Source organism: Cherax quadricarinatus, unplaced genomic scaffold, assembly GCF_038502225.1.
Source record: "Cherax quadricarinatus isolate ZL_2023a unplaced genomic scaffold, ASM3850222v1 Contig299, whole genome shotgun sequence".
Taxonomy (NCBI): Eukaryota; Metazoa; Arthropoda; class Malacostraca; order Decapoda; family Parastacidae; genus Cherax; species Cherax quadricarinatus.
In genome coordinates this window covers 78,646-220,373 of record NW_027195325.1, presented here as the reverse complement: position 1 = coordinate 220,373, position 141,728 = coordinate 78,646, and the positions used below count along the sequence as shown (strand labels likewise).

Here is a 141,728-nt window from a genome sequence, read left to right as displayed (position 1 = left end):
CCACTTCACTGGATCAATCTGTTCCACCAGTTGAGGAGAAAGACTTAGCTCCCACTGACTTCCCAGATGAAGTCAAGCGTTTGTTGACTCTGTTGAACAAACGTCGTAAAGCCATTGCTTTACCAGGTGAGAAGATGGGTATAACGAACTTATTGTCCCATCGTATTCCACTTGAACCTGGTACTAGAACTATCTACATACCTGCGTACAGAATGCCTCATTCACAAGTTGCTGTCGCAGAAGAATTGATCAATCAAATGCTTGATGATGGAGTTATTGCACCTAGCAATTCCCCTTGGAATGCACCCTTGATACTAGTACCTAAGAAGGATGGTACTTGGCGCCCAGTGATTGACTTTAGGAAGTTAAACGCGAAAACCATTCCAGATCGCTTTCCACTCCCTGTACTGGGTGATCTTTTACGTAACATCGGAGATAAAGTCTTTTCAACCCTGGATTTGTTACAAGGGTTTTGGCAAGTCCCTCTTCACGAGGACAGCCAAGAGCTAACTGCATTCTCCACTCCTACAGGTCATTATCACTTCCTCCGTATGGCGTTTGGATTACGATCTTCCCCTATCACGTTCTCAAGGCTCATGACTAATATCTTTAGAGGTCTCATAGGTAATGCACTTATGGTGTACTTAGATGACGTAATCGTCATGTCTAAAGACATGGATACACACTTGAAAAGACTTGATGTAGTACTTGGTAAGCTGAAGAAGCCAATTTAAAGATCAAACTGTCTAAATGTCAATTTTTCAGATCAGAAATTAAGTTTCTTGGTCACGTAGTCACTCCTAGAGGGGTTACGACTGACCAAAGTAAAGTAACTGCAGTACTAAATTTTCCAACTCCCAAAACTACTGATGCCGTAAGATCCTTTGTGGGCTTAGCAGGTTTTTATAGATCTTTCATTGCCAATTTTTCTTCCATAGCTGCTCCTCTAACTGAGTTGCTTAAGAAAGATGCTCCTTTTGTTTGGACCTTCCGTCAAGAAAGAGCATTCCAAACTCTTAAAAGAAAAGCTAACATCTGCTCCAATTTTGAAATTTCCAGATTTTTCTAAGCCCTTCTATCTGACAACTGATGCTAGTTCAATTGGCATAGGTGCCGTACTAGCTCAGAAGACCGATGGCAAGTACAACGCAGTTGCATTTGCTAGCCGAGTCATTACGAAGGCTGAACGTAATTATACAGTAACTGAGCAAGAAGCTTTAGCAATAGTATGGTCTTTAAAGCACTTCCGAGACATTATTTCTCAGTACTCTGTTCATGTCTTGACAGACCATGCTCCACTGATACCTTTATTCCAGAACAAACAACCTACTGGAAGGTTAGCCAGATGGACCTTCACTATCCAAGAGTTCAATCCCACCGCTGCCACCATTTATAATGTGGGAGTTCGAACACGTGGATTGGGTAAAAATATTCACGTAGGCTGGAAGTACGTATACTGTAACTGAAGTATGTGGAAGGGCGCCACAGCCAATCCTGCCTCTCTCGCTCACTCTCGTATAACTGACTGGCCGCCCACAGTACCCATATGTGAGGGGGTCTTTGAATACTGCTGTGGTCCGCACAATATTAATAGACAGTGACTCAGGCAGAGACAGTTGGTAGTGAGTCAACTACTGGTACACTGGTTACTGGTAACTGGTTACTACTACTGAGAGGTATGCGGGGGTCCACTGTATATATATATATATATATATATATATATATATATATATATATATATATATATATATATATATATATATATATATATATATATATATATATATATATATATATATTTTTTTTTTTTTTTTTTTCAACAAGTCGGCCGTCTCCCACCGAGGCAGGGTGACCCAAAAAAAAAAAAGAAAGAAAATCCCCAAAAAGAAAATACTTTCATCATCATTCAACACTTTCACCAAACTCACACATTATCACTGCTTTTGCAGAGGTGCTCAGAATACAACAGTTTAGAAGCATATACGTATAGAGATACACAACATATCCCTCCAAACTGCCAATATCCCAAACCCCTCCTTTAAAGTGCAGGCATTGTACTTCCCATTTCCAGGACTCAAGTCCGACTATATGAAAATAACCGGTTTCCCTGAATCCCTTCACTAAATATTACCCTGCTCACACTCCAACAGATCGTCAGGTCCCAAGTATCATTCGTCTCCATTCACTCCTATCTAACACGCTCATGCACGCTTGCTGGAAGTCCAAGCCCCTCACCCACAAAACCTCCTTTACCCCCTCTTTCCAACCCTTTCGAGGACGACCCCTACCCCTCTTTCCTTCCCCTATAGATTTATATGCTTTCCATGTCATTCTACTTTGATCCATTCTCTCTAAATGACCAAACCACCTCAACAACCCCTCTTCTGCCCTCTGACTAATGCTTTTATTAACTCCACACCTTCTCCTAATTTCCACACTCCGAATTTTCTGCATAATATTTACACCACACATTGCCCTTAGACAGGACATCTCCACTGCCTCCAACCGTCTCCTCGCTGCTGCATTTACCACCCAAGCTTCACATCCATATAAGAGTGTTGGTACTACTATACTTTCATACATTCCCTTCTTTGCCTCCATTGATAACGTTTTTTGACTCCACATATACCTCAACGCACCACTCACCTTTTTTCCCTCATCAATTCTATGATTAACCTCATCCTTCATAAATCCATCCGCCGACACGTCAACTCCCAAGTATCTGAAAACATTCACTTCTCCCATACTCCTCTTCCCCAATTTGATATCCAATTTTTCTTTATCTAAATCATTTGATACCCTCATCACCTTACTCTTTTCTATGTTCACTTTCAACTTTCTACCTTTACACACATTCCCAAACTCATCCACTAACCTTTGTAATTTTTCTTTAGAATCTCCCATAAGCACAGTATCATCAGCAAAAAGTAACTGTGTCAATTCCCATTTTGAATTTGATTCCCCATAATTTAATCCCACCCCTCTCCCGAACACCCTAGCATTTACTTCTTTTACAACCCCATCTATAAATATATTAAACAACCATGGTGACATTACACATCCCTGTCTAAGACCTACTTTTACCGGGAAGTATTCTCCCTCTCTTCTACACACCCTAACCTGAGCCTCACTATCCTCATAAAAGCTCTTTACAGCATTTAGTAACTTACCACCTATTCCATATACTTGCAACATCTGCCACATTGCTCCTCTATCCACTCTATCATATGCCTTTTCTAAATCCATAAATGCAATAAAAACTTCCCTACCTTTATCTAAATACTGTTCACATATATGCTTCAATGTAAACACTTGATCTACACATCCCCTACCCACTCTGAAGCCTCCTTGCTCGTCCGCAATTCTACATTCTGTCTTACCTCTAATTCTTTCAATTATAACCCTACCGTATACTTTTCCTGGTATACTCAGTAAACTTATTCCTCTATAATTTTTACAATCTCTTTTGTCCCCTTTCCCTTTATATAAAGGGACTATACATGCTCTCCGCCAATCCCTAGGTACCTTCCCCTCTTTCATACATTTATTAAACAAAAGTACCAACCACTCCAACACTATATCCCCCCCTGCTTTTAACATTTCTGTCATGATCCCATCAGTTCCAGCTGCTTTACCCCCTTTCATTCTACGTAATGCCTCACGTACCTCCACCACACTTACATTCTGCTCTTCTTCACTCCTAAAAGATGGTATACCTCCCTGGCCAGTGCATGAAATTACCGCCTCCCTTTCTTCCTTAACATTTAAAAGTTCCTCAAAATATTCTCGCCATCTACCTAATACCTCCCTCTCCCCATCTACTAACTCCCCTACTCTGTTTTTAACTGACAAATCCATACTTTCCCTAGGCTTTCTTAACTTGTTTAACTCACTCCAAAATTTTTTCTTATATATATATATATATATATATATATATATATATACAGTAGACCCCAGCATACCGGACGCATCGCATACCGTACAATCTGCATACCGCTCGCTTTTTTCGCAAAAATTTTGCCTCGCATACCGCCCAAAAACCCGCTCACTGCCCTTCGTTCGAGACGCGTCCAATGTGTGGCCTGAGCCATGCTCACATGTTCTGCCAGTGGCATTGTTTACCAGCCAGCCTCCGCGGTAACATCCAAGCATACAATCGGAACATTTCGTATTATTACAGTGTTTTTGGTGATTTTTTTCTGGAAAATAAGTGACCATGGGCCCCAAGAAAGCTTCTAGTGCCAACCCTACAGCAATAAGGGTGAGAATTACTATAGAGATGAAGAAAAAGATCATTGATAAGTATGAAAGTGGAGTGCGTGTCTCCGAGCTGGCCAGGTTGTATAATAAACCCCAATCAACCATCGCTACTATTGGTGGTACAGCTGCTGCTGTACCACCGTCAGCTGCTGCTGCACTGTCAGCTGCTGCTGCACTGTCAGCTGCTGCTGCACTGTCAGCTGCTGCTGCACTGTCAGCTGCTGCTGCACTGTCAGCTGCTGCTGCACTGTCAGCTGCTGCTGCACTGTCAACTGCTGCTGCACTGTCAACTGCTGCTGCACTGTCAGCTGCTGCTGCTGTTGTACCACCGTCAGCTGCTGCTGCTGCTGTAGCACCGTCTGCTGCTGCTGTAGCATCGTCTGCTGCTGCTGTAGCATCGTCTGCTGCTGCTGTAGCATCATCTGCTGCTGCTGTAGCATCGTCTGCTGCTGCTGTAGCATCATCTGCTGCTGCTGTAGCATCGTCTGCTGCTGCTGTAGCATCGTCTGCTGCTGCTGTAGCATCATCTGTTGCTGCTGTAGCATCGTCTGTTGCTGCTGTACCACCGTCAGCTGCTGCTGCTGCTGTAGCACCGTTGTTGGTGTGGCTTATTGAGAATACCAAGAAACAATTAACCCCAGAGGATTTGCCACCCAGGATAACCCAAAAAAGTCAGTGTCATCGAAGACTGTCTAACTTATTTCCATTGGGGTCCTTAATCTTGTCTCCCAGGATGCAACCCACACCAGTCGACTAACACCCAGGTGAACAGGGAAAAATGCCTGGAACTAGTGCTCATATTGGTGAATTTAAAGCCAGCAAAGGTTGGTTTGAGAGATTTAAGAATCGTAGTGGCATACACAGTGTGATAAGGCCTGTTCTGGAAGAAAATGCCAAACGGGACCTACAGTACTCAGGAGGAAAAGGCACTCCCAGGACACAGTGTCTCATCGGTCATTGCTGCATCTTCAATAAAGGTAAGTGTCATTTATTCTTCATTTAGTAGAGTAGTACATGCACAATATATATTGTGCATGTACTACTCTACTATTGTGCATGTATCCTTCTCTGTGTGTGTAGGAAAATGTATATTTCATGTGGTAACATTTTTTTTTTCATACTTTTGGGTGTCTTGCACGGATTAATTTGATTTCCATTATTTCTTATGGGGAAAATTCATTCGCATACCGAACATTTCGCATAACAATCAGCCCTCTTGCACGGATTAAAGTCGCTATGCGGGGGTCCACTGTATATATATATATATATATATATATATATATATATATATATATATATATATATATATATATATATATATATATATATATATACATGTATATATATATATATATAATTTATATATATATATATATATATATATATATATATATATATATATATATATATATATATATATATATAAACACAGGTCTCCCTCAACATTAACGTTTTCAGCTTCCGCGGGCTTCACACATTCGCGAATTCCCAACCGCCAAATTCCCAGCTGCCAAATCATATTCAAGTTTCCCGCCACCTGCGAGTCCCTACTACCCTCCCACCGACCCCCGCAACTGGCAGCCAGCCCTCCTACCACTCAGTGTAGTGAGTGTTTTGTTTGTTCATTATTTGCTATTAAACTACAGTATAAATAATGTAAACCCATTCATGACTGCATATTGGAATGGCTATTTGGACAGGTATTGGACGGTGACATCATGTGTTTACTCTTGAACACAGCAAAGAATCAAACATTTCTGCTATTGCTAATAATAACAATAGTAATAATAATAATAATAATAATAATAATAATAATAATAATAATAATAATAATAATACGATATAATTGAAGAAGGAAATTGTACAAAAATACGAGGGAGTGGTTGACACATCGTCAGTGTGACTTTGTTTATGCTGGAGTGAACATTAGTCTCCCTGCTCTTCCAAACATTTCACAATAATTCATTGTTTGGTGCTTGTAGATTGAGTGCGACTGGAGTGGTTGAGGCTGTGATAGAGGTGATAGAGGCGGTGATAAGAGGCAGTGGTAGAGGCAGTGGTAGAGGCAGTGGTAGAGGCAGTGGTAGAGGCAGTGATAGAGGCAGTGATAGAGGCAGTGATAGAGGCAGTGGTAGAGGCAGTGATAGAGGCAGTGGTAGAGGCAGCGATAGAGGCAGTGATATTTACTAACATATATGTTATAAATAATAATAGTACATTATGAATAACATTTATTATTATTATTATAAATGTTATTAATATTAACATGTACTATTATTATTTATAACATACGTATATGTTAATAAATACCACTGCCTCACCCACCCCAATGGAAATAAGTCACTCTGTCTGACTTTTTTGGGTTATCCTAGGTTCTCTACACATATGCTGCTATGTATGATAATTCTATGTAACTGTATTTGTGTATACCTGAATAAAGTTACTTACTTACACTGCCTCTATCACTGCCTCTATCACTGCCTCTACCACTGCCTCAACCGCTGAATTATTGTGAAATGTTTGGAAGAGCAGGGAGACTAATATTCACTCCAGCATAAACAAAGCCATGCTGACGATGTGTCAACCACTCCCTCGTATTTTTGTACAATTTCCTTCTTCAATTATATCGTATTATTATTATTATTATTATTATTATTATTATTATTACTATTGTTATTATTAGCAGTAGCAGAAATGTTTGATTCTTTGCTGTGTTCAAGAGTAAACACATGATGTCACCGTCCAATACCTGCTCAAATAGCCATTCCAATATGCAGTCATGAATGTGTTTACATTATTTATACTGTAGTTTAATAGCAAATAATGAACAAACAAAACACTCAGCACACTGAGTGGTGGGAGGGCTGGCTGCCAGTTGCAGGGGTCGGAGGGAGGGTAGTAGGGACTCGCATTGGTTGAGGAAGTGGTGAAGTCTGTGGTATTTAATAACATACATGTTATTAAAGCATAACATGTATATATTTAGTACAACTTACGACGTTTTCATGTATTTTATGATTGTTCATGGTTCAACAAGTTAAGCAGTATTGTATTATATTTCCCTACAATACATTGGGGCACCAAACATTCACGTTTTTTCAACTTTCGCGAGGCTCTTGATCCCCTAACCCTCGCGAATGTTGAGGGACACCTGTATATATGTATACACACACACACACACACACTTACCATCCGACTTACGACAGAGTTCGGTTCCGAGAAACCGGTCGTAAGTCGAACTTTACTACTGAATATCAACAAAACATTTTTGTAATGACTTTATTTTATTGTTTTATTTTGGTATTTCATGTTTTGCTTTACTTTTTATCCTGTTAGTACTGTATTTTATACTGTAAGGTTCAGGATAAACACTGTGTACAACACAAATAGTTGTTTATTTCCCAGAAATTTGGCATAAAAAACACGGTCGTAAGTCAAGTGGACATAAGTCGAGCAGGTAGTAAGTCAGACGGTAGATGTATATACAGTTGTTCCTCGCTTTTCGTAGTTCTCGGGAATCATAGATTTCGGAAATCACAGGGATATTTTCGTATAAATATGGGCACGCTAATCATAGGTTGACTCGCAAATAGTAGTTTGTGCGGGACGCGTACGCACGGTGTGAGCCGGGGCGGCTTCCCTACCCAGCCAGTCTGGCATTGTTTACCAGTGAGCGAAGGTCCCCTCACGTGCTCCAGAGAAATATTTCATAATATTCCACTCATTTTAGTGCTTGCAAGTACTAAATAAGCTACCATGGCTCCAAAGAAAGCTCCTAGTGCCAAGCCTGTGGTAAAGAAGGTGAGAAATACGATTGAATTTAAGAAAAACATCATTGAACAATATGAAAGTGGCACAAGTGTGGCCGAACTGGCCAGGATGTATAAGAAACCCTACACAACCTTATGTTCCATAGTGGCCAAGAAAAAGGAAATAAAGGATGCTGTTGTTGCAAAGGGGGTAACTATGCTGACAAAAATGAGATCACCAGTACTCGAAGAGGTTGAGAAGTTATTATTGGTGTGGATAAATGAGAAACAATTAGCAGGAGATACTCTTATGACTTTGATTATTTGAGAAAAGGCTAGGCAGTTGCACAACGATCTGGTAAAGAAACTGCCTGCAAAAAGTGGTGATGTGAGTGAATTTAAGGCCAGCAAAGGCTGGTTTGAGAGATTTAAGAACCGTACTGGCATACACAGTGTGGTAAGGCATGGTGAGGCTGCCAGTTCGGACCACAAGGCGGCTGAAAAATATGTGCATGAATTCCAGGAGTACATAGAGGCTGAAGGACTGAAACCTGAACAAGTGTTAAATTGTGATGAAACAGGCCTCTTTTGGAAGAAAATGCCAAAGAGGACCTTCATTACACAAGAGGAAAAGGCAATGCCAGGACACAAGCCCATGAAAGACAGGCTGACGCTCATGTTCTGTGCTAATGCTAGTGGGGATTTCAAAGTGAAGCCATTACTTGTGTACCATCCTGAAAATCCCAGAGTGTTCAGGAAAAACAATGTTATGAAGAGTAAATTGTGTGTGTTTTGGAAATCTAATAGTAAGGCATGGGTCGCGAGGGAAATTTTCGTCGAGTGGTTCAATTAAGTGTTTGGCCCTAGTGTGAAGTATCTCCTGGAAAAGAAATTGGATCTCAAGTGCCTGCTAGTAATGGACAATGCACCTTCTCATCCTCCAAACTTGGATGACCTAATTTTCGAGGAGTTTGGGTTCATCACAGTAAAATTCTTGCCCCCAAATACCACTCCTCTCCTCCAGCCCATGAACCAGCAGGTTATTGCAAATTTTAAAAAACTACACACAAAAGCAATGTTTCACAGGTGCTTGACTGTACCACAGACACTCACTTGACCCTAAGGGAATTTTGGAGAGAACACTTCAGCATCCTCCACTGCATAACCCTTATAGGTATGGCTTGGGAGGGAGTGGCTACCAGGACTTTGAACTCTGCTTGGAGAAAATTGTGGCCAGATAGTGTTGACAAGAGGGATTTTGAAGGGTTTGGGACTGACCCTGATGAGCCTATGTCTGTTGTTAAATCAACTGTGGCACTGGGGAGTTCCATGGGGTTGGATGTGAGTTTGGAGGATGTGGAAGAGTTGGTGGAAGACCACAAAGAAGAGCTCACCACTGAGGAGCTGCAAGAGCTTCAGCAGGAACAGCAACAGATTGCAGCTCAGAATCTTGCTGCAGAGGAGGAAGAGAGATAGAAGAAGGTGCCTTCTTCAGAAATTAGAGATTTTTGCTATGTGGGGTAAGATGGAAAGCTTTATGGAGAAACATCACCCTAACAAGGTTGTTGCAAAGCCATGTTGGCAACATGTACAGTGACAAAGTCTTGGGCCATTTTAGGGAAGTGTTAAAGAGACGCCAGAAACAGAGCTCTCTCCACAGTTATTTTGCGAGACAGGACTCCAGTGACTCTCAAGGTGGTCCTAGTGGCATTAAGAAACAGAGAAGACAAGCAACCCCAGAAAAGTAATTGGTACCTGAGGTGTTGATGGAAGGGGATTCCCCTTCCAAACTGTAAACAATCCAATCTCTCTCCTCCTCCAGTATCCCATACACTAAGAAGAATCTCCAATAAAGGTAAGTGTTATGCTGTTAATGTTTCATTCATCATTTCCCATTGTATTGTTTATGTACTACATGTATATTTCACGTAAAATTTTTTTTTGTTTTAATACTTCTGGGTGTCAGGAACGGATTAATTATTTTTTTTTTTTTTTTCAACAAGTCGGTCGTCTCCCACCGAGGCAGGGTGACCCAAAAAAAGAAAGAAAATCCCCAAAAAGAAAATACTTTCATCATCATTCAACACTTTCACCACACTCACACATTATCACTGCTTTTGCAGAGGTGCTCAGAATATAACAGTTTAGAAGCATATACGTATAGAGATACACAACATATCCCTCCAAACTGCCAATATCCCAAACCCCTCCTTTAAAGTGCAGGCATTGTACTTCCCATTTCCAGGACTCAAGTCCGACTATATGAAAATAACCGGTTTCCCTGAATCCCTTCACTAAATATTACCCTGCTCACACTCCAACAGATCGTCAGGTCCCAAGTACCATTCGTCTCCATTCACTCCTATCTAACACGCTCATGCACGCTTGCTGGAAGTCCAAGCCCCTCACCCACAAAACCTCCTTTACCCCCTCTTTCCAACCCTTTCGAGGATGACCCCTACCCCTCTTTCCTTCCCCTATAGATTTATATGCTTTCCATGTCATTCTACTTTGATCCATTCTCTCTAAATGACCAAACCACCTCAACAACCCCTCTTCTGCCCTCTGACTAATGCTTTTATTAACTCCACACCTTCTCCTAATTTCCACACTCCGAATTTTCTGCATAATATTTACACCACACATTGCCCTTAGACAGGACATCTCCACTGCCTCCAACCGTCTCCTCGCTGCTGCACTTACCACCCAAGCTTCACATCCATATAAGAGTGTTGGTACTACTATACTTTCATACATTCCCTTCTTTGCCTCCATAGATAACGTTTTTTGACTCCACATATACCTCAACGCACCACTCACCTTTTTTCCCTCATCAATTCTATGATTAACCTCATCCTTCATAAATCCATCCGCCGACACGTCAACTCCCAAGTATCTGAAAACATTCACTTCTTCCATACTCCTCCTCCCCAATTTGATATCCAATTTTTCTTTATCTAAATCATTTGATACCCTCATCACCTTACTCTTTTCTATGTTCACTTTCAACTTTCTACCTTTACACACATTCTCAAACTCATCCACTAACATTTGCAATTTTTCTTTAGAATCTCCCATAAGCACAGTATCATCAGCAAAAAGTAACTGTGTCAATTCCCATTTTGAATTTGATTCCCCATAATTTAATCCCACCCCTCTCCCGAACACCCTAGCATTTACTTCTTTTACAACCCCATCTATAAATATATTAAACAACCATGGTGACATTACACATCCCTGTCTAAGACCTACTTTTACCGGGAAGTATTCTCCCTCTTTTCTACACACCCTAACCTGAGCCTCACTATCCTCATAAAAGCTCTTTACAGCATTTAGTAACTTACCACCTATTCCATATACTTGCAACATCTGCCACATTGCTCCTCTATCCACTCTATCATATGCCTTTTCTAAATCCATAAATGCAATAAAAACTTCCCTACCTTTATCTAAATACTGTTCACATATATGCTTCAATGTAAACACTTGATCTACACATCCCCTACCCACTCTGAAACCTCCTTGTTCGTCCGCAATTCTACATTCAATTACAATTATTTTTTTTTTTTTTTTTTTTTCAACAAGTCGGCCGTCTCCCACCGAGGCAGGGTGACCCAAAAAAGAAAGAAAATCCCCAAAAAGAAAATACTTTCATCATCATTCAACACTTTCACCACACTCGCACATTATCACTGTTTTTGCAGAGGTGCTCAGAATACAACAGTCTAGAAGCATACACATATAAAGATACACAACATATCCCTCCAAACTGCCAATATCCCAAACCCCTCCTTTAAAGTGCAGGCATTGTACTTCCCATTTCCAGGACTCAAGTCCGACTATATGAAAATAACCGGTTTCCCTGAATCCCTTCACTAAATATTACCCTGCTCACACTCCAACAGATCGTCAGGTCCCAAGTACCATTCGTCTCCATTCACTCCTATCTAACACGCTCACGCACGCTTGCTGGAAATCCAAGCCCCTTACCCACAAAACCTCCTTTACCCCCTCTCTCCAACACTTTCGAGGACGACCCCTACCCCGCCTTCCTTCCCCTATAGATTTATATGCTTTCCATGTCATTCTACTGTGATCCATTCTCTCTAAATGACCAAACCACCTCAACAACCCCTCTTCTGCCCTCTGACTAATACTTTTATTAACTCCACACCTTCTCCTAATTTCCACACTCCGAATTTTTTGCATAATATTTACACCACACATTGCCCTTAGACAGGACATCTCCGCTGCCTCCAACCGTCTCCTTGCTGCTGCATTTACCACCCAAGCTTCACACCCATATAAGAGTGTTGGTACTACTATACTTTCATACATTCCCTTCTTTGCCTCCATAGATAACGTTTTTTGACTCCACATATACCTCAACGCACCACTCACCTTTTTTCCCTCATCAATTCTATGATTAACCTCATCCTTCATAAATCCATCCGCCGACACGTCAACTCCCAAGTATCTGAAAACATTCACTTCTTCCATACTCCTCCTCCCCAATTTGATATCCAATTTTTCTTTATCTAAATCATTTGACACCCTCATCACCTTACTCTTTTCTATGTTCACTTTCAACTTTCTACCTTTACACACATTCCCAAACTCATCCACTAACCTTTGCAATTTTTCTTTAGAATTTCCCATAAGCACAGTATCATCAGCAAAAAGTAACTGTGTCAATTCCCATTTTGAATTTGATTCCCCATAATTTAATCCCACCCCTCTCCCAAACACCCTAGCATTTACTTCCTTTACAACCCCATCTATAAATATATTAAACAACCATGGTGACATTACACATCCCTGTCTAAGACCTACTTTTACCGGGAAGTAGTCTCCCTCTCTTCTACACACCCTAACCTGAGCCTCACTATCCTCATAAAAACTCTTTACAGCATTTAATAACTTACCACCTATTCCATATACTTGCAACATCTGCCACATTGCTCCTCTATCCACTCTATCATATGCCTTTTCTAAATCCATAAATGCAATAAAAACCTCCCTATCTTTATCTAAATACTGTTCACATATATGCTTCAATGTAAACACCTGATCTACACATCCCCTACCCACTCTAAAACCTCCTTGCTCATCCGCAATCCTACATTCTGTCTTACCTCTAATTCTTTCAATTATAACCCTACCGTACACTTTTCCTGGTATACTCAGTAAGCTTATTCCTCTATAATTTTTACAGTCTCTTTTGTCCCCTTTCCCTTTATATAAAGGGACTATACATGCTCTCTGCCAATCCCTAGGTACCTTCCCCTCTTTCATACATTTATTAAACAAAAGTACCAACCACTCCAACACTATATCCCCCCCTGCTTTTAACATTTCTGTCATGATCCCATCAGTTCCAGCTGCTTTACCCCCTTTCATTTTACGTAATGCCTCACGTACCTCCCCCACACTTACATTCTGCTCTTCTTCACTCCTAAAAGATGGTATACCTCCCTGACCAGTGCATGAAATTACTGCCTCTGTTTCTTCCTTAACATTTAAAAGTTCCTCAAAATATTCTCGCCATCTACCCAATACCTCCATCTCCCCATCTACTAACTCCCCTACTCTGTTTTTAACTGACAAATCCATATTTTCCCTAGGCTTTCTTAACTTGTTTAACTCACTCCAAAATTTTTTCTTATTTTCATTAAAATTTCTTGACAGTGCCTCTCCCACTCTATCATCTGCTCTCCTTTTGCACTCTCTCACCACTCTCTTTACCTTTCTTTTACTCTCCATATACTCTGCTCTTCTTATAACACTTCTGCTTTGTAAAAACCTCTCATAAGCTACCTTTTTCTCTTTTATCACACCCTTTACTTCATCATTCCACCAATCACTCCTCTTTCCTCCTGCCCCCACCCTCCTATAACCACAAACTTCTGCCCCACATTCTAATACTGCATTTTTAAAACTATTCCAACCCTCTTCAACCCCCCCACTACTCATCTTTGCACTAGCCCACCTTTCTGCCAATAGTCGCTTATATCTCACCCGAACTTCCTCCTCCCTTAGTTTATACACTTTCACCTCCCTCTTACTTGTTGTTGCCACCTTCCTCTTTTCCCATCTACCTCTTACTCTAACTGTAGCTACAACTAAATAATGATCCGATATATCAGTTGCCCCTCTATAAACATGTACATCCTGGAGCCTACCCATCAACCTTTTATCCACCAATACATAATCTAATAAACTACTTTCATTACGTGCTACATCATACCTTGTATATTTATTTATCCTCTTTTTCATAAAATATGTATTACTTATTACCAAATTTCTTTCTACACATAGCTCAATTAAAGGCTCCCCATTTACATTTACCCCTGGCACCCCAAATTTACCTACTACTCCCTCCATAACATTTTTACCCACTTTAGCATTAAAATCCCCAACCCCCATTACTCTCACACTTGATTCAAAACTCCCCACGCATTCACTCAACATTTCCCAAAATCTCTCTCTCTCCTCTACACTTCTCTCTTCTCCAGGTGCATACACGCTTATTATAACCCACTTTTCACATCCAATCTTTATTTTACTCCACATAATCCTTGAATTAATACATTTATAGTCCCTCTTTTCCTGCCATAGCTTATCCTTCAACATTATTGCTACTCCTTCTTTAGCTCTAACTCTATTTGAAACCCCTGACCTAATCCCATTTATTCCTCTCCACTGAAACTCTCCCACCCCCTTCAGCTTTGTTTCACTTAAAGCCAGGACATCCAGCTTCTTCTCATTCATAACATCCACAATCATCTCTTTCTTATCATCTGCACAACATCCACGCACATTCAGACTTCCCACTTTGACAATTTTCTTCTTCTTATTCTTTTTAGTAATCTTTACAGGAAAAGGGGTTACTAGCCCATTGTTCCCGGCATTTTAGTTGACTTTTACAACACGCATGGCTTACGGAGGAAAGATTCTTATTCCACTTCCCCATGGATATAAAAGGAAAATTAATAAGACCAAGAACTATTAAGATAAAATCAAAGAAAACTCAGATGAGTGTGTATAAATAAATGTGTACATGTATGTGTAGTGTGACCTAAGTGTAAGTAGAAGTAGCAAGACATGCCTGTAATCTTGCATATTTATGAGACAGACAAAAGACATCAGCAATCCTACCATCATGTAAAACAATCACAGGCTTCGTTTTACACTCACTTGGTAGGACGGTAGTACCTCCCTGGGTGGTTGCTGTCTACCAACCTACTATATTTACATTATTTCTTATGGGGAAAATTGATTCGCAAATCGTAGATTTTGATAATAGTAGCAACTCCAGGAATGGATTAACTACGAAAAACGAGGGACCACTGTATATATATATACACCTACCATCCGACTTACGACCTGCTCGACATACGTCCACTCGACTTACGACCGTGCATCTGGCAGCTGGGCTGGGCCGGCTGATGCACACCACTGTACAATATTTGACAATACTCGTGGGGGCAATGTGTCATGCAGGCAGCATCAGTTTGAGTAACCCTGCCCTTTCAGCAACATCATACTGTATTAACTGTACTAACTGGACAGTAAATTTCACCATGGCCCCCTAAGATAAAGTCTGAATCTTGCACTGGAGATTGTGGCAAGAAAGGTTCTTACTCTCGAACTCTCTATTTGTTTTCACTGTTGCACATAAACCTGTCTGTATCTGTCTGCCTGTATATCTGTCTGTATCTCTGTGTCTGTTTGTCTGTCTGCTAGTGTGTCTGTCTTTCTGTCTACCTGTGTGTCTTCATGTCTACCTGTGTGTCTGTCTTTCTGTGTGTCTGTCTTTCTGTCTACCTGTGTCTTTCTGTCTACCTGTGTCTATCTTTCTGTCTACCTGTGTCTTTCTGTCTACCTGTGTCTTTCTGTCTACCTGTGTCTGTCTGTCTACCTGTGTGTCTTTCTGTCTACCTGTGTGTCTTTCTGTCTACCTGTGTCTGTCTTTATGTCTACCTGTGTGTATGTCTTTCTGTCTACTTGTGTGTCTGTCTGTCTCAGAGCCACTCATTAAGAGTGTACTTGGTCTTGAAGATGCCATATTAATAATGATAATAATAATAATAATAATCACTGAGGCGCATTAAATGTGTATAAAACGTTAATATAGACATTTTGCTTAATCCATCTATGATTTTTTTCAAAATTATATAATAAACATGCTACATAACATATAAATTAACAAATATGAGATGTTTTTCTGGTCGGCTTGACAGTGAACAGGAACTGTTCGTGTCCAGGCTGGTAACAACAACAACGTTTGTTTACATAACTCGTGAACATTCTACATTCTCATTCTCTCTCTCATTTATTCATTTAATCTTGTTTACTCACCTCTCACTCTACATTAAAACTACAGATATTTTAAGGTAAGTAATGAGTGGACACAATTATTATATTACAGCTTAATAATAATAATATTAATATTAGTACATATGTATTATTGTAATAATAATGATTATTAATATTATTATTAATTTAGGGCACTGGAGCACAGATCCACTGTATAGCACTTTGTCTGGATTTTTTGGGTTATCCTAGGTAATTTATAATATGTATGATAACTTGACTTATGTGTACCAGAGAGAGAGAGAGAGAGAGAGAGAGAGAGAGAGAGAGAGAGAGAGAGAGAGAGAGAGAGAGAGAGAGAGAGAGAGAGAGAGAGAGAGAGTGAGTGAGTGTGTGTGTGTGTGTGTGTGTGTGTGTGTGTGTGTGTGTGTGTGTGTGTGTGTGTGTGTGTGTGTGTGTGTGTGTGTGTGAGAGAGAGAGAGAGAGAGAGAGAGAGAGAGAGAGAGAGAGAGAGAGAGAGAGAGAGAGAGAGAGAGAGAGAGAGTGTTTTGCTTTTCCCATCATGCACTGCATGGGACACTGCTTTTTTTTATACTGTACACTTACCTCAGACCCATTCTCTCATATCTAAGCCAAAATTTATTGGCCACAGCTTATCTACTGTGAGTGAGCTGAGCTCATGACATAGAACTACATGAGAGACCCTGGCCTCAATGATGCAGTTCTATGTGATGGCCACTGGAAGGGTTAACCCATCTAGTATCATAAACTAGTGCGTGTAGTGTTAAACATTAAAACAATTAACCCTTTGACTGTTTCCGACGTATAAATACGTCTTACGAGCCAATGTTTCTGACGTATTTATACGCATAAATTCTAGCAGCTTCAAATCAAGCAGGAGAAAGCTGGTAGGCCCACATGTGAGAGAATGGGTCTCCATGGTCAGTGTGCACCATATAAAAAAAATCGGGGAGCCAGTGGTGCATTGTGGGAATGCCATTTCAGTTGTCCATTTTCAGCATGTCTAGCGGTAAGAAATATGTGATTCCCCAGCAAATCTGGGACTCTTCTCTTCCCAAGTGATGCTCTAACACAGATGGAAGTGTCAGTGAAGATCAATTTCATGATTTGGAGGAGTTTAAGACCAAAAGCAATGGAGGAGGAGGAGGGGGAGGAAGGGAGGAACAGGAGGAGGAGGGGAGAAAGAGGAGGAGGAGGAGGAGGAGGAGGAGGAGGAGGAGGAGGAGAAGAGGAGGAGGAGGAGGAAGAAGAAGAAGAAGATGTAATAATATTGTTCCCTTGAAGCAAGAAAAAAAAAAGTCCACCCCATGACAGTGACAAGATAAGGGGAGATAACATCTGATAAGAGCTGACTTTGATGAGCGTAAAGGAGGGTAATATTACATGACCATCGCCCTCCCTTTGTTTTTGCTGGTACACAAACATTTCTGTCTGTCTATTTGTCTGTCTGTCAAGCTCCCTGTCTGTCCATCTAGCTCTCTGTCTCAGAGAGAGCCACAAGACTGTGTCATCACGTTTACTCACATCTTCAAGCAGAGTATAGCACTTTGTCTGGATTTCTTGGGTTATCCTAGGTAATTTACACTATGTATACTTGTATTTATGTGTACCTGTGAGACAGAGATAGGCAGACAGATAGAAAGAGAGACAGATTGAAAGATATAGAATGAGGGAGAAAGATAATTAGATAGAATGGAGGAGGGGAAGCAGCATCCGACCCCATTGTTTTGACAGGCGGTAGGGGTAGTGACTAATGAGACAATATGTCACTTTGACAGCTGCCGACTTCTGACTCAAAACAATTATAAGCCACACACTCGCACACAAGACAAGGAGGAGGAGAAGGAGGAGGAGGAGGAGGAGGAGGAGGAGGAGGAGGAGGAGGAGGAGGAGAAGGAGGAGGAGGAGGAGGAGGAGGAGGAGGAGGAGGAGGAGGAGGAGGAGGAGGAGGAGGAGGAGGAGGAGGAGGAGGAGGAGGAGGAGGAGGAGGAGGAGGAGGAGGAGGAGGAGGAGAAGGAGGAGGAGGAGGAGGAGGAGAAGGAGGAGGAGGAGGAGGAGGAGAAGGAGGAGGAGGAGGAGGAGAAGGAGGAGGAGAAGAGAAGGAGGAGGAGAAGGAGGAGGAGGAGAAGAAGGAGGAGGAGAAGGAGGAGGAGGAGAAGGAGGAGGAGGAGAAGGAGGAGGAGGAGAAGGAGGAGGAGGAGAAGGAGGAGGAGAAGGAGGAGGAGGAGGAGGAGGAGGAGAAGGAGGAGGAGGAGGAGGAGGAGGAGGAGGAGGAGGAGGAGGAGAAGGAGGAGGAGGAGGAGGAGGAGGAGGAGGAGGAGGAGGAGGAGGAGGAGGAGGAGGAGGAGGAGGAGGAGGAGGAGGAGGAGGAGGAGGAGGAGGAGGAGGAGGAGGAGGAGGAGGAGGAGGAGGAGGAGGAGGAGGAGGAGGAGGAGGAGAAGGAGGAGGAGGAGAAGGAGGAGGAGGAGAAGGAGGAGGAGAAGGAGGATGAGAAGGAGGAGGAGGAGGAGGAGGAGGATTGTTTGTTTGTTTTTGTAAACAAGTTTTGTAAACAATATATTGATAATTATGTTTGTGTGCTTATTGTGTTGTATACAACGAGTGTATATATATACATTGCACCTTACTTTGGTCTCATAGGCCACATAAGTTATGTGAAAAAATAAAATAGTGAAAAAAACAAAAAACCTTCAATTACAAGTAAACTAAAGTTTACCGGGTGAGCGGCAGTCGCCGCTGTTGCCATACGCGGCTCATTTTCTGCAAACTTCACGGCTCTATATCTCGGTAAGTACCGATGGCAAAAATTTTTTTTTTTGGACTAAAACACTCAGAAAAATAATCTTAACATTTTCATAAGAAAAAATAATTTTTTTTTTTTTTGAATATTTGGCGACATAGAATGACAGTTTCAGAGAGGGGCCTGAAACAGTCAAAGGGTTAAAAGACAGAAAAAAAATCATATCCTGGCACCAATAAATTGTAAAACATAAATATCACTGGCACATTAATGCCGCTGTTATCATTGAGTGATAATTTTTTCATCAACTTCAACACAGCATAAAACCCTACATTTTTATCATAATCCACTCATTTTATTCTTATTCAGAAACATACACTCTTTCATTCTGTAAGATTTTCTTTTAACTCTTCCCATTTTTTTTTTTAACAAGTCGGCCGTCTCCCACCGAGGCAGGGTGACCCAAAAATAAAGAAAATTCCCCAAAAGAAAATACTTTCATCATCATTCAACACTTTCACCTCACTCACACAAAATCACACAGTTTAGAAGCATATACATATAAAGAGACACAACATATCCCTCCAAACTGCTAATATAATAATAATAACTCTTCCCATGTACATATTAATTTTATTTGGGGTTATGCCACAATTTAGGGGCCAAACCAGAAAAAATATACAGTACTCAACTGCACACATAATAATGTACACACAGTTTACAATTAGTATAAAGAACATTGAAAAAAAGTAGTTAAATGCACAATTTACCCAGAGGATTATGTCTGTTATTTGCAAAGTCTGTTAAAGCAAGGTACATTAAATCAAGGAACATTAAATAAGGGATTTACTACTATTCTGTGTTGAGTTGAGTGTGCTTTATTAAAAAGTCAGGAGATACAACAAAGTTTGCCGTACGTATTTTCTGGCATATGGAAAATCAGCTTGCATTTTGTAGGTTTTAGGTCAGGATCAAGAGTAGGCCTTGGGTTACACTTTAGCAGTTGTTTACTAATATTACATCACAACGGCTTGGAAACATCATCTATGTCTCTCATGTTCATGTACCTTATATGCCAGAAAATATAATACTGGCAACTCATGATGTGTCACTGTCATTGCAGTTTTCCACAGGTAATCTACCCTGCCCAACCTTCCTTAATCAAGATGCAAACTATTTCACTTGTTTAGTTAGTCTGCTAATCAAGAGAAAACAACAGAAAGTCAAATATTTACCTTGAGAGAAGGGAGAAAAGACATTGTAAATATTGTGTAAGGTACTTTATTCGCACTTGTCTATTGATGAGAACAGCTCCGTTAAGAGAGGCTAGTTGTACTAAACAATTAAGTGCATGGTGGCCGAGTTCCCAGTCTCCACGAACACGCCAGTACAGCTGAGGAGGAACAACAATGTGTAATATGTAAATAAATCACCCACATAGAAGAGGATCATATAAAACACACACTAATTCATATATTACAACAATCAAAACACAGAAGAACATCTTGAAAATTTCTGTATAAAGCAAAAAATTATTTTAGCTATAGATGACTAAAAGTTCTTGTGTCTATATACAAGGAACCTGCAGTTCACAAGTACACACAAAAATGTTATCGTCACAGTCATATATGAAACAGTCTGCAAATAAAGATTTCTTAGTACCATCAACTGGGAAATATTTGCTAAAGTTGTAAACTCGGGTGAAAAATAATACAGCCTCTCCTCATTTAATGACAGAGTTCCGTTCCTAAGATCATATCATTAAACAAATTCATAGCTAAGTGAGGAGCATACTATAATGGTAGTGGGTCTGTGTCAACCATCTTTGATACTGTTTTAACCCTTAAACTGTCCAGACAGATCTACGTTCACATGCGTGGTGCTCCAAAAGTAGATCTACGTTTTTTAACATATTTTCAAATATAACAAAAAAAAATGTTTATCAAATTTTTTTTTACATGTTCTCAAATGTAAAAAAAGAAAAAGAAGCTCTACGTTTTTTTACATACTTTAAAATGTTGAAAAAACGAAGATCTACGTTTGGACAGTTTAAGGGTTAATGCCACCTTTGCACCATTTATAACATTTCTGGTATATTTTTAAATGTTTATACAGTAGCATACGTACTGTATATTGATATAAACAGAATAGACGAAATCAGCTCATATATACACATTATTTAAGTATAACACTGGTCAGTGAGCTCGTCGTAAGTCCGAGGGCATCGGTAAACGAGTACAGTGGACCCCCGCATACCGTTGGCATCACATAACGTTAAATCCGCATACCGATACATTTTATCGCTAAGATTTTGCCTCGCATACCGCTAAAAAACCCGCTCAACGCTATTCGTCCTAGACGCGTCTAATGTGCGGCCTGAGCCAGCCTCAAATGTTCCGCCGGTGGCATTGTTTACAAGCCAGCCTCCGCGGTAACATCCAAGCATACAATCGGAGTATTTCGTATTATTACAGCGTTTTTGGTGATTTTATCTGCAAAATAAGTGACCATGGGCCCCAAGAAAGCTTCTAGTGCCAACCCTGTGGTAAAAAGGGTGAGAAATATTATCGAAATACTGTGGTACCATGGTCAACTGCTGATGCTGCTGCTGCTGTAGCACCGTCAGCTGCTGCTGCTGCTGCTGCTGTATCACTGTCAGCTGCTGCTGCTGCTGTAGTACCGTCTGCTGCTGCTGCTGTAGTACCGTCTGCTGCTGCTGCTGTAGTACCGTCTGCTGCTGCTGTAGCACCGTCTGCTGCTGCTGTAGCACTGTCAGCTGCTGCTGTAGCACTGCCAGCTGCTGCTGCTGCTGCTGTAGCACTGTCAGCTGCTGCTGCTGCTGCTGTAGCACTGTCTGCTGCTGCTGCTGCTGCTGCTGCTGCTGTAGCACTGTCAGCTGCTGTTGCTGCTGCTGCTGCTGCTGCTGCTGCTGTTGTAGCACTGTCAGCTGCTGCTGCTGCTGTAGCACCATCAGCTGCTGCTGCTGCTGCTGCTGTAGCACCATCAGCTGCTGCTGCTGCTGCTGCTGCTGCTGCTGCTGCTGTAGCACCATCAGCTGCTGCTGCTGCTGTAGCACCGTCAGCTGCTGCTGCTGCTGCTGTAGCACCGTCAGCTGCTGCTGCTGCTGCTGTACCACCATCAGCTGCTGCTGCTGCTGTAGTACCCCAGCTGCTGCTGCTGCTGTTGTACCACCGTCAGCTGCTGCTGCTGCTGTAGTACTGTCTGCTGCTGCTGTAGCACTGTCAGCTGCTGCTGCTGCTGTAGTACCGTCTGCTGCTGCTGTAGTACCGTCTGCTGCTGCTGCTGTAGCACTGTCAGCTGCTGCTGCTGCTGCTGTAGCACCATTGTTGGTGTGGCTTATTGAGAATACCAAGAAACAATTAACCCCAGAGGGTTAGCTACCCAGGATAACCCAAAAAAGTCAGTGTCATCGAAGACTGTCTAACTTATTTCCATTGGGGTCCTTAATCTTGTGAATTTAAAGCCAGCAAAGGTTGGTTTGAGAGATTTAAGAATCGTAGTGGCATACACAGTGTGATAAGGCCTGTTCTGGAAGAAAATGCCAAACAGGACCTACAGTACTCAGGAGGAAAAGGCACTCCCAGGACACAGTGTCTCATCAGTCATTGCTGCATCTTCAATAAAGGTAAGTGTCATTTATTCTTCATTTAGTAGAGTAGTACATGCACAATATATATTGTGCATGTACTACTCTACTATTGTGCATGTATCCTTCTCTTTGTGTGTAGGAAAATGTATATTTCATGTGGTAAATTTTTTTTTTCATACTTTTGGGTGTCTTGCACAGATTAATTTGATTTCCATTATTTCTTATGGGGAAAATTCATTCGCACAACGATAATTTCGCATAACAATGAGCTCTCAGGAACGGATTAATATCGTTATGCGGGGGTCCACTGTACATCACTAATTGTAGCGAGGCTGCATTAAGGTTTTCTTCACAGTGTGACAAATACTAGTCAGGTATGAAAGTAATTAATACCAGTATTACATTTACAGAGGAGTGCTAAACCCACAGGGACCATACAATGCCTGGAGAAGAGCAGCCAATCACATTCTGTCCAAGAGACTACCTCCATTTCCTTGGACCAAAATCCCTTCACTGGCATCAAGGTGAATGGGACACTTTATAAATTATTAATATTTTCTTTATTACTAAGGTATTTTTTTATTTGATTTATAAAGTACTAGAACTGCATACTTGGTTATTCAGCACTTTAAATTTATTCCATTTATTAAATTACCAAATCTACACTTTCATTATCAACTTGCTACTCTCATGACCAATTCACTTTCATAAAACAAAATTCTAAAGCACAAAGAAAAAAACATATTCCAAATTTATTTTTCACACTTCACAATCTAAATCCAAAGTTTGTTCCAAGTCACTGGCAGTGTCATCAAATTTAGAAGCAATAGGGAGGAAATGCTGCCAGTATTTATGCCCAAACATATGGTGGGTTGTAAGTAAAGCAAGGAAACTGCAGCTGTGGAGAGTGGCACCCTGAGAGGGAAGACACATCTCACCTCAGGTACAAACCATTCATCCCAGTAAGGTGACCTACTCTCTCACCCCCTTGATACCAGTGAACTCTTCATCCGAACAACTGGAGTTTACCTCGCCTTCCCTGAAACAAACTGAATGCCATAACCCCTATAGGTTTAGTACTTCCTCACAAATAAAATGAAAAAATGAAAACAAGTCAGTTGGAGAAGAAAGGCAGAGCAACCCAGCAGATAAATATGTTCACCATCTGTAATTACCTACATTTGTAATTACATCTTTAACTACCTATTTGAATTTGTCGGAGGTAAGCCAAGGTCTTGGCTTGGTCCTGTCTTGTAATTTTCAACCCACTGATATGACTAAACATTTACCATATCTATTTTTGAACCCTTGTATGATTCAGCTCACCCCACTTACTTGCTACTCTTTACAGTGAAGAAAACACTTAAAATCAGTGATGTTTATTTGGGTGTGCAATTTCAACCATGTCCTCTTGTTCTTGTTATCATTCTTGTTCTTCTCTATGATGTACTATATATCCCTTAATGTGTTACATACTGTGATCATATTATCCATGTTCTTTACTAATATAATAAGATAAGGCCTAATTCTTATATTTTTTTTTTTGTCGCTTATTATCTTTGATGCTCTTTATGCTCTCTCAAGTTTCACTGTTTTTTATAGGGTACATGTCGACCATCACTAATCTGGCACCATCAGAACCTGTAGGGTGCTGGATTAGTGATTCTGCCAGATCACAGAGTGGTTAGGTTAGAATACACTTGACCCAACAGTTAACCACCTCATCCTATCTTTAAAATCAGTACAAGTCGGTTAATAAAGTTCATCAACTTGACTTACATCTGCATTGTCGACCTGCTCAGGACTTAATTTTACATCTGAAACTAACCTAGTGAGCTCATCAACAAATTCAGTAGCTGCTTCCTTGTCAGCTGAACATTCTTCACCACACTGCACAAAACTTTAAGACATGTCAACCTTCACTATAATCACACTCATAATCTGGTCCTAGTTCTTGTTAGGTAAGACACATGCAACAGTTAGGTATCTATATTTCGAAACGTTTCGCCTACACAGTAGGCTTCTTCAGTCGAGTACAGAAAAGTTGATAGAAGCAGAAGAGACGTGAAGACGATGTAATCAGTCCATCACCCTTGAAGTTTTGAGGTGGTCAGTCCCTCAGTCTGGAGAAGAGTATTGTTCCATAGTCTGAAACAATATGGAGTTGAAGTTACTTCAACTCCATATTGTTTCAGACAGCTCAACACCTTCACTTACAGGTAGTCTAAACCACTTCATCAAAACTTGATCTAGTTCTGAACTTTTTCCTTCCTTTGTTGTTTCCTTTTCCACATATGTTTCTTTGAATCACTGTTAACAAAGAAACTAAGTAATTTTTCCCTCCATTTCTTTATGTCATAACCTGTTGAAGAGCCAGTGCTGTATAATTTACACAAGCTTCTCATAGACACACCACTGTCCAGTTTTTACAGAAGCTCAACCATATCATTTATGGACAATAAACAGTGTTTGCACTTTACACACTCACCCATTTGACCATAAACAGAAATATCAATCTCAATCTTAAAATAATGAATCTCAACTAGTCATAAGTGATACTCCAATACTGAAACTATGTATAGTGCCAAAACAAAAGCATTCACATTGCTAAACTCACAAACTAGTATTTAGTCACTTAGCCATAATACCAACTTACCTCATAATTTTGTAATATTTTAAACTTAAGATTTAATCTAAGTCTGCCCGAAATGCCTAGCCATGCTAGGTGTTCTAGTGGTACACTCTGTAATTATTATTCTACTACATGTAAACCACACAATAACCAAATTCTGTAAACTCAGCATTGTAATCCTTATAGAGAATAAACTTTGAATTGAAAAAAAAAAAAACTTTGAATTTATTCAATGGAACTATGGCTGAGGCTAAAAGTAAGCAGGTTTTAACCCTTAAACTGTCCAAACGTAGATCTACGTTTTTTCAACATTTGATGTAAAAAAACGTAATTTTTTTTTTTTTTTACATTTGAAAATGTGTAAAAAAAAACTTTGATCTTCTTTTTTTTTTTATATTTGAAAATATGTAAAAAAATGTAATCTACTTTTGGAGCACTACGCATGTGAACGTAAATTTGTTTGGACAGTTTAAGTGTTAAACAAACTGAATGGCTGTTTATGCAGCAAGCGGTGCTACTAAATAATAGCGGCAGGTTGGTGTGGCAACCTGGGAAATTTGAAATTATGCTAGCCAAAATTAGTGCCTGATTAGTGATAGAACCGGATTAGTGATTGTTGGATTAGTGATGGATGACCTGTATAAAGTGTTTTAAACAACTCTCTCTCTCTCTTGAAAGCCACTCGTATGTTTGTGAGCTTGGTCTGTGATGCTCGTGTTAGTCTGTTTGCTTGTGCCTCAGCAGACAAGTTAGAGGTAATGCTTATTCTCATTTTTTTTAACTGTTTCTGTGAGTATGCCCTCCATACAGATGGTACAGCACTGTACTCTACTTTCAGCCTCCCATTCCCACCTAACATCCTAACATCTTCATAATTTTGACTATACTAGTCAATTTCCAGTGACCATTCTGGGTGCTTTATACAATATGTCAAATCTGTCATATCTGCACACCTTTGGCAAGAGTGATAGAGTGAATGATGGTGAAAGTGTTTCTTTTTTGGGTCACCCTGCCTCAGTGGGAAACAGCCGTGTTAAAAAAAAAAAAAAAAAAAAGTCAGGCCCATTTTAAAGTATGTAGCACCAGTATGGAACCAACGCCTGAGGTAACATGTTAAGAAACTGGGGAAGTACAAAAGTGTAACAAGACTAGTTCCAGTGCTATAAGAAAAGGCTAAAATAATTTAATCTAGCAACCCTGGAGGACAGGAGAAAATATTCAGAGGAATTGATAAGGCAGACAGGGACATGCTGTTTGAAAGGCAGGAAACATGTACTCAGGGGCACAGCTGAAAGCTAAAGACACAGATGAGTCACAGATGCCAGGAAATATTTTTTCAGTTTTAATGTGCTCAGGAAGTGGAATGACCTTGAGCTGATGGAGGCAGACTCCTTACATTGTTCTAAGAATAGGTATGATAGTGCCCACAAAGATAGGGGTGAATCTGGCAAGCAGCAAGTTGAGAGGCAAGGCCAGGAGCTAAGACTCAACTCCTGCAAACACTTACACTGGTCTGCATGATTCTTTTTATTGATTCTATGTTATCTTTTTTGGAATATATATGGAAAACAGTAATTCACTGTGTTTTTTATTCGCCTCTATCACATCAGATTGCCAAGTTAGATGGAAACATTACTTTTCTCTTTTCATATAACATAAGTAAATGAGAAAGTGGTATATTACCGATTAAAATGCTTACCTTATATTGACTTAAATATTAAATCTAATATACTTTTCTTTATTTTCAGATTGTTATTATGTCTAGAGGCTGCATAAATTCACCAGACATATTTTGCTATGTCTGTGGGCAATTCACCCCTTCAGATTCCCGGAGCAACATTACTCCTTTATTGAAGTGCTGCTACTTTGCTTATTTTGGCTGCAAATTTGGAGACCAGGACAAACCATTTGCAGCACACAAAGCTTGCACAAGTTGCATCAGTAAGCTCCAAATGTGGTCAGCTGGAAAACTTAAATTTATGCCCTTTGGAGTACCAATGGTATGGCAGGAGAAGATGAACCACCATGATGACTGCTACTTTTGTATAAATAAAGTAGTTGGATTCAACAAGCAGACTAAAGATTGCATAATACAGTGGATCCTCAGGTAACGATGTCATCGGATAACGAAAAAATCAGATAGCAACACGTTTTTGCATCAAAATATTGACTCGGTTACCGAAAAAAAACTCGGTCGTCCTCAAAAAAGTTGGAGGGTGGGGGTAAAGGTGGTTTTGTGGGAGAGGGGCTTGGACTTCCAACAAGCGTGTGTGAGCGTGTTAGATAGGAGTGAATGGAGACGAATGGTATTTGGGACCTGACGAGCTGTTGGAGTGTGAGCAGGGTAATACTTAGTGAAGGGATTCAGGGAAACCGGTTATTTTATATAGCCGGACTTGAGTCCTGGAAATGGGAAGTACAATGCCTGCACTTTAAATGTTGGAGTTTGGGATATTGGCAGTTTGGAGGGATATGTTGTGTATCTTTATACATATATACTTCTAAACTGTTGTATTCTGAGTACCTCTGCAAAAACAGTGATTATGTGTGAGTGAGGTGAAAGTGTTGAATGATGATGAAAGTATTTTCTTTTTAGGGATTTTCTTTCTTTTTGGGTCACCCTGCCTTGGTGGGAGACGGCCGACTTGTTAAAAAAAAAAAAAGGACATTCGTCCCAAACGTGTCTGCGTGCCCAGAGCGGGCTTGGCCACTCCATGTACAACTAGTGTGCCATTGTTTACAAGCCAGGGAGGACGATTCCACGGATACATGAGTACATGTGTACATGAGACCCATATTGGAGTATGCAGCACTAATATGGAGCTCACATTTCGTCAAGCACATCCAGGAATTGGAGAAAGTGTAGAGGTTTGCAACAAGACTAGTCCTGGAGCTAAGGGGTATGTCCTATGAGCAGAGGTTAAGGGAACTCAACCTGATGAAACTGGAAGGTAAGAGGACTATGGTGGATATGATAACAATGTACAAAATACTGAGACAAACTGACAAGGTGAATAGGGGCAGATTATTTGAGAGATGGGAAGCAAATACAAGGGCACAGCTGGAAGTTGATAACACAGACGAGTCAGGAAGTGAAACAGTCTGGGGAGCAAAATGGTAGTGGTAGGATCCATACATAGCTCCAACAATGGGGTACAGTAAGGTTCTCAAAGCCAGGAGCAAGTGAACTTAGTAACAATCAATGAAGAGGCAGGACCAGGAGCTGTGACTTGATCCTTGCAACCACATACAGGTGACCCTCCCTCTCTCCCCTCTCCCTCTCCACCTCCTACCCCACTTTCCCTCCCTCCCCCCCTATCTCAATACATTATATTTCAATGTTTTACCACTCACCTTGAAAAATAATTGTACAATAAGAGGGTCAAGAAAGGTTTCTCTCCACTGCTGACCTGGTCGAAGAGATGGATTCTGATCTTGTTCGAACACACTCATCAACCTCTTGGGCAGTGTACAAATGTTAAGGAAAATAATAATTAGATTAAGAAATGTCAACATATAATAACTAATTAATCATGGCTAAAGTGTCATTATCAAAATAACCAGGAAGTACTTACGTTCAAAAAATACTGCCAAAACGGTAAATTCCTGAGCCGGGTAGCTTAGAATAATTTTTTGTAGCAAATGTGCTGTCTCCCACTGAGGTAGGGTGACCCAAACAAGACAAAACACTTTCACCATCATTCACTCAGTGTGTTAACACTGAAGTTCAGATGACCCTCTGAATGGCATCATTTTCCCAATGCAGGTACTGTACTTCCTATCTCCAGGCCTACCTCCAGCAAACTGGTTTCACTGAATATTTTATATTATTATTAACGCATTGGCCGTTTCCCACCAAGATAGGGTGGCCCGAAAAAGAAAAACTTTCACCGTCATTCACTCCATCACTGTCGTGCCAGAGGTGTGCTTACATTACAGTTATAAAACTGCAACGTCAACACCCCTCCTTCATAAATGTTACTTTGCTCACACTCGAACAGCGCATCAAGTTATAAAAACCACTTCTCTCCATTCACTCCTTTCTAACATGCTTCCATGTGCCTGTTAAGATGTCCAAGTCCCACGAGTACAACTCTTCCATTACCTTCTTCCTTCCAACCTTTCCTAGAATGACCACTAACCCCTCCTCTCCTCTGCTATACAATGCAATATTTATTTCTTTATGCAGTACAAATAATGTCATTTACATGTAATAAAACATTGGTAGGTACAAAAGAAGGCCACTATTTATGCAATACATTTCAGACAAACTAATCGTGATGCTTAAATGTTACTCAAGATCCAGATATATATAATTAAGTAGGGCTTCCTATGCAGTTAACTACAATCATAAGTACAATATGAGAGGTAGCCAATGAACAAACAGTACAATTTCTAAAGTCATCCAGTATTGCTCCATCTTCTCTAATGTCCAAATCAGTAACCCCTCCTCAGCCATCTGAATAATACTTTTAGCAACCCTGCACTTCCAACTAATCTCTGAACTACAAATTTTCTGCATAATATTCACCCCACATACCCTCAGACACAGCATCTCCACTGCCTTTGTTGTCACAGAATTGATGAGGGGGAAAAAGAAACTTTGATTCGTTTTTTTTATTGACACATCAGCCATTTTCCCTAGGTTGTAGGTTGGTAGACAGCAACTATCCAGGGAGGTACTACTGTTCTGTCAAGTGAGTGTGAAATGGAAACCTGTAATTGTTTTACATGATGGTAGGATTGCTGGTGTATTTTTTCTGTCTCATAAACATGCAAGGTTTCAGGTACATCTTGCTACTTCTATTTACACTTAGGTCACACTACACATGCATGTACAAACATATACTGTATATTCAGGGAAACCGGTTATTTTTATATAGCCAGACTTGAGTCCTGGAAATGGGAAGTACAATGCCTGCACTCTAAAGGAGGGGTTCGGGATATTGGCGGTTTGGAGGGATATGTTGGGTATCTTTATACGTATATACTTCTAAACTGTTGTGTTCTGAGCACCTCTGCAAAAACAGTGATTATGTGTGAGTGTTGAATGATGATGAAAGTATTTTCTTTTTGGGGATTTTCTTTCTTTTTGGGTCACCCTGCCTCGGTGGGAGACGGCCGACTTGTTTAAAAAAAAAAAAAAAAAAAAACCTTCGGCTTTTCTTCTATTTTCATACTAGTTCTTGCTTTTGTTTATTTCTGCTTATCTCCATGGAAAAGTGGAACAGAATTCTTCCTCTGTAAGCCATGCATATCGTAAGAGGCAACTAAAATCCTGAGAACAAGGGGTTACTAACCCCTTCTCCTGTATATTTAACCCTTTAACTGTCCAAACATAGATCTATGTTTGTGTGTGTAGCGCTCCGAACGTAGATCTATTTTTTACATAAGAAAGAATGTAAAATTGAACGCAGATCTACGTTCGGAGCTCTAGGTGCGCGAACGTAGATCTACATTTGGACAGTTTAAGGGTTAAAAAGAGAAACTTTCGTTTTTCTTTTTGGGTCACCCTGCCTCAGTGGGATACAGCTGGTTTGTTGAAAGAAGATGATCAGCAGTTTCCCACAAAGGCAGGGACACCCAAAACAGAAGAAACATTTTTATCATTCATTCCATCACTATCTCGCAAGAGGCACGCCTACACTACAGTTAAAAAACTGCAACATACACCCCTCCTTCAGAGTGCAGGCACTGTACTGCCCACCTCCAGGACTTACTTCTGGTTAACCGGTTTCCCTGACACTGACACTTTAACAGCATGTCAAGTCATAAAAACCACTCTCCTCCACTCAGTCCTAACATGTTCATGTGCACCTGCTGGAAATCCAATCCTCTCACACACAAAATCTTCTTTACCCCCTCCCTCCACCTTTCCTAGGTCAAGCCCTACCCTGCCTTCCACTACAGATTTATATACCCTCCAAGTCATTCTATTTTGCTCTATCCTCTCTAAATATCCAAACCACCTTAACAACTCTTCCTCTCCCTGGACAATACTTTTAGAAACCCTGCACCTCCTTCTAATCTCCAAGCTACAGATTTTCTGAATTATATTCACACTGCACATTGCCTTCAGACACAACATCTCTACTCCCTCCAGCCTTCTCCTTGTTGCAATATTCACCACCCATGCTTCACACCCATATAGGAGCACTGGTATAACTATACTCTCGTACATTCCCCTTTATGCTTCCATGGAAAACATTCTCTGTGTCCACAGATTCCTCAGCATTCCATTCACCTCATCAGTTTTATGATTCACCTCATCTTTCACAGACCCATCTGTTGATATCTCCACTTCTAAATATCTGAATACATTCACTTCCTCCATACTCCCTCTCTCCAATCTTTCATTACATAATTTTTTGTTACCCTTTCCTACATTCACTTCTAATTTCCTTCTTTTACTTACCCTTCCAAACTTGTTCAGCAACCTCTGCAACTTCTCTTCAGAATCTCCTAAAAGTACAGTGTCATCAGCAAAAAGCAACTGTAATAACTCTCACTTTGTCTTAGATTCTTTATCTTTTAACCCCAAATCTCTTGCCACTACCTGAGCATTCACTCCTCTTACATAAACCCCATCTATAAATATACTGAACAAAAATTATGATAACATCACATATTCCTGTCTAAGGCCTACTTTTACTGGGAAATAATCTCCCTTTCTCCTACATACTCTAACCTGAGCCTCAATATCCTCATAAAAACTCTTAGCTGCTTTCAGTAACCTATCACCTATTCCAAACATCTGCCACACTGCTCTCGATTCATGTTTTCATAATGTTGGGCAGACCAAATAAGAGTAAAAAAAATTTCCTCTATGACCAATACATTAATTTTATGTTGGAGATCAATGAAACAGGTCACTGTGTTGCTTTTAATAATCAAAAACTATTTGTATCTTTTTCTTAAAAATATCAGGAAAAAATGTATTTGTATAATACTTAACCCTTAAACGGTCCAAACGTATACATACGTTCACGCGCGTAGCGCCCCAAACTTATATATACGTTTTCTTTGTCATTCATTCAACATTGCCATGATAAGCCTGAGTCACCTAGACATGAGAGAATGGGTGTGCGCACTCACTGTGTGCCATATTAAAATAATTGGGGATGCCTGGGTACCATATGTTCTTTTTTCCTTTTAAAAAAAAAGATTTTTTTTTTCTCAAAAAATTTGGGGCACTACGCGAGTGAACGTATATATACGTTTGGACCGTTTAAGGGTTAAAATGTAACCTAGGTCCAAATTAGTGTGGTACAGCATGCAGAATTCTGATACAATATGCCCAGTGAGTTAAGTAAGCTATGAGTTTAAGAAGAAGGAATGTCTACCCAGACACCTTCAACACAGCAAGCTCTAACCATCACTGACTTTACCAATCCCATTCTCAGTGATACAAAAATTGCTCTTCTTATACATATGCACTACTCTGGATGCCCTGTGGTCAGTACAATCTGCACCCTAGGAAAGTTTTCAAACAGCAATTATTGCAAATTACCGTTAGCAGCAGATCGTACCTCATCTATCCTTGAGACAAGAAAAACTGCTTGCAATTTCAGATCTCCAGCATCCAAGATCCAGACTGAACATGCTGGGCAAATCACAAAAAAAAAGATTACAATGTTCAAGATGGATGAGGACATCTGCAGATTGTATATTGCAATGCACCACAGAGCAGCAGACATGGGCACATTCTTCAAGCATGAAAATACCCTTATCTTCCCTCTCTGACAAGAAAAAAATATGGCTGGGAAAGAACTCTGATCTGAAATGCCTAGTGAGTCTACCCTAACACAGAACTGCATCTGCCACTTTCCCGATCACAGCATTAGTTTGTCCAAGTCTTCCTGAAATTCAATAGTATCCCACTCTGAATCTATTATTCAACCTACTTTTGTATCTCTAGCAACTTCACTCCTGCTGTCAACAGTGATACTTGTGTAGTACACTTATAGAGATTCCCAGCTACATTACAGTAAGGCTCCCTTGCTAATCATGATGTTACGTCCTCCCATGAACCAGCGAGTTAGCCCACTTCTCGATTAGGCATAGAAGACAGTGGATAGGCAGGCCTAGGTCCTCTCTCAAGTATCCATAATATAATGCCTCCGAACTGCCTACAATTGTTTCCATTCAACCATCTATCCCTTTGATGAATGCCACAACATTGTTGTGTTATTCCCGTATCAAGGTCATTAACCCTTTGAGGGTCAGAACCCTTGATCTGAAACTTGGTCTCAGGGGTAGGAGAACTAAAAAACTAACTTATGAAATGATAATTTTTTTCTGAAACAAATGAAACAAAAAGTACAAAATTTGATGGAAAACATATGGAATTACACTCTCGCAAAGTTATAAGTCTAGGCAATACGAATTGGCGATTTCTCATAATTTGAGCTCTATTTTCAGCCAATTCCATTGTCCCAGTCAACTAAACTCTCAGCTATTTTGCTAGTACTCCATTTATTCTATCAATCGAGCACAAGAAACTGCCCATTTACCTATTTCAACTACCCAATAGTGACCAGAAATCGATAATTTGGCAAATTTCACACAAAATAAAAAATGGCCAATTTCAAAATAAGGTCCAGAATAAACAATGTAGACATTCCTGATGATAAAATAACATCTCCTCTGTTCATTAGTCACATCCTCAGGCTTATCCTATACAGTGGAACCTCAAATTTTGAAAGTATCGCTTATCGAACTCTTCAAAAATCAACCGCTTTTCTCGAACCAACTTTGTCCCCATTATCAAAACTCGCCCCTTTTTCGAACTGCTGGGTACCGGATCGGTCCGCCAGCCTGCTCTGTCCACGTCCCCACGCAGGCGCTGTGAGCCAGTCTGGTTTTGTTGATGCTTGAGTGAACACTAACCTGTGGTCTCATTCAAACATTTTATGATTAATTCATTGTGTTTAGTGCTTGTGGGACTGTGAAATAAGCTATCATGGGCCCAAAGAAATTTGCTAGTGGTACCCCTGTTGTAAAGAAAGTGAGAAACACCATAGATGTGAAGAAGGAAATAATACAGAAGTATGAGAGTGGTGTGAGACTTGTTGAGCTTGCCAGGATGTATGGGAAAAACAAGTCGACCATCGCTTCTATCCTGGCAAAGAAAGAACAAATCAAGGAAGCTGATGTTGCGAAAGGTGTTAATATGCTAACCAAAAAAAGACCACGGACAATTGAGCAGGTTGAGTTGTTGTTGTTAGCGTGGATCAAGTATAAAGAAATGGCAGGTGATAGTGTTTCAGAGATGATTATTTGTGAAAAGGCAAGGAAGTTGCATGCCGATTCAAAGATTAAGGAGATTTGCGCCAAGTGGAATGATGTCCAAATGTTTGTGGAGAAGTACCATCCTGAGCAAGCTGAAACAAGCCATCTTTGAAACAAGTTCAGTGACAGAACTATGTCCCATTGTAGGGAAATCTTAAAGAGGCACCAGAAACAGAGGACTGAGGACAGTTATTTTGTGAGACAGGGGTCCAGTGACTCTCAAATTGGTCCTAGTGGCATTAAAAGACAGAAAAGGTAAAAGAGAAATAACCCCACAGTGGGCTTTGATACCTGAAAACCTCATGGAGGGGGATTCTCCTTCCAAACACTAACCCCAACTCCATCTCTCCTCCACCTTATCTTCCAGATGCTATCCCCAATCTTCAATAAAGGTAAGTAAAAATGTTATTTTATGTTTATTTAAATTTATTAATACATAATTGTACACTATATTTGTTGTGTGTATGTAAAACTATAATTAATCTTCATAAAATGTATTTTTTTGTGAATATTTTTGGGTTTCTGGAACGGATTAACTGTATTTCCATTATTTCTTATGGGAAATATTGCTTCACTTTTCAAACTTTTTGAATTTAGAACTAGCTCCTAGAATGGATTAAGTTCGAAATTTGAGGTTCCACTGTATTTACGCTTGCTTTCCATTTTGATTGAATTTTTATTCACACAAAAAATAAAAAGATTTACTGTTATGCAGACTACTGCATTATTGTAAAACAGTAGACCGTCATTCAGCACAAGTTTATTTGGTACGATTTGGGTATAGCATGACTGAAAAATTGCCGCACAATTTTATGTAACACGTCGTAACATGAATTTAACATGATTCAGTTTGTGGGAAGGAAAAAAAACTTCTCTTTACCCCAAGCGGCTACCTTGTTGTGGATCAGCGTGGGAGACCTCCCTCCATCCCCAGCCACCCCCCCGACACCACCCCACCATCCCAGCATTCGTACTTCATACGTATCCAGTCCAACTTCTCTGCTACAAGCTTGTGATTGTGAATTGTGTTCTGATCTTTTAATTGCTATATCTTGTATCTGCCAAGCAATCATGACACCCAGTAGGCATATCAGTGTTGCTCAAAGTAGCAAGAAAAGGTGTAAGTATTTAAGTCTTAGAATTAATGAAGGAAACAAAGATATTAGACAAGACATCCTGTGGCCATAATGAAGTGTTACTTTGTACACATAAAAAAGAGGTAAACATAAGTTTGTGTGACTGATTTGCTGAATGACTTGACTGACTAAATGACTTGACTGACTTACTGAATGACTTGACTTACTGAATGACTTGACTGACTTACTGAACGACTTGACTGACTTACTGAATGACTTGAGTGACTTGCTGAATGACTTAACTGACTTAGTGAATGACCTGATTGACTTACTGAATAAGTTGATTGACTTACTGAATAACTTGACTGACTTACTGAATGACTTGACTGAATGACAAAGTTAGACACTCCAGTACAACCATCAACTTCAGTACCAGAACCTCTACCATCCACCTCAGCCCAGTAGGACCACAGCATAACTCTCCACAATCATCCACAAACACCAGCACCCACAATTTAGGGTAAGAAATACTATTATATCTGTTACATTTTAGTCTTAAGCAGTAAAAACAACATAATACATCACAACAATGAACAACAATTACACATTCACTATTATTTTTATAAGATGTGGAGGGGTAAAAAAAGTTGTTTGACTTTTTTGGGGCTCTCAGGAATGTAACCCTATTTTTCCCACAAGTTCTTCAGTTCATCTAACATGGTTTTACATAACATGGTGTTTTCAGGAACATAACTACCGAGTTATATAACAGTCTACTGTAATTGTATAAATAATGTCAGCGCATTTGTACACACACATTAAACCAACCAGTTGGGCACGTATTGGATGAGTGACTTAATTTACGTACTCTTGAATATTGGCAAAAATCAAACATTTCTGCTACAAAAATACACCATACGGAAATACACCTACCAGCCGGCTTACGACTGAGCTTGGTTCTGACCAATCGGCCGTAAGTCAAAATGGACGTAAGTCGAACCTTACTACTGAACATCAATATCACATTTTCGTAATGATTTTATTTTATTGTTTTATTGTGGTATTTCATTTTTTACTTTACTTTTTATGCTATTAGTATTCTATTTTATACTGTAAGGTTTAGGATACACACTGTGTACAACACAAACAGTTGTTTATTTCCCAGAAATTTGGCATACAAAACATGATCATAAGTCAAGTGGTCATATGTTGAGCAGGTTGTAAGTCGGATGGTAGGAGTGCACTGCAAAATTGCTGTTTTTAACCAAAAACATGGTTGCAGTTTTTTCCCCATTATGTACTGCATGTTGCAGGATTTTTTATAGTGCACACTTACTGCATAGACCCATTTTCTCATGTCTAGGCCCAAATTTATTACTCACTGCTTATCTGAGTGAGCTGAGCCCATGGTGTAGAGCAACAGGACCGACCCGGGCTTCAAAGCTGTAGCACAACAGGACTGACCTGGACTTCAAAGCTGTAGTACAACAGGACCAACCCAGGCTTCAAAGACGTAGTACAGATAAGTGATGATTCCAAGATTCTTCGGTATTTTGTTTATATTTCCATTGTGTCGGTATTTTATACCATTTATTTCCACCGTATGTTCTTATAACCATACTAGGCAGACTGTTCCACTCATCAACATAAGAACATGGAAAAAATGGTATAAAATACAGACACACTGGAAACAAATACTTAAGCAGTATATCGTTTAGCCCACCCAGTGGGCTTTATCAAGTCACAAACAGATCTACCAGGGTGAAACATACGTGAGTATTTATAGGATGAGAATGCTGGGTCAGGTTTAGAAAGCTGCATGTGACAACCTTCCGAGTAGTGATAGTCTAAAAACTTAGGTAGCTTTTAAAAAAGATTGGATAAGTATATGAGTAGACCTTCTGCAGTGTTCCTCGATTCTTATGTTCTTATGTGGGATAGCAATGAAATTTTTGGCAAGAGGTTCAGCTATGATTAGTGGGGTTCACTTATTCAGGGCAGGTGTGGGTTTTCTTGCGAGTTCAGTTGAGGGGGTTGTTAGGACTTTAGAATAGGAAAAATGTGCAGAAGAAAAAACATATGACGGTATTTTATGCTAACAGTCGAAGTGCAAGGAATAAGATTAATGAACTACGTTTGGTAGCACGTGCTGGGAACTTTGATGTCATTGCAATAATTGAAACGTGGTATGATTTAAAGAGTCGGGATATGATTGCTGAGTTTAATATTCAAGGGTTTAAGTTGTTCCATGTGGATAGATGTAATGGGAAGGGGGGAGGAGTTGCATTATATGTACGAGAAAATATTAATTATTGCAAAAAAAAAACAAGTATAAAAATAGATGGACTAGTAACAGAATCTGTTTGGGTTGAGTTTGTAGAAGGTCAAGAAAAACTAATTCTAGGTGTAATATACCGACCTCCTGGCTTGGATCACAATAGAGGGAGACTTCTTTGGGAAAAAATTGTTAGGGCTTACCATCCCATTGTTAGGGCTTCTAGACACACTAATGTAGTGATAGTAGGGGATTTTAGCTTTAGTCAAATTGACTGGATTTCTTTGACCAGTAATCTGGAGTCCAGTGACTTTATGGAAACAGTTCAGGACTGTTTTCTGAAGCAATGTGTAACAGAGCCTACCAGGGGTAATAATTTGCTCAACCTGGACTTGTCAAATAAGGAAACACTCGTAAATAATCTGGAGATCACTGAAGAGCTTGGCGCAAGTGATCACAAATCCATCACTTTTAGCATTAACTGGAAATACAAGAATAATGATAATACGGTAAAAATCCCTGATTTCCGTTCTGCCGATTATAGTGGACTCAAGGATCACCTGTCTAATCTCGATGGGGTTATCTAGCTAACGATTTTATTGACGATGATCATACTTATGATTACAAAGGGATCTGCGTTTATGATTTTTTTTCTTAATAATGTACAACATGTTCAGAGTATATACATTCCCCAGAGACAAATTAGGCCTAATAATAACGATCCCAAATAGGTTAACAGAAGGCTAAAACATCTATTAGGGGAGATAAGGGGAATTTATAAGTGCATCAGAATAGGAGAGGTTAACCTTACTGACCAATATGTTCAGCTTAAAAGAGAAGTAAAAAAGGGGATTAGAAAGGATACACATGACTATGAAATTAGAGTTGCTAATGAATCAAAGACCAATTCAAAGGGGTTCTGTCAAGTGTATAGGACGAAGGTGAAGGAAAAAGTAGGACCTCTGAAAATTAGGAATGGACAGCTGACAGATAACAAACTGGAAATGTGTTCCTTATTTAATGACAATTTTTGTCAGTTTTTACACAGGAAGACATAAATAAGATTCCAGAAATTAATAATTATTCAGTTCATGATGAATTCACATTAACTAATATTACTGTCACGAGGGACATGGTTATCAAACAGATAGACAAAACTGAAGCAAAGTAAGTCCCTGGGGCCCGACGAGTTGCTTTCCAGGGTACTTAAGGAATGCAAGATGGAACTTAGTCAGCCATTAACGAGTATGTTTAATGCGTCCATCCTAACTGGCGTTGTGCCAGAGTTGTGGAAGATGGCTAATGTGGTTCCTATACTCAAATCAGGGGATCAGTCCATTCCTTCAAATTACCATCCAATAAGCCTGACATCTATAGTGGGCAAGTTTTTTTTTTTTTTTTCAACAAATTGGCCGTCTCCCACTGAGGCAGGGGTGACCCAAAAAAAAAAAGAAAATACTTTCATCATCATTCAACACTTTCACTTCACTCACACACAACCACTGTTTTTGCAGAGGTGCCCAGAATACAACAGTTTAGAAGTACATGTATCTTCTTTCTTTCTTTCAACACACCGGCCGTATCCCACCGAGGTGGGGTGGCCCAAAAGGAAAAACGAAAGTTTCTCCTTTTACATTTAGTAATATATACAGGAGAAGGGGTTACTAGCCCCTTGCTCCCGGCATTTTAGTTGCCTCTTACAACACGCATGGCTTACGGAGGAAGAATTCTATTCCACTTCCCCATGGTCACAGACCGGGCCGCGGGGGCGTTGACCCCCGAAACTCTCTCCAGGTAAACTCCAGGAGATAAGAGGAAATAAACAAGAACAAGAACTAGAAAGAAAATAGAAGAAAACCCAGAGGGGTGTGTATATATATGCTTGTACATGTATGTGTAGTGTGACCTAAGTGTAAGTAGAAGTAGCAAGACGTACCTGAAATCTTGCATGTTTATTTGACAGAAAAAAGGACACCAGCAATCCTACCATCATGTAAAACGATTACAGGCTTTCGTTTAACACTCACTTGGCAGGACGGTAGTACCTCCCTGGGCGGTTGCTGTCTACCAACCTACTACCAAAGTACATGTATATATACGAATAAAAATACACAATATATCCCTCCAAACCGCCAACATCCCAAACCCCTCCCCTAGAGTGCAGGCACCGCACCTCCCATTTCCAGAACTCAAGTCCGATTATATAAAATAACCGGTTTCCATCAATCCCTTCACTAACTATTACCCTGCTCACACTCCAACAGCTCGTCAGGTCCCAAATACCATTCGTCTCCATTCACTCCTAACACGCTCAAGCACGCTTGCTGGAAGTCCAGACCCCTCACCTACAACACCTCATTTACCCCCTCCCACCAACCTTTCCGAGGACGACCCCTACGCCGCCTTCCTTCCCCTACAGATTTATACGCTCTCCATGTCATTCTACTTTGATCCATTCTCTCTAAATGACCAAACCACCTCAACAAACCCTCTTCAGCCCTCTGACTAATACTTTTATTAACTACACACCTTCTCCTAATTTTCACACTCCGAATTTTCTGCATAATATTTACACCACACATTGCCCTTAGACAGGACATCTCCACTGCCTCCAACCGCCTCCTCACTGCAGCATTTACAACCCAAGTTTCACACCCATATAAGAGTGTTGTTACTACTATACTTTAATACATTCCCTTCTTTGCCTCCATATATACCTCAATGCACCACTCACCATTTTTCCTTATCAATTCTATGATTAACCTCATCCTTCATAAATCCATCTGCTGACACGTCAACTCCCAAATATCTGAAAACATTCACTTCTTCCATACTCCTCCTTCCCAATTTAATATCCAATTTTTCTTTATCTAAATTATTTGATACTTTCATCACCTTACTCTTTTCTATGTTCACTTTCAACTTTCTACCTTTACATATATTCCCAAATTCGTCCACTAACCTTTGCAATTTTTCTTTAAAATCTCCCATAAGCACAGTATCATCAGCAAAAAGTAACTGTGTCACTTCCCATTTTGTATTTAATTCCCCATAATTTAATTCCACCCCTCTCCTGAACACCCTAGCATATACTTCTTTTACAACCCCATCTATAAATATATTAAACAACCATGGTGACATTACACATCCCTGTCTAAGACCTACTTTTACCGAGAAGTAGTCTCCCTCTCTTCTACACACCCTAACCTGAGCCTCACTAGTTTTTTATTTTTTTATTATCACACTGGCCGATTCCCACCAAGGCAGGGTGGCCCGAAAAAGAAAAACTTTCACCATCATTCACTCCATCACTGTCTTGCCAGAAGGGTGCTTTACACTACAGTTTTTAAACTGCAACATTAACACCCCTCCTTCAGAGTGCAGGCACTGTACTTCCCATCTCCAGGACTCAAGTCCGGCCTGCCGGTTTCCCTGAACCCCTTCATAAATGTTACTTTGCTCACACTCCAACAGCACATCAAGTATTAAAAACCATTTGTCTCCATTCACTCCTACCAAACACGCTCACTCCTCATAAAAACTCTTTACAGAATTTAGTAACTTACCACCTATTCCATATACTTTAAACATCTGCCACATTGCTCCCCCTATCCACTCTATCCTATGCCTTTTCTAAATCCATAAATGCAATAAAAACTTCCTTACCTTTATCTAAATACTGTTCACATATATGCTTCAATGTAAACACTTGATCTACACATCCCCTACCCACTCTGAAACCTCCTTGCTCATCCGCAATCCTACATTCTGTCTTACCTCTAATTCTTTCAATAATAACCCTACCGTACACTTTTCCTGGTATACTCAGTAAACTTAGTCCTCTTTAATTTTTACAATCTCTTTTGTCCCCCTTCCCTTTATATAAAGGGGCTATACACACACTCTGCCAATCCCTAGGTACCTTCCCCTCTTTCATACATTTATTAAACAAAAATACCAACCATTCCAACACTATGTCCCCCCTGCTTTTAACATTTCTGTCATGAACCCGTCAGTTCCAGCTGCTTTGCCCCCTTTCATTCTATGTAATGCCTCACACACCTCCCCCACACTCATATCCTGCTCTTCTTCACTCCTAAAAGATGATATACCTCCCTGGCCAGTTCATGAAATTACCGCCTCCCTTTTTTCGTCGACATTTAAAAGTTCCTCAAAATATTCTCGCCATCTACCCAAAACCTCCATCTCCCCATCTACTAACACCCCTTCTCCGTTTTTAACTGACAAATCCATTTGTTCCCTAGGCTTTCTTAACTTGTTTAACTCACTCCAAATTTTTTTCTTATTTTCATTAAAATTCCTTGACAGTACCTCTCCCACTCTATCATCCGCTTTCCTTTTGCACTCTTCAACGACTCTCTTCACCTTTCTTTTACTCTCCATATACTCTACTCTTCTTATAACACTTCTGCTTTGTAAATACCTCTCATAAGCTACCTTTTTCTCTTTTATCACACCCTTTACTTCTTCATTCCACCAATCACTCCTCTTTCCTCCTGCACCCACTCTCCTATAACCACAACCTTCTGCCCCACATTCTAATACAGTGGTCCCCCGCTTTTCGTAGTTCCCGGCAATCGTAAAATTCGCCAATCATAGGGGGATTTTCGTATAAACATGGACTCGCTTTTCATAGGTTGACTCGCGAGTCGTAGTTCGTCCGGGACGCGTACGCACGGTGTGGGCCAGGGCGGCAGCCAGTCTGGCATTGTTTACCAGTGAGCGAAGGCCCCCTCGCGTGCTCCAGCGAAATATTTCATAATATTCCATTTATTTTAGTGCTTGCAAGTAGTAAATAAGCTACCATGGCAAGCCTGTGGTAAAGAAGGTGAGAAATACGATTGAATTTAAGAAAACCATCATTGAACAATATGAAAGTGGTACAAGTGTGGCCGAACTGTCCAGGATGTATAAGAAACCCTACACAACCTTATGTTCCATAGTGGCCAAGAAAAATGAAATAAAGGATGCTGTTGTTGCAAAGGGAGTAACTATGCTGACAAAAATGAGATCACCAGTACTGGAAGAGGTTGAGAAGTTATTATTGGTGTGGATAAATGAGAAACAATTAGCAGGAGATACTCTTATGACTTTGTTTATTTGGGAAAAGGCTAGGCAGTTGCATGAAGATTTGGTAAAGAAATTGTCTGCAAATAGTGGTGAAGTGAGTGGATTTAAGGCCAGCAAAGGCTGGTTTGAGAGATTTAAGAACCGTACTGGCATACACAGTGTGGTAAGGCATGGTGAAGCTGCCAGTCTGGACCACAAGGCGGCTGAAAAATATGTGCATGAATTAAAGGAGTACATAGAGGCTGACGGACTGAAACCTGAACAAGTGTTAAATTGTGATGAAACACGCCTCTTTTGGAAGAAAATGCCAAAGAGGACCTTCATTACACAAGAGGAAAAGGCAATGCCAGGACATAAGCCTATGAAAGACAGGCTGACGCGCTAATGCTAGTGGGGATTTAAAAGTGAAGCCATTACTAGTGTACCATTCTGAAAATCCCAGAGTGTTCAGAAAAAACAATGTTATGAAGAGTAAATTGTGTGTGTTTTGGAAATCTAATAGTAAGGCATGGGTCACGAGGGAAATTTTCGTCGAGTGGTTCAATGAAGTGTTTGGCCCTAGTGTGAAGGAGTATCTCCTGGAAAAGAAATTGGATCTCAAGTGCGTGCTAGTAATGGACAATGCACCTGCTCATCCTCCAAACTTGGATGACCTAATTTTCGAGGAGTTTGGGTTCATTACAGTAAAGTTCTTGCCCCCGAATACCACTCCTCTCCTCCAACCCATGGACCAGCAGGTTATTGCAAACTTTAAAAAACTCTACACAAAAGCAATGTTTCACAGGTGCTTGACTGTGACCACAGACACTTACTTGACCCTAAGGGAATTTTGGAGAGAACACTTCAGCATCCTCCACTGCATAACCCTTATAGGTATGGCTTGGGAAGGAGTGACTACCAGGACTATGAACTCTGCCTGGAGAAAATTGTGGCCAGATTGTGTTGACAAGAGGGATTTTGAAGGATTTGGGACTGACCCTAATGAGCCTATGTCTGTTGTAAAATCAATTGTGGCACTGGGGAGTTCCATGGGGTTGGATGTGAGTTTGGAGGATGTGGAAGAATTGGTGGAAGACCACAATGAAGAGCTCACCACTGAGGAGCTGCAAGAGCTTCAGCAGGAAGAGCAATACATCGCAGCTCAGAATCTTGCTGCAGAGGAGGAGGAACAGAGATGGAAGACGGTGCCTTCTTCAGAAATTAAAGAGATTTTTACTATGTGGGGTAAGATGGAAAGCTCTATGGAGAAACATCACCCTAAGAAGGTTGTTGCAAGCCAGGTTGGCAACATGTACAGTGACAAAGTCTTGGGCCATTTTAGGGAAGTGTTAAAGAGACACCAGAAACAGAGCTCTCTCCACAGTTATTTTGTGAGACAGGACTCCAGTGACTCTCAAGGTGGTCCTAGTGGCATTAAGAAACAGAGAAGACAAGCAACCCCAGAAAAGCAAATGGTACCTGAGGTGTTGATGGAAGGGGATTCCCCTTCCAAACTATAAACAATCCATTCTCTCTCCTCCTCCGGTCTCCCATACACTAAGAAGAATCTCCAATAAAGGTAAGTGTTATGCTGTTAATGTTTCATTCATCATTTCCCATTGTATTGTTTATGTACTACATGTATATTTCATGTTAAAAATTTTTTTGTTTTAATACTTCTGGGTGTCAGGAACGGATTAATTGTATTTACATTATTTCTTATGGGGAAAATTGATTCGTAAATCGTAAATTTCGTTTATAGTAACGGCTCCAGGAACGGATTAATTACGAACAACAAGGGACCACTGTACTGCATTTTTAAAACTATTCCAACCCTCTTCAACCCCCCACTACTCATACTTGCACCAGCCCACCTTTCTGCCAATAGCTGCTTATATTTCACCTGAACTTCCTCCTTCCTAAGTTTATACACTTTCACCTCCCTCTTACTTGTTGTTGCCATTCTTCTCTTATCCCATCTACCTCTTACTGTAACTGTAGCTACAACTAGATAATGATCCTATATATCAGTTGCCCCTCTATAAACATGTACATCCTGGAGCCTACCCATCAACCTTTTATCCACCAATACATAATCTAACAAACTACTTTCATTACGTGCTACATCATACCTTGTATATTTATTTATCCTCTTTTTCATAAAATATGTATTACTTATTACCAAACCTCTTTCTACACATAACTCAATTAAAGGCTCCCCATTTTCATTTACCCCTGGCACCCCAAATTTACCTACTACTCCCTCCACAACATTTTTTCCCACTTTAGCATTAAAATCCCCAATCACAAGTACTCTCACACTTGGTTCAAAACTTCCCATGCAATTACTCAACATTTCCCAAAATCTCTCTCTCTCCTCTATACTTCTCTCTTCCCCAGGTGCATAAACGCTTACAATAACCCACTTCTCACATCCAACCTTTATTTTACTCCACATAATCCTTGAATTTATATATTTATAGTCCCTCTTTTCCTGCCATAGCTAATCCTTCAACATTATTGCTACTCCATCTTCAGCTCTAACTCTATTAGAAACCCCTGACCTAATCCCATTTATTCCTCTCCACTGAAACTCACCCACCCCCTTCAGCTTTGTTTCACTTAAAGCCAGGATATCCAGCTTCTTCTCATTCATAACATCCACAATCATCTCTTTCTTATCATTCGCACAACATCCATGCACATTCAGACTTCCCACTTTGACAATTTTCTTCTTCTTATTCTTTTTAGTAATTTTTACAAGAAAAGGGGTTACTAGCCCATTGTTCCCAGCATTTTAGTTGACTTTTACAACACGCATGGCTTACAAAGGAAAGATTCTTATTCCACTTCCCCATGGATATAAAAGGAAAAGTAATTAGAACAAGAACTAAGATAAAATCAAAGAAAACTCAGATGAGTGTGTATAAATAAACGTGTATATGTATGTTTAGTGTGACCTAAGTGTAAGTAGAAGTAGCAAGACATACCTGTAATCTTGCATATTTATGAGACAGACAAAAGACACCAGCAATCCTACCATCATGTAAAACAATTACAGGCTTTCGTTTTACATTCACTTGGCAGAACGGTAGTACCTCCCTGGGTGGTTGCTGTCTACCAATTAAGGGAATACATGAACAACAGAAAACATAGCTGGTTTAAGGGTTATTCTTGTTTGATTTCTTTGACATCTGTTTCTATTATTTTCATTTACAAATAGTCAGTGTTGAACACAGTAACACACATCAATAAGAATGGGTTAAGCATAAAAGGATATAGTGTAGAGATATAAATGACCATGTGAGTGTTGTCTCAGCTATGCCGAGTAATTTTAGCAGAAGAGAAGACAATTCCTCATTCATTTTGCCTTCAACCTTCACCACCTCACCAAGGAGATTAACAATAAAGTGGAATATACGTCGCAAGTCCGTTCCCTGAAAATAAAAATTAATAAGCATTAATAACATTCATTAGGTTCTTTTGTACAGTGAACAATACTGATCAAACTTCAAAGATGAATAATGATACTCAGTAAAGCCATGGTTATTACACTTTTTGGCTTAGTACTACTTTTACACTCACTCTTATTATTAACCCAGTAACACTCGTATATATTCCACATCACTAACAGAGGACATCTACAAGACCTGCACGGCTACTTCTACTAACTCATCCCTTTGGGTAGGACCTGCTTCCACTTGGGAATCCCGCCTACCAGTGACTATGCCCTCGTCTGCTACACGTCCCTATCCACTGACGCCTATATAAACGCCAGTCTCCTTGCCTTTGCTTCAGAATCTCTATCACCACGGTGCTCTCAACACCAACTCCAAGGTTGAGAGACTGATTACCTCATCTTTTGTATATAGTTCTACTGTTTTCTAATTATGTCCTAGAATCTGTATTGATAAAGCCACTGGATGGCGAAATGTCTACAATAAAGATAACCAGATGTTGCACATGTGTCTTTACTTTCATGGATTTACTTAACATGGCATTTTCAGGAACATAACTACTGTGTAATATAATGGTCTACTGTATAATAAATTGGTCACTGCAGTAATACTCCTAACATGAGCTCTCATTGTATAGTTGCATTTCTTCCTTTAACCCTTTGACTGTCGCAACCCCAAATCCTGAGGTGTCTCCTGGTGTCGCAAAATATTTGAAAAAAAAAAAAAAATTATTTTTTCTTATGAAATGATAGAGAATCTTTTCCCAATGATAATGACACCAAAAGTATGAAATTAGATGGAAAACTTACGGAATTATGCTCTCACAAAATTAGCGACCTCGGCAACATTTACGCATCGGCGATTTCACCCACTTTGAGCCCTATTTTCGGTCAATTGCATTGTTCCAGTCAACCAAACTCATAGCTATTTCTTTAGAACTCCATTTGTTCTATTGATTGAGTACAAGAAGCCACCCATTTACTGATTTCAACTACCCAATAAAGTGGTCAGAAATTGGCAATTTGGCCAATTTCAAGCAAATTAAAAAATATGTCAATTTCAAAATAGGGTCCAGAATGAACAATGCTGACATTCCTGGCACTAAAATAACATTTTCTCTGTTCATTGGTCACATCTCCAGGCCCCTGTTATAATCCTCTTGCTTTCTATTTTGAATTTTTATTCACACGAAAAATAGAAGATTTACCGTTTTGCAGACTACTGCAATACTATAACAATTGTATAAATTATGTTAACCCATTCATGACTGCATATTAGAATGGCTAGTTGGACATTTATTGGACAATGATATCATTTGTGTACTCTTGAACATCAGCAAAAATTGAACATTTCTGCCACTTTGAGTTCCATTTCAAGATCCTTTTCATAGTAAAACCAATCATAATCACTTCTATTTCTATAATATGTTTTACATTCTATCAAATGAGACCAAGAAAACAAGAATACAACCATAAATACTATACAAAAATACACCTCAAATTCAGAGTTTTAATCCAAAAACACGGTCAGTTCTTTTTCTCATTATGCAATGCGTGCTGCAGGATTTTTTTTATATGGTGCACACTGACCACATAGACCCATTCTCTCACATGTGGGCCTACCAGCTTTTTCCTGCTTGATTTGAAGCTGCTAGAATTTTTGAGTATATATACGTCAAACACATTGGCTCATAAGACGTATATATACAACCAAAACAGTCAAAGAGTAAACATCTTCATTCATCTTCAGATTCCAGTAAAGTATTTCATTCCCTCTTAACTTCTTTCTTTTAATATAATTTTAGCAACATTCATTGCCTGTTGTCTTCTTTTATCATTCCTGATAACATTTAAAAATTTTCATGTAAGGTTTAATGGTAAATAGCCTACATTGCAACTATGGGAATATTATCTGAAACTTCACTGTAATCAACATGAACACAAGTAACTGTACCTCAAACTGTTTTTTAGCCTTGAAGTGCGTTTCCCAGGTAAGTCCCACATCCGTCGACTTTACAGTTACCGCATATTCTTGCATGAGAGCACTAATGATGCTACACCCAATCATGCGCTGAAACATATTTAACATCCATAGAGTAAAAATATATTGACAACATCCTGAGGTATTGCCGAAGCTATTAAATATCATTTAATTTCTTATGCATAAAAAAAACCACACCACGGGTGGGGTTTGAACCCGCAGTAAGAGAGTCGCAAAACTCCAGACCGGCGGGTTCAAACCCCACCCGTGGTATGGTTTGTTTGCAATCGTGTCATTACGATTTTGTGAGTCATTTCTTATGCATATTTTTATGTATGAATATAAAGATGTTTAAAACCATTTTTAAGAAGAGAGTTCTCACAAAACAAATACAGTAAACTCTTGATAAAACGAACTAATAAAGTGGTTGTAGTCCACTTAATTGATTGACTACCAGACATGGACAAACACGTAATTTAAACAAACTTAGCGTGCTGTATTGATGTACTACCAGATAAACTAAGAATAAACCAGAGCACAATGATGATTACCTGTGCCTGAAAAGAAGACGAGTTAAATGTCCAGAAGAGTACAACAGAGTACAGTAATTATGCTTACTTCTTTTGGTGGATAGATGAGCTTAAAGATGTACAATAGTGCCATGTGGTCTATGTAGTGGTGATCCAGAGTAACTTATTCTGAGTTAGTGGAGCTGTAAAGCTCCACCTCAGCAGTAATATCACACAGGGGTAGATGGCTAGCATCTACACTGTACCTCATAGCATATTTTGTAAGTTTTTCCTTGCTTCTATGAATGTCATTCTTTGTTTTGCAACACCCGCCTCCTTGCACACCCTGACCAGCCTCCAACTTCATTAATTCAACTTTCTGCTTAACATTTAACCCTTTCAGGGTCCAAAGGCCAAATCTCAAGAGTGACAGCCAGGGTCCAAGAATTTAAAAAAAAAAAAAAAAAAAAATTCTTATGAAATAATAGAGAATCTTTTTCTGAAGGTAATAATGCAAAATGTACAAAATTTGATGGAAAATTGACGAAATTGTGCTCTCGCAAATTTTGATACATCAGCAATATTTTCATATCAGTGATTTTGCCGACTTTAACTCCCATTTTAGGCCAATTACATAATTCCAGTCAACCAAATTCTTAGCTATTTCACTAGTATTACTTCTATTTTATTGACTGAGCACAAGAAATCATCCAGTCAACTGTTTCAACTACCCAATACAGTGATCGGAAATTAGTAATTTGGCCAATTTAACACAAAGTTCAAAATATTCCAGTTTCAAAACAGGGTCCAGAATAAACAATGCAAACATTCCTGGCACAAAACAAACATTTCTTCTGTTCATAAGTTATATTTTCAGGCTTTACAAATGAATTCCATTTTGTTTTTTTATACACATAATAAATTTTTATTCACACCAAAAAATAGAAGATTTACTGATATGCAATGTTGTAATAATTGTATAAATAACATCAGCACATTCGTGAACGTATATTAGACCCACAAGCTGATGCGCATTTGACTTGTGACAACATTTTTTTTAATCTTGAACACTGGCAAAAATTTAACAATTCCGATACATTGAGCTCAGTTTCAAGCCATTTTCAGTACTAAAACCAATCAAAATCATCTCTGTTTCTGTAATATATACATTATTCCATTTTATCAAATGAGACCAAGAAATCGCGAATACAACTGTAAAAAACACAAAAAACACCACAAATCACTGTTTTAATGCAAAATTTTTGTCAGTTTTTTTCTCTCATTATGCACTGCGTGCTGCAGGATCTGATTTATGTGGTGCACACTTACCACACAGATGTGTTCTCTCATATCTAGGCCCAAATTTACCGCTCACAGGTTATCTGAGTGAGCTGAGCTCATGACGCAGATCTACAGTTTGGACCCTGGCTTCAAAGCCATAGATCTACGGCATGGACCCTGAAAGGGTTAAGGTCACACATTTCTTGGCACTTGATTTAGAGGTCATTGTTAATAACACTATACACAGAAGAAAAATGATCAAAAACACTGTAAATCCAAGGAAAATTAGAGAAGAAGTGATAATATGAGCATGACCGTAGATAAGAACATAGTAACATGGACTGAGTCACTGCCCCCTCTGCCCAGAACAATGAAAATGGATGCTTTCAGGATGAACCCCAGACCATGCAAACCTGCAATTAAGCAGAGTTGGTCCATTTTATCGAGTTTATGACCAGACCAAACAGCCATTCAATATACGTAGTTGATTTGGTCCACTTCAGAGCTATTTTAACTGGACACCCTGTTAACCATACATGTTGAGCCTTTGTCTAGCCAAAATTTTTGTCTGTTTTAGCCAATATCTGCTTTATGGAGGTCCGTTTTATTGAGAGCTTACTGTAATTACAGACATACAGTACTTCAAATTAATTCTGTGATTAAACCAGTATACAATAATTTATTAGTTTAGTATAAACCAGACTAACCATTGTATTATCACCAGATGATATAAGCTGCTCCACTTCTGTCAGCAGCCTTCCCCTATCTTCTCCTTGGTCCTCGACACTACCTCGCTTCACCATTATACCAACAACCTGTAGAAATAAGTGAACTCCACTTAGTATCACTCCCTAGAATGTCAATATAAAGTGCTATAAATCCTTCATTATATAAGAATTTTCTCAAAGATGGTAGCATTTGCGTAAAGACAAACCTGTACTAGCGTCTCTCTGACATAATGGGGAATAGTACGTCTGCTGACAACATAATGAACAATGTACTGTCTGAGCTGCAAGCTGTCTTCCTTGCTCAAGTCACGCCATTCTCGAATCACCCCCACCCGCAGGAGGGTTGCTGCCTCGAATAACAGGTAATCCACCTGTGTTGTCTCTGTATAAGACAACATTAACATGTTAAAAAAAAATGTACAAGAAACCTGCAACAGAAGTGTAATTAATCTTAATGATTCATCTGTATTTCCTAACTTGTATTGTATCAAGGGAAAATGTTCACATTTCTTTATTAAAAAGCACCATGATGTACAAATGTAGCTGATAATCAAAGTAATAATAAAAGTCTTTGTTTAGCTCAGGAAAAAAGGATTCAACAACACTATGGTTTTGGATGAAGAAAGATACATGATGATAAAATATTTATTGTGGTATTATAAGAGAATAATTGGGGAAACATCATTGTTGATGGAGGTCAGGGCCTCACCTAAAGAATATGTTTAGTGACCAATAAAAATAATGACAAACAAACATACAATACAAACTTAATTTCTATAAAGTGCAGTACAGTATGTTATACATTTAGGGTGACTGACATACAGTGGAACCTCTACTGACAAGTGCCCCAACGTTTGAGTTTTTCAAGAAATGAGCAGTCACTCGGTCAATTTTTTGCTTCCAGATGCGAGCGAAATTTCAAGATGCGAGTGGGCCTCAAGGGAGGTTCCTTGATGCTTGTGAGGGGCTCTTGCTCTTGATCTAGGGACTTGGATCTCAGTTGTTTGTTGGACTATCTTACTGAAACTTGGGCAACTTATGATGCAAAGATCCTTCTTAACGTTCACCAAAATTGAAAGAAATCAGACCACACATAATGGAGTTCACTTCTCAGCCATTAGCTGCCCCTTAGCGGTATATTTTTGTATGGTTTTTATGGTTATATTCTTGTTTTTTGGTCTCATATGACAGAATGGAAGATATGTTACAGAAATAGTTATGATTCTGATTGGTTTCACGACAAAAGGTACAGGTCCTCCATCACAAATCCGGCATCATTGGGGCCTGTACTGTGCCAGATTACTGAATTTGCCAAATTACAGAGTGGTTAGGTTAGAATACACTTAATAAAATTAACCAACTTGACTTACACAGTTCATTGAACATTGGCAAAAATCGAACATTTCCGCTACTTTGAGCTCAATTTCAAGATACTTTTCATCATGAAAGCAATCAAAATCATGTCTATTTCTGTAATATATCTTCCATTCTATCAAATGAGTCCAAAAAAATGAGAATACAACCATAAAAACCACACGAAAATATACTGCAAAGAGGCGGCTAATGGTTGAGAAGTGAACTCCCTTATTTATCGTCCATCTTTTTTATTTTTGTTGTACATTAACCCTCAAATGGTCCAAACGTATATACAGTGGACCCCCGCATAGCGAACGCATCGCATAGCGAACAATCCGCATAGCGAACGCTTTGTTCGCTGAAATTTTGCCCCGCATAGTAGACAAAAACCCGCTCAGCGAACTTCGTCCGAGACGCGTCCAATGTGCGGCCTCGGCCAGCCTCACATGTGCCGCCTGTCCCATTGTTTACCAGCTAGCCTCCGCGGTAACATTCAAGCATACACTCGGAATATTTCGTATTATTACAGTGTTTTCGGTTCTGTTTGTTGAAAATAAGTGACCATGGGCCCCAAGAAAGCTTCTAGTGCCAACCCTGTGGTAAAAAGGGTGAGAATTAGTATGGAAATTAAGAAAGATTTTGAAGGGTTTGGGGCTAACCCTGAGAAGCCTATGCCAGTTGTGGAATCCATTGTGCCTACTTCAAAAATTAAGGAAATGTGTGCACAGTGGGTTGAACTGCAAACCTTTATGGATGAAAATCACCCTGACACAGCTGTTGCAAGGCGTGCTGGTGACTATTTCAATGACAATGTTATGGCCCATTTTAGACAAATCGTAAAGGAACGGGAGGTACAGAGCTCTATGGACAGAAAGAAGTCCAGTGACTCTGAAGCTGGTCCTAGTGGCATTAAAAGAAGAAGGGAAGTAACCCCGGAAAAGGACTTGCCTCCTCAAGTGTTAATGGAAGGGGATTCCCCTTCTAAACACTAACACTCTCTCTCCCCTCCTCCCATCCCATCAATCATCACCAGATCTTCAATAAAAGTAAGTGTCATGTAATTGTGCATGCCTTTTTCAGTTTGTGTGTACTAAAATTAACATTTTTTTGTGGTAAAAAATTTTTTTTTTCATACTTTTGGGTGTCTTGCACAGATTAATTTTATTTCCATTATTTCTTATGGGGAAAATTAATTCGCATAGCGAACATTTCGCATAACGACCAGCCCTCTTGCACGGATTAAGTTCGCTATGCGGGGGTCCACTGTATATGTTTTTTCAACATCTGAAAGTATGTAAAAAAATGTAGATCTTTTTTGTTTTACATTTGAAAACGTGTAAAAAAACTTTTATCTACATTTTTTTTTTTTTGTTATATTTGAAAATATGTAAAAAAAAGTAGATCTACTTTTGTAGCACTACGAATTTGAACGTCAATCTGTTTGGACCATTTAAGGGTTAAGAAGCATCTTTCCATCATACATTGCCCAAGTTTCAATGAGATAGCCCAACAAACAACCAAGAAAAAAAAATTTTTATTATTTTTTTATTATTATCACACTGGCCGATTCCCACCAAGGCAGGGTGGCCCGAAAAAGAAAAACTTTCACCATCATTCACTCCATCACTGTCTTGCCAGAAGGGTGCTTTACACTACAGTTTTTAAACTGCAACATTAACACCCCTCCTTCAGAGTGCAGGCACTGTACTTCCCATCTCCAGGACTCAAGTCCGGCCTGCCGGTTTCCCTGAACCCCTTCATAAATGTTACTTTGCTCACACTCCAACAGCACGTCAAGTATTAAAAACCATTCGTCTCCATTCACTCCTATCAAACACGCTCACGCACACCTGCTGGAAGTCCAAGCCCCTCACACACAAAACCTCCCCTCCTTTACCCCCTCCCTCCAACCTTTCCTAGGCCGACCCCTACCCCGCCTTCCTTCCACTACAGACTGATACACTCTTGAAGTCATTCTGTTTCGCTCCATTCTCTCTACATGTCCGAACCACCTCAACAACCCTTCCTCAGCCCTCTGGACAACAGTTTTGGTAATCCCGCACCTCCTCCTAACTTCCAAACTACGAATTCTCTGCATTATATTCACACCACACATTGCCCTCAGACATGACATCTCCACTGCCTCCAGCCTTCTCCTCGCTGCAACATTCATCACCCATGCTTCACACCCATATAAGAGTGTTGGTAAAACTATACTCTCATACATTCCCCTCTTTGCCTCCAAGGACAAAGTTCTTTGTCTCCACAGACTCCTAAGTGCACCACTCACCCTTTTCCCCTCATCAATTCTATGATTCACCTCATCCTTCATAGACCCATCTGCTGACACGTCCACTCCCAAATATCTGAATACATTCACCTCCTCCATACTCTCTCCCTCCAATCTGATATCCAATCTTTCATCACCTAATATTTTTGTTATCCTCATAACCTTACTCTTTCCTGTATTCACTTTTAATTTTCTTCCTTTGCACACCCTACCAAATTCATCCACCAATCTCTGCAACTTCTCTTCAGAATCTCCCAAGAGCACAGTGTCATCAGCAAAGAGCAACTGTGACAACTCCCACTTTATGTGTGATTTTTTATCTTTTAACTCCACGCCTCTTGTCAAGACCCTCGCATTTACTTCTCTTACAACCCCATCTATAAATATATTAAACAACCATGGTGACATCACACATCCTTGTCTAAGGCCTACTTTTACTGGGAAATAATTTCCCTCTTTCCTATGTACTCTAACTTGAGCCTCACTAACCTCGTCAAAACTCTTCACTGCATTCAGTAACCTACCTCCTACACCATACACCTGCAACATCTGCCACATTGCCCCCCTATCCATCCTGTCATACGCCTTTTCCAAATCCATAAATGCCACAAAGACCTCTTTAGCCTTATCTAAATACTGTTCACTTATATGTTTCACTGTAAACACCTGGTCCACACACCCCCTACCTTTCCTAAAGCCTCCTTGTTCATCTGCTATCCTATTCTCCGTCTTACTTTTAATTATTTCAATAATAACTCTACCATACACTTTACCAGGTATACTCAACAGACTTATCCCCGTATAATTTTTGCACTCTCTTTTGTCCCCTTTGCCTTTATACAAAGGAACTATGCATGCTCTCTGCCAATCCCTAGGTACCTTACCCTCTTCCATACATTTATGAAATAATTGCACCAACCACTCCAAAACTATATCCCCACCTGCTTTTAACATTTCTATCTTTATCCCATCAATCCCGGCTGCCTTACCCCCTTTCATTTTACCTACTGCCTCACGAACTTCCCCCCCACTCACAACTGGCTCTTCCTCACTCCTACAAGATGTTATTCCTCCTTGCCCTATACACGAAATCACAGCTTCCCTATCTTCATCAACATTTAACAATTCCTCAAAATATTCCCTCCATCTTCCCAATGCCTCTAACTCTCCATTTAATAACTCTCCTCTCCTATTTTTAACTGACAAATCCATTTGTTCTCTAGGCTTCCTTAACTTGTTAATCTCACTCCAAAACTTTTTCTTATTTTCAGCAAAATTTGTTGATAACATCTCACCCACTCTCTCATTTGCTCTCTTTTTACATTGCTTCACCATTCTCTTAACCTCTCTCTTTTTCTCCATATACTCTTCCCTCCTTGCATCACTTCTACTTTGTAAAAACTTCTCATATGCTAACTTTTTCTCCCTTACTACTCTCTTTACATCATCATTCCACCAATCGCTCCTCTTCCCTCCAGCACCCACTTTCCTGTAACCACAAACTTCTGCTGAACACTCTAACACTACATTTTTAAACCTACCCCATACCTCTTCGACCCCATTGCCTATGTTCTCATTAGCCCATCTATCCTCCAATAGCTGTTTATATCTTTCCCTAACTGCCTCCTCTTTTAGTTTATAAACCTTCACCTCTCTCTTCCCTGATGCTTCTATTCTCCTTGTATCCCATCTACCTTTTACTCTCAGTGTAGCTACAACTAGAAAGTGATCTGATATATTTGTGGCCCCTCTATAAACATGTACATCCTGAAGTCTACTCAACAGTCTTTTATCTACCAATACATAATCCAACAAACTACTGTCATTTCGCCCTACATCATATCTTGTATACTTATTTATCCTCTTTTTCTTAAAATATGTATTACCTATAACTAAACCCCTTTCTATACAAAGTTCAATCAAAAGGCTCCCATTATCATTTACACCTGGCACCCCAAACTTACCTACCACACCCTCTCTAAAAGTTTCTCCTACTTTAGCATTCAGGTCCCCTACCACAATTACTCTCTCACTTGGTTCAAAGGCTCCTATACATTCACTTAACATCTCCCAAAATCTCTCTCTCTCTCCTCTGCATTCCTCTCTTCTCCAGGTGCATACACGCTTATTATGACCCACTTCTCGCATCCAACCTTTACTTTAATCTACATAATTCTTGCATTTACACATTCATATTCTCTTTTCTCCTTCCATAACTGATCATTCAACATTACTGCTGCCCCTTCCTTTGCTCTAACTCTCTCAGATACTCCAGATTTAATCCCATTTATTTCCCCCCACCGAAACTCCCCTATCCCCTTCAGCTTTGTTTCGCTTAGGGCCAGGACATCCAACTTCTTTTCATTCATAACATCAGCAATCATCTGTTTCTTGTCATCTACACTACATCCACGCACATTCAAGCATCCCAGTTTTATAAAGTTTTTCTTCTTTTCTTTTTTAGTAAATGTCTACAGGAGAAGGGGTTACTAGCCCATTGCTCCCGGCATTTTAGTCGCCTCATACGACACGCATGGTTTACGGAGGAAAGATTCTTTTCCACTTCCCCATGGACAATAGAAGAAATAAAGAAGAACAAGAGCTATGCAGAAAAGGAGAAAAACCTAGATGTATGTATATATATATATATGCATGTGCATGTCTGAGAAGTGTGACCAAAGTGTAAGTTGGAGTAGCAAGATATCCCTGTTATCTAGCGTGTTTATGAGACAGAAAAAGACACCAGCAATCCTACCATCATGCAAAACAGTTACAGGTATATTTACCAAAAATCATATGTGGCAAGCCCAAGCCAGGTACTGGAAATAAGTCACTTTGTCTGACTTTTCTGGGTTATCGTAGGTTCTCTATACATACAATGCTATGTACAACTGAGTACAAGAAACCGCCCATTCACTTATTTCAACTACCCAATAAAGTGGTCAGAAATTGGCAATTTGGCCGATTTCACACAAATTTCACCAGATGCCAATTTCAAAATAGGGTCCAGAATAAACAATGCAGACATTCCTGGCTCTAAAATAACATTTTCTCTGTTCATTAGTCATGGCTACAGGCCCCTCTTATATTACTCTTGCTTACCATTGGGAATTTTTATTCATAAAAAAATAGAAGATTTACTGTTATGCAGATTACTGCAATACTGTAATAATTGTATAAATAACATCAACCCATTCATGACTGCATATTAGAATGGCTAGTTGGACATTTATTGGAAAATGACATCATTTGTTTACTTTTGAACATCGGCAAAAATCAAACATTTCCCCTACTTTGAGCTCCATTTCCCGGTTCTTTTTATAGTAAAATCAATCAAAATCACCTCTATTTCTATAATATGTTTTCCATTCTCTCAAATGAGACCAAGAAAACGAGAATACAACCATAAATACTATACGAAAATAGACCACAAAGTCGGCATTTTAATTAAAAATAAACGGTCGGAGTTTTTTTTCTCATTATGCACTGCATGCTCCAGGATTATTTTTATATGGTGCACACTGACCACACAGACCCATTCTCTCACATGTGGGCCTACCAGCTTTCTCCTGCTTGATTTGAAGCCGCTAGAATTTATGAGTAGCAGGGCCTCACTTATACGGCAGGTTAGGTTCCAGGCTACCGCCGTAAAGCGGAAACCGGCGTAAAGTGGAACACCCTTTTTTTCCACTTATAAATGCATACAAACACTAGATAACAAGTTTACACTAACATATATTAAGTTAGCAATAGAACCAGGCATCAAAAAACAATAAAAAAGTACAATACACACATAGTGCACTCATTACTTACCTTAAAATATTTATAGTCTTAATCTAGGGTGAGACAAGTAGTATTTATTGTAAGAAATCAAGTGTGGTATGTATGGTAGTCAGCCAGGCTACCATACCAGGCCACCCCACCCACACATACTATTCTATGATATTTAGGCATCCCAGAGCGATAATATGTATATACAGTTCACTCATTACTTACCTTAAAATATAAGGTGAGATGAGTTTTGGAGTGAGATAAACAAGTTAAGAAAGCCTAGAGAACAAATGGATTTGTCAGTTAAAAATAGGAGAGGAGAGTTATTAAATGGAGAGTTAGAGGTATTGGGAAGATGGAGGGAATATTTTGAGGAATTGTTAAATGTTGATGAAGATAGGGAAGCTGTGATTTCGTGTATAGGACAAGGAGGAATAACATCTTATAGGAGTGAGGAAGAGCCAGTTGTGAGTGTGGGGGAAGTTCGTGAGGCAGTAGGTAAAATGAAAGGGGGTAAGGCAGCCGGGATTGATGGGATAAAGATAGAAATGTTAAAAGCAGGTGGGGATATAGTTTTGGAGTGGTTGGTGCAATTATTTAATAAATGTATGGAAGAGGGTAAGGTACCTAGGGATTGGCAGAGAGCATGCATAGTTCCTTTGTATAAAGGCAAAGGGGATAAAAGAGAGTGCAAAAATTATAGGGGGATAAGTCTGCTGAGTATACCTGGTAAAGTGTATGGTAGAGTTATTATTGAAAGAATTAAGAGTAAGACGGAGAATAGGATAGCAGATGAACAAGGAGGGTTTAGGAAAGGTAGGGGGTGTGTGGACAATGTGTTTACAGTGAAACATATAAGTGAACAGTATTTAGATAAGGCTAAAGAGGTCTTTGTGGCATTTATGGATTTGGAAAAGGCGTATGACAGGGTGGATAGGGGGGCAATGTGGCAGATGTTGCAAGTGTATGGTGTAGGAGGTAGGTTACTGAAAGCAGTGAAGAGTTTTTACGAGGATAGTGAGGCTCAAGTTAGAGTATGTAGGAAAGAGGGAAATTATTTCCCAGTAAAAGTAGGCCTTAGACAAGGATGTGTGATGTCACCGTGGTTGTTTAATATATTTATAGATGGGGTTGTAAGAGAAGTAAATGCGAGGGTCTTGACAAGAGGCGTGAAGTTAAAAGATAAAGAATCACACACAAAGTGGGAGTTGTCACAGCTGCTCTTTGCTGATGACACTGTGCTCTTGGGAGATTCTGAAGAGAAGTTGCAGAGATTGGTGGATGAATTTGGTAGGGTGTGCAAAAGAAGAAAATTAAAGGTGAATACAGGAAAGAGTAAAGTTATGAGGATAACAAAAAGATTAGGTGATGAAAGATTGAATATCAGATTGGAGGGAGAGAGTATGGAGGAGGTGAATGTATTCAGATATTTGGGAGTGGACGTGTCAGCGGATGGGTCTATGAAAGATGAGGTGAATCATAGAACTGATGAGGGAAAAAGAGTGAGTGGTGCACTTAGGAGTCTGTGGAGACAAAGAACTTTGTCCTTGGAGGCAAAGAGGGGAATGTATGAGAGTATAGTTTTACCAACGCTCTTATATGGGTGTGAAGCATGGGTGATGAATGTTGCAGCGAGGAGAAGGCTGGAGGCAATGGAGATGTCATGTCTGAGGGCAATGTGTGGTGTGAATATAATGCAGAGAATTCGTAGTTTGGAAGTTAGGAGGAGGTGCGGGATTACCAAAACTGTTGTCCAGAGAGCTGAGGAAGGGTTGTTGAGGTAGTTCGGACATGTAGAGAGAATGGAGCGAAACAGAATGACTTCAAGAGTGTATCAGTCTGTAGTGGAAGGAAGGCGGGGTAGGGGTCGGCCTAGGAAAGGTTGGAGAGAGGGGGTAAAGGAGGTTTTGTGTGCGAGGGGCTTGGACTTCCAGCAGGTATGCGTGAGCGTGTTTGATAGGAGTGAATGGAGACAAATGGTTTTTAATACTTGACGTGCTGTTGGAGTGTGAGCAAAGTAACATTTATGAAGGGGTTCAGGGAAACCGGCAGGCCGGACTTGAGTCCTGGAGATGGGAAGTACAGTGCCTGCACTCTGAAGGAGGGGTGTTAATGTTGCAGTTTAAAAACTGTAGTGTAAAGCACCCTTCTGGCAAGACAGTGATGGAGTGAATAATGGTGAAAGTTTTTCTTTTTCGGGCCACCCTGCCTTGGTGGGAATCGGCCAGTGTGATAATAAAAAAAATAATAATAAAATGAGTAGTATTTATTGTAAAAAATCAAGTGTGGTATGTATGGTAGTCAGCCGGGCTACCATACCAGGCCAACCCACCCACACATACTATTCTATGATATTTAAGCATCCCAGAGCAATAAAATGTATATACAGTTCACTCATTACTTACCTTAAAATATTTGTAGTCTTAATGTAGGGTCAGGAGTAAGTAAATGAGATAAAACGAATAAATGAGAGAGAGAAAGAATGAGTGCATGAGAGAGGACAGGTGCAGAGTTATGTAAACAAACCAGGCGAAGGTAAGTTTTGTAAACAAAGTGTACACGTCTGGTTTGTGTACAAGTTACATTGTGTACAGGTTGTCTCTACATTGATACGGTAGAATAAATAAAGAAGAACACTCCCATTCTCATGTAACATCATTTTGAGAAGAAATGATGCTCTGAGTGAAGGTAATCGAAATAAGTCACTCTGACTTTTTTGGGTTATCCTAGGTTCTCTACACATATGTTATGTATGATAATCTATGTAACTGTATTTGTGTATACCTGAATAAACTTACATACATACGAAAGGAATAATTTTCTACAGTTACCCACAGTAACACATTTTCTCTTATGTTATATTAGAGAAAATGTTATTCTTGGCATCACTTGTACAAGTTATCTGGCTACCACATCTCATATTTATGTTTATTTATTCTATTGTGGGGTGTATTTATCATCTTTTTATGTTATGTATTGTGTTTATTATATAATTTTGAAAAAATATCATGGATGGATTAATGAAAATGTGTATATTAACGTAATATACGACATTTAATGAGACTCGGTGATTATTATTATTATCATTTCTAATATGGCGTCACTTGTGCAAGTCGTCTGCTACCACATCTCACATTTATGTTTATTTATTCTACTGTGGGGTGTATCTATCTTATTTATATGTTATGCATCGTGTTTATTATATAATTTTGAAAAAATATCATAGATGGATTAATGAAAACGTGTACAGTAGGGCCCCACTTATACGGCTGGTTAGGTTCCAGGCTACCGCCGTAAAGTGGAAACCGGCGTAAAGTGGAACACCCTTTTTTTCCACTTATAAATGCATACAAACACTAGATAACAAGTTTACACTAACATATATTAAGTTAGCAATAGTACCAGGCATCAAAAAACAATAAAAAAGTACAATACACACATAGTTCACTCATTACTTACCTTAAAATATTTATAGTCTTAATCTAGGGTGAGACAAGTAGTATTTATTGTAAGAAATCAAGTGTGGTATGTATGGTAGTCAGCCAGGCTACCATACCAGGCCACCCCACCCACACATACAATTCTATGATACTTAAGCATCCCAGAGTGATAAAATGTATATACAGTTCACTCATTACTTACCTTAAAATATAGGGTGAGATAAGTAGTATTTATTGTAAAAAATCAAGTGTGGTATGTATGGTAGTCAGCCGGGCTACCATACCAGGCCAACCCACCTACACATAATATTTTATTACATTTAAGCATCCCAGAGCGATAAAATGTATATACAGTTCACTCATTACTTACCTTAAAATATTTGTAGTCTTAATGTAGGGTCAGGAGTAAGTAAATGAGATCAAACGAATAAATGAGAGAGAGAAAGAATGAGTGCATGAGAGAGTACAGGCGCAGAGTTATGTAAACAAACCAGGCGAAGGTAAGTTTTGTAAACAAAGTGTACACGTCTGGTTTGTGTACAAGTTACATTGTGTACAGGTTGTCTCTACGTTGATATGGTAGAATAAATAAAGAAGAACACTCCCATTCTCATGTAACATCATTTTGAGAAGAAATGATCCTCTGAGTGAAGGCAATGGAAATAAGTCACTCTGACTTTGTTGGGTTATCCTAGGTTCTCTACACATATGTTGTTATGTATGATAATCTATGTAACTGTATTTGTGTATACTTGAATAAACTTACTTACATACATACGAAAGGAATAATTTTCTACAGTTACCCCCAGTAACACATTTTCTCTTATGTTAGATTAGAGAAAATGTTATTCTTGGCGTCACTTGTACAAGTTATCTGGCTACCACATCTCATACTTATGTTTATTTATTCTATTGTAGGGTGTATTTATCATCTTTTTATGTTATGTATCGTGTTTATTATATAATTTTTAAAAAAATATCATGGATGGATTAATGAAAATGTGTATATTAACATAATATACAACATTTAATGAGACTCGGTGATTATTATTATTATCATTTCTAATATGGCGTCACTTGTGCAAGTCGTCTGCTACCACATCTCATATTTATGTTTATTTATTCTATTGTGGGGTGTATTTATCTTATTTATATGTTATGTATCGTGTTTATTATATAATTTTGAAAAAATATCATAGATGGATTAATGAAAATGTGTATTTAACGTAATATACGACATTTAAATGAGACTCGATGATTATTATCATTACTAATATGACGTCTGGAGACATAAGACACTCTTACTGATTTTAATGTGTACCTGCATGCCAGCACAGTATGTAAGCTTATTTAAGTACAGGTATACATAAGTATAATTATCAGAGTATGTATATATAAAATATGAAATAACTTTTAAAAACATTTGAAATTTTGGAGTTTCCAGACAAAATGGAGAGACTTAGTGCTTATTGAGCTCACGAAGAATGTAAACAAACAAGGTGGGGCACGGTGACCGTATTAGAAAGTCAGGTGGGGGGAGCCGTATAGCGAGTTTTGGTCATAATTTGAAATGACCGTATTAGCGGAACGCCGTAAAGTGAAACGCCGTAAAGCGGGGCCCTGCTGTATATACGTCAAACACAATATCTCGTAAGGCGTATATATACAACCTCGACAGTCAAAGGGTTAACATGTTTTGTTATTTATATTGTTTATTATGTCATATTAGATCAATTGTGATAGGCAAATAAGCTGTAGTGTTGATATTAGCGTAATAATAAAGCATATTCTCCTGCATCATGAGACTGAGTTCATGGCAACCAGCAGTGGCTTCAAAGCCACCTTATCTTTAATGGATAATGTACTGTGTAGGTGCTTTACATAATGAGAAGCATTTCTTTTATTCATTGGAACCATGGCTAGGGCTAAAAGTAAGCAGGTTATAACAATAAATATAGAAAAAGAAATTGGAGTGACTTATGCAGCAAGTAGCGCCACCAAACAGTACCAGCAGGTTGGTGTGGCGACCCTGGAAATTTGAAATTATGCTAGCCAAAATTAGTGCCGAATAACTGAAGGAACCGAATAACTGATTGCCGGATTTGTGATGGCGGACCTGTACTACTATAATAATACAATGGTGCCTTGGGATATGGGTTTTTTTCATTCCAGAAGGCTGTTTGAGTGCCGATACCAAACGAATTTGTTCCCATAAGGAATAATGTAAATCAGATTAATCCGTTTCAGACCCCCAAAAATACATTTACAAAAGCACTTACATAAATACACTTGTATAATTGCTCGAGTTTTGAGCTGTTCGTATCCTGAGGTACAACTGTAATTATAATAAAATGTAAGTACTACGTACATATAATTTGGCATACACTGATGTGCCCAGCATCTCTTCTCCATCTCCAAGGTAAATGCTGTATTACTACATAATTTCTAATGGAGTTTGCCATACAAACACTCCGTTTTCCGTTATAATAAAAGCATGGGAAGGTATGTATTTATGGCTGCAGTGGTGGCCCTATAGACCCCAACAACAACAAAGGCCGTTGTGCCGCCTCCACTAACACTACTCACAAACGTAACAGTGGAACCTCAAATTTCGAGCGTATCACTTATCGAACACTTCGAAAATCAAACGCTTTTTTTGAACCAACTTTGTCCCTATTATACGACTCGCCCCTATTTTCGAACCACCGGGTACCAGACCTGTCTGGCAGCCCACTCTGTCCGTGTCCCAGCGCAGGCACCGTGAGCCAGTCTGGTTTTGTTGATGCTTGAGTGAACACTAACCTGCACTCTCATTCAAACATTTTACGATTATTTCATTGTGTTTAGTGCTTGTGGGACTGTGAAATAAGTTACCATGGGCCCAAAGAAACTTGCTAGTGGTACCCCTGTGGTAAAGAAAGTGAGAAACACCATAGATGTGAAGAAGGAAATAATACAGAAGTATGAGAGTGGTGTGAGACTTGTTGAGCTTGCCAGGATGTATGGGAAAAACAAGTCGACCACCGGTTCTATCCTGGCAAAGAAAGAACAAATCAAGGAAGCTGATGCTGCAAAAGGTGTTAATATGCTAACCAAAAAAAAAGACCACAGACAATCGATCAGGTTGAGAAGTTGTTGCTGGTGTGGATCAAGGATAAAGAGATGGCAGGTGATAGTGTTTCAGAGACCATTATTTGCAAAAAGGCAGGAAAGTTGCATGCCCATCTGGTACAGAAAACTCCTGGAACTAGTGCTGATAGTAAATTTAAGGCCAGCAGAGGCTGGTTTGACAGATTTAAGAAGCATAGTGGCATAAACAATGTTGTAAGGCATAGTGAGGCAGCCAGTTCAGACAAACGGGCAGCTGCGAAGTTTGTAAAGGAGTTTAAGGGGTACACAGACACTGAAAAATTCCAACCCCAACAAGTGTTCAATTGTGACAAAACAGGCCTGTTTTGGAAGAAAATGCCAAAGAGGACCTATGTTACTCAGGAGGAAAAGGCACTCCCAGGACAAAAGCCTATGAAAGACAGGCTCTTTCATTCTGTGTTAACGCTAGTGGTGATTTTAAAGTGAAGGTTTTACTTGTGTATCATTCAGAAAATCCAGAGTGTTTAAGAAAAACAATGTCATAAAGAACAAGTTATGTGTCTTGTGGAAAGCAAATAATAAGGCATGGGTCACAAGGCAAATTTTCAAAGAGTGGGTCCATGAAGTGTTTGGCCCCAGTGTGACAAAATACCTCCTAGACAATAAATTGCCACTCAAGTGCCTCCTGTTAAAGCACAATGCTCCTGCTCATCCTACAAACTTATTAGACTTCTTGTCTAGGGATTTCAGTTTTATAACAGTGAAGTTCTTGCCTCCTAACACCACTCCTCTCCTCCAGCCCATGGACCAGCAGGTCATTTCTAACTGCAAAAACTCTACACAAAAGCAGTGATTGAAAAGTGTTTTGAAGTGACCACAGACACTAAGCTGACCCTAAGAGAGTTCTGGAGGAATCACTTCAATATCTACAGCTACAAAAGCCTTATAGGTAAGGCCTGGTAGGGAGTGACTTCCAGGACTTTGAACTCTGCTTGGAGACAATTGTGGCCAGACTGTGTCCAAAAGAGGGATTTTGAAGGGTTTGAGGCTGACCCTGACCCTGACTCAGCTGACCCTCTGCCTGTTGTTTACTCTATTGTGGCATTGAGGAACACCCTGGAGGTGAGTGGCGAGGATGTGGAAGAGTTGGTGGAGGACCACACGGAAGAGCTAACCACTGAAGAGCTGCAAGAGCTTCATCTGGAGCAGTATCAGACCACAGCTGAGGACCTTGCTTCAGAGGAGGAGGAAGAGGGAGTGGATGAGGTGCCTTCTTCAAAGATTAAGGAGATTTGTGCCAAGTGGAATGATGTCCAAATGTTTGTGCAAAAGTACCACCCTGAGCAAGCTGAAACAAGCCATCTTTGCAGGAAGTTCAATGACAAAACCATGTCCCATTTTAGGGAAATGTTAACCCTTTCAGGGTCAAGAGGCCCTCTCCTAAACTTGTTCTCAGGGTCAAAAATTTTTTGGAAAAAAAAAAAATCTATGAAATGATAGAGAATCTTTTCCCGATCATCATGACACTAAAAGTATGAAATTTGATGGAAAACTTATGGAATTATGCTCTTGCGAAGTTAGCGGTCTCGATGATGTTGACGCATCGGCGATTTCGCCCACTTTGAGCCCTGTTTTCAGTGTACTAATCGACCACATTGGCGATTTCACCCACTTGGAGCCCTGTTTTCAGTGTACTAATCGGCAAAAATCATATCTTATTTTGCTAGAACTCCATTTTTTCTATCGAATGAGTACAAGAAACCACCCATTTACCAATTTCAACTATCCAATAAAGTGGTCAGAAATTGGCAATTTTGCCAGTTTCACACAAACTTCAGATGCCATTTTCCAAATAGGGTCCAGAATAAGCAAGACAGGCATTCCTGGCACTAAAATAACATTTTCTCTGTTCATTAGTCACATCCCCAGGCCCCTCTTACATCTCTTATGCTTTTCACTTTGAATTTTTATTCTCACAAAAAATAGAAGATTTACTGTTATGCAAACTACTGCATTAGTGTAGAAATGGTATAAATAATTTCAGTGCACTTGTGAAAGAATATCAGACTCACCAGTTGACGTGTACTGGACGCGTAGCATGATTTGTTTACTTTTTAAATTTGGTAAAAATCGAACATTTCTGCTACTTTGAGCTCAATTTCAAGGTACTTTTCATTATGAAACCAATCAAAATCATCTCAATTTCTGTAATATGTCTTCCATTTTATAAAATGAGACCAAGAAAACTAGAATACAACCATAAATGTCATACAAAAATATACTGCAAAGTCGCTGTTTTAAACCAAAAACACGGTCGGAGCTTCTTTTTTTCTCATCATGCACTGTGTGCTGCAGGATTTTTTTTTACACTGCGCACACTGACCACATAGACCCATTCTTTCATATGTAGGCCTACCAGCTTTCTCTCACTAGATTTGAATATGCTAGTACTAGTACGTCGGAAACCCTGAAAGGGTTAAAGAGGCACCAGAAACAGAGGACTGTGGACAGTTATTTTGTGAGACAGGGGTCCAGTGACTCTCAAGCTGGTCCTAATGGCATTAAAAGACAGAGAAGGGAAGTAACCCCAGAGAGGGCTTTACCTGAAGTTCTCATGGAGGGGGATTCTCCTTCCAAACACTAACCCCAACTCCCTCTCTTCTCCTCCCTATCTTCTAGATGCAATCACCGATCTTCAATAAAAGTAAGTAAAAATGTTATTTTATATTTATATAGATAATTGAACACTATAGTATTTGTTGTGTGTATGTAACACTGTAATTAATTTCTATAAAATGTATTTTTTTGTGAATATTTCTGGGTTTCTGGAATGGATTAATTGTATTTCCATTATTTCTTATGGGAAATATTGCTTCAATTTTCAGACTTTTTGAATTTAGAACTAGCTCCTGGAATGGATTAAGTTCGATATTGAGGTTCCAATGTACAGTGGAACCTTGACTTACGAGTGTCCCAACTTACGAGTTTTTTGAGATACGAGCCGTCCCTGGGTCGATTTTTTGCTCAGAGTTATGAGCCAACATTTAAGTTACAAGCCAGCTCCCCCCTCCCTCTTCCCCCTCAACCAAAAACCTGGACACCTCGATTGTTTATCTATGATTTCATGCTTTAATTCCATGGAAATCATTCTCTTCTTCTTCTCAGCAATAATAATAATCTTCTTCTTTCTTTCAACACACCGGCTGTATCCCACCAAGGCGGGGTGGCCCAAAAGGAAAAACGAAAGTTTCTCCTTTTACATTTAGTAATATATAAAGGAGAAGAGGTTACTAGCCCCCCGCTCCCGGCATTTCAGTCGCCTCCTACAACACGCATGGCTTACAGAGGAAGAATTCTGTTCCACTTCCCCATGGAGACAAGAGGAAATAAACAAGAATAAGAACTAGAAAGAAAATAGAAGAAAACACAGAGGGGTGTGTATATATATGCATGTATATGTATGTGTAGTGTGACCTAAGTGTAAGTAGAAGTAGCAAGACATACCTGAAATCTTGCATGTTCATGAGACAGAAAAAAGGACACCAACAATCCTACCATCATGTAAAACAATTACAGGCTTTTGTTTTACACTTACTTGGCAGGACGGTAGTACCTCCCTGGGTGGTTGCTGTCTACCAACCTACTACCTAGGAATAATAATATAATAATAATAATATATTATTACAGTCAAATCACTCAGTAAGTCAGTCAAGTCACTCAGTACGTCAATCAAGTCATTCAGCAAGTCAGTCAAGTCATTCAGTCAAGTCACTCAGTAAGTCAGTCAAGTCACTCAGTAAGTCAGTCAAGTCATTCATTCAGTCAGTCAATCAGTCAAGTCAACTCAGTAAGTCAGTCAGTCAGTCATTCAGTAAGTTACACAAACTCATGTTAACCTCTTTTTCTGTGTACAAAGTAACACTCAATTATGGCTAAAGGTAATCTCTTGTCTAATATCTTTGATAATTCTAAGACTTAAGTGCTTATACCTCTTCGTGCCACTTTCAGCAATACTAGTATGGCTACTGGGTGTCATGATTGCTTGGCAGATACAAGATATAGTAATTAAAATATCATAACACAATTGACAAACACAGCTGCCTTGTAGCAGAGAAAAACTGGACACATATGAATTACGAATGCTAGGATGGTGGGGGGTGGTGCCGGGGAGTGGTAGGGGATGGCTCCCCGGCTGCTCCACAACAAGGCGGCCGCTTGAGCAAAAGAATTTTTTTTCCTTCCCACAAACTGAACCATGTTAAATTAATTATATGACGTGTTACATAAAACTGTGCAGCAATTCTTCAATGGCGGTCTACTGTATTATAATAACGATAGAGCTTCAGTTCCTTAAATTAATAACAACAACAATAATAATAATATAATACTACTAATAATATTGTAATAATAATAATATTATTATTATTATTATTATTATTATTATTATTATAATGATAGAGCTTCAGTTCCCTAAATTAATAATAATAATTATTATAATAATTATAGAGCTTTAGTTCCCCAAATTAATAATAATAATAATAATGCATAATACGTACGTAATAATAATTCAGATTGCTTCTGCTAGTTGGCACAGCTGATAGCACAGCTGGTAAGCAGTAAACATGTTTACATCCCTGTGGGGGCAGTTCTCTCGTGCTTGTTTGCATTTTTTTTAGTCATTTGGCCAAATTTCTTTTTCTAACCATGGGTCCTAGTGATCTACTGCAGTTAGCCTCAAAAATACTCTGTTTTCTCTTACAGTAAGAACATGGAAAGATACTATAGTCAAATTGGAACAGAAATGGTGGACGCTTCTGCCGCTGCCTCTGCCACCATACTATGGCCTATTTTATTCATTCTAGAGTATATATCACGTTTCTTGGTTAATTATATTGTTTATTATGTCATATCAGATGAATTGTGATAGATAAATAAGCCGTAGAGTTGAAATTAGGGAAATTATTGAAGTACAGTGGACCCCCGCTTAACGATCACCTCCCAATGCGACCAATTATGTAAGTGTATTTATGTAAGTGCGTTTGTACGTGTATGTTTGGGGGTCTGAAATGGACTAACCTACTTCACAATATTCCTTATGGGAACAAATTCGGTCAGTACTGGCACCTGAACATACTTCTGGAATGAAAAAATATCGTTAACCGGGGGTCCACTGTATTTTGTCCTGCCTGGAATTCCACAGGAACAGATTAATTCCATTTCAATTAATTTAAGTGAGGAAAATTGACTCTGCAAATGAGAAAATCCAGATGCAAACAAGGTCATGGAATGGATTAAACTCATAAGTAGAGGTTTTACTGCATTTTTGAGTGTCTGGAACGGATTGATTGTACAGTGGAACCTCAAACATCGAACTTTCTTCGTTCCAGATGGCTGTTCAAGTGCCATTACCGAACGAATTTATTCCCATCAGGAATAATGTAAATTAGATTAGTTCATTTCAGACCCTCAAAAATACTTATAAAAGTACTTACATAATTGGTTGAGTTGGGAGCAGTTCGATATTTGAGGTTCCACTGTATTTACATTATTTCTTATGGGAAATATTACTTTGGTTTTCGTACGTTTCAGATATAGACCAACCTTCTGGAATGGATTCAGTATGAAATCCAGGGTTCCACTGTACATACCCAGTACATTCATTACTTATCTTAAAATATTTGTAGTCTTAATGAAGGGCGAGAGGTGAGTAGTATGTATTTGTATTTGTATTTGTAGGAAGTCTGGTATAGGTAGCCCAGGTGTAGGTAGCCCTGGCTCCCCGTCCCAAACTTAATTAATATACGATATTTAAAGCAACCCAGAGATATAAAATACACATACAGGACACTTATTATTTACCTTAAAACATGGTAGTCTCAATGTAGGACGAGAGGTGAGTAGTATTTATTTGTAGGAAGTCAGGTGTAGGTAGCCAGGGCTACACAGCTATATGATATTTAATGCGGTCCAGAGCCATATTATTACCATCGACATATCATGTTCACCGAGTTTACTCGTTTCTAATGAATACCTTTAGTTGCCATCATAAATGAAGGGAAAAGTAATGAATAATTCATACCGAGAATTGTAAACAAAAGCATTGCCAAACGCAGATTCATACAGGTTTTCTTTGATGCTGGACCAGAGAAAACATAATGCTTTCCCTCTGCCCAGCTACCACACCTTATAAACACAGCATGCTTATTGGCAATGCAACGTGTTTCTTATATAATTTTGAAAAAAAAAAAATCATAGATTAATGAAAATGTTTATATTAACATAAAATAAGACATTTAATGTGCCCAAGAGGGATTATTATTACGTATTAGTATTATTAGTATGGCGTTAAGACTAGAGGGACACTCTTAGTGATTTTAATGTGTACATGCACACCAGCATAGTGTGTAAGTATATTTAGGTACAGGCACACACAAGTATAATTATCAGAGTACATATAAAATATGCAATAACTTTAAAACACTTGAAATTTTGGAAAGTTTCCAGACATAATAGAGATATGTGCTCATGGAGAATGTAAACAAACTGGGTGGGGTGCACAGTATTCGAAAGACTGCTCGTTGTATAGAGTTTTGGTCATAATTTAAAATCGCCATATTAGCGGAACGCTGTAAGGCAAAACGCCGTAAAGCGGGGGCCCTACTGTACTCAATAAATAGAACAAATGGAGTTCTAGTGAAATAGTTAACAGTTTGGTAGACTGGAACAAAAGAAGTGGGCAAAAAATAGGGCTCAAAATGGGCAAAATCGCCAATGTGTAAACATCGCTGAGACCACTAATTCTGAGAGCGCGTAATTCTATAAGTTTTCCAGAAAATTTCGTACTTATGGTGTCATTACCATTGGGAAAAGATTCTCTATCATTTCAAAAGGAAAAATATTTTTTGTTTTCTAAATTCTTCAACACTGCGAGCAAGTTTGTGAGCAGGGGTCTCAACAGAGAAAGGGTTAATATAGATATTTTCATTAAACCATCTATATTTTTTCAAAATTATATAAGAAATGTGTTACATATCATATAAACATGATACATACACCCACAGTAAAACAAATTGACATAAATATGAGATTCGGTAGCCGGGCGGCTTGTAGGAGTGACGGCAAGAATTATGTTTTCTCTAGTCCAACACCGAGAAAATATGTACACAACAGTATTACTGGGGGTAACTAAAGAAAATTATTCCTTTCATATGCCTTCACTCAGAGCATCATTCCCTCTAAATATAGTGCTGCATGAGAATAGGAGTGTTGCTATTATTTATGCTACTGTACCAATATGAAGACAACTGGTACACAATGTAAAGGGTTTGTACTGTGATAAAATCTTAACAAACGTATGGAAAATGAGCATGTATGAACCGTAAGCATACATCTGTTTCTTTACATTCTCCACGTCTCTCTCATTTGTGATGGATGGTTGTCAGAAGTTATTAAACTCAGTGAACAAGGTATGTCAATGGTAATAATAATAATAATAATAATAATAATAATCGCTCTGGGGTGCTTTAAATTTAAGTCGTATATTTCATGTAGGTGTGGTAGCCGGGTGAGCTACCACACCTGACTTTCTACAATAAGTACTCACCTCTCAAGTTATCACTCCTAGCTACTAATGCAACTGAGAGCCAGTGTTTCACTGCCATATATAATTCTACATCAGAGTTGGAACAACCACCCTCACGCAGCAGCATTCCCTTCATAAGTAAGTAAGTAAGTAAGTAAATTTATTCAGGTATACACAATACAGTTACATAGAATTATCATACATAGCAGCATATGTGTAGAGAACCTAGGATAACCCAAAAAAGTCAGACAGAGTGACTTATTTCCATTGGGGTCCTTTTACCTTATTATTATAATATAAAGGTTATAATATTTTCTTATTATTCTATAATGAAGATAACATCTTATTATCATACTAAAAAGACTATCTACTACACGAGGGTCATTAAGACTATCTACAATACGAGGGTCATTAAGACTATCTACTACCCGAGGGTCATTACGACTATCTACAATACGAGGGTCATTACTAGGGATAAGGTAAAATTTACACGTATTTTAGCTAAAAAATAGAAAATCATTCCCCTCCCTTTCTGTTGCTTCATTCATCAGACACTTTTTGGCAGTCTTCTTGAACTGGTTCAAGCTATGACTGGCCTTGACATTTGTGGGTAGTCTGTTCCATTCCTTTATTGCTGTACAATAAAAGGTGTTTGAAGCCTGGCCACTGACTGTGGGTACTACAAAGTTGTGCTCTCTCCCCCTAGTACTATGATTGCTTTGGTTCCCAACCTTGACAAAATTGACAGCAAGATATTCTGGACACTGTTCATGAGCAATTTTATAAACATGATTTAGCTTCAGTTGTTTTACTCTGTCTTCAACATTCAGCATATCCAACTGCTGTAATTCATCCTGGCCTACATGTTCTCTTGGTCCCAGCCCCAGGATGAATCTTACGATTTTGTTCTGGGTGATTTGCAGTCTATCTTTCAGTTTTTTTGTCAAGGCAGAGTACCAAGAAGAGCAAGCGTAATCCATATGGCATTGTATAAGGGCTAGACATAGGGTCCTGCGAGCCTCAGTAGGTAGACACTGTGCTTGTCTATACAGGAACTTCAGCCTGGCATTCGCTTTCTTTACTACACTGTTCCCTATCAATTCTCCTGACATGCATGGGTCAAAGGGGATTCCCAGATATTTAACTGATGAAACCAAAGTGATGGACTCCCCATTACACTGAACATTAACCCTTTGAGGGTTTTGGTCGTACTAGTACGTTTTACGCGTAGGGGTTTTTGACGTACTAGTACTCATAAATTCTAGCGGCCTCAAATCTAGTGGGAGAAAGCTGGTAGGCCTTCATGTGAAAGAATGGGTCTATGTGGTCAGTGTGCACAGTCTAAAAAAAATCCTGCAGCACACAGTGCATAATGAGAAAAAAAAAACTTTGACCATTTTTTTTTTAAAAATCAGCGACTTTGCAGTGTATTTTTGTATGGTATTTATTGTTGTATTCTAGTTTTCTTGGTCTCATTTTATAGAATGGAAGACATATTACAGAAATTGAGATGATTTTGACTGGTTTTACAATGAAAGGTGCCCTGAAATTGAGCTCAAAGTAGCAGAAATGTTCGATTTTTACCAAACTTCAAAAGTAAACAAATCGTGCCAAGCGTGCAATACACGTCAACTGGTGAGTCTAATATTCTTTTACAAGTGCACCAATAATATTTATACCATTTTTTACACTAATGCAGTAGTCTGCATAACAGTAAATCTTATATTTTTTGTGAGAATAAAAATTCAAAGTGGAAAGCAAAAGGATATAAGAGGGCCCTTGAGACGTGACTAATGACTAGAGGAAATGTCATTTTAGTGCCAGGAATGTCTTTCTTGTTTATTCTGGACCCTATTCGGAAATTGGCATCTTTTGAAATTTGTGTGAAATTGGCAAAATTGCTAAATTCTGACCACTGTACTGGATAGTTGAATTTATAAATGGGTGGTTTCTTGCACCCATTCGATAGAAAAAATGGAGTTCTAGCGAAATATTCATGTTTTTTGTCGACTAGTACAGTGAAATTGGCCGAAAATGGGGCTCAAAGTGGGCAAAATCGCCGATGCGTAAATATCCCCGAGACCGCTAACTTTGCGAGAGCATAATTCCGTAAGTTTTCTATCAAATTTCAAACTTTTGGTGTCTTTATGATCGGGAAAAGATTCTCTATCTTTTCATAAGAGAAAATAATTTTTTTTTTTTTTTAAATTTGGCCGACCCTGAGAACGAGTTTCGGAGAGGGCCTGTCGACCCTCAAAGGGTTAAAATTATTTACCCTTCTCAGTTTATGTTTCGTTCCAAAGAGAATGGCTTCAGTTTTCCCTAGGTGTAATGATAGTTTGTTGTCTACTAACCATTTGCTGCAGGACTCCAGTTCCAGTGTTAAAACATTAGCAATATCTTGTGGGTCTTTACCTGTCACTAACAGAGCACTGTCATCTGCATACAGTAGGAGTTTGCACTTGACACTGATAGGCATATCATTGACATAACATAAGAATAGTAAGGGACCCAGAATACTACCTTGGGGAACTCCACATGTTATCGGCAGGGGTTCTGATTCCGTTTTGTTGATTTTGACTATTTGTCTCCTGTTGCTAAGGTAGGACTTAAACCAGTCTACAGAACCTATACCGATAGCTTGAAGTTTCTTACATAATATATTGTGGTTGACAGTATCGAAGGCCTTTTGCAGGTCTAAGGTTACCATACCTATGAGGTTCCCTTTTGACATTTCAGTTCTCAGGTAATCCATCAGATTAATAAGGGAGGTATCGGTTGAGTAGGATCTTCTAAAGCCCGATTGATAGCTATGGAGAATGCTGTTGTCATTAAGGTACTTAACTACTTGAGAATACACCGCCCTCTCCAGAATTTTAGATATTATACTGAGTATACTAACAGGTCTATAGTTGCTTACATCATCAGACCTATTATTTTTCTTGAAGATAGGAGTAACTCTGGCCTCCTTGAACCCCTCCGGTACGGTATTAGTGGTGATTGATAGATTTATTATGTGAGCAATAGGGATTGACAGTTCAGAAGCACCATCTTTTAGGAACTTAGACGGGATGTTATCAGGGCCTGTGCTCTTAGTTGGGTTTAACCTGCTTAGTTCTTTTGGAATGAAGTCATGAGATACACTTACTAGTTGACAACTGTTTGGGGTTACCCCTTTATTGGTATAGTATGTTTGAAACTTATCAGAGTCTGTGTTAAAGGTATTTGATGCAGCTGGTAGTTTACTTACTAGTGTTGATGCAACAGATGTGTAGTAGGAATTAAAGCAATTTGCCACCTTAGATGTTTCGTGGCATACCTCATTATCGATAGTGAGTACTATGTTAGACCTATCTACTGGCTTATGGCTATACCCCAACTGTTTTAGTTGTTGCCAGAGCTTTCTGGGGTTATGCTTATATTCTTCAATTTTTGAGCAATAGTGCTTTGCCTTTGCTCCTTTTATAAGCCTCTGTACTCTGTTCCTCACCCTATGGAATTCATTTAGTGCTGCAATATCCTGTCTGTTTGCTTTAAATCTTTTTAGCAGCTGGTCTCTGAATTTCATATTATCTAATATCTCAGTAGTCATCCAGGGTTCAGTTCTTCGTTTAATCCTAACCTCTTTAACTGGTGCAATATTATTAAGAATGGTAGTGAACATTGTTTTGAATTTTTCCCAGGCATCGTTTACGTCCGTGCAACTTGTTATCTCTGTCCAGTCACAATTGTGTAGCCTATTTACCAGTGTTTCTTTACTGTAGTTTCTAGTTGACCTCATTTTTATTGTCCTGTGTAGGCCTATCCTATCCTTAGTGATTTTCCTGGTGCAGTAAATGATGAAATGATCACTAAGACCTGTGGTAATGACGCCTGACTGACTAATGTTCTCAGCGCGGTTGCAAAGTATGTGGTCAATTAGGGTCCCTGAGAACTGTGTGATCCGGGTTGGTTTATTAATTAGTTGGGTGTAGCTATTTAATCCTAGAATTTGCTTATACCTTTTGCATAGCCCGTTATTTTGTTGCTGAAAACAGATATTGAAGTCGCCCAGTATTATTGTTTCGCAATTGCTTTCAACTCCGGACAAGACTCTGGAAAAGTCTTCTAAGAACTGGTCCTGGGTAGGAGGGCGGTAACTAGTTCCTACTAGTTTATTGTTATTTAAATCAGGTCTTGGGTTGTAAGCTAAGTCATTTCTAATGTAGGCACATACTCCACCACCCTTTCTGTTCCTATCTAAGCGTTTTATATTGTAACCTTCTATTTTGACCTCGTCGTCAGTCACCGTATCATCCAACCAAGATTCAGAGATGGTTATAACTGCCGCCCTAATTTTGTTAGCTAGAATCCTAATCTCTGCCAATTTAGGAAGAAGTGATCTTGCATTGACATGAATAAAGTGAAGGCCTGTTTTCATAAAACAATCATAATCATCAATATATGGCAATGGGTCATTTGTATTAAAATTAGGTAAATCAATGTCATTACTGCTAAAGGGTAACTGTGCCAAAGTGCATTTATTACACACAAAATGAATTCTGGCTGCATATTGATTATAATGTGTGTATGGTACTTATGGAAAGAATTAACAGTGAAAGCATTACTCACCCAACAACTGCCGGCAAAGATTAAATGGATTTTTTGTGTTACGTAATTGAAGAAAAACTTGCTCTGCTTCATGGCGCTGATCTGTAGTCACCAATTCTGGTGGTGCCTGAAAATATAATAAAATAAAATGAAACAAAGCATTGGGCATCTCAGTGAAACCTTGTTTAAATTTTAAATTAAAAAAAAAAAAAAGGCAGTTTCCTATAGGCATGCACAGTAGGGCCCCACTTATTCGGCAGGTGAGGTTCCAGGCTACTGCCAGAAAGCAGACTTCGCCGGAAAGCAAAACTCCAATTTCTTTTCCATTTATAAATGCATATAAATGCCAGATAACAAGTTTACACTAACATATATTAAGTTAGCAACAGAACTAGGCATAAAAAAGTAAAATACACACACAGTACACTCATTATTTACCTCAAAATATTTGTAGTCTTAATGTAGGGCAAAAGGCGAGTAGTATTTACTAAGAAGTCAGGTGTGGTAGCCCTCCTGGCCACCCCACCCACACATATCATACTATGATGCTTAAAGCTCCTGAGAGCGATAAAATGCATATACAGCAGATGCTGTACTTACCTTAAAATATTTGTAGTCTTAATGTAGGGCAAAAGGCGAGTAGTATTTACTAAGAAGTCAGGTGTGGTAGCCCTCCTGGCCACCCCACCCACACATATCATACTATGATGCTTAAAGCTCCTGAGAGCGATAAAATGCATATACAGCAGATGCTGTACTTACCTTAAAATATTTGTAGTCTTAACCCTTTCAGGGTTTCGGCCGTACTAGTACGGCTTACGCACCAGGGTTTTTGACATACTAGTATGCCTAAATTCTAGAACCCTCAAATCTAGAGAGAGAAAGCTGGTAGGCCTACATACGAAAGAATGGGTCTATGTGGTCAGTGTGCACAGTATAAAAATAATCCTGCAGCACACAGTGCGTAATGAGAAAAAAAAAAACTCTGACCGTGTTTTTGGATTAAAACAGTGACTTTGCACTGTATTTTCGTATGGTATTTATTGTTGTATTGTAGTTTTCCTGGTTTCATTTTATAGAATGGAAGACATATTACAGAAATTGAGATGATTTTGACTGGTTTTACAATGAAAAGTACCTTGAAATTGAGCTCAAAGTAGCAGAAATGTTCGATTTTTACCAAAGTTTAAAAGTAAACAAATCATGCTAAGTGTCCAATATACGTCAAATGGTGAGTCTAATATTCTTTCACAAGTGCGCCAATATTATTTATACCATTTCTACACTAATGCAGTAGTCTGCAAACAGTAAATCTTTTATTTTTTGTGAGAATAAAAATTCAAAGTGGAAAGCAAAAGAATGTAAGAGGGGCATGGGGATGTGACTAATGAGCAGAGGAAATATTATTTTAGTGCCAGGAATGTCTTTCTTGTTTATTCTGGACCCTATTTGAAAATTGGCATCTTTTGAAATTTGTGTGAAATTGGCAAAATTGCTAAATTCTGACCACTGAATTGGATAGTTGAAATCGGTAAATGGGTGGTTTCTTGTACTCATTCGATAGAAAAAATGGAGTTCTAGCGAAAGAGTTATGATTTCTGTCGACTAGTACACTGGAATTGGCCGAAAATAGGGCTCAAAGTGGGCAAAATCGCAGATGCGTAAACATCGTCGAGACCGCTAACTTTGTGAGAGCATAATTCCGTAAGTTTTCCATCAAAATTCATACTTTTGGTGTCATTATGATCGGGAAAAGATTCTTTATCTTTTCATATGAAAAAAATAATTTTTTTTTTTTTTTGTTGAAAATTTGGCGACCCTGAGAACAAGTCTCGGAGAGGGCCTGGCGACCCTGAGAACAAGTCTCGGAGAGGGCCTGGCGACCCTGAAAGGGTTAATGCTCTTAATGTAGGGTGAGAGGTGAAAAGTATTTATTTGTATAAAGTCGTGTGGGAAGTATGGCATCCTGCCTGGCCACTCCCACCTACTACTACATTAAGCTCACTAGAGCGATAAAATGCACATATAGTACACTCATTAATTACCTTAAAATATTTGTAGTCTTACTGTAGGGTGAGAGGTGAGTTTTATTTGTGTGAAGTCAGGTTGTGAAGTATGGGTAGCCACGAAGGGCAGCCCTCCCCACCCTACCCCACATATAATGTAAACAAACCAGATGAACGTGTCTGGTTTTCGTCACAAGCCCTGCAAGTTCCCTGGCTACCACAAGTCCTACAAATTGCTTGGCTACCACAAGTCCTACAAGTTGCCTGGCTACCACAAGACCTACAAGTCGCCTGGCTACCACAAGTCCTACAAGTCGCCTGGCTACCACAAGTCCTGCAAGTTACCTGGCTACCACATCTCATATTTGTTAATTTATTCTACTGTGAGGTGTATTTAGATGGATTAAGCAAAATGTCTATACGTATTAACGTTTTATACGATATGTAATGCTCCTCAGAATGATTATTATAGTTCTTATTATTATTATTATCATTAATATGGCATCTTCAAGACTAATAAGACATTCTTAGTGATTTTGATGTGCACCTGCATGCCAGCACAGTGTGTAAGTTTACTTAGGTACAGGTACACATACGTATAATTATCAGTTAAAATAATAATGTAGGTATGTAGTCTGCCTGGGCTACATGCCTACACTTACCTACATAGTTACACAATATTTAATGTGGCCCAGAGCCATATTATTACCTTCGACATACCATGTTCACTGAGTTTAATCGTTTCTAACAACTACCTTTAGATGTAATGAATAATTCAAGCCGGAGTAATGTAATGTTTTCCCTCCACCCGGCTACCACACCTCCATAGTACATGAACAAAATGTTCATAAGTTATGTAACGTGTTTCTTATAAAATTTTGAAGAAAATATAATAGATGGATTAATGAAAATGTCTATACTAACGTAAAATAAGACATTTAATGTGCCCAAGAGTGATTATTATTACTATTACGTAATGTTTTCCCTCCACCCGGCAACCACACCTCCATAGAATATAAACAGCATGTTTATATGCTATGTAACGTGTTTCTTATATAACTTTGAAGAAAATATCATAGATGGATTAATGAAAATGTTTATATTGACTTAAAATTAAGCATTTAATCCTTTGACTGTCGCAGGCCCCTTTCTGAAACTGTCATTCTATGTCGCAAAATTTTTGGAAAAAAAAAAAAAAAAAAAAATGATTTTTTGTTATGAAATGATAGAGAATCGTTTCCTGATGGTAATGACACCAAAAGTACGAAATTTGGCCGAAAACTCACGGAATTATGCTCCCACGAAGTTAGTGGTCTCGGCGATATATACGCAGCGGCGATTTTGCCGACTTTGAGCCCTGTTTTTGGCCAATTCTGTTGTTCCAGTTGACGTAACTCATAGCTATTTCTTTAGAACTCCATTTTTTCTATCAGTTGAGTACAAGAAACCGCCCATTTACCGATTTGAACCACCCAATAAAGTGGTCAGAAATTGGCAATTTGGCCAATTTCATGCCAATTTCAAAATAGGGTTCAGAATAAACAATGTAGACATTCTTGGCACTAAAATAACATATCCTCTGTTCATTAGTCATATCTCTAGGCCCCTCTTATATTACTACTGCTTTCTATTTTGATTTTTTCTTCATACAAAAAATACAAAATTTACTGTTAAACAGACTATACTGCATTCTTGTATAAATGGTATAAATAATATCAGTGCACTAGTAAAAGAATATTAGACTCCCCAGTTGATGTGTATTGGACGTGTGGTGTGATTTGCTTACCCCTGAATGTTGGTAAAAATTGAACATTTCCGCTACTTTGAGCTCAATTTCACGGTCGTTTTCATCGTGAAACTAATCAAAATCATCTCTATTTCTGTAATATGTTTTCCATTTTATCATGTGAGACCATGAAAACGAGAATACAACGATAAATACTATCCGAAAATACACCTCAAAGTTGGCGTTTTAATCCCCCCCCCCAAAAAAAACGGTCATTTTTTTCTCATTATGCACTGCATGCTGCAGGATTTTTTTTATGTAGTGCACACTGACCACGCAGACCCATTCTCTCGCATGTGGGCCTACCAGCTTTCTCCTGCTTGATTTGAAGCCACTAGACTTAATGCGTATTAATACATCCGAAACACTGGCTCATAAAACGTATATGTACGACCAAAACAGTCAAGGGGTTAATATGCCCAAGAGTGATTATTATTACATAATAGAGAGATGTGCTCATGGAGAATGTAAACAAGCCAGGTGGCCCGCGCTGTATTTGAAAGACCACTTGCCGTATAAAAAGTTTTAGTCATAATTTGAGATCGCTGTATTAGTGGAATGCCGAAAAGCGGGGCCCTACTGTACATACAAAATGGAGTGTACATTGGCTATGTCCTTACACACAGGTACCTTTGATGAGTTCCAGGAGTTTTTCTACTCCTGGAGACCAGCTATGAGCCAGGCTCATCTGGTGCTATCTTGGTCAACAAGGCTGTCTGCTGCTGGTAGTCCACTGACCCACATATCCATCACAGCCTGGTTGATCTGGCACCTGGTGAAAATACTTGTCTAGTTTACTCTTGAATTCTTCTACACTTGTCCCAACACTGTTTCTGATATCTTCTGGAAAGATGTTGAATAGTCTGGGGCCAGGGATGTTGACAGTGTTCCCTTATTATGTCACTGCACCCCTGCTCTTCACTGGGTTTATTTTGTACTTCCTCCCATATCTCTCACTCTAGTATGTTATAACTGTACAGATTTGGTACCAGACATTCAAGTATTTCCAGGTATGGTTATATATTATCATTTATCTCTCTTTTCTGCTCCAGTTGAGTACATATTTAAGACTTTAAAGCATTCCCAGTAATTTAAATGCTTTATTGACTCTATACAGGCCGTAAATGAGCTCTGTATTTGTTCCAGCTCTGATATTTCTCCGGCCCTGAATGGAGCCATCAATACTGAGCAACATTCAAAATGAGGGAGGATGAGAACTTTGAAACGTGTCACCACTGGCATTATTTCCCTAGTTTTGAAGGTTCTCATCCTTCAGGCTGTCGACACCTTTGTCTTACCGTGTTCTTTGAAAGGTCAGCTGACATAATTATTCCCAAATCTTTCACGTGTTCCTTACGTTCTATTTGACGATCCTCTTGAGTTTTGTGTACAGTATTCCTTTTGTGTTATTCATTCTTTCCATACATAAAGAGCTGGAACTTATCACCACTGAACATCATGTTGTTCTCCACTGCCCACAAGAAAACACTGCTTATACAGCCTCTCCTCACTTAGCGACATACAATACACTACTTTATAAAAATTTAAAAAATACAGTGGAACCTCCACAAAGGAGTTTAATCCGTTCCATGACATTGCTCGCATCTGGATTTGTTCGTTAGCAGAGTCAGTTTTCCTAATTCAAATTAACTGAAAAGGAATTAATTCGTTCGAGTGGAATTCCAGGCACCATAAAATACTTCAATAATTTCCCTAATATCAACTCTATGGCTTATTTATCTATCACATTCATCTAGTATGACATAATAAAACAACATTAATCACATAGAAACATGACATGTACACTAGAATGAATGAAATATTACATATGTGAGTAGTGTTAGTGGCTGTCATTGTTTTTGGGGCCACCACGGTGGCCATTCCTCCTACTGACTTCATACCTTCCCCTGCTTTTATTATAACAGGCAACAGAGTGTTTGTAAGGCAAACTCCATTAGATCGTCCTTTTTCTATCAATTAATTGTTTAATTGCTACACTCTTAATGGTACACTTAATGGTACACTCTTAATGCTACACCTAGTTTGTGTTTATGTATGATTTCCTGCTTTAATTCCATGGAAATCATCCTCTTTTTTTCTTTTCAGCACTGTCCTTTGCACTTGCTTTCTTAGGAACCATGGTTAGAAACAAGAAATTTTGCAAAATAACTGCATGAAATGTAAGGAAAACGCGATAATTTCCCTCCCTCCCTGAGTGGCGATGTTTTGATACACATACTGACATCTAGTGGTGGCAATCCGAAACTCACTTATAGTATTATCATTATTATTATAATTACATATTATTTATTAGTACAGCAGGGCCCCGCTTTACGGCGTTCCGCTAATATGGTCATTTCAAATTATGACCAAAACTCGCTATACGGCTCCCCCCACCTGACTTTCTAATACGGTCACCGCGCCCCACCTTGTTTGTTTACATTCTTCGTGAGCTCAGTAAGCACTAAGTCTCTCCATTTTGTCTGGAAATTCCAAAATTTCAAATGTTTTTAAAAGTTATTTCATATTTTATATATACTCTGATAATTATACTTATGTATACCTGTACTTAAATAAACTTACATACTGTGCTGGCATGCAGGTACACATTAAAATCAGTAAGAGTGTCTTATGTCTCCAGACGTCATATTAGTAATGATAATAATAATCATCGAGTCTCATTTAAATGTCGTATATTATGTTAAATACACATTTTCATTAATCCATCTATGACATTTTTTCAAAATTATATAATAAACACGATACATAACATAAAAAGATGATAAATACACCCCACAGTAGAATAAATAAACATACAGTAATTATGAGATGTGGTAGCAGACGACTTGCACAAGTGATGCCATATTAGAAATGATAATAATAATTATAATTATAATAATAATCACCGAGTCTCATTAAATGTCTTATATTATGTTAAGATACACATTTTCATTAATCCATTTATGATATTTTTTTCAAAATTATATAATAAACACGATACATAACATAAAAAGATGATAAATACACCCTACAATAGAATAAATAAACATAAATATGAGATGTGGTAGCCAGATAACTTGTACAAGTGATGCCAAGAATAACATTTTCTCTAATCTAACATAAGAGAAAATGTGTTACTGGGGGTAACTGTAGAAAATTATTCCTTTCATATGTATGTAAGTTTATTCAGGTATACACAAATACAGTTACATAGATTATCATACATAACAACATATGTGTAGAGAACCTAGGATAACCCAAAAAAGTCAGAGTGACTTATTACCATTGCCTTCACTCAGAGCATCATTTCTTCTCAAAATGATGTTACATGAGAATGGGAGTGTTTTTCTTTATTTATTCTACCGTATCAATGTAGAGACAACCTGTACACAATGTAACTTGTACACAAACCAGACGTGTACACTTCGTTTACAAAACTTACCTTCGCCTGGTTTGTTTACATAACTCTGCGCCTGTCTTCTCTCATGCACTCATTCTTTCTCTCTCTCATTTATTCGTTTTATCTCATTTACTTACTCCTGACCCTACATTAAGACTACAAATATTTTAAGGTAAGTAATGAGTGAACTGTATATACATTTTATCGCTCTGGGATGCTTAAATGTAATAGAATATTATGTGTAGGTGGGTTGGCCTGGTATGGTAGCCCGGCTGACTACCATACATACCACACTTGATTTTTTACAATAAATACTACTCATCTCACCCTATATTTTAAGGTAAGTAATGAGTGAACTGTATATACATTTTATCACTCTGGGATGCTTAAATATCATAGAATTGCATGTGTGGGTGGGGTGGCCTGGTATGGTAGCCTGTCTGACTACCATACATACCACACTTGATTTCTTACAATAAATACTACTTGTCTCACCCTAGATTAAGACTATAAATATTTTAAGGTAAGTAATGAGTGCACTATGTGTGTATTGTACTTTTTTTATTGTTTTTTTGATGCCTGGTTCTATTGCTAACTTAATATATGTTAGTGTAAACTTGTTATCTAGTGTTTGTATGCATTTGTAAGTGGAAAAAAAGGGTGTTCCACTTTACGGCGGTTTCCGCTTTACGGCGGTAGCCTGGAACCTAACCAGCTATATAAGTGAGGCCTTCCTGTATGTACATATTCTTATAATAATTTATATTATACTACATATATTATATATACACCTACCATCCGACTTATGATCTGCTCGACTTATGACCACTCAACTTACGACCGTGTTTATTATGCCAAATTTCTGGGAAATAAACAACTATTTGTGTTGTACACAGTGTTTATCCTAAACCTTACAGTATAAAATACAGTACTAACAGCATAAAAAGTAAAGTAAAACATGAAATACCAAATAAAACAATAAAATAAAATCATTACAAAAATGATGAGGGGAAAAGGGTGAGTGGTGCACTTAGGAGTCTGTGGAGACAAAGAACTTTGTCCTTGGAGGCAAAGAGGGGAATGTATGAGAGTATAGTTTAGCCAACGCTCTTATATGGGTGTGAAGCATGGGTGATGAATGTTGCAGCGAGGACAAGGCTGGAGGCAGTGGAGATGTCATGTCTGAGGGCAATGTGTGGTGTGAATATAATGCAGAGAATTCGTAGTTTGGAAGTTAGGAGGAGGTGCGGGATTACCAAAACTGTTGTCCAGAGGGCTGAGGAAGGGTTGTTGATGTGGTTCGGACATGTAGAGAGAATGGAGCGAAACAGAGTGACTTCAAGAGTGTATCAGTCTGTAGTGGAAGGAAGGCGGGGTAGGGGTCGGCCTAGGAAAGGTTGGAGGGAGGGGGTAAAGGAGGTTTTGTGTGTGAGGGGCTTGGACTTCCAGCAGGCATGAGTGTTCATGTTTGATAGGAGTGAATGGAGACAAATGGTTTTTAATACTTGACGTGCTGTTGGAGTGTGAACAAAGTAACATTTATGAAGGGGTTCAGGGAAACTGGCAGGCCAGACTTGAGTCCTGGAGATGGGAAGTACAGTGCCTGCACTCTGAAGGAGGGGTGTTAATGTTGCAGTTTAAAAACTGTAGTGTAAAGCACCCTTCTGGCAAGACAGTGATGGAGTGAATGATGGTGAAAGTTTTTCTTTTTCGGGCTACCCTGCCTTGATGGGAATCGGCCAGTGTGATAATAATAATAAAAAAAAAAGTTATGTTGATATTCAGTAGTAAAATTCGACTTACGACCATTTCGACTTACAACCGGTTTCTTGGAACCGAACTCGGTCGTAAGTCGGATGGTAGGTGTATAATTATTATATTATACATATTATTATTATTAGTAGTAGTAGTAGTACATATGTATTCTTATAATAATATTCTTGCTTACCATTTGGAATTTTTATTCACACAAAAAAACAGAAGATTTACTCTTATGCAGACTATTGCATTATTATAATAATTGTATAAATAACGTCAACCCATCTGTGACTGTGTATTGGAGTGGCCACTCAGACAGGTACTGGACGGTGATGTCATTTGTTTACTCTTGAACATCGGCAAAAATCAAACATTTCCGCCACTTTGAGCTCAATTTCAAGGTACTTTTCATTATGAAAGCAACCAAAATCACATCTATTTCTGTAATATATCTTCCATTCTATCAAATGAGACCAAAAAAACGAGAATACAACCACAAAAATATACCGCTAAGGGCCGCTAATGGCTGACAAGTGAACTCCGTTATTTACATTTAGATTTCCTTTAATTTTGGTGTACGTTAAGAAGCATCTTTCCATCATACATTGCTCAAGTTTCAATAATATAATCCAAAAACAAATGACATCCAATTCCCTAGATCAAGAGCAAGAGCCCCTCACCCTTGAGGCCCGCTCGCATCTGGAAATTTTGTTGCGTATGAAAGCAAAAAATCGACATTAGTGGCTGCTCATATCTGAAAAAACTCGCACGTGGATGTGCTCATTAGTGGAGGTTCCACTGTATACTAAAAATGTTATAAATGGTGTAAAGGTGACATTAAAAAAATATCTAAAGATGGCTGACATAAATCCACTACCAGTACGGTATGCTCTTTGCTTAAAGACCAATTTGCTTACCAACCTACTCTTAGGAATGGAACTTGGTCGTTAAGTGAGGAGAGGCTGTACATTCCTGCAATTTTTCAGTGTCATATACCAAAATGACGTTCATATTTATTTTGTCGTCTGCAAATGATAATACAAAACTGTGATGGATGTTTATATTTATGTCTGCTATGAGGATAAGAAACAGCAGAGGTGCCAGGACAGTGCCTTTGAGGACCGAGCTTTCTACATAACTCATGCTGGAATTTGCTGGTTACTGTTACTCTCTGTGTTCTGTGAAAGAGAAGGGGAAGAAAGGGAACAGGAGAGTTGACAAAAAGGGAGGGAAAAAAGGAGAGGGCAAGAGAAGAAGGGATAGAGGGAGATGGATGTGAGAAGGGGAAGGCAGAGAGAAGGAGAAGTGAGAGAAGGGAAAGGTAGAGAGAAGTGGAAGGGATAGTGAGAGAAGAGGAAGGGGAAGGCAGAGAGAAGGGGAAGGTAAAGAGGGAGAAAGTAAAGGTAGAGAGAGAGAAGATGAAGGTAGAGAGAGAGAGAAGGTAAAGGCAGAGAGTTGATATCCATGGGGTGAAATCTGACTCCAAACTAACCATGAAGAACCATGTTGTAAATCTTGCAAACAAGGCAGCCAGGAAGCTTACAGCACTTCGCCAAATCTCGCATCTACAACAAGAACACATTCCTCACCGGCAATATGTGACAAAGCCTACAGATCAGCCTTGGTTTGGCTTTCATTGTAGAGAGGCTGCTATTGCTAAGTACAAAGCATGGCGAAGGAATAAGAGACATCCTACCACCTATAACAGGAACATGCACAGGCAAGCCTGTAGGCATATGGGTGATGTTCAAAAGTGGGCCATTGCTAAATGGGAGGTGGACACAAAAAGAAAGCTAGCATCAGGTAGGGTAGGCTCCAAAACCTGGTGGTCCCTGGTCAAGGACAGACAAGGTTATCTGCCTGATGAACTCATTCCACCTCTAAATAGACAGGATGGGACCACCTCTACTAGTAGTCAAGAGAAGGCAGACCTCTTTGCTGAACACTTTGCTACCAAAATTCAAGTTCCTGATGCAGCAAGGTACCCTCCTTGGCTAGCTGCAAGAACTGTGTCAAAACTGAATTTGTGCAAATATTATGCTTGGGGCATCTGTAAGCATGGAATAACAGGGGAAAAAAATGGGACATGCAACTTTGACCATCCCAAAAAATGTAGCGACCTCCTGTCTAAAGGAGTGTGTCGTTCTTCTTCCTGTACTTTCTTTCACCCAAAAATGTGCCACTCCTCGGTCCTCCAGAAGCAGTGTTACAACATCGAGTGCCCTGCATACCATCTAAAAGGGACCAGGAGGCACAGACCCCAATAGACAAACAATAGTAGCTACGACAACCCAACTCCAGGTGATTTTTTAGTGTCAGGAAACGAAAAAAGAAAATGGAAGGAAATAACAAAAATAGTCCACCACCTTGGAGCCTTGTTGGACTGGAGGCGCAGCCAGTGGCCACCCATGGCCCTCCAGAATTACAACTACTGATGCCAATAACAAAATCCCCCCAACAAACACAGAATACAACCTCGTTCATATTTGCTAATATACAGGGCCTTAAGCCATCCACCAACAACAAAATACCTTTTATCAGTGGACTTCTAGTGGAGTCTAATGCAATGTTTGCAGCCTTCACAGAGACTCACACAAAAGATCACTTTGACAGTGAAATATGGATAAGTGGTTACAACCTTTTTAGATGCGACAGAAAAAACAGGCAACAAGGGGGGGTTGGCCTGTATGTCAAAGAGTCCCTTATCTGCACGGAGTTGCTGAACACCACAAATGAGGTAGTTGAAGTTCTATCAATAAAGATCGAGAACCAAAACCTAGTCATTGTGGTTGTATACAAGCCACCAGATGCAACCTCCCAACAGTTCAAGGAACAGCTACTGAAAATCGATTACTGTTTGGAAAACCTTCCAGCTCCATCCCCAAACATCTTACTGTTTGGTGATTTCAACCTAAGGCATACAAAATGGAAGAATGTAGCAAATAATGTTATAGCTGAAACAATCCCCGGAGGTAGCGCAGATGAAAGGTCACACACACATGAGCTACTAAGTCTCTGCGAAAAACACACCTTAAGCCAGCAGATAGTGGAGCCAACAAGACTAGAAAACACACTTGACCTTATCTTCACAAATAATGAGGACCTGATAAGAGACATAAGAATATCAAAAACAACTAATTCCGATCACAATCTAATCGAAGTCCAGACGTACATGCATAGGGGTCCTGAACAACAGAATGCATGTACCTGTGAAGGTGTCTTCACAAAATACAATTTCAACAACAAGAACATCAACTGGGACCAGGTAAACCATGTCCTAAACGAAACATGTTGGGAAGATGTCTTAAATGACATGGATCCAAACCAGTGCCTTGAAAGGATCAACTTCCTGGTAGCCGAAGCATGTTCTAGGCATATTCCCCTAAGAAAGAAGAAGAGCAGGAGTAAACTGGAGAGAAAAAGACGCTCCCTCTACAGAAGACGACGAAGAGTCACTGAGCTCCTCAGGAGTGCTAGAATATCTGATACACGAAAGGAGGCGCTGACCAGGGAAGTGGAAACTATCGAACTTAAGCTAAATGACTCTTACAGGAACCAGGAGAGGCAGGAGGAGCTTAAAGCTATTAGTGAAATTGAAAGAAATTCAAAATATTTCTTTTCATATGCCAAAAACAAGGCAAATACCACATCTAGTATCGGGCCCTTACTCAGACAGGATGGGACTTACACAGACGACAACAAGGAAATGAGTGAAATATTGAAATCCCAGTACGACTCTGTGTTTAGTGAACCACTAATTGGTCTGAGGATCGACGACCCAAATGATTTCTTCATGAATGAGCCTCAAAACTCCATAAATGTATGCCAGATTTCCGACATTACCCTAACTCCGATAGATTTCGAAAAAGCCATTGACAACATGCCTATGCACTCAGCCCCGGGCCCAGACTCGTGGAACTCTGTTTTCATTAAGAACTGCAAGAAACCCCTCTCGCGTGCCCTAAGTACACTATGGAGGAGGAGCTTGGACATGGGTGAAATTCCACAGTCACTTAAAACAACAGATATAGCCCCACTCCATAAAGGTGGCAGCAAAGCATTAGCTAAGAACTATAGACCAATAGCTCTGACATCCCACATCATAAAAATCTTTGAAAGAGTGCTAAGAAGCAGGATTGCAAATCACCTGGATTCCCAAAATCTGCACACTCCAGGGCAACATGGGTTCAGGGCAGGTCGCTCCTGCCTCTCACAACTACTGGATCACTATGACATGGCCTTGGATGCACTGGAAGAAAATCAGAATGCAGATGTAATATACACAGACTTTGCAAAAGCATTTGACAAATGCGATCATGGCGTAATAGCCCATAAAATACGTGCTAAAGGAATAACTGGGAAAGTGGGGAGATGGATCTTCAACTTCCTAACAAATCGAACACAAAGAGTAGTGGTCAACAGAGTTAAATCGGAGGCTGCCATAGTGAAGAGCTTTGTTCCACAAGGCACAGTACTCGCCCCCATCTTATTCCTTATCCTCATATCAGACATAAACAGAGATATACACCACAGCACCGTATCATCCTTTGCGGATGATACTAGGATCTGCATGAGGCTGTCATCGGCTGAGGACGCGGTTAACCTCCAAGAAGATATAAACAAAGTTTTCCAGTGGGCAACGGTAAACAATATGATGTTCAATGAGGACAAATTCCAACTACTCCGTTATGGAAAACTGGAGGAGATAATAACTAGAACAGAGTATACTACTGACTCCGGCCATACAATAGAGCGGAAAAATAATGTAAGGGACCTGGGAGTAGTAATGTCTGAGGATCTCACTTTCAAGGATCACAACAGTGCCACGATCGCACGTGCAAAGAAAATGATAGGATGGATAATGAGAACTTTCAAAACGAGAGATGCCAAGCCCATGATGATCCTTTTCAAATCACTTGTTCTCTCTAGGCTGGAATACTGCTGTACATTAACATCTCCATACAAAGCAGGTGAAATCGCAGATCTAGAGAGTGTACAGAGATCCTTTACTGCACGTATAAGTTCTGTCAAGCACCGTAACTACTGGGAACGCTTGGAAGCACTTGACTTGTACTCGTTGGAATGCAGGAGGGAGAGATATATCATAATCTACACTTGGAAAATCTTGGAAGGAATGGTCCCAAATCTGCACACAGAAATCACTCCCTACGAAAGTAAAAGACTGGGCAGGCGATGCAAAATGCTGCCAATAAAAAGTAGGGGCGCCATTGGTACACTAAGAGAAAACACCATAAGTGTCCGGGGCCCAAAACTGTTCAACAGCCTCCCATCAAGCATTAGGGGAATTGCCAATAAACCCCTGGCTGCCTTCAAGAGAGAGCTGGACAGATACCTAAAGTCAGTGCCGGATCAGCCGGGCTGTGGCTCGTACGTCGGACTGCGTGCGGCCAGCAGTAACAGCCTAGTTGATCAGGCCCTGATCCATCGGGAGGCCTGGTCATGGACCGGGCCGCGGGGGCGTTGATCCCCGGAATAACCTCCAGGTAACCTCCAGGTGACAATAAGGCAGGAGGAAGTGCATTTCCTTATTAAATCGCATGACCAAGAAAAGGCTGTGGGCCCAGACAAGTTGAGCCCAAGACTGCTGAGAAGATGTGCAGACCAGCTAGCAGCACCTCTAACTCGCATCTTTCAGCACTGCCTAGTACAGTGTAAATGGGCCTCTCTATGGAAAGAGGCAAATGTAGTCCCTGTTTACAAAAAGAAGAGCAGAGCAGAAATCAGCAACTACAGACCAGTGTCACTCCTGTCAATTACTGGTAAGATCCTTGAGACAATAATCTCAAGGCAAATGACAGAGTTTTTTGACTACCACTCACTACTTTGTGATCGTCAATATGGCTTCAGGAAAGGTTACTCTGCTGCTGATCTGTTGTTAAACCTCTCCACTAAGTGGCACCAGTCACTGGATGAATCCAAAGTCAGCTGTGTGGTAGCACTGGACATTGCTGGCGCTTTCGACCGGGTGTGGCACCAGGGCCTCTTAGCAGGCTCTTTGCAGGCTCTACGTTATGTCTCCTCAGTGATTACCTTCATGGTAGATCTCTAAGTGTACTTCTCAATGGAACGGAATCAGCAAGACATCCTATTGGGGCAAGTGTTCCACAAGGAAGCGTACTGGACCATTGTTACGGAATGTCTACTTCAACGACCTTCTTCATCTCATTCCAGAATCGCATGCATATGCAGACGACTGCACACTGACATTCACTTATCCAAGAGAAGAAATGCCAGCTGCTCTAAGCTACATCAATCACCAGCTGAGAGCTATATCAGCTTGGGGAAATAGATGGCAAGTAACATTTGCACCTGAGAAAACGCAAATGATGATCGTCTCTAGGCACCAAGATGGTAATGCTGATGTAGTAGTAAGGATGAATGGGAGGATGTTGGCACCTGGAGAAGAAGTTGATATCCTTGGGGTGAAATATGAGTCCAAACTAACCATGAAGAACGATGTTGTAGTGAGGGGTAGGCAGTGAGGGGGTAGGCAGTGAGGGGGAAGGCAGTGAGGGGGTAGGCAGTGAGGGGATAGGCAGTGATGGGGTAGGCAGTGACAGGGTAGGCAGTGAGGGGGTAGGCAGTGAGGGGATAGGCAGTGAGGGGTAGGCAGTGAGGGGTAGGCAGTGAGGGGATAGGCAGTGAGGGGATAGGCAGTGAGGGGGTAGGCAGTGAGGGGGTAGGCAGTGAGGGGGTAGGAAGTGAGGGGGGTAGGCAGTGAGGGGGTAGGCAGTGAGGGGGGTAGGCAGTGAGGGGGGTAGGCAGTGAGGGGGGTAGGCAGTGAGGGGTAGGCAGTGCGGGGGTAGGCAGTGAGGGATAGGCAGTGACGGGTAGGCAGTGAGGGGTAGGCAGGGAGGGGATAGGCAGGGAGGGGATAGGCAGTGAGGGGGTAGGCAGTGAGGGGTTAGGCAGTGAGGGGATAGGCATTGAGGGGATAGGCAGTGAGGGGGTAGGCAGTGAGGGGTAGGCAGTGAGGGGGTAGGCAGTGAGGGGGAAGCAGTGAGGGGGAGGCAGTGAGGGAGTAGGCAGTTAGGGGTAGGCAGTGAGGGGGTAGGCAGTGAGGGGGTAGGCAGTGAGGGGGTAGGCAGTGAGGGGGTAGGCAGTGAGGGGGTAGGCAGTGAGGGGGTAGGCAGTGAGGGTGTAGGCAGTGAGGGGGTAGGCAGTGAGGGGGAGGCAGTGAGGGGGTAGGCAGTGAGGGGGTAGGCAGTGAGGGGGTAGGCAGTGAGGGGATAGGCAGTGAGGGGGTAGGCAGTGAGGGGGTAGGCAGTGAGGGGGTAGGCAGTGAGGGGGTAGGCAGTGAGGGGGTAGGCAGTGAGGGGGTAGGCAGTGAGGGGGTAGGCAGTGAGGGGTAGGCAGTGAGGGGAAGGCAGTGAGAGGGAGGAAGTGAGGGGGTAGGCAGTGAGGGGGTAGGCAGTGAGGGGGAGTCAGTGAGGGGGAGGCAGTGAGGGGGTAGGCAGTGAGGGGGTAGGCAGTGAGGGGGAGGCAGTGAGGGGGAGGCAGTGAGGGGGAGGCAGTGAGGGGGTAGGCAGTGAGGGGTAGGCAGTGAGGGGGAGGCAGTGAGGGGGAGGCAGTGAGGGGGTAGGCAGTGAGGGGGAGGCAGTGAGGGGGAGGCAGTGAGGGGGTAGGCAGTGAGGGGGTAGGCAGTGAGGGGGAGGCAGTGAGGGGGTAGGCAGTGAGGGGGAGGCAATGAGGGTGTAGGCAGTGAGGGGGAGGCAGTCAGGGGGTAGGCAGTGAGGGGGTAGGCAGTGAGGGGGTAGGAAGTGAGGGGGGTAGGCAGTGAGGGGGTAGGCAGTGAGGGGGGTAGGCAGTGAGGGGGTAGGCAGTGAGGGGGTAGGCAGTGAGGGGGTAGGCAGTGAGGGGATAGGCAGTGAGGGGGTAGGCAGTGAGGGGGTAGGAAGTGAGGGGGGTAGGCAGTGAGGGGGTAGGCAGTGAGGGGGGTAGGCAGTGAGGGGGGTAGGCAGTGAGGGGGGTAGGCAGTGAGGGGTAGGCAGTGCGGGGGTAGGCAGTGAGGGATAGGCAGTGAGGGGTAGGCAGTGAGGGGATACGCAGGGAGGGGATAGGCAGGGAGGGGATAGGCAGTGAGGGGGTAGGCAGTGAGGGGGTAGGCAGTGAGGGGATAGGCAGTGAGGGGGTAGGCAGTGAGGGGTAGGCAGTGAGGGGAAGGCAGTGAGGGGGAGGCAGTGAGGGGTAGGCAGTGAGGGGGTATAGGCAGTGAGGGGGTAGGCAGTGAGGGGGTAGGCAGTGAGGGGGGGTAGGCAGTGAGGGGAGGGGGTAGGCAGTGAGGGGGTAGGCAGTGAGGGGGTAGGCAGTGAGGGGGTAGGCAGTGAGGGGGTAGGCAGTGAGGGGGTAGGCAGTGAGGGGGGGTAGGCAGTGAGGGGAGGGGGTAGGCAGTAGGCAGTGAGGGGGTAGGCAGTGAGGGGGTAGGCAGTGAGGGGGTAGGGGGGCAGTGAGGGGTAGGCAGTGAGGGGGAGGCAGTGAGGGGGAGGCAGTGAGGGGGTAGGCAGTGAGGTGAGGGGGTAGGCAGTGAGGGGGTAGGCAGTGAGGGGGTGAGGGGGTAGGCAGTGAGGGGGTAGGCAGTGAGGGGGAGGGGGTAGGCAGTGAGGGGGGCAGTAGGGTGAGGGGGTAGGCAGTAGGCAGTGAGGGGGTAGGGGGGGAGTGAGGCAGTGAGGGGAGGGGGTAGGCAGTGAGGGGGTAGGCAGTGAGGGGGTAGGCAGTGAGGGGGTAGGCAGTGAGGGGGTAGGCAGTGAGGGGGTAGGCAGTGAGGGGGTAGGCAGTGAGGGGGTAGGCAGTGAGGGGGTAGGCAGTGAGGGGGGCAGTGAGGGGGTAGGCAGTGAGGGGGTAGGCAGTGAGGGGGAGGCAGTGAGGGGGTAGGCAGTGAGGGGGGGGGTAGGCAGTGAGGGGGAGGCAGTGAGGGGGTAGGCAGTGAGGGGGGAGGCAGTAGGGGGAAGGCAGTGAGGGTGTAGGCAGTGAGGGGGAGGCAGTGAGGGGGTAGGCAGTGAGGGGGTAGGGGAGGCAGTGAGGGGGTAGGCAGTGAGGGGGAGGCAGTGAGGGGGAGGCAGTGAGGGGGTAGGCAGTGAGGGGGTAGGCAGTGAGGGAGAGGGAGTGAGGGGGTAGGCAGTGAGGGGGAGGCAGTGAGGGGGTAGGCAGTGAGAGGGGGGGGTAGGCAGTTAGGGGGAGGCAGTGAGGGGGTAGGCAGTGAGGGGGAGGCAGTGAGGGGGTAGGCAGTGAGGGGGTAGGCAGTGAGGGGGTAGGCAGTGAGGGGGTAGGCAGTGAGGGGGTAGGCAGTGAGGGGGTAGGCAGTGAGGGGGAGGCAGTGAGGGGGTAGGCCGTGAGGGGGAGGCAGTGAGGGGGTAGGCAGTGAGGGGGAGGCAGTGAGGGGGTAGGCAGTGAGGGGGTAGGCAGTGAGGGGGTAGGCAGTGAGGGGGTAGGCAGTGAGGGGGTAGGCAGTGAGGGGGAGGCAGTGAGGGGGCAGTAGGCAGTGAGGGGGAGGCAGTGAGGGGGTAGGCAGTGAGGGGGTAGGCAGTGAGGGGGTAGGCAGTGAGGGGGAGGCAGTGAGGGGGTAGGCAGTGAGGGGGTAGGCAGTGAGGGGGTAGGCAGTGAGGGGGGGGGTAGGCAGTGAGGGAGAGGGAGTGAGGGGGTAGGCAGTGAGGGGGTAGGCAGTGAGGGGGTAGGCAGTGAGGGGGAGGCAGTGAGGGGGTAGGCAGTGAGGGGGTAGGCAGTGAGGGGGTAGGCAGTGAGGGGGTAGGCAGTGAGGGGGTAGGCAGTGAGGGTGAGGCAGTGAGGGGGTAGGCAGTGAGGGGGAGGCAGTGAGGGGGTAGGCAGTGAGGGGGTAGGCAGTGAGGAGGTAGGCAGTGAGGGGGAGGCAGTGAGGGGGTAGGCAGTGAGGGGGTAGGCAGTGAGGGGGTAGGCAGTGAGGGGGAGGCAGTGAGGGGGTAGGCAGTGAGGGGGTAGGCAGTGAGGGGGTAGGCAGTGAGGGGGTAGGCAGTGAGGGGGTAGGCAGTGAGGGGGTAGGCAGTGAGGGGGGAGGCAGTGAGGGGGAGGCAGTGAGGGGGTAGGCAGTGAGGGGGAGGCAGTGAGGGGGTAGGCAGTGAGGGGGAGGCAGTGAGGGGGTAGGCAGTGAGGGGGTAGGCAGGCAGTGAGGGGGTAGGCAGTGAGGGGGTAGGCAGTGAGGGGGAGGCAGTGAGGGGGTAGGCAGTGAGGGGGTAGGCAGTGAGGGGGTGAGGGGGTAGGCAGTGAGGGGGTAGGCAGTGAGGGGGTAGGCAGTGAGGGGGTAGGCAGTGAGGGGGTAGGCAGTGAGGGGGTAGGCAGTGAGGGGGTAGGCAGTGAGGGGGGCAGTAGGCAGTGAGGGGGTAGGCAGTGCAGTGAGGGGGTAGGCAGTGAGGGGGTAGGCAGTGAGGGGGTAGGCAGTGAGGGGGAGGCAGTGAGGGGGGCAGTAGGCAGTGAGGGGGTAGGCAGTGAGGGGGTAGGCAGTGAGGGGGAGGCAGTGAGGGGGTAGGCAGTGAGGGGGAGGCAGTGAGGGGGTAGGCAGTGAGGGGGAGGCAGTGAGGGGGTAGGCAGTGAGGGGGTAGGCAGTGAGGGGGTAGGCAGTGAGGGGGGGGGTAGGCAGTAGGCAGTGAGGGGGTAGGCAGTGAGGGGGTAGGCAGTGAGGGGGGGGGAGGCAGTGAGGGGGTAGGCAGTGAGGCAGTGAGGGGGTAGGCAGTGAGGGGGTAGGCAGTGAGGGGGTAGGCAGTGAGGGGGTAGGCAGTGAGGGGGTAGGCAGTGAGGGGGTAGGCAGTGAGGGGGGTAGGCAGTGAGGGGGTAGGCAGTGAGGGGGAGGCAGTGAGGGGGTAGGCAGTGAGGGGGTAGGCAGTGAGGGGGTAGGCAGTGAGGGGGTAGGCAGTGAGGGGGTAGGCAGTGAGGGGGTAGGCAGTGAGGGGGTAGGCAGTGAGGGGGAGGCAGTGAGGGGGTGAGGCAGTGAGGGGGTAGGCAGTGAGGGGGTAGGCAGTGAGGGGGTAGGCAGTGAGGGGGTAGGCAGTGAGGGGGTAGGTGAGGGGGTAGGCAGTGAGGGGGTAGGCAGTGAGGGGGTAGGCAGTGAGGGGGTAGGCAGTGAGGGGGTAGGCAGTGAGGGGGAGGCAGTGAGGGGGTAGGCAGTGAGGGGGCAGGCAGTGAGGGGGTAGGCAGTGAGGGGGTAGGCAGTGAGGGGGGAGGCAGTGAGGGGGGAGGCAGTGAGGGGGTAGGCAGTGAGGGGGAGGCAGTGAGGGGGAGGCAGTGAGGGGGTAGGCAGTGAGGGGGTAGGCAGTGAGGGGAGGCAGTGAGGGGGTAGGCAGTGAGGGGGAGGCAGTGAGGGGGTAGGCAGTGAGGGGGTAGGCAGTGAGGGGGAGGCAGTGAGGGGGTAGGCAGTGAGGGGGTAGTCAGTGAGGGGGTAGGCAGTGAGGGGGAGGCAGTGAGGGGGAGGCAGTGAGGGGGTAGGCAGTGAGGGGGTAGGCAGTGAGGGGGTAGGCAGTGAGGGGTAGGCAGTGAGAGGGTAGGCAGTGAGGGGGTAGGCTGTGAGGGGGAGGCAGTGAGGGGGTAGGCAGTGAGGGGGTAGGCAGTGAGGGGGTAGGCAGTGAGGGGGTAGGCAGTGAGGGGGTAGGCAGTGAGGGGGAGGCAGTGAGGGGGAGGCAGTGAGGGGGTAGGCAGTGAGGGGGTAAGCAGTGAGGGGTAGGCAGTGAGGGGGTAGGCAGTGAGGGGGTAGGCAGTGAGGGGGTAGGCAGTGAGGGGGTAGGCAGTGAGGGGGTAGGCAGTGAGGGGGGGGTAGTGAGGGGGAGGCAGTGAAGGGGTAGGCAGTGAGGGGGTAGGCAGTGAGGGGGAGGCAGTGAGGGGGTAGGCAGTGAGGGGGTAGGCAGTGAGGGGGAGGCAGTGAGGGGGTAGGCAGTGAGGGGGTAGGCAGTTAGGGGGAGGCAGTGACGGGGTAGGCAGTTAGGGGGAGGCAGTGAGGGGGTAGGCAGTGAGGGGAAGGCAGTGAGGGTGTAGGCAGTGAGGGGTAGGCAGTGAGGGGGTAGGCAGTGAGGGGGTAGGCAGTGAGGGGGAGGCAGTGAGGGGGAGGCAGTGAGGGGGAGGCAGTGAGGGGGTAGGCAGTGAGGGGGAGGCAGTGAGGGGTTAGGCAGTGAGGGGGTAGGCAGTGAGGGGGTAGGCAGTTAGGGGGAGGCAGTGAGGGGGTAGGCAGTGAGGGGGAGGCAGTGAGGGGGTAGGCAGTGAGGGCGTAGGCAGTGAGGGGGTAGGCAGTGAGGGGGAGGCAGTGAGAGGGTAGGCAGTTAGGGGGAGGCAGTGAGGGGGAGGCAGTGAGGGGGTAGGCAGTGAGGGGGAGGCAGTGAGGGGGTAGGCAGTGAGGGGGTAGGCAGTGAGGGGGAGGCAGTGAGGGGGTAGGCAGTGAGGGGGGAGGCAGTGAGGGGGTAGGCAGTGAGGGCGTAGGCAGTGAGGGGGAGGCAGTGAGGGGGAGGCAGTGAGGGGGTAGGCAGTGAGGGGGTAGGCAGTGAGGGGAGGCAGTGAGGGGGTAGGCAGTGAGGGGGGAGGCAATGAGGGGGTAGGCAGTGAGGGGGTATGCAGTGAGGGGGTAGGCAGTGAGGGGGTAGGCAGTGAGGGGGAGGCAGTGAGGGGGTAGGCAGTGAGGGGGAGGCAGTGAGGGGGTAGGCAGTTAGGGGGAGGCAGTGAGGGGGTAGGCAGTGAGGGGGTAGGCAGTGAGGGGGAGGCAGTGAGGGGGAGGCAGTGAGGGGGTAGGCAGTGAGGGGGTAGGCAGTGAGAGGGTAGGCAGTGAGGGGGAGGCAGTGAGGGGGTAGGCAGTTAGGGGGAGGCAGTGAGGGGGTAGGCAGTGAGGGGGAGGCAGTGAGGGGGTAGGCAGTGAGGGGGTAGGCAGTGAGGGGGTAGGCAGTGAGGGGGGAGGCAGTGAGGGGGTAGGCAGTGAGGGGGAGGCAGTGAGGGGGAGGCAGTGAGGGGGTAGGCAGTGAGGGGGTAGGCAGTGAGGGGAGGCAGTGAGGGGGAAGGCAGTGAGGGGGAGGCAGTGAAGGGGTAGGCAGTGAGGGGGTAGGCAGTGAGGGGGAGGCAGTGAGGGGGTCGCCAGTGAGGGGGTAGGCAGTGAGGGGGTAGGCAGTGAGGGGGGAGGCAGTGAGGGGGGAGGCAGTGCGGGGGTCGGCAGTGAGGGGGTAGGCAGTGAGGGGGAGGCAGTGAGGGGGAGGCAGTGAGGGGGTAGGCAGTGAGGGGAGGCAGTGAGGGGGTAGGCAGTGAGGGGGAGGCAGTGAAGGGGTAGGCAGTGAGGGGGTAGGCAGTGAGGGGGAGGCAGTGAGGGGGTAGGCAGTGAGGGGGTAGTCAGTGAGGGGGTAGGCAGTGAGGGGGTAGGCAGTGAGGGGGTAGGCAGTGAGGGGGAGGCAGTGAGGGGGAGGCAGTGAGGGGGTAGGCAGTGAGGGGGTAGGCAGTGAGGGGGTAGGCAGTGAGGGGGGAGGCAGTGAGGGGGGAGGCAGTGAGGGGGTAGGCAGTGAGGGGGAGGCAGTGAGAGGGTAGGCAGGGTGGGGGGAGGCAGTGAGGGGGTAGGCAGTGAGGGGGTAGGCAGTGAGGGGGTAGGCAGTGAGGGGAGGCAGTGAGGGGGTAGGCAGTGAGGGGGAGGCAGTGAGGGGGTAGGCAGTGAGGGGGTAGGCAGTGAGGGGGAGGCAGTGAGGGGGTAGGCAGTGAGGGGGTAGTCAGTGAGGGGGTAGGCAGTGAGGGGGTAGGCAGTGAGGGGGAGGCAGTGAGGGGGAGGCAGTGAGGGGGTAGGCAGTGAGGGGGTAGGCAGTGAGGGGGTAGGCAGTGAGGGGTAGGCAGTGAGGGGGTAGGCAGTGAGGGGGTAGGCAGTGAGGGGGAGGCAGTGAGGGGGTAGGCAGTGAGGGGGTAGGCAGTGAGGGGGTAGGCAGTGAGGGGGTAGGCAGTGAGGGGGAGGCAGTGAGGGGGAGGCAGTGAGGGGGTAGGCAGTGAGGGGGTAGGCAGTGAGGGGTAGGCAGTGAGGGGGTAGGCAGTGAGGGGGTAGGCAGTGAGGGGGTAGGCAGTGAGGGGGTCGGCAGTGAGGGGGTAGGCAGTGAGGGGGAGGCAGTGAGGGGGAGGCAGTGAGGGGGTAGGCAGGCAGTGAGGGGGTAGGCAGTGAGGGGGTAGGCAGTGAGGGGGAGGCAGTGAGGGGGTAGGCAGTGAGGGGGTAGGCAGTGAGGGGGAGGCAGTGAGGGGGTAGGCAGTGAGGGGGTAGGCAGTGAGGGGGAGGCAGTGAGGGGGTAGGCAGTGAGGGGGAGGCAGTGAGGGGGTAGGCAGTGAGGGGGTAGGCAGTGAGGGGGAGGCAGTGAGGGGGAGGCAGTGAGGGGGTAGGCAGTGAGGGGGAGGCAGTGAGGGGGTAGGCAGTGAGGGGGAGGCAGTGAGGGGGTAGGCAGTGAGGGGGAGGCAGTGAGGGGGTAGGCAGTGACTGGCACAGACAGTTCTCTGACAGTTGCAATACTGATGAAAGCATCCAAAATTTAAAGAAAAAAAAAAAAACTTGTACCAAAAACATTGTACAATTAAAGTTGAATATATAACAAAAGAGAGACTAGTAGTCCATGGCATACAATCATCCTCCTCAGATCCACTGGTAAGAAACATCAGTTCAGACTGGGCATAATATCAGAGGATCAAACCAAATTTCAAGGTACAGTGGAACCCCGAGTTTAGAACTTAATCCGTTCCAGGAGCTAGTTGTAAAGTCGAAACATTCGAAACTTGAAGCAATATTTCCCATAAGAAATAACATAAGTACAATTAATACGTTCCAGAAACCCAAAAATATTCACAAAAAAAAAAAAAACATTTTACAGAGATTAATTATAGTTTTACATACACACAACAAACATACATAGTACAATTAATAATAGATAAATAAACATTTAAATAAACATATAAAATAACATTTTTACTTACCTTTATTGAAGACTGTTGATGGAATCTGGAAGATAGTGAGGAGGAGTGAGGGAGCACTTATTGTTTGGAAGCGGGATCCCCTTCCATAAAGACTTTCAGTATCAAGTCCTTATCTGGGGTTACTTCCCTTTTTTAAGATTTCCCTAAAATGGGACATGGTTCTGTCACTGAACTTGTTGCAGAGATAACTTGTTTCAACTTGCTCAGGGTGATATTTTTCAGCAAATGCCTGCACCCTATTCCACATTGCACAAATCTCCTTAATTTCTGAAGAAGGCACTATCCACCATCCACCACCACCATCCACCAATACCATCCACCACCACCACCGTCTGGTACGCAGTTCGAAACACGGGGCACATTCGATACTCAGGACAAAATTGGTGCAAAAAATGCGATCAAAACTCAAAGCATTCAACAGTCAATGCGTTCAAAACTCGGGGTTCCACTGTACTTTTCATCATGAAACCAATCAAAATCATATCAATTTCTGTAATACAGTGGACCTCCGCATACCGTTGGCATCACATAATGTTAAATCCGCATACCGATACATTTTATCGCTAAGATTTTGCCTCGCATACCACTAAAAAACCCGCTCAACGCTGTTCGTCCGAGACGCGTCTATTGTGCGGCCCGAGCCAGCCTCACATGTTCCGCCGGTGGCATTGTTTACCAGCCAGCCTCCGCGGTAACATCCAAGCATACAACCGGAACATTTCGTATTATTACAGTGTTTTTGGTGATTTTATCTGCAAAATAAGTGGCCATGGGCCCCAAGAAAGCTTCTAGTGCCAACCCTACAGGAATAAGGGTGAGAATTACTATAGAGATGAAGAAAGAGATCATTGCTAAGTATGAAAGTGGAGTGCGTGTCTCAGAGCTGGCCAGGTTGTATAGTAAACCCCAATCAACCATCGCTACTATTGTGTCCAAGAAAACGGCAATCAAGGAAGCTGTTCTTGCCAAAGGTTCAACTGTGTTTTCGAAACAGAGATCGCAAGTGATGGAAGATGTTGAGACTCTTATTGGTGTGGATAAATGAAGAACAGATAGCAGGAGATAGCATCTCTCAAGTGATCATAAGTGAAAAGGCTAGGAAGTTGCATCAGGATTTAATTAAAAAAATGCCTGCAACTAGTGATGATGTGAGTGAATTTAAGGCCAGCAAAGGTTGGTTTGAGAGATTTAAGAAGTGTAGTGGCATACATAGTGTGATAAGGCATGGTGAGGCTGCCAGTTTGGACCACAAAGCAGCTGAAAAATATGTGCAGGAATTCAAGGAGTACATAGACAGTGAAGGACTGAAACCTGAACAAGTGTTTAATTGTGATGAAACAGGCCTGTTTTGGAAGAAAATGCCAAGCAGGACCTACATTACTCAGGAAAAGGCACTCCCAGGACATAAGCCTATGAAAGACAGGCTTACTCTGTTGATGTGTTCCAATGCTAGTGGTGATTGCAAAGTGAAGCCTTTATTAGTGTATCACTCAGAAACTCTCAGAGCGTTCAGGCAAAAGAATATCCTCAAGGCTAATTTGTGTGTGCTGTGGAGGGCAAACAGTAAGGCATGGGTCACTAGGGACTTTTTCTATGACTGGTTACACCAAGCATTTGCCCCCAATGTGAAAAATTACCTAACTGAAAAGAAATTAGACCTTAAGTGCCTCCTGGTGTTAGACAGTGCCCCTGGTCATCCTACAGATGTGGCAGAGCGACTTTATGGGGACATGAGCTTCATTAAGGTGAAGTTTTTGCCTCCTAATACCACTCCTCTCCTGCAGCCCATGGACCAGCAGGTTATTGCAAACTTCAAAAATCTGTACACAAAAGCTCTATTTGAAAGGTGCTTTGTAGTGACCTCAGAAACTCAATTGACTCTAAGAGAGTTTTGGAGAGAGCACTTTAATATCCTCAATTGTGTAAACCTTATAGGTAAGGCTTGGGAGGGAGTGACTAAGAGGACCTTGAACTCTGCTTGGAAGAAACTGTGGCCAGAATGTGTAGACCAAAGGGAATTTGAAGGGTTTGAGGCTAACCCTGGGAATCCTATGCCAGTTGAGGAATCCATTGTGGCATTGGGAAAGTCCTTGGGGTTGGAGGTTAGTGGGGATGATGTGGAAGAGTTGGTGGAGGAGGACAATGAAGAACTAACCACTGATGAGCTGCTAGATCATCTTCATCAGCATGAGGCCAGACCTGAGGAAACTGCTTCGGAGGAGGGGAGAGAGAAATTGAAGAAGTTGCCTACTTCAAAGATTAAGGAAATGTGTGGAATGTGGCTTAAAGTGCAAACCTTTTTTGATGACAATCACCCTAACACAGCTATTGCAAGCCATGCTGGTGACTATTACACTGACAATGTTGTGAACCACTTTAGGAAAGTCATAAATGAATGGGAGGTACAGGCCTCTATGGACATATATGTTGTGCGACAGAAGTCCAGTGACTGAAGCTGGTCCTAGTGGCATTAAAAGAAGGAGGGAAGTAACCCCGGAAAAGGACTTGACACCTCAAGTCTTAATGGAAGGGGATTCCCCTTCTAAACACTAAGACTCTCTCCTCCTCCCATCCCATCAATCATCACCAGATCTTCAATAAAGGTAAGTGTCATGTAACTGTGCATGTCTTTTTCAGTTTGTGTGTATTAAAATTAATATTTCATGTGGTAAAATTTTTTTTTTTCATACTTTGGGGTGTCTTGCACGGATTAATTTGATTTCTATTATTTCTTATGGGGAAAATTCATTCGCATAACGATAATTTCGCATAACAATGAGCTCTCAGGAACGGATTAATATCGTTATGCGGGGGTCCACTGTATATCTTCCATTCTATCAAATGAGACAAAAAAAAAAAAAAAAACGAGAATACAACCACAAAAACCATATGAAAGTATACAGCTATGGGGCTGCTAATGGCTGAGAAGTGAACTCAGTTATTTATGGTCTGATTTCTTTCATTTTTGGTGTACGTTAAGAAGCATCTTTCCATCATACATTGCCCAAGTTTCAATAAGATAAGATTTCGTTCGGATTTTCAACCCTGGAGGGTTGGCTACCCAGGATAATCCAAGAAAGTCAGTGCATCATCGAGGACTGTCTAACTTATTTCCATTGGGGTCCTCAATCTTGTCCCCCAGGATGCAACCCACACCAGCTGACTAACACCCAGGTACCTATTTGCTGCTAAGTGAACAGGACAACAGGTGTAAGGGAACACGTCAAAATGTTTCCACCCACCGGGAATCGAACCCGAGCCCTCTGTGTGTGAACCGAGAGCTTTAGCCATGAGACAATAATAATAATAATAATAATAATAATAATATTTTTATTTACTACATGTGCATGGTATACAGGCCTAGATGACATGAGTGGCATACTATTATATAGAAAGCCCCTTGTTATGCAAAGCTTTCCAGGCAAATTAGGTCAGTGTCCCAGGATAAGACCCACACCAGTCATCTAACACCCAGGTACCCATTTATTGATGGGTGAACATAGACAACAGGAGTAAAGAAACACACCCAATGTTTCTACCCTGACTGGGAATCAAATATTTACCAAAAATCCAAGCCAGGTACTAGAAATAAGCCACTTCATCTGGCTTTATTGGGTTATCCTAGGTTTTCTACACATATGCTGCTATGTCTGATAATCTACGTAGAGAAAACAGCTTTTCTGTTTCAATTTTATGGTGTAGTATGAGTGTATACCACAGTTAGCCTTGTGCTATACTCTATTTTCTCTAATATAAGCCCCCCAAGACAGGGATAGGAGAATGGTACTTGTATCCCATGTCCTCTTCATACCTCCGTCGAACTGCTCAGCATTATGCCAGATATTATTCATTCTGGAGTATTTAACATGTTTTTATGTTATTTATATTGTTTATTATGTCACAACTGATCTAATATGACATAGTGTAGTGTTGATATTGTGTAAAAGTAAAGCATATTCTCCTGCATCACAAGACTGAGTTCATGGCAACCAACAGTGGCTTCAAAGCCACCTTATCTTTAGTGGACAATGTACTGTGTCGGTGCTTTACATAATGAGAAGCATTTCTTTTATTTGTTGGAACCATGGCTAGGGCTAAAAGTAAGCAGGTTATAACAATAAGTGGAGAAAAAGAATCGGAATGACTTATGCAGCAAGTACTGTCACCAAACAGTACCAGCAGGTTGGTGTGGTGACCCTGGAAATTTGAAATTATGCTAGCCGAAATTAGTGCCGAATAACTGATGGAACCGGATGTCTGAGTGCCAGATTTGTGATGGCGGACCTGTACTTAATACTAGACAAATAGATCGTAGTTTGCTAAAGTTATACATCTGTTTTTATGTAAAGCAAATAGTAAATTGACTCAAATTACAATATGGGAATATTACAATGTGCCATGTTGAAAGTAGTTTATAGTATGAGATCGTTACAATTGAGTATTAAATCAGTACAATTTTGTGCAGGAATTGATTTTCTACAATGTAGTAGTATTAAGTAATGTAATGAACTCTGAGCATCTATTTATGAAGTTTTGAGATTTAGGTGAGTGACAATGTGATCCTTAGCACAGTATGTGGTAATGGAGGTGAATTTGAAAGCAGCTTGGAAGCTGGTTAGTTTTGGGTGAGTAAGTGATTTCTAAGAAGTCTTGAACTGATTTGTAGACAGGGGTCCTTTAGTGTTCTCTGGCAGTGAATTCCATATCTTTGGGCCTTTTATGTGCATAGCGTTTTTGCATAGGGAGAGATGGACACGAGGATATCAAAGAATGATCTGTGTCTTGTATTATGGCTGTGTTCCGTTGCAGCTGTCAAGGAGGAGTTTAAGAGGGTTTATATTAGAGTGCAGCATCCTATGTATGTAGTAGGCACAATAAAAAATGTGAGCATTTTGTATACTGATTAAGTTAAGACTCTTGAATAGTGGCGGAGTATGCTGTCTCAAGTTGGAGTTGGATATCAGACTATGGCTTTTTGTTGGGTTATTAAGAGTCTGAGGTGATTTACTGTAGTTGAGCCCCATGCACAGACTCCATAGGTGAGATAGAGGTAAATGAGTGAGTGGTACTGAGCAAGGAAAGCTGATTGCGGTATATAGTACTGTATCTTCGATAGAATGCCTACTGTCTTAAAGACTTCCTTAGAAATTTGCTGTATGTGTGTCCGGAATTTGAGACTGCTGCCAAGGTGGAGGCCTAAAAATTTACCCTACGTGAGTCTAGAAATGGGTGATCCATTTATCATTATGTTAAGCCGTATATATGAAGCCCTTTTTCCAAATTGCATAAAGTAGGTTTTGTTTATACTGAGAGTAAGCCTGTTGGTTGTCATCCAGGTAGATATTTTCTGTAATTCAGCATTTACAGTGTTAGTTAGCATGAGTGGATTTGGGTGAGAGAAGACATAAGTAGTGTCGTCTGCAAATAATATGGGTTTAAGGAGTTTAGATGTGTTTGCTAGAGCATTGATGTACCTGAGAAAGAGAAGTGGGCCAAACGATATATGGCAGTACTTGGCAATCTAAATAACTTTATTGTGAAAGCAGATTTTACGAAATAAAAGAGGATATGAAAAAGACCAGGAAAACCCTTTGAAATCCTGGGCTCTCAAAAATCATCCAAAAACAGATATATAAACTTAACTAAACCAGATGAACCACACATCTGACCTCCTGACACAGCCAACATACTAAATCATTTTTTCACTACTATAGGATCAAAACTAGCTAGCAACATTCCAACTTCAGATACTCAGGCAAATAACTACCTTACTGGAAATTATCCAAATACTCTATATCTAGCTCCAACTAATCCTACTGAAGTATCACACATCGTAAGTCACTGAAAATCAAAACAAGAAACCTAAATAATTTGCCACCACTAAGTTACAAAAAAAGCAGCTCATGTGTTGTCACCCACTACTGCAACTCTTGTTTAACCCGTAAACGGTCCAAATGTATATATACATAAGAACATAAGAAAGAAGGAACACTGCAACAGGCCTACTGCCCCAAACGTATATTTACGTTTTATTTTTCATTCCTTCAAAATTGGTGCAATAGGCCTGAGTCGCGTAGACATGAGAGAATGGATGTGCGCACTCAGTGTGCGCAGTATCAAAAAAATCTGGGGTGCCTGGGTACCGCATGGTAGGACCAGTTACATTCAGCTCCATCTTGGGTCAGCATCATGGCATATCCTCGTGATTCACTCATGCCTCATCGTATTAGTACTCTATTATTCGAGGAAAGTGATATGGAACGTCAGTTTAGTGGATTTGACGCAGATGTGGCTACTAATAATCAAGGAAACAGTGAAAATATAGACGATAACCCAGATGACCCTCAGCCCATCACCTCTGGGGCGGCCAGTGTGGCCACACCAGACCCTAGGCCAAGCACTTCTCGGGTGGCCAGTGTGGCCACACCAGACCCTGGGCCAAGCACTTCTGGGGTGGCCAGTGTGGCCACACAAGACCCTGGGCCAAGCACCTATGGAGTGGCGAGTGTTACACATAGGCAACTACGCACGAGGAAACTATCATTTTCCCGGTGTTTTAGTGATAGTGTTTTAGTGTTTTTAGTGATAGTGAAAGTGATATAAGTGACAATGAGATTGATTTTATGCCATTAGAGGATTAGTCTAGTGACAGTGATCATTATTCACCAGTGAAGCATACTTTTAGGTGTCATTACTTACGTTCAGGCAGTGTGCCATTTGCAGTCGGCGGCAAGGGTCATGGCAGGTCACGATCCAAAACTCCTGCCACTATAGTGAAAGTGATCATGAAGGTGAATATGCAGGGATGGAAGAAATAGTGGTGGGTGGCACGGTGCCTGGACCACATGGTGCGGTGAGTGGACAGACAAAGGACCGCCCGGCACCCCCTCAACCATATGCTGCCTCCACTCCTGTCTCCACTCCTGCTCCCCCACGCCCCTGCCAGAGGTCCACCCTGCACCATGTGACCGAGAGTGGAACTGGACACAAAGTATATTCGTGCCAGGGCCTTTTGATTTTGATGCAAGTGGAAGTGGCATCCTGCCAGAATGTTCCATAATGAATGAGTCTACAGAGTTAGACTTTTTCCAGTTATATTTTGATGAGCCTATAATGAACTTGATAGTGACCCAGACGAACAATTATTACTGCTATATCATGGACAATACACCAGAGGTTGGGGAATCGTCACGGCTGCGCAGATGAAAATATACAACAGTGGATGAAATGTATTTATTCCTTGCCACTGCCATGCTTATGCCACAAACCTATAAGAACAACATATGTGCGTAACTAATGGGGCACAAACTACTTTATCAGTACTCCTGTCTTCCGTGACCTCCTTCCCTGCAACAGATTCATTCTGTTGCTATGAATGTTGCACTTCTCAGACAGGAAAAGGCCCAACAGAAATGAGTGTTTATCTATATGAAGCAGAAATTCAGTACCTACTTTTATCCCTTCAAGAACATTGTTGTTGACAAGTCCTTGATTCTGTTCAAGGGACGTTTGTCATTCAAACAATATATATACCGAGCAAACGTCATCGCTTTGGTATAAAACTTTTTGTTATGTGTGACTGTGAGAGTGGTCTTGTGTTGGATGTGACTGTATATACCAGGAAAAACACATGTTGGGCATTTCTGGTGATGTTGTTCGAAAAATGATGGAACCATACCTTGGCAAGGGAGATACAGACAACTGGTATACAAGCCCTATGCTCACTGATTTCCTATGTGTGAACAATACTGATATATGTGGAACAGTGAGAAGGAATAGAAAACATATGCCAAGGTTCAGTGGAGGCAGTGTTGAAGGTGCAGTGCAAGCATTTCATGCCAATGATATCATGGCACTGATGTGGCATGACAAACGGGACGTGACATTGCTGTCAACCATGCACAGAAACGAGATGGTACAAAAAGACAAAGTGAACAGGGAGACCAATGAACGTATTGTCAAGCCAGCTACTGTTGTTGACTATACAAACAATATGCGATTCGTTGACAAATGTGACATGATGATAGGGTTCGTTGACTGTGTGCGTAGGAGTCGCAAATGGTATATAAAACTGTTTTTTCACCTTGTAGACATTGCAGTGCTCAATGCATTCAATATGTATGAAATAAAGACTGGAAAACAACAATGTTTTGCAGAATTCTCCCTGAATGTTGTAAAATAGATAGCAAAAAAGTATGGTACCACACCTGTACCTGCCCCTCAACAGTGACCTGTCACACCACAACCTGTCCCCCAACCACAACCACAGCCAGTGGGGGATGTGCCAGACCGAATCATCCCTAACTGTCACTACTTGGTACCAATACCATCTACCCCAAAGAAGAAGCATTCCCAGAAAAAGTGTGTTGTGTGTGCTACCACAACAAAACGACCCCAACAGCGGAAGAACACACGATACATTTGTCACCAGTGTGGGGTGGCACTCTGTATGAATCCATGCTTCACGGAGTATCATGCAATCGTGGAGTTCTAGAAACATAAGTGGCACATGTAAATACTTGTATATAGTTGTAGATAATAATGTGTGATTAAGCCAGGTGTGCAAAATCACCTGTCAGTGTGTACATGTGTGTCTGTGACAATATGATAATAATTTTGTATATATTATTGGTGTATAAGCAACAATTGACATTGAAATCAAAAGAATTACTGTAAAACATAAGTATCATATCATGAAAACCAAGTAAAAAAAAAAATGTAAAAAAAAATGGCAAATATGCAGAGTTTCTGCAAGCGGCAGTGCTCCATGTTGCCGTCAGGTGATCGCCAAGTGCCAACTTTGCGGCCTCATATCTCAGTAAGTACTGACCCTAAAAATTTTTTTTTACCCTATAGCACTTAGAAAAATGTGCTCTCTTTTTCTATAAAAAAAAACAATTTTTTTATTTTTCAAAATATTCGGGGCACTGGGGTACTGAATGTATACATGTATATACATTTGGACCGTTTACGGGTTAACAAAGCAGTGCTATCTTCAACTTTTCCATCAATACTTAACCCTTTCAGGGTCCAGAGGCCAAATTTCAAAGAGCACACCAGGGTCCAAGAATTTTCAAAAAAAAAATTTTTGTTATGAAATGGTAGAGAATCTTTTTCTGAAAGTAATAAAACAAAAAGTATGAAATTTGATGGAAAATTGACAAAATTATGCTCTCACGAATTTTGATGTGTCAGCGATATTTATGAATCGGCGATTTTGCCGACTTTGACTCCCATTTTAGGCCAATTACATTATTCCAGTCGACCAAATTCTTAGCTATTTCACTAGTATTACTTCTATTTTATCGATTGAGCACAAGAAATCGCCAAGTCAACTGTTTCAACTGCAAAGTAAAGTGATCTGAAATTGGTAATTTGGCCAATTTAACACAAAGTTCAAATACAGTGGACCCCCACATACCGTACGCATCGCATACCGTACAATCCGCATACCGGACGCTTTGATCGCAAAAATTTGGCCTCGCATACCGCCCAAAAACCCGCTCACCGTCCTTCGTCCGAGACGCGTCCAATGTGCGGCCTGAGCCAGCCTCATATGTTCCGCCGGTGGCATTGTTTACCAGCCAGCCTCCGCGGTAACATCCAAGCATACAATCGGAATATTTCGTATTATTACAGTGTTTTCGGTGCTTTATCTGGAAAATAAGTGACCATGGACCCCAAGAAAGCTTCTAGTGCCAACCCTACAGCAATAAGGGTGAGAATTCCAATAGAAATGAAGAAAGAGATCATTGATAAGTATGAAAGTGGAGTGCGTGTCTCTGAGCTGGTCAGGTTGTACAAGAAACCCAAATCAACCATCTCTACTATTGTGGGCAACAGAAAGGCAATCAAGGAAGCTGTTCTTGCCAAAGGTTCAACTGTGTTTTCGAAACAGAGATCGCAAGTGATGGAAGATGTTGAGAGACTCTTATTGGTGTGGATAAATGAAAAACAGCTAGCAGGAGATAGCGTCTCTCAAGCGATCATAAGCGAAAAGGCTAGGAAGTTGCATGAGGATTTAATTAAAAAAATGCCTGCAACTAGTGATGATGTGAGTGAATTTAAGGCCAGCAAAGGTTGGTTTGAGAGATTTAAGAAGCGTAGTGGCATACATAGTGTGATAAGGCATGGTGAGGCTGCCAGTTCGGACCACAAAGCAGCTGAAAAATATGTGCAGGAATTCAAGGAGTACATAGAAACTGAAGGACTGAAACCTGAACAAGTGTTTAATTGTGATGAAACAGGCCTGTTTTGGAAGAAAATGCCAAGCAGGACCTACATTACTCAGGAAGAAAAGGCACTCCCAGGACATAAGCCTATGAAAGACAGGCTTACTTTGTTGATGTGTTCCAATGCTACTGGTGATTGCAAAGTGAAGCCTTTATTAGTGTATCACTCTGAAACTCCCAGACCGTTCAGGCAAAAGAATGTCCTCAAGGAGAATTTGTGTGTGCTGTGGAGGGCAAACAGTAAGGCATGGGTCACTAGGGACTTTTTCTATGACTGGTTACACCATGCATTTGCCCCCAATGTGAAAGATTACCTAACTGAAAAGAAATTAGAACATAAGTGCCTCCTGGTGTTAGACAATGCCCCTGGTCATCCTACAGACGTGGCAGAGCGACTTTATGGGGACATGAAATTCATTAACATCAAGTTTTTGCCTCCTAATACCACTCCTCTCCTGCAGCCCATGGACCAGCAGGTTATTGCAAACTTCAAAAAACTGTACACAAAAGCTCTGTTTGAAAGGTGCTTTGTAGTGACCTCAGAAACTCAACTGACTCTAAGAGACTTTTGGAGAGATCACTTTAATATCTCAACTGTGTAAACCTTATAGGTAAGGCTTGGGAGGGAGTGACTAAGAAGACCTTGAACTCTGCTTGGAAGAAACTGTGGCCAGAATGTGTAGACAAAAGGGATTTTGAAGGGTTTGAGGCTAACCCTGAGAGGATTATGCCAGTTGAGGAATCCATTGTGGCATTGGGAAAGTCCTTAGGGTTGGAGGTTAGTGGGGATGATGTGGAAGAGTTGGTGGAGGAGGACAATGAAGAACTAACCACTGATGAGCTGATAGATCAACTTCAACAGCAAGAGGCCAGACCTGAGGAAACTGGTTCAGAGGAGGGGAGAGAGAAATTGAAGAAGTTGCCTACTACAAAGATTAAGGAAATCTGTGCAAAGTGGCTTGAAGTGCAAACCTTCATGGATGAAAATCACCCTCACACAGCTATTGCAAGCCGTGTTGGCAACCTGTACACTGACAATGTTGTGAAACACTTTAGGGAAGTCATAAAGGAACAAGAGGTACAGGCCACTATGGACAGATATGTTGTGCGAAAGAAGTCCAGTGACTCTGAAGCTGGTCCTAGTGGCATTAAAAGAAGAAAGCAAGTAACCCCAGAAAAGGACTCGACACCTCAAGTCTTAATGGAAGGGGATTCCCCTTCTAAAGACTAACACACTCTCTCCCCTCCTCCCATCCCATCAATCATCACCAGATCTTCAATAAAAGTAAGTGTCATGTAATTGTGCATGCCTTTTTCAGTTTGTGTGTATTAAAATTAACATTTCATGTGGTAAAATTTTTTTTTTTTCATACTTTGGGTGTCTTGCACGGATTAATTTGATTTCCATTATTTCTTATGGGGAAAATTCATTCGCATACCGAACATTTCGCATAACAACCAGCCCTCTTGCACGGATTAAGGTCGCTATGCGGGGGTCCACTGTATTCCAATTTCAAAATAGGGTCCAGAATAAACAATGTAGGTATTCCTGGCACTAAACTAACATTTCCTCTGTTCATTAGTTACATTTTGAGGCTTTACAAATGAATTCCATTTTGATTTTTTATTCACATAATGAATTTTTATTCAAACCAAAAAATAGAACATTTACTGTTATGCAATATTGTAATAATTGAATAAATATCATCACCACATTTGTGAATGTATATTAGACCCACCAGCTGGCGTGTATTAGATGTGTGAGATTGTTTGTTTACTCTTGAACATTGGCAAAAATTTAACATTTCCGCCACTTTGAGCTCAGTTTCAAGCCATTTCTAGTGCTAAAACCAATCAAAATCATCTCTATTTCTGTAATATATCTTCCATTCTATCAAATGAGACCAAGAAATCGCAAAGACAGCTATAAAAAACATACGAAAATACACTGCAAAGTTGCTGTTTTAATCGAAAATCACGGTCTCAGAGTTTTTTCTCTCATTATACGCTGTGTGCTGCAGGATTTGTTTTATGTGGTGCACACATACCACATAGATGTATTCTCTCATATCTAGGCCCAAATTTACCACTCACAGCTTATCAGAGCGAGCTGAGCTCATGGCGTAGATCTACGGTTTGGACCCTGAACGTAAAGCCGTAGATCTACGACACGGACCCTGAAATGGTTAAGGTAGCAAGGGTCACCCTAATCCTCAAAGGTGGTGATACAACTGAAGTAAGTAACTATAGGCCTATATCCAACTTGCCATTACTATTCAAAAAAAAAAAGTAATCCTTAAGCGAGTTTACTCCTTCCTACTGTCTCACAACATACTCGACCCCTGCCAGCTTGAGTTTGGGCAGAAAAAAAAAAGTACAAATGATGCAATTTTAAAAATTGCCGTAACTACTTTATGCAGCTCTAGAAAAAAAATTAATATCCTCTGGGATTTTTCATAGACCTGCAAAAAGCATTCGACACAGTGGACCACAATATCTTGAATTCCTAGTCTTACCTTAGCAACAGATGCTAGTATTCTCCACTAAAGACAACCTTGACAATTTTACCTGAAGACATAGGAGTAACCCAAGGCAGTGGCCTTGGCCCTTTGCTCTTTCTCATTGACATCAACAATCTTCCCAAAGCATCTCATCTCTTTGAACCTGTTCTGTTGGCAGATGACATGACTTATATCGTCTCCCACTCAAATTTGACTACTCTCACTGACACTGTTGATGACAAGCTCCTAAAAATAGCTAAGTGGTTGACTACCATCAAACTCTCCCTTAATAATGAAAAAAACTGCTACATGCTGTTTAAAATCAGAGCTTCAAATAACTAACTTAACATACTGATCAATGGTTCTCTCATTGCAAGACACAATGAGGGCAAATTTTTAAGTCTACACCTTGACTGCAACTTGAAATTTAATGCTCACATCCAACCCATAGTCAAGGTCTCCAAAACAGTAGGCATCTCCAAGATACAGTACTATGTACCCTAAACACTACTACTTACACTACACTACTCTCTAATCTATACTTACCTCACCTTGTGCCAATTTGTACTCGTGGCAGGGGCGCCACGAGTATGATACGAGACAACACAATAAGTGTCAGGGGCCCAAGACTGTTCAACTGCCTCCCACCATACATAAGGGGGATTACCAATAGATACCTGGTTGTCTTCAAGAAGGCACTGGACCAGGCACCTACAGTCAGTACCTGATCTGCCAGGCTGTGGTTCATATGTCGGTTGGAAGTAACAGCCTGGTTGGTCAAACCCTGATCCATCACAAGGCCTGGTCACAGACCAGGCTGCAGGGGCATTGATCCCCAAAACCCTCTCCAGGTATACACCAAATCTCCTTAAGCCAAATGACCCAACAAAAAGCTGCTGTGCAGACTGTCACCCATTTCAGTGCCCGATTCCCCCAACTCCTCAAGAGCCTGAAGTTACTTAATATACACAATATGCACTCATATTACTGTGCCGACTACATAATACATTGAACATTAATTCCAATAAAATACTTCCTCTAAAAATTTTCCTTGATAGCTGCAACAAAACACACAGGCACAACACAAGACAGAAAACTCTCTGACCCCTTCGTGTCCAACTCAACCTATGCAAAAACTCAATGTGCATACGAGGCCCTAAGGTCTGTAAATCATAACCTAAATCATCAAGAGGCTCCCTGTCTGCCATTTGTTTTAGAGCTAATGTTAAAAAGCACCTTATATCCCTAACATAACTAAACCAGAATTGTGCTACACCAAACCAGCTCATCCAGCTCTGTTCCAATTCTTCTTCCAGTCTTCCTCCAACTCCTTCAGAAAATTAACCCTTTCAGGGGCCATGCCATAGTTCTATGGCTTTACATTGGGGGTCCAAACCATAGAACTACGCCAAAATTCTAGGGGAGTCAAATTTAGTGCTAGAAGGCTGGTAGGCCTACATCTAAGAGAACAGGTCTGCGTGGTGTGTGCGTGCCGTAAACAAAAATTCTAGACGCCCGCATGGCATTGTGGGAACGCCGCCTCAGTAAGCTTAGTTCACCATGCCTCGCGGAAAGGCAGCTCTCACTCAGAGGCAAATTGGGACTCTCCTCTTCCTAACTGATAGTTCTGACTCTGATGGAAGTGAAAAAGAAGAGGAATTCTACGGCTTTGATCGATTAGTGACCGAAAGCAATAACCAGGATAACAAAAATAGTGCAGAAAACCCTGATGATCTTCAACCTTCTACCTCTGGTGTGGGCACATCTCAGTCACGTTCAGTTGTACCTCGTCGCAAGAGAAAACTAATATTTTTGTGTGGCCAGGCCTCAGACTTGAATAATAATAATGATAGTGATGTAGACTGTGATTTTATTGCTCTTGATGATTATCTGAGTAGTGATAGTGATGAATCATATTCACCAGTGAGGTGTAGGTATATATGCCACCATATGTGCTCGGGTAGTGTTCCATATGCAGTGCCCAGGGGACAGAGTACATCCTGTGGCCCTACACCAGGAATAGACAGTGAAAGTGAGGATGATGTGGCTACACTTGGTATGGATAGACCACAGGCATCAGTAGGTGGTGGTACTGGTGATGATAGTGGTGGTGGTGGTAGTGCCATGGCCATGCATGACTCACCAGCCCAGGCTGGGACCCACGCCACTGACTCATCAGATCCAGGACAAAGCAGAGTGTCATCCATCACCACATCACTACTACAACTACAACCAGCTTATGATGTCCAGTATCCACTAGCAAACCGCATCTGGGATTGGCAGCAAAATTTCAGTTTTGTTCCCACTCTCCATCAGTTTGACTACTCTCAAAGTGGAATACTACCAACTTGTCCCCTTGGAAACACTGTAAATGAACTGGAATTCTTTCAACTATTCTTTGACCAGCCCTTGATGGAAATTATTGTCAGGGAAAGTAACAAGTATTTTGAGTACACCATGGCAAATACAATCATATCACCACAGTCAAGACTACACCGGTGGAAAGAGACAACTGTGGCTGAAATGTATTTGCTTTTTGCAACAATAATGCTTATGCCTCATGCCTATAAGCATAATATAAAATCATACTGGTCCACAGATCAGCTAATTTGTACCCCGGTCTTCAGTGAAATCATCCCAGTGAACAGGTTTATCTTACTGTTATGTATGTTGCACTTCTCTGACAAAACCAGGCCTGACAGAGGTGACAGGTTATACATGATTAGAAATGTTTGTAGGTATCTGAAACAAAAGTTCAACATGTACTTTTATCCATTCAAGAATCTTGTAACTGACGAGTCTTTGATTTTGTTCAAAGGTAGACTTTCGGTCAAGCAGTATAGTATACTGAGCAAGAGGAAACGCTTTGGTATCAAACTGTTTGTACTCTGTGACTGTGACAGTAGCCTGGTATTCGATATTACCGTATACACAGGAAGTAAAACATTGAAAGATACAGTGGAACCTCAAATTTCAAACGTATCACTTATCAAAGAACTCTTCAAAAATCATATGCTTTTCTCGAACCAACTTTGTCCCTATTATCGGACTCGCCCCTATTTTCGAATCACCGGGTACCAGATCTGTCCAGCAGCCCACTCCATCCACGTCCCCGCGCAGGCATCGAGAGCCAGTCTGGTTTTGTTGATGCTTGAGTGAACACTAACCTGCGCTCTCATTCAAACTTTTACGATTATTTCATTGTGTTTAGTGCTTGTGGGACTGTGAAATAAGCTACCATGGGCCCGAAGAAACTTGCTAGTGGTACTCCTGTGGTAAAGAAAGTGAGAAACACCATAGATGTGAAGAAGGAAATAATACAGAAGTATATGAGAGTGGTGCGAGACTTGTTGAGCTTGCCAGGATGTATGGGAAAAACAAGTCGACCATCGGTTCTATCCTGGCAAAGAAAGAACAAATCAAGGAAGCTGATGTTGCGAAAGGTGTTCATATGCTAACCAAAAAAAGTCCACAGACAATCGATCAGGTTGAGAAGTTGTTGCTGGTGTGGATCAAGGATAAAGAGCTGGCAGGTGATAGTGTTTCAGAGACCATTATTTGGGAAAAGGCAAGGAAGTTGTATGCCCATCTGGTACAGAAAACTCCTGGAACCAGTGCTGATAGTGAATTTAAGGCCAACAGAGGCCGGTTTGACAGATTTAAGAAGCGCAGTGGCATACACAATGTTGTAAGGCATGGTGAGGCAGCCAGTTCAGACAAACGGGCAGCTGAGAAGTTTGTAAAGGAGTTTAAGGGGTACACAGACACTGAAAAATTCCAACCCCAACAAGTGTTCAATTGTGACAAAACAGGCCTGTTTTGGAAGAAAATGCCAAAGAGGACCTATGTTACTCAGGAGGAAAAGGCACTCCCAGGACAAAAGCCTATGAAAGACAGGCTCTTTCATTCTGTGTTAACGCTAGTGGTGATTTTAAAGTGAAGGTTTTACTTGTGTATCATTCAGAAAATCCCAGTGTGTTTAAGAAAAACAATGTCATAAAGAACAAGTTATGTGTCTTGTGGAAAGCAAATAATAAGGCATGGGTCACAAGGCAAATTTTCAAGGAGTGGGTCCATGAAGTGTTTGGCCCCAGTGTGAGAAAATACCTCCTAGACAATAAATTGCCACTCAAGTGCCTCCTGTTAAAGCACAATGCTCCTGCTCATCCTACAAACTTATTAGACTTCTTGTCTAGGGATTTCAGTTTTATAACAGTGAAGTTCTTGCCTCCTAACACCACTCCTCTCCTCCAGCCCATGGACCAGCAGGTCATTTCTAACTGCAAAAACTCTACACAAAAGCAGTGATTGAAAAGTGTTTTGAAGTGACCACAGACACTAAGTTGACCCTAAGAGAGTTCTGGAGGAATCACTTCAATATCTACAGCTCCATAAGCCTTATAGGTAAGGCTTGGTAGGGAGTGACTTCCAGAACTTTGAACTCTGCTTGGAGACAATTGTGGCCAGATTGTGTCCAAAAGAGGGATTTTGAAGGGTTTGAGGCTGACCCTGACCCTGTCCCTGACCCAGCTGACCCTCTGCCTGTTGTGGACTTTATTGTGGCATTGGGGAACACCCTTGGGCTGGAGGTGAGTGACGAGGATGTGGAAGAGTTGGTGGAGGACCACAGGGAAGAGCTAACCACTGAAGAGCTGCAAGAGCTTCAGGAGAAGTATCAGATCACAGCTGAGGACCTTGCTTCAGAGGAGGAGGAGAAAGAGGGAGTGGATGAGGTGCCTTCAAAGATTAAGGAGATTTGTGCCAAGTGGAATGATGTCCAAATGTTTGTGCAGAAGTACCGCTCTGAGCAAGCTGTAACAAGCCATCTTTGCAACAAGTTCAGTGACAAAACCATGTCCCATTTTAGGGAAATGCCAAAGAGGCACCAGAAACAGAGGACTGTGGACAGTTATTTTGTGAGACAGGGGTCCAGTGACTCTCAAGCTGGTCCTAGTGGCATTAAAAGACAGAAGGGAAGTAACCCCAGCGAGGGCTTTACCTGAAGTCCTCATGAAGGGGGATTCTCCTTCCAAATACTAACCCCAACTCCCTCTCTTCTCCTCCCTATCTTCCAGATGCCATCACCAATCTTCAATAAAAGTAAGTAAAAATGTTATTTTATTTTTATATACATAACTGAACACAATAGTATTTGTTGTGTGTATGTAAAACTGTAATTAATCTGTATAAAACATATCTTTTTGTGAATATTTTTGGGTTTCTGGAACGGATTAACTGTATCTCCATTATTTCTTATGGGAAATATTGCTTCGCTTTTCAGACTTTTCGAATTCAGAACTAGCTCCTGGAATGGATTAAGTTCAATATTTGAGGTTCCACTGTACCAGGATGTAATTGGGCATCTCAAGTGATGTAGTGAGAAACATGATGGTACCTTATCTTGGTAAGGGGCATACATTATATACTGATAACTGATACACAAGCCCTTTACTCAGCGATTTCTTGCGAGTGAACATGACATATGCCCAGGTTCAACGCAGGCACTCATGCTGGTGAGGTGCAGGTGTTTACTGCCAATGACATCATGGCATTACTGTGGCATGACAAACGAGATGTCACACTGCTGACAACCATTCACCCTAAAGAAATGAAAGACAGTGTCAAAGTTGATAGATTGACTATTGAATGTAGTATTTGAAAACCAGTAACAGTGATTGATTATACACAAAACATGAGTTTGGTTGACAAATGTGACATGCAGATTGGCTTTGTCGATTGTGTTTGTAAGAGTTACAAGTGGTACATGAAACTTTTCTTCCATCTCATGGACACTTCAATGCTCAATGCATATAATATGTACCAAATAAAGACCAGCAACAGACCACCGTATGGTGAATTTTGTCTGTTGTCAGACAACTCATAATGAAGTACCAGGTAACAACACCTGATACACAAAACCGTCCTTGAACTCCTCAGGAATTATCCAAGCGTCTGAGGAGGAAGGTGATCACTTCCTAATTACAGCTTCCAGCACTAAGAAGAAATGGGCTCAGAAGAGATGTGTTGTCTGTGCACAAACAAAACGATGGGAACAAAGATGCAAAGACACTCGATTTATGTGCGAGGAATGTAAGGTACCTCTGTGCATGGTGCCTTGTTTCAAGGACTTCCACAGATTGCAGCAGTTCTAGAAACATGTCCAGTGACCGTACATATGTAAATACATAATAGAACATTAGTAATATACAACATTTGTGCGTATTTATTGTTGTAAACAATACTGGTAAACAATGTAATAATAACTTTAGTGTGGTTATTGTGTTCAATACAGTGAGTGTATATATATATACATTATATATAGTATTGGTCTCACAGGCCACAAATGTTACTAGGAAAAGAAAAAAAATTAGAAAAGAAAAAAGAATAAAAAACGCAAAATAAACAAATGCGATTTTGCCACCCCCCCTGTCATTTTGGGTCAACTTCACGCCTCTATATCTCGGTAAGTACTAATCAGAATTTTTTTTTGTTTGTTTTATTACCTTCACAAAATTATTATCTTTAATTCTGTAAGAAAAAAGTTTTTTTTTTCTTCAAAATTTCTTGGACAATGGGGAACCCATTGAAATTATGCCTCTGGACCCTAGAAGAGTTAATCACTAATTTGTTCCAGTATATTTCTACTGAAACTAAGCAAGTACAGTGGAACCCTGGATTTTGTCCGGTGCGGATATCGTACAATTCAGATTTTGACCACTTTTTTGGGTGAAGCTTTATTCCGAGTTTCATACCTCCGCTCAGAAATCATCTGTATCAGAGGCATCCATCCGCCCGGGATGCGGCCGTTCACAAGTACGTGACTTAGTCTGCCTCTGTCGCTGGGTCAGTGAGCAATACTCCGTGCATTCATCCGAAACATTTTGAAATACAGTGGACCCCCACTTAACGATCACCTCCCAATGCGACCAATTATGTAAGTGTATTTATGTAAGTGCGTTTGTACGTGTATGTTTGGGGGTCTGAAATGGACTAATCTACTTCACAATATTCCTTATGAGAACAAATTCGGTCAGTACTGGCACCTGAACATACTTCTGGAATGAAAAAATATCGTTAACCGGGGGTCCACTGTAATTGATTGTTTATTGTGCTTGTTCATTGAGTGCGACTGCTAAATAAGCCACCATGGGGCCAAAGAAAGTTCAGAGTGCCAGCCCTTTGATAAAGAAGGCAAGAAACACGATAGAATTCAATGATGGTAGAGGGTGGTAGTGGTTGTGATGGTGGTAGTGATTGTGGCAGAGGGTGGTAGTGATGGTGGTAGAGGGTGGTAGTGATGGTGGTAGAGGGTGGTAGTGATGGTGGTAGAGGGTGGTAGTGATGGTGGTAGAGGGTGGTAGTGATGGTGGTAGAGGGTGGTAGTGATGGTGGTAGAGGGTGACAGTGGATGTGATTGTGGTAGAGGGTGGTAGTGATGGTGGTAAAGATAACATCTCCTCCCTCTCCCCTCCTCACCTTCTTCTATATGCCAACAAGAGTCTTCAATAAAGGTATGTAATAGTGATTTAAATGTTCATTTAGCCATTAAAAGTAGTTATTTATATTATTTCTCATTGTTTTCTGTATGTAAAACTATAGTTATTTTCAATAAAATGTATTTTTTGTTAACCCTTTGACTGTTTCGGTTGTATATATACACGTCTTACGAGCCACCATGTTTGACGTATATACTATACAGTGGACCCCCGCATACCGGACGCCTTGCATAACGGACAATCTGCATACCGGACGCTTTGATCGCTAAAATTTTGCCTCGCATACCGCCCAAAAACCCGCTCAGCGCCCTTCGTCCGAGACGCGTCCAATGTGCGGCCTGAGCCACGCTCACATGTTCCGCCGGTGGCATTGTTTACCAGCCAGCCTCCGCGGTAACATCCAAGCATACAATCGGAACATTTCGTATTATTACAGTGTTTTTGGTGATTTTTTTCTGGAAAATAAGTGACCATGGGCCCCAAGAAAGCTTCTAGTGCCAACCCTACAGCAATAAGGGTGAGAATTACTATGGAGATGAAGAAAAAGATCATTGATAAGTATGAAAGTGGAGTGCGTGTCTCCGAGCTGGCCAGGTTGTATAATAAACCCCAATCAACCATCGCTACTATTGGTGGTACAGCTGCTGCTGCTGCTGTACCACCGTCAGCTGCTGCTGCACTGTCAGCTGCTGCTGCACTGTCAGCTGCTGCTGCACTGTCAGCTGCTGCTGCTGTACCACCGTCAGCTGCTCCTGCTGCTGTAGTACCGTCTGCTGCTGCTGTAGCATCGTCTGCTGCTGCTGTAGCATCGTCTGCTGCTGCTGTAGCATCGTCTGCTGCTGCTGTAGCATCGTCTGCTGCTGCTGTAGCATCGTCTGTTGCTGCTGTAGCATCGTCTGTTGCTGCTGTACCACCGTCAGCTGCTGCTGCTGCTGTAGCATCGTCTGCTGCTGCTGCTGCTGTAGCATCGTCTGCTGCTGCTGTAACATCGTCAGTTGCTGCTGTAGCATCGTCTGCTGCTGCTGTAGCATCGTCTGTTGCTGCTGTAGCATCGTCTGTTGCTGCTGTACCACCGTCAGCTGCTGCTGCTGCTGTAGCATCGTCTGCTGCTGCTGCTGCTGTAGCATCGTCTGCTGCTGCTGTAACATCGTCAGTTGCTGCTGTAGCATCGTCTGCTGCTGCTGTAGCATCGTCTGTTGCTGCTGTAGCATCGTCTGTTGCTGCTGTACCACCGTCAGCTGCTGCTGCTGCTGTAGCATCGTCTGCTGCTGCTGTAACATCGTCAGTTGCTGCTGTAGCATCGTCTGCTGCTGCTGTAGCATCGTCTGTTGCTGCTGTACCACCGTCAGCTGCTGCTGCTGCTGTAGCACCGTTGTTGGTGTGGCTTATTGAGAATACCAAGAAACAATTAACCCCAGAGGATTTACCACCCAGGATAGCCCAAAAAAGTCAGTGTCATCGAAGACTGTCTAACTTATTTCCATTGGGGTCCTTAATCTTGTCTCCCAGGATGCAACCCACACCAGTCGACTAACACCCAGGTGAACAGGGAAAATGCCTGGAACTAGTGCTCATATTGGTGAATTTAGAGCCAGCAAAGGTTGGTTTGAGAGATTTAAGAATCGTAGTGACATACACAGTGTGATAAGGCCTGTTCTGGAAGAAAATACCAAACAGGACCTACAGTACTCAGGAGGAAAAGGCACTCCCAGGACACAGTGTCTCATCAGTCATTGCTGCATCTTCAATAAAGGTAAGTGTCATTTATTCTTCATTTAGTAGAGTAGTACATGCACAATATATATTGTGCATGTACTACTCTACTATTGTGCATGTATCCTTCTCTTTGTGTGTAGGAAAATGTATATTTCATGTGGTAAAATTTTTTTTTCATACTTTTGGGTGTCTTGCACGGATTAATTTGATTTCCATTATTTCTTATGGGGAAAATTCATTCGCATACCGAACATTTCGCATAACAGCCAGCCCTCTTGCACGGATTAAGGTCGCTATGTGGGGGTCCACTGTACTCAAAAATTCTAGTGGCTTCAAATCAAACAGGAGAAAGCTGGCACTCCCACATATGAAAGAATGGGTCTATGTGGTCAGTGTGCACCATATAAAAAAATCTTGCAGCAAGCATTGCATGAGAAAAAAAAAAAAACTAACCGTGTTTTTGGATTAAAACGCTGACTTTGTGGTGTACATATTTTCGTATAGAATTTATGGTTATATTCTCATTTTCTTAGTCTCATTTGATAGAAATGGAGGTGATTTTTGATTGGTTTTACTATGAAAAGAACCTTGAAATGGAGCTCAAATTAGGGGAAATGTTTGATTTTTGCCGATGTTCAAAGGTAAACAAATGACGTCACTGTCCAATAAATGTCCAACTAGCCATTCTAATATGCAGTCATGAATGGGCTGACATTATCTATACAATTATTACAATATTGTAGTAGTCTGCATAACAGTAAATCTTCTATTTTTTGTTTGAATAAAAATTAAAAATAGAAAGCAAGAGTAATATCAGAGGGGCCTGGAGACGTGACTGATGAACAAAGAAAATGTAATTTTAGAGCCAGGAATGTCTGCATTGTTCATTCTGGACCCTATTTTGAAATTGTCATATTTTTTAATTTGCATGAAATTGGCCAAATTGCAAATTTCTGACAATGTTATTGGGTAGTTGAAATTGGTAAATAGGCAGTTTCTTGTACTCAATCTAAAGAAATGGAGTTCTAAAGAAATAGCTATGAGTTTGGTCAACTGGAACAATGGAATTAGCAGAAAATAGGGCTCAAAGTGGGAGAAATCGCCGATTCGTAAATATCGCTGAGGTTCCTAAATTCACGAGAGCATAATTCCATAAGTTTTCCATCAAATTTCGTTCTTTTGGTTTCATTACCATCGGGGAAAAAATTCTCTGTCATTTCATAAGAAAAAATCATTATTTTTTTTTTTTTTTTCAAAAATTTTTCAACACCAGGAGACACCTCAGGATTTGGGGGTGTGACAGTAAAAGGGTTAATATTTTTAGGTGTCTGAAACAGATTAATTGGATTTACATAATTTCTTATGGGAAATATTACTTTGGTTTTGGACCATTTTGGATTTTGACCAACCTTGTTCCTGGAACAGATTAACCCTTTCAGGGTCCAGAGGCCAAATTTCAAAGTGTGCACCAGGGTCCAAGAATTTAAAAAAAAAAAAAAAAAGATTTTGATATTTTTTCTTATGAAATGGTAGAGAATATTTTTCTGAAGGTAATAAAACAAAACGTACGAAATTTCACGGAAAATTGACGAAATTATGCTATCGCAAATTTTGATGTGTCAGCAATATTTATGAATCGGCGATTTTGCCGAATTTGACTCCTATTTTAGGTCAATTACATTATTCCAGTCGATCAAATTCTTAGCTATTTCACTAGTATTGCTTCTATTCTATTGACTGAGCATAAGAAATTGCCAAGTCAACTGTTTCAACTACAAAATAAAGTGATCAGAAATTGGTAATTTGGCCAATTTAACGCAAAGTTCAAAATATTTCAATTTCAAAATAGGGTCCAGAATAAACAATGCAGGCATTCCTGGCACTAAACTAACATTTCCTCTGTTCATTAGTTATGTTTTCAGACTTTACAAATGAATTCCATTTTGATTTTTTATTCACATAATGAATTTTTATTCAAACCAAAAAATAGAAGATTTACTGTTATGCAATATTGTAATAATTGCATAAATAATATCACCACATTTGTGAATGCATATTAGGCCCACCAGTTGGCATGTATTAGACATGTGACGTCATTTGTTTACTCTTGAACATTGGCAAAAATTTAACATTTCCGCCACTTTGAGCTCAGTTTCAAGCCATTTCCAGTACTAAACCCAATCAAAATCACCTCTACTTCTGTAATATATCTTCCATTCTATCAAATGAGACCAACTATAAAAAACATACAAAAAAACACTGCAAAGTTGCTGTTTTAATCGAAAATTATGGTCTCAGTTGTTTTTCTCTCATTATGCATTGTGTGCTGCAGGATTTGCTTTATGTGGTGCACACATACCACATAGATGTATTCTCTCATATCTAGGCCCAAATTTACCGCTCACAACTTATCAGAGTGAATTGAGCTCATGGCGTAGATCTACGGTTTGGACCCTCAACTCAAAACTGTAGAACTACGGCATGGACCCTGAAAGGCTTGTTAAGGACGAAAACTGACGTTCCACTGTAACTTCCTGTATCTTCACAATCTCTTTCAATCTTTCAATCATGAAGACATTGAATTAGTTTGAAACAACAAATCATACCTTAAAACTGTACTTTTCATACAATTGCTACCTTTTCTCATTATGAACACAATACAGTGGAACCTCGGTTTTTGTGACTAATTCATTCCAGAAAGTCTGACGAAAACCAATTGTACAAAAACTGAAGCAATATTTCCCATAAGAAATCCAATTAATCCATTCCAGACACCCAAAAATATTAACAAAAAAGACATTTTATACAGAATAACTATAGTTTTACATACAGAAAACAATGAGAAATAAATATAAATGACTAACATCACTTTTACCTTTATTGAAGACCCTTGTTGGCATATAGAATACGGCGAGGAGGGGAGAGGGAGGAAAGGTTATTACAGTGGACCCTCAGCTAACAATGGCATCACCTTACGTTAAATTCACCATACGATACATTTTAACGCAAAAATTTTGCCTCACCTTACGCTAAAAAACCCAGCTTACGGGATTCGTTCAAGACACGTCCGTGTGGCCTGAGCGCACCTCAGCTGTCCCGTGGGTGCCAGTGTTTACAAGCCAGCCAGTGCGGTCGCATCCACGAATACAAAAGGAACATTTCATATTATCACAGCGTTTTTAGTGATTGTACCTGCAAAATAAGTCACCATGGGCCCCAAGAAAGCTTCTAGTGCCAACCGTGTGGTAAAAAAGGTGAAAATTACTATGGAAACGAAGAAAGATATAATTGCTAAGTATGAAAGTGGAGTATCTCAGAGCGGGCCAGGTTGTATACGAAACCCCAATCAACAATCGCTACTATTGTGGCCAACAAAATGGCACTCAAGGAAGCTGTTCTTGCAAAACGTGCAAGTTTGTTTTCGAAACAGAGATCGCAAGTACTCGAAGATGTTGAGAGACTGTTATTGGTGTGGATAAACGAAAAACAGATAGCAGGAGATACCATCTCTCAAGCGATCATATGTAAAAAGGATGGGAAATATGTACTATCGTACCATGGTCAGCTGTTGCTGCACAACCATCAGCTGTTTCTGCACCACAGTCAGCTGCTGCTGCACCACGGTCAGCTGCTGCTGCACCACAGTCAGCTGTTGCTGAACCACATTCAGCTGCTGCTGCACCACAGTCAGCTGCTGCTGCACCACCATCAGCTGTTGCTGCACCATGGTCAGCTGCTGCTGCACCACAGTCAGCTGTTGCTGAACCACAGTCAGCTGTTGCTGAACCATAGTCAGCTGCTGCTGCACCAGTCAGCTGTTGCTGCACCAGTCAGCTGTTGCTGAACCACGGTCAGCTGTTGCTGCACCAGTCAGCTGTTGCTGAACCACGGTCAGCTGCTGTTGCACCACGGTCAGCTGCTGCTGCACCACAGTCAGCTGCTGCTGCACCACAGTCAGCTGCTGCTACACCACCTCCAGCTGTTGCTGTGCCACAGTCAGCTGTTGCTGAACCATGGTGAGCTGCTGCTGCACCACAGTCAGCTGCTGCTGCACCACCATCAGCTGTTTCTGACCAACATGACTTGTCCCGAACCTGTCCATCCAGCCCTGCAGTCATTGTTTACAAGCCAGGGTGGCCAGTTGCATGCATACATTCGATACATTTTGTATTATTCCATTGTTTATAGTGCTTGTAACTGCTAAATAAGCCACCATGGGCCCAAAGAAAGCTTCTAGTGCCAACCCTGTGGTAAAAAGGGTGAGAAATATGTACTATCGTACCACGGTCTGCTGTTGCTGCACCATGGTCAGCTGTTGCTGCACCACGGTCAGCTGTTGCTGAACCACAGTGAGCTGCTGTTGCACCACGGTCAGCTGCTGCTGCACCAGTCAGCTGCTGCTGCACCACCATCATCTGCTGCTGCACCAAGGTCAGCTGCTGCTCCACCAAAGTCAGCTGTTGCTGCACCACGGCCAGCTTGTCCTAGTGGCATTAAAAGAAGATGGGAAGTAACCCCGGAAAAGGATGTGCTACCTCAAGTCCTAATGGAAGGGGATTCCCCTTCTAAACATAAACAACTTCCACACTCTTCCCTCCTCCTACCGGATCAATCATCACCAGATCTTCAATAAAGGTGTCAGTTTGTATTAAAATTAATATTTCATGTGGTAAAACAAATTTTTTCATAGTACTTTGTGGTGTCTTGCACGGATTAATTTGATTTCCATTATTTCTTATGGGGAAAATTAATTCAGCTAACGATAATTTCAGCATACGATGAGCTTTCAAGAACGGATTAATATCGTTAGCTGAAGGTCCACTGTATTTGGAAGGGGAGCCCCCTTCCATAAGGACTTCAGGTATCAAGGCCCTAGCTGGGGTTACTTCCCTTCTTTGTCTTTTACTGGCACTAGGACCAGCTTGAGAGTCACTGTACCCCTGTCACACAAAAAATCTATCCAGAGAGGTCTGTTTCTGGCGTCTCTTTAACCCTTTCAGGGTTCGTGCCGTAAATCTACAGCTTTACGTTCAGGGTCCGAACCGTAGATCTACGCCATGAGCTCAGCTCACTCTGATAAGCTATGAGTGGTAAATTTGGGCCTAGATATGAGAGAATACATCTATACGGTATGTGTGCACCACATAAAACAAATCCTGCAGCACAGTGTATAATGAGAGAAAAATCCTGAGACCGTGATTTTTTATTAAAACAGCGACTTTGCAGTGTTTTTTCCTATGTTTTTTTATAGTTGTCTTTGCGATTTCTTGGTCTTATTTGATAGAATGAAAGAAATATTACAGAAATAGAGATGATTTTGATTGGTTTTAGCATTGGAAATGGCTTGAAACTGAGCTGAAAGTAGTGGAAATGTTAAATTTTTTTTGATGTTCAAGAGTAAACAAACGACCTCACACGTCTAATACATGGCAGCTGGTGGGTCTAATATACATTCACAGATGATGACATTTATACAATTATTACAATATTGCGTAACAGTAAATGTTCTATTTTTTGGTTTGAATAAAAATTCATTATGTGAATAAAAAATCAAAATGGAATTCATTTGCAAAGCCTGAAAACATAACTAATGAGCAGAGGAAATGTTAGTTTAGTGCCAGGAATGCCTGCATTGTTTATTCTGGACCCTATTTTGAAATTGGAATATTTTGAGCTTTGTGTTAAATTGGCCAAATTACCAATTTCCAATCACTTTATTTTGTAGTTGAAACAGTTGACTGGGCAATTTCTTGAGCTCAATCGATAAAATAGAAGTAATACTAGTGAAATAGCTAAGAATTTGGTCAACTGGAATAATGAAATTGGCCTAAAATCGGAGTCAAAGTCGGCAAAATCGCCAATTCGTAAATATCGCTGACACATCAAAATTCGGGATAGCATAATTTCGTTAATTTTCCATCAAATTTCATACTTTTTGCTTTTTTACCTTCAGAAAAAGATTCTCTACCAATTCATAAGAAAAAATAACAAAATTTTTTTTTTTTAAATTCTTGGACACTGGCGCACCCTTTGAAATTTGGCCTCTGGACCCTGAAAGGGTTAATGACGCATTTTATTCATTCTAGAGTATATGTCATATTTCTATGTTATTATTACTGTTTATTATGTCATATTAGAAGTAATAAAACATTGTTAGGCACAAAAGAAAACCACTAGCATGCAGTGCATTTTGAGTAAACTAATCCTAATACTTAAGGCTACTCAAGAACTAGATGCAGATTATTAAGTAGGAGTTATCAAGTGTACAAAAGGAGAGGTAGCTAAATGAACAACAGTACAATTTTAAAAGTACAGTGGAACCTCTACTTGCGAGCACATTCACGTGCGAGTTTTTCCAAATACGAGCAGTCGATGGGTTGATTTTTTGCTTCCATATGCGAGCAAAATTTCCATAACCGAGCAGATCTCAGGGGAGGTTCCTGACACTGGTGAGGGGCTCTTGCTCTTGATCTAGGGAATTGGATCTCATTTGTTTGCTGGACTATCTTATTGAAACTTGGACAATGTATGATGGAAAGATGCTTCTTAACATGCACTAAAAATGAAAGAAATCGGAGCATAAATAATGGAGTTCACTTCTCAGCAATTATCCACCCCTTAGCGGTATTTTCGTATGGTTTTTATGGTTGTATTCTTGTTTTTCTGGTCTCAATTGATAGAATGGAAGATATATTACAGAAATAGATATGATTTTGATTTCTTTCACAATGAAAAGTACCTTGAAATTGAGCTCAACGTAGGAGAAATGTTCGATTCTTTGGCTATGTTCAAGAGTAAACAAATGTGACCACCTGTCTTTTAATTCTACCATTCCATAAAATATTACCACCTGCACCATTCCTTATAAATTAGATTTTGTACTAAGTATACACAAGATTTATTAAGTCCAAATTAGATTGTAAAACAGCTAACCAATATTCCATTTTTAGTTTTAAGTAAAATTACTATGTACTATTCTCTTATCTAGTTTTAATTAGTTACTATATTAGGATTAGTTTGTCCGAAATGCCTCGGCATGATATTGGCTATCTTTGTACTTAGCGAATCAAAACTGTAATTATACATTGTAACCTTTACAAAGAAATAAAATTATTATTATTATTATTATTATTATTAATGACATCACTGTCCATTCCAATACGCAGTCATGAATGGGTTGACATTACTTATACAATTATTGCAATAAGGCAGTAGTCTGCATAACACAGGGATCAGTCTTGGGCCCGTTGTTGTTTATAATATATATCAATGATCTTGATGAAGGAATTACTAGTGATATGAGCAAATTCGCCGATGACACGAAGATAGGTAGGATAATTGATTCAAACGTAGATGTTAGGGAACTTCAGGAGGATTTGGACAAACTCTACTCTTGGTCGGAAAAGTGGCAGATGCAGTTCAATGTAGATAAGTGCAAGGTTCTGAAGCTCGGGAGTGTCCATAACCCTAGCACTTATAAGTTAAATAATGTAGAACTTAACCATACAGATTGCGAAAAGGACTTGGGGGTTATGGTAAGCAGCAACCTTAAACCAAGACAGCAATGCCTAAGCGTACGTAATAAGGCAAATAGATTACTGGGATTTATATCAAGAAGTGTAAGCAACAGAAGTCCAGAGGTCATACTGCAGCTTTATACATCATTAGTAAGGCCTCACCTAGATTATGCAGCTCAATTCTGGTCGCCATATTACAGAATGGACATAAATTCGTTAGAAAACATTCAGCGTAGGATGACTAAATTAATACATAGCATTAGAAATCTTCCTTATGAAGAAAGATTGAAGACTCTTAAGTTACATTCACTTGTTAGACGAAGAATGAGGGGAGACCTGATCGAAGTGTATAAGTGGAAGATAGGTATTAATAAAGGGGATATTAACAAGGTCTTGAGGATATCTCTCCAAGAGAGAACCCGCAGTAATGGATTTAAATTAGATAAGTTTAGATTTAGAAAGGACATAGGAAAGTATTGGTTTGGAAATAGGGTAGTAGATGAGTGGAACAGTCTACCTAGTTGGGTTATTGAGGCAAGGACTTTGGGTAGTTTCAAATTTAGGTTGGATAAATACATGAGTGGGATGGGTTGGATTTGAGTGGGACTTGCACATCAGAGCTTATTTCTTGGGTACCATTGAAAATTGGGTAGGTCAAATGTTTGTTAGTGGGATGAATTGTAAAGGACCTGCCTAGTATGGGCCAACAGGCCTGCTGCAGTGTTCCTCCTTTCTTATGTTCTTATGTTAACAGTAACTCCTCTATTTTTGTGTGAATAAAAATACAATTTATACTGTGCTTTGGCATGCTGCACTTTAAAAATTGTATTCCTTGTATTTCTCTGTATCATGTTCAATAAATAAATAAATAAATACTGTAGTAGTAATAATAATAATAATACTAATAATAATAATAATAATAATAATAATAATAATAATAATAATAATAATAATAATAATAAATATACAATAATAATGTACTATATTTGTACCTATTTTATTCATTCAAGAGTATATATCAGGTTTCTATGTAATTTATATTGTTAATTATGTCATATTAGAAGAATTGTGATAGATAAATAAGCCATATAGATGATATTAGCGAAATTATTCAAGAAGTATTTTGTCCGGTCCCCAGACAAACTCTCATCTGCCAATGATACCACTACATGAATGATATATTTTATTCATTCTAGAGTATAAAATCAGATTTCTTTGTTATTTATATTGTTTATTATGTCATATTAGATGAACTGTGATAGATAAATAAGCCGTCGAGTTGATACTAGGGAAATTATTGAAGTACAGAATGCCACTGGAACGAATTAATTGCATTTCAATTAATTTAAATGAGGAAAACTGACTCTGCCAATGAGCAAATCCAGTTGTGAGCAAGGTCACAGAACGGATTAAAGTCACAAGTAGAGGTTCCACTGTATAAATTAATACTTCAAACTGATATTATGATCTTCAGTTAAATAGGACTTAAGTACAGTTATACATATTTAGGCAATTACAATTATTGTATATAACATCCCCCCCCCAATGAAAAGCAGGGGTGTCACTAGCACGTTAAGAGACCATACAATAAGTGTCAGGGGCCCGAGACTGTTCAACTGCCTCCCAGCATACATAAGGGGGATTACCAACAGACCCCTGGCAGTCTTCAAGCTGGCACTGGACAAGCACCTAAAGTCGGTTCCTGACCAGCCGGGCTGTGGCTCATACGTTGGTTTGCGTGCAGCCAGCAGCAACAGCCTGGTTGATCAGGCTCTGATCCACCAGGCCTGGTCACAGACCGGGCCGCAGGGGCGTTGACCCCCGGAACTCTCTCCAGGTAAACTCCAGGTAACAACTTGTGTAAATTACCTAAGGTAACCCCCCAAAAAAGTCAGATGAAGTGATATATTTCTACTGGGGTCACATCCCCTGGGGTAACACCCACCGTAAATCTTAACCCTTTCCCAGTCACAATGACACCAAAAGTATGAAATTTGATGGAAAACTTACGGAATTATGCTCTCGCAAAGTTAGCAGTCTCAATGATGTTTACGCATCGGCGATTTTGCCCACTTTGAGCCCTATTTTTGGCCAATTCCAGTGCACTAGCCGACAAACATCATAACCATTTTGCTAGAACTCCATTTTTTCTATCAAATGAGTACAAGAAACTACCCATTTACCGATTTCAACTATCCAATTCAGTGGTCAGAATTTAGCAATTTTGCCAATTTCACACAAATTTCAAAAGATGCCAATTTCCAAATAGGGTCCAAAATAAACAAGAAAGACATTCCTGGCACTAAAATAACATCTGCTCTGTTCATTAGTCACGTCCCCAGGCCCCTCTTACATTCTATTACTTTCCACTTTGAATTTTTATTCTCACAAAAAAATAGAAGATTTACTGTTATGCAGACTAATGCATTAGTGTAGTAATAGTATAAATAATATCAGGGCACTTGTGAAAGAATATTAGACTCACCAGTTGACATGTATTGGATGTGTAGCATGATTAGTTTACTTTTGAACTTTGGCAAAAATCGAAGATTTCTGCTACTTTGAGCTCAATTTCAAGGTACTTTTCATTGTAAAACCAATCAAGATCGTCTCAATTTCTGTAATATGTCTTCCATTCTATAAAATGAGACCAGGAAAACTAGAATACCATCATAAATACCATACGAAAATACAGTGCAAAGTCGCTGTTTTAAACCAAAAACACTCTCAAAGTTTTTTTTTTCTCATTACACACTGTGTGCTGCAGAATTTTTTATACTGCACACACTGACCACACTGACCCATTCTTTCATATATAGGCCTACCAGCTTTCTCTCACTAGATTTGAGGGCGCTAGAATTTAGGCGTACTAGTACGTCAAAAACCCTGGTGCGCAAGCCACACTAGTACGTCAGAAACCCTGAAAGGGTTAACTGGCATAATGTCTTGTGACCTGCTCAGGTTATAGACACTTATCATAAGGTCACTTAAATGTACTATTACATACAGGTGTGGTCTTAATGTGATGGTTATAAATTACAACACTGCTACAAGACCTTCACTTTTATATTACCAACATTTTATTTATATAAATTGGTACCTTCTTATTTATTAACTCTTACTGCCAGTATTATTATTATTAAATTTAAGGGTAAACTCTGAACCCACAGGGGTCATACAGTACCAGGGGAATAGATAACAATCCAGTTTGTTCCAAGGAAGTGGATATTCAGCCTAATTACCTGGAAGAACAGCACTTGAGTAGAATGAAGGCACCTGCACCTGCCTTGCAGCATGAAGGCATCTATCTGCCTTTCAGCATGAAGGTATCTCGCTGCGTTGCGGCATGAAGGCACCTGCACCTGCCTTGTAGCATGAAGGAACCTGCACCTGCCTTGCAGCATGAAGGAACCTGCACCTGCCTTGCAGCATGAAGGAACCTGCCTTGCAGCATGAAGGAACCTGCCTTGCAGCATGAAGCCCTTGTAGCATGAAGACACCTGTCTTGCAGCATGAAGGCACCCATCTTGAAGCATGAAGGCACCTGCCTGTCTTGCAGCATGAAGGCACCTGCCTGTCTTGCAGCATAAAGGCACCTGGCTGTCTTGCAGCATAATGGCACCTAGCTGTCTTGCAGCATAAAGGCACCTGCCTGTCTTGCAGCATGAAGGCACCTGTTTTCCACCATGAAGGCACCTGCCTGTCTTGCAGCATGAAGGAACCTGTCTTGCAGCATGAAGGCACCTGCCTGTCTTGCAGTATGAAGGCACCTGTCTTTCTTGCAGCATGAAGGCACCTGTCTTTCTTGCAGCATGAAGGCACCTGTCTTTCTTGCAGCATGAAGGCACCTGTCTGTCTTGCAGCATGAAGGCACCTGTCTTGCAGCAAGAAGGCACCTGTCTGTCTTGCTGCATGAAGGCACCTGTCTGTCTTGCAGCATGAAGGAACCTGTCTTGCAGCATGAAGGCACCTGTCTGCCTTGCAGCATGAAGGCACCTGTCTTTCTTGCAGCATGAAGGCACCTGTCTTTCTTGCAGCATGAAGGCACCTGTCTTTCTTGCAGCATGAAGGCACCTGTCTTTCTTGCAGCATGAAGGCAACTGCCTGTCTTGCAGCATGAAGGCACCTGTCTTTCTTGCAGCATGAAGGCACCTGTCTTTCTTGCAGCATGAAGGCACCTGTCTTTCTTGCAGCATGAAGGCACCTGCCTGTCTTGCAGCATGAAGGCAACTGCCTGTCTTGCAGCATGAAGGCACTTGTCTTGCAGCATGAAGGCACCTGTCTGTCTTGCAGCATGAAGGCACCTGTCTGTCTTGCAGCATGAAGGCACCTGTCTGTCTTGCAGCATGAAGGCACCTGCCTGTCTTGCAGTATGAAGGCACCTGTCTTGCAGTATGAAGGCACCTCTCTTGCAGCATGAAGGCACCTGCATGTCTTGCAGTATGAAGGCACCTGTCTGTCTTGCAGCATGAAGGCACCTGCCTGTCTTGCAGTATGAAGGCACCTGTCTGGCAGCATGAAGGCACCTGTCTGCCTTGCAGTATGAAGGCACCTGTCTTGCAGCATGAAGGCACCTGCCTGTCTTGCAGTATGAAGGCACCTGTCTTGCAGCATGAAGGCACCTGCCTGTCTTGCAGTATGAAAGCACCTGTCTTGCAGCATGAAGGCACCTGTCTTGCAGCATAAAGGCACCTGTCTGTCTTGCAGTATGAAGGCACCTGTCTGTCTTGCAGCATGAAGGCACCTGTTTGTCTTGCAGTATGAAGGCACCTGTCTTGCAGCATGAAGGCACCTGCCTGTCTTGCAGTATGAAGGCACCTGTCTGTCTTGCAGCATGAAGGCACCTGCCTGTCTTGCAGTATGAAGGCACCTGTCTTGCAGCATGAAGGCACCTGTCTGTCTTGCAGTATGAAGGCACCTGTCTTGCAGCACGAAGGCACCTGTCTTGCAGCATGAAGGCACCTGCCTGTCTTGCAGTATGAAGGCACCTGTCTTGCAGCATGAAGGCACCTGCCTGTCTTGCAGTATGAAGGCACCTGTCTGTCTTGCAGCATGAAGGCACCTGCCTGTCTTGCAGTATGATGGCACCTGTCTTGCAGCATGAAGGCACCTGTCTGTCTTGATGTATGAAGGCACCTGTCTGTCTTGCAGTATGAAGGCACCTGTCTGTCTTGCAGCATGAAGGCACCTGCCTGTCTTGCAGTATGAAGGCACCTGCCTGTCTTGCAGTATGATGGCACCTGTCTTGCAGCATGAAGGAACCTGTCTGTCTTGCAGTATGAAGGCACCTGTCTTGCAGCATGAAGGCACCTGCCTGTCTTGCAGCATGAAGGCACCTGTCTTGCAACATGACACCTGTCTTGCAGTATGCTGGACACCAGTCTTGCAGTGTGCTAGACACCAGTCTTGCAGTGTGCTAGACACCAGTCTTGCAGTATGCTGGACACCTGTCTTGCAGTATGCTGGACACCTGTCTTGCAGTGTGCTAGACACCTGTCTTGCAGTGTGCTAGACACCAGTCTTGCAGTGTGCTAGACACCTGTCTTGCAGTGCTAGACACCAGTCTTGCAGTGTGCTAGACACCTGTCTTGCAGTGTGCTAGACACCTGTCTTGCAGTGTGCTAGACACCTGTCTTGCAGTGTGCTAGACACCTGTCTTGCAGTGTGCTAGACACCTGTCTTGCAGTGTGCTAGACACCTGTCTTGCAGTGTGCTAGACACCAGTCTTGCAGTGTGCTAGACACCTGTCTTGCAGTGTGCTAGACACCAGTCTTGCAGTGTGCTAGACACCTGTGTTGCAGTGTGCTAGACACCTGTGTTGCAGTGTGCTAGACACCTGTCTTGCAGTGTGCTAGACACCTGTCTTGCAGTGTGCTAGACACCTGTCTTGCAGTGTGCTAGACACCAGTCTTGCAGTGTGCTAGACACCAGTCTTGCAGTGTACTAGACACCAGTCTTGCAGTGTGCTAGACACCAGTCTTGCAGTGTGCTAGACACCAGTCTTGCAGCGTGCTAGACACCTGTCTTGCAGTGCTAGACTCCAGTCTTGCAGTGTGCTAGACACCTGTCTTGCAGTGTGCTAGACACCTGTCTTGCAGTGTGCTAGACACCTGTCTTGCAGTGTGCTAGACACCTGTCTTGCAGTGTGCTAGACACCTGTCTTGCAGTGTGCTAGACACCTGCCTTGCAGTGTGCTAGACACCAGTCTTGCAGTGTGCTAGACACCTGCCTTGCAGTGTGCTAGACACCTGTCTTGCAGTGTGCTAGACACCAGTCTTGCAGTGTGCTAGACACCTGTCTTGCAGTGTGCTAGACACCTGTCTTGCAGTGTGCTAGACACCAGTCTTGCAGTGTGCTAAACACCTGCCTTGCAGTGTGCTAGACACCTGTCTTGCAGTGTGCTAGACACCAGTCTTGCAGTGTGCTAGACACCTGTCTTGCAGTGTGCTAGACACCTGTCTTGCAGTGTGCTAGACACCTGTCTTGCAGTGTGCTAGACACCAGTCTTGCAGTGTGCTAGATGCCAGTCTTGCAGTGTGCTAGACACCAGTCTTGCAGTGTGCTAGACACCTGCCTTGCAGTGTGCTAGACACCAGTCTTGCAGTGTGCTAGACACCTGCCTTGCAGTGTGCTAGACACCAGTCTTGCAGTGTGCTAGACACCTGTCTTGCAGTGCTAGACACCTGCCTTGCAGTGTGCTAGACACCAGTCTTGCAGTGTGCTAGACACCTGTCTTGCAGTGTGCTAGACACCAGTCTTGCAGTGTGCTAGACACCTGCCTTGCAGTGTGCTAGACACCTGTCTTGCAGTATGCTAGACACCAGTCTTGCAGTGTGCTAGACACCTGTCTTGCAGTGTGCTAGACACCAGTCTTGCAGTGTGCTAGACACCTGTCTTGCAGTATGCTAGACACCTGTCTTGCAGTGCTAGACACCAGTCTTGCAGTGTGCTAGACACCTGTCTTGCAGTTTGCTAGACACCAGTCTTGCAGTGTGCTAGACACCTGTCTTGCAGTGTGCTAGACACCAGTCTTGCAGTGTGCTAGACACCTGTCTTGCAGTGTGCTAGACACCTGTCTTGCAGTGTGCTAGACACCAGTCTTGCAGTGTGCTAGACACCTGTTTTGCAGTGTGCTAGACACCTGTCTTGCAGTGTGCTAGACACCTGTCTTGCAGTGTGCTAGACACCTGTCTTGCAGTGTGCTAGACACCAGTCTTGCAGTGTGCTAGACACCTGTCTTGCAGTGTGCTAGACACCTGTTTTGCATTGTGCTAGACACCAGTCTTGCAGTGTGCTAGACACCTGTCTTGCAGTGTGCTAGTCACCAGTCTTGCAGTGTGCTAGACACCTGTCTTGCAGTGTGCTAGACACCTGTCTTGCAGTGTGCTAGACACCAGTCTTGCAGTGTGCTAGACACCAGTCTTGCAGTGTTAGACACCAGTCTTGCAGTGTGCTAGACACCTGTCTTGCAGTGTGCTGGACACCAGTCTTGCAGTGTGCTAGACACCTGTCTTGCAGTGCTAGACACTTGTCTTGCAGTGCTAGACACCTGTCTTGCAGTGTGCTAGACACCTGTCTTGCAGTGCTAGACACCAGTCTTGCAGTGTGCTAGACACCAGTCTTGCAGTGCTAGACACCTGCAGCAACACCTGTGTCAGCTTCACTACAACTCACAAATACAATCCACAATACACACTACTTATAATTAATGTATGTATAAACTTTTATAAATAAAATTTTGAAAGTGTATTTATTTGTTGTTACAATAACTTAGTTAGAGGTGCACATAACTACAATTATTACACCTGTAACCCAGAGTAGTTACACACAGTTTGATGACCTAACTAACTTAAATTTGTCTCTTATCTCATTACTGCTGTAAGTTAATATTACATAAAATATATAAATTATTATATGTAAGTTTAGTCATGTGTCATCAGAGTGGAGACTCAACGTGCTCACTCTTATCTTACAATGAAACACAACATTAACATTTCAATAGTGAAGAAACTAGTGAAAAACTAGTGAAAAACTACCATAGTTTTCATAGGTGAAGTTTGACCTGTGCTTTTTTACGGAAGGGGAGAGGGAGGGGGGGAGGGGGGAGGGGGAGGGGACGGTCTCCCCGGAAGCAGCAGTCCTTGAGAATGACTGGCTTTCCTCACTGCTCCACCTCACTCAATATATACCATGTTTCTACAAGAGTCAAATATATGGGTGGAAAAGTGTGGTGGTGGTGGTGGTCGTGGGCGTGGGCGTGCCCAGGTGCACCACACAAAGGGGCGCCCCTACCAGTTTGTTTACATCCTGTGCACCTCCCCTCCCCCCACGGCCGCTCCTCCCTCTCATAACTCTCCTCTTCTACCCTTCACACACAATTATTATCCAGCTCCTGGTCTTCCCCGTCCATCATTCTCCCTTAACAATCATAAATAAAGTACTGGAACACCAAGTTATGTACACTAACCATCAATATCTGCGCCGCCTTCTCCAGTTGCTCCATGTTAGACCGTGTTGTGCGGCGCGCACTGCCATCTAGCGGCTCTCACACCACCTACCAGTACTACCAGTACCACCAGTACCACTAGCACTGCCATCTAGCGGCTCTCACACCACCTACCAGTACTACCAGTACCACCAGTACCACTAGCACTGCCATCTAGCGGCTCTCACACCACCTACCAGTACTACCAGTACCACCAGTACCACTAGCACTGCCATCTAGCGGCTCTCACACCACCTACCAGTACTACCAGTACCACCAGTACCACTAGCACTGCCATCTAGCGGCTCTCACACCACCTACCAGTACTACCAGTACCCCCAGTACCACTAGCACTGCCATCTAGCGGCTCTCACACCACCTACCAGTACTACCAGTACCACCAGTACCACTAGCACTGCCATCTAGCGGCTCTCACACCACCTACCAGTACTACCAGTACCACCAGTACCACCAGCACTGCCATCTAGCGCCTCTCACACCACCTACCAGTACTACCAGTACCACCAGTACCACTAGCACTGCCATCTAGCGGCTCTCACACCACCTACCAGTACTACCAGTACCCCCAGTACCACTAGCACTGCCATCTAGCGGCTCTCACACCACCTACCAGTACTACCAGTACCACCAGTACCACTAGCACTGCCATCTAGCGGCTCTCACACCACCTACCAGTACTACCAGTACCACCAGTACCACCAGCACTGCCATCTAGCGCCTCTCACACCACCTACCAGTACTACCAGTACCACCAGTACCACTAGCACTGCCATCTAGCGGCTCTCACACCACCTACCAGTACTACCAGTACCCCCAGTACCACTAGCTCTGCCATCTAGCGGGTCTCACACCACCTACCAGTACTACCAGTACCCCCAGTACCACTAGCACTGCCATCTAGCGGCTCTCACACCACCTACCAGTACTACCAGTACCACCAGTACCACTAGCACTGCCATCTAGCGGCTCTCACACCACCTACCAGTACTACCAGTACCACCAGTACCACTAGCACTGCCATCTAGCGGCTCTCACACCACCTACCAGTACTACCAGTACCCCCAGTACCACTAGCACTGCCATCTAGCGGGTCTCACACCACCTACCAGTACTACCAGTACCCCCAGTACCACTAGCACTGCCATCTAGCGGGTCTCACACCACCTACCAGTACTACCAGTACCACCAGTACCACTAGCACTGCCATCTAGCGGCTCTCACACCACCTACCAGTACTACCAGTACCACCAGTACCACTAGCACTGCCATCTAGCGGCTCTCACACCACCTACCAGTACTACCAGTACCACCAGTACCACTAGCACTGCCATCTAGCGGCTCTCACACCACCTACCAGTACTACCAGTACCACCAGTACCACTAGCACTGCCATCTAGCGGCTCTCACACCACCTACCAGTACTACCAGTACCACCAGTACCACTAGCACTGCCATCTAGCGGCTCTCACACCACCTACCAGTACTACCAGTACCACCAGTACCACTAGCACTGCCATCTAGCGGCTCTCACACCACCTACCAGTACTACCAGTACCACCAGTACCACTAGCACTGCCATCTAGCGGCTCTCACACCACCTACCAGTACTACCAGTACCACCAGTACCACTAGCACTGCCATCTAGCGGCTCTCACACCACCTACCAGTACTACCAGTACCACCAGTACCACTAGCACTGCCATCTAGCGGCTCTCACACCACCTACCAGTACTACCAGTACCACCAGTACCACTAGCACTGCCATCTAGCGGCTCTCACACCACCTACCAGTACTACCAGTACCACCAGTACCACTAGCACTGCCATCTAGCGGCTCTCACACCACCTACCAGTACTACCAGTACCACCAGTACCACTAGCACTGCCATCTAGCGGCTCTCACACCACCTACCAGTACTACCAGTACCACCAGTACCACTAGCACTGCCATCTAGCGGCTCTCACACCACCTACCAGTACTACCAGTACCACCAGTACCACTAGCACTGCCATCTAGCGGCTCTTACACCACCTACCAGTACTACCAGTACCACCAGTACCACTAGCACTGCCATCTAGCGGCTCTCACACCACCTACCAGTACTACCAGTACCACCAGTACCACTAGCACTGCCATCTAGCGGCTCTCACACCACCTACCAGTACTACCAGTACCACCAGTACCACTAGCACTGCCATCTAGCGGCTCTCACACCACCTACCAGTACTACCAGTACCACCAGTACCACTAGCACTGCCATCTAGCGGCTCTCACACCACCTACCAGTACTACCAGTACCACCAGTACCACTAGCACTGCCATCTAGCGGCTCTCACACCACCTACCAGTACTACCAGTACCACCAGTACCACTAGCACTGCCATCTAGCGGCTCTCACACCACCTACCAGTACTACCAGTACCACCAGTACCACTAGCACTGCCATCTAGCGGCTCTCACACCACCTACCAGTACTACCAGTACCCCCAGTACCACTAGCACTGCCATCTAGCGGCTCTCACACCACCTACCAGTACTACCAGTACCACCAGTACCACTAGCACTGCCATCTAGCGGCTCTCACACCACCTACCAGTACTACCAGTACCACCAGTACCACTAGCACTGCCATCTAGCGGCTCTCACACGACCTACCAGTACTACCAGTACCACCAGTACCACTAGCACTGCCATCTAGCGGCTCTCACACCACCTACCAGTACTACCAGTACCCCCAGTACCACTAGCACT

General features: G+C 41.9%; 1 protein-coding gene across 1 annotated transcript; it reads right to left on the bottom strand.

Moving 5' to 3' along the window:
* Positions 1-20,223: 20,223 nt before the first annotated feature.
* On the bottom strand, positions 20,224-139,059 carry LOC128687207 (exportin-4). The gene is made up of 8 exons (XM_070080305.1): positions 138,938-139,059; positions 77,137-77,242; positions 51,203-51,378; positions 50,976-51,083; positions 48,452-48,568; positions 46,321-46,477; positions 28,683-28,795; positions 20,224-20,479 (listed from the first exon to the last, which is right to left on the bottom strand). Exons 1-8 carry the CDS (start codon positions 138,971-138,973, stop codon positions 20,318-20,320), a joined length of 975 nt encoding a protein of 324 aa, XP_069936406.1. The 5' UTR covers positions 138,974-139,059; the 3' UTR covers positions 20,224-20,317.
* Positions 139,060-141,728: the final 2,669 nt, after the last annotated feature.

Coding starts and splice junctions, on each gene's coding strand:
- LOC128687207 (XM_070080305.1), bottom strand. CDS start 138,973: ATGGAGCAACTGGAGAAGGCGGCGCAGATATTGATG. Junction 51,084..51,202: donor TCAGAGAGACGCTAGTACAG/GTTTGTCTTTAC, acceptor TTATTTCTACAG/GTTGTTGGTATAATGGTGAA. Junction 28,796..46,320: donor GTCATTTATATCTCTACACT/ATATCCTTTTAT, acceptor ACATTTGTACAC/TGCCCAAGAGGTTGATGAGT.